This window comes from Mustelus asterias, unplaced genomic scaffold (genome assembly GCF_964213995.1).
Source record: "Mustelus asterias unplaced genomic scaffold, sMusAst1.hap1.1 HAP1_SCAFFOLD_243, whole genome shotgun sequence".
Classification (NCBI taxonomy): Eukaryota; Metazoa; Chordata; class Chondrichthyes; order Carcharhiniformes; family Triakidae; genus Mustelus; species Mustelus asterias.
Window position 1 is genome coordinate 74,871 of NW_027590214.1, and position 144,179 is coordinate 219,049.

General features: G+C 46.2%; 4 protein-coding genes and 2 non-coding genes across 7 annotated transcripts; 3 read left to right on the forward strand and 3 right to left on the reverse strand.

Annotated features, from left to right (window-relative positions):
* Window positions 1-20,722: 20,722 nt before the first annotated feature.
* Window positions 20,723-103,725, reverse strand: LOC144485885 (uncharacterized). Its single transcript, XM_078203963.1, has 7 exons — window positions 102,732-103,725; window positions 80,373-80,627; window positions 79,348-79,356; window positions 74,577-75,198; window positions 69,594-69,741; window positions 69,315-69,472; window positions 20,723-24,145 (listed from the first exon to the last, which is right to left on the reverse strand). The coding sequence occupies exons 1-7, from the start codon at window positions 103,616-103,618 to the stop codon at window positions 22,946-22,948; spliced, it is 3,279 nt and encodes a 1,092-aa protein (XP_078060089.1). The 5' UTR covers window positions 103,619-103,725; the 3' UTR covers window positions 20,723-22,945.
* LOC144485879 (uncharacterized) lies at window positions 56,871-63,450 on the forward strand. Of its 2 annotated transcripts, none has more exons than XM_078203953.1 (2): window positions 56,871-57,058; window positions 61,105-63,450. In XM_078203953.1, the coding sequence occupies exon 2, from the start codon at window positions 61,288-61,290 to the stop codon at window positions 62,575-62,577; it is 1,290 nt and encodes a 429-aa protein (XP_078060079.1). In that variant the 5' UTR covers window positions 56,871-57,058; window positions 61,105-61,287; the 3' UTR covers window positions 62,578-63,450. The 2 variants fall into 2 exon arrangements, with proteins under 2 accessions (XP_078060079.1, XP_078060080.1); XM_078203954.1 differs by lacking the exon at window positions 56,871-57,058 and adding an exon at window positions 58,280-58,463.
* On the forward strand, window positions 84,259-85,614 carry LOC144485884 (uncharacterized). Its single transcript, XM_078203962.1, has one exon. It carries the CDS (start codon window positions 84,436-84,438, stop codon window positions 85,612-85,614), a length of 1,179 nt encoding a protein of 392 aa, XP_078060088.1. The 5' UTR covers window positions 84,259-84,435.
* Window positions 103,726-113,089: 9,364 nt separating the features above from the next.
* On the reverse strand, window positions 113,090-119,627 carry LOC144485883 (ER membrane protein complex subunit 4-like). Its single transcript, XM_078203961.1, has 4 exons — window positions 119,447-119,627; window positions 118,699-118,810; window positions 118,339-118,492; window positions 113,090-113,230 (listed from the first exon to the last, which is right to left on the reverse strand). Exons 1-4 carry the CDS (start codon window positions 119,527-119,529, stop codon window positions 113,223-113,225), a joined length of 357 nt encoding a protein of 118 aa, XP_078060087.1. The 5' UTR covers window positions 119,530-119,627; the 3' UTR covers window positions 113,090-113,222.
* A 1,477-nt stretch (window positions 119,628-121,104) lies between these two features.
* On the reverse strand, window positions 121,105-121,177 carry trnav-cac (transfer RNA valine (anticodon CAC)). Its single transcript has one exon. It is a non-coding gene; the product is annotated as a tRNA-Val (tRNA).
* A 17,095-nt stretch (window positions 121,178-138,272) lies between these two features.
* trnat-ugu (transfer RNA threonine (anticodon UGU)) lies at window positions 138,273-138,346 on the forward strand. Its single transcript has one exon. It is a non-coding gene; the product is annotated as a tRNA-Thr (tRNA).
* The last annotated feature ends 5,833 nt before the right edge of the window (window positions 138,347-144,179 follow it).

Here is a 144,179-nt window from a genome sequence, read left to right on the forward strand (position 1 = left end):
TGGGTATAGAATTTCCCTGTCTCTGTCTCTCCAGTATTCTTACCAATCCCAGCACCCCTCCCCTCTCTCTCTCCCCAGACATTCCTGTCTATATTTCATCTTTCAATAAAATGTTTAAGAAAACACCAATGTGAATTGTTGCCAATTTAATTTGGGAAGAGAGAGAGAGTGGATCCCATTTCCCACACACTCTCCTGCAGTCCTCACCCACAACATTTATTTAATCTGGCCCTCACCAGGTTGTGTGTGTGGGATCTTGCTGTGCACACAGGTGGGTCTGGCTCCCTATTCCTCGCACTGTGACCGTGAGCAGAACTTTAAACAGGAAAGATTGAGGGGAAGGAGAAGGGTTGGGGAGGCGGAGGAGGCAGAGAGAGAGATAGAGAAATGGAGGGAGAGCTAAACAGAGAGAGTGTGGGGGGGGGGTGTGAGAGGGTCTCAGGAGGGGCAGGGGGAAAGAGACACAGAGTCTGGGGGTGTCCTCCTCCATCGGGGGACTGGCAGTGGGATCTTGCTGTGCAGAATTACCTTCATTGTCATTTGAATCATTCATTCATTGACTAAGGGAGGGTGGGTGTGTGATTGTGGGATTATAAATATTGTTACCACGCTGAGGTGATGTTTCCCTCTGCGCTATTTTGTAACCCCCTAAATGGATACACCTCACCTCGTAATCTTAAGTAAGTGTGTGTGAGACAGGAGGAAGCTACTGGTTTTAGACAGATGTGCAGAAGGAGGTCATTCGGCCCATCTAGTCTGTACCGACCACAATCCCAACCAGGCCCTATTCCCATGACCCCACACTTTTAACCTGCTAATCCCCCTGACACTAGGGTCAATTTAACACGGCCAATCCACCCAACCCGCACAGCTTTGTGCTGTGGGAGGAATTGGTAAATTAAAGCAAGATCTGACACTCTCTGTATCAGGAACAACTAACAGGTCTTTAATTTAGACTGGGTGACAACCTTATTAAAACAATGAACAAACTGAATAAACTCCCCAGTAGAATGCTGTTCCAATGACAAGACTCACTCAGGAATAATGAAATAAATCATTACAGAATAGAGTCACTCTCAAATAATATAACACCAGGCGTCTGTTGGAAGTGTGAACTTTCTTCTGCTGCTTGGGTCTGGAATACTTTCTGAGTTGGTTTCTGCTTCTATTTAGATGGTGATGTGATGAAGCTGTATATATTACTGCAGGATTCAGTATCAGACTCTCCCTCCTTCAATCTAAAGAGGCAGCAAGGTCGCTCCCTCCCCGTTATTTCCCCCTGTCCCGGGTTTAAATACCCAGAATTTCCTCACAGTATTCCTGCAATTTGAGTGGCTTGAGGCTGTCACCAACGCTCCAATTTGAGTGCAATTGGTTGTGTGTGTTTGAGAGCTTGTTTTAAAATCATTCACCCAATTCAAAGCCTGTTTTGCTCTGCTGGGACTCTGGCTGCTGCTTTGGACACAACTGTTGTAAAGTTGTCTTCTGCAGTTTAAAATCCCCAGCACAAAGACACAGGCTTTCTAAAGACACAACGCTGGATGGTTCGGTTTGGTTTTCTCAGCATTTCTTTTCAATATTTACATTTGTCAAACACCACATCTTTAACCTTATATATGCAACTTCATAACAATATTGGACAGGGAGAGAGAGATCGGGAGAGACAGAGAGACAGTCACACAAAGAGAGAGGGAGAGAGAGACAGAGAGAGAGAGAAAGTCACATGGAGTAATGAGGATGGGGCCTGGATGTGAATGTGGTCGGTGTAGACCTGATGGGCCGAATGGGCCTCCTTCTGTACTGTAGGGTCCTATTATTCTGTAATGGGGGCTGCGTGCGGTGTGAGGGGAGGGTGGAAGGGGACAGGGGGTGGGGGCAGCACTGGTTCCCTTTTCCCCCCCTCCCTCCTCCCAGGCCCTGTCCGGGAGGTTTCGGGGCTGGAGGGGATTGTTCTGGTGAACTGGCCGGGGCCTGGGGAACCTGTTCTTTGTCCAGGATGTATAATGCAGCCTCTGTGACCAGGCCTCAATCCCAGGCCTAACCTCAGGAAGGCTTTTGCATTTTGCTCCTTTTCCAAACAGTGCCTGTGTTTAAATCGATGGGACTCGACGGTCGAATAAAACCTGCAGCAGACACTTTAATACAAAGAACAGCACAGCACAGGAACAGGTCCTTTGGCCCTCCAAGCCTGCGCCGATCATGTTTCCCTATCGAGACCAATGGCCTGTAACCCTCTATACCCCGTTTGTTCATGTGTCTATCCAGATAAATCTTAAATGTCGCTAATGTATCTGCCTCAACCACCTCACTTGGCAGCGCATTCCAGGCCCCCACCACCCTCTGTGTAAAAACCTTCCCCGCACAGCTCCACTCAACCTTTCCCCCTTATCTTGAACTTGTTCCCCTTGTAATTATCATTTCTGTCCTGGGAAAAAGCTCCCAACTGTTCATCCTCGCCACACCCCTCATAATTTTATAAACTTCCAGCTGGTCGTCCCTCAGCCTCCGTCTTTCCAGGGAGAACAATCCCAGTTTATTCAATCACTCCTCACAGCCAATACCCTCCATACCAGGCAACATCCTGGTCAACACTTTCATTGGATTTGGGATGTGATTGTGGGTTTTCCTGCTATATCTCTTTCTCTTCAATCTTTCTCCCGTGATTGAGAGTTATCAGGGAGGGAGAGAGAGAGAAAGGGATGGTAACAGAGAGAGAGAGAGAGAGAGAAAGGGATGGTAACAGAGAGAGAGAGAGAGAGAGAGCAAAGGCAGAGGGGCAGGGAGAGGAGAGAGATTGGAGGGGAGTGGGTTAGCGGGTGGGGGAGGGGGAGCCTCCGCTGTGCACTCACAGCCCAGCCAGCTCCCCAGTCTCTGGTTAGGTGCATTAATCCACTCTGGCGCATTAACAGGCGCCAGAGTGTGGCGACTAGGAGAATTTCACAGTAACTTCATTGCAGTGTTAATGTAAGCCTTACTTGTGACTAAGAAATAAACTTTACTTTATACTTTACTCTGAGATAAAGACCCTCACTCACAGCCTCCCAGAAGGTGGGATTTATAAACAGCGACTGTGTAACTGAGGCTGAATCTGTGCTGTTGTGTTTGAAAATATATTTTCCTCATATTTGATGTGTTGTAAAGATATTGGAATCTGGCTGCTACCACATTGCAGTGAGAGAGAGATGTAGCTTTGCAGAAGGAGCTTCCCTCCCCATTTCCCCATGGAAATCACTGAGAAATAGCAAACGTGGCCCACAACACGTCATTATTTGAAACGGTCAGACAGAAACTTATCAGAGAGAGCATTTTAATCCCCATTCATCCCCAGATGGAGAAACAGAGCAGAGATCAGGACAGATTATCCAGAGTAGGAGAGACCGGGGCAGAGATGGGGTATTGGATATATATATAGATCTGGGGGGAAAGCAAAAGAGACACAGAGGGGGCTGGACAGGTTCAGAGATAGAGGCAGAGAAACGGGCAGAGAGAAAGAAACAGCGAGAGACAGAGGGAATGGGAGAGAGAGGTGTGACTGTGCTCGGAGTGGAAGGTTCCCTGTTCATATCGAATATACAAACAGCCCCAATCCTGGAGTGACTCATTATTTTTATTTGGGGTGGGGGAGAGATGGAGGGGGGGGGGAGCGAGGGAGAGAGAGGGAGAAGTGTGGTTCCCTCATTGCCCACTCACTTTAGCCCAATCCTCACTTAAAATATCACTTTGTATCTGGCCCTGCTCAGACTGTGTGTGGGATCTTGCTGTGCCCTCCTCCCCACCCCATATTCCCTGCACTGTGACAGCGCCCCACACTTTAAACATGAAAAGATGGAGAGGAAGGAGGGTGGGGTAGAGAGAGAGGAACAGAGAATGGGTGGGGAGTGTCGGGGGCTCAGTGGAGGGGGGTAGGGGGATAGAGACAGAGGCTCTGGGGGTGGGTGGGTGTCCTCCTGCAGTGTGGGACTCCCTGTGGATCCTGATTGCAGCATTCCCAGTCTCTCTCTCTCTCCCTCTCACTGTGAAGCACTCGGGAGGGAGAGGGAGCTGAAATTCAAATTCCTGAGCCTGGGGGAAAGGCTTGTTCTCAATCCCACAGTCCTGCTTGTGTGTTTAGACAGGGCGCTGGGATTTGTGGGTGTGGATGGGGAAGATTGTTCTGTTTAACTGGGGGGTGGGAGAGAGGGGGGTTTGTTCTTTCTACCTGAGGAATAATGCAGCCTCTGTGACTAGACCGCACTTCATGGCCTAAATCTCAGCAGCACTTTTGCATTCGCTTAATTCCCCTTTAAGTGGCTGAATTCAATGGTTCAATAAAATGTGAAGCAGCCGCTTCAGGGTGGGATTGTGGATTTTCCTGCCCCCACCCCCCTCTCATTTCCCTTTTGATTGTGAGTTTTATTTTAAACGGTCAGACAGAAACTTAGAGAGAGCATTTCAATCCAGATTCACCTCGAGGTAGAGAAACAGAGCAGAGATCAGGACAGGTTATCCAGAGACGGGGTATTGGACAGATATAGGTCTGGGGGAAGTGTGTAGGAGACGGAGAGGGAGAAACAGAGGGGGGGGGGAGAGGTGACTGATAGAAGTGGGAACTTCATTGGGGCCATAAACATAAAAAGATGGAGGGGAAGGAGGGTGGGGTAGAGAGAGGAACAGAGAAGGGGTGGGGAGTGTGGGGGGCTCAGTGGAGGGGGGTAGGGGTTAGAGACAGAGGCTCTGGGGGTGGGGGGTGTCCTCCTGCAGTGTGGGACTCCCTGTGGGATCCTGATTGCAGCATTCCCAGTCTCTGAGAGAGAAAGAGAGAGACAGAAAGAGAAAGAGGGGGAAAGACAGAGAGAGAGAGAGAGAGACAGGCAGGGAGAAAGAGAGAGAGAAACAGTGTGAGGGAGAGAGAGAGAAAGACAGAGAAAGATGGAGGGAGTGGGAGGGAGAGAGAGAGAAAGATGGACGGAGAGAGAGACAAAGGCAGACAGGGAGTGAGAAAGATGGAGGGAGTGGGAGAGAGAGAGGGGGAGAGTGAGGGGGAAAACAGGAAAAGAAAGCAAGAGGTGAGGTTTGTGGGGGTGCAGTGAGGGGGTGGGGGAAGAGACACAGGATCACAGTGACCCGAGCCGGGAATTGAACCCGGGTCCCTGGAGCTGTGAGGCAGCAGCGCCAACCACTGTGCCCCGGTGTGGCCCTACACGTTATGATTCAATTCTGAGGGTCCCGGGGCGAGGGGGGGGGGGGGGGTGGATTTCACAGCCTCAGCCCCTCTCTGCCTCACTCTCCCTCTGTATAAACATTTCCCAAATTAAAACACACTCAACTCAGCGAACTGCACCTTCTGGGATCTTCCAGAGCACCACAGAGATTGTGTTTTGAAAAGGGTTTGGCTTCGTTTTAAGAGGGAGTTCAACCCTTTCTGGGAATTTGGGATGAGACACACACAGACAGATACACACACACACACAGACAGATACACACACACACAGGGTAGTGAGTGGGGAAGGGGGCTCACAGCAGGCGAGAGTGTTGGGGGTGTGTTGGGGAGGACTGTGTCCCATCTGATTTAGGTTCACATTGTTGCTGCTGCTGCTGTTGTTGTGGGATCTTGCTGTGCACACACTGGGCCTGTGGCCTTTGCTCGCACTGCAACAGCGACTACACTTTATTAAACAAAATCTCGCTCACGGACCGCAAAGTGGGTTCAAAGGAAAGAAAGTGGAAACGGGGTCACGTAAATTAAAGCACTTCAATCACCGAGGCATCGTAGGCTGTGCAGCAAGTGCTGGGGAATGGGGGGAGTATAGATTGGGATTTGATGGCCAGAATAGACCTGGTGGGCCGAAGGGCCTGTTTCTGTGCTGTGTGACTCCAGATTCTCCTCTCTCTTTTCCCAGGAATTTCTATTTGGATAGGGGGGGGGGGGGGTTCATAATTTCCCCGTCTCTGTCTCTCCAGCGTTCTTACCAATCTCTGCACCCCTCCCCTCGCTCTCTCCCCAGACTTTCCTGTCTATATTTCATCTTTCAATCAAACGTGAAGGAAAACACCAATGTGAATTTTTTGGATTTAATTTCAGGGAGGGAAAGACAGAGAGAGAGAAAGAGAGAGACAGGGAGGGAGGGAAAGACAGACAGAGACAGAGAAAGACAGGGAGGGGGGGGGAAGGAGAGAGAGAGAGAGAGAGAGAAAGGCAGCCAAATAAAACCTGCAGCAGCTGCTTTAATCCATCGGATTGGGGATGTGATTGTGGGTTTTCCTGCTATCTCTCTCTCTCCCATCTTTCTCCTTTGATTGTGAGTTATCAGGGAGGGAGAGAGAAAGGGAGGGTAACAGAGGGAGATCAAAGGCAGAGGGGCAGGGAGAGGAGACACACTGGAGGGGGGTGGGTTAGGGGGGGGTCCTCTGCTCTGCACTCACAGCCCAGCTCCCCAGTCTCTGGGGAAAAGACCCTCAGTCACACCCTCCAGAAGGTGGGATTTGTAACCAGCGGCTGTGTGACTGAGGCTGAATCTGTGCTGTTGTGTTTGAATAGATTTTTTCCCAATATAAAGATATAAACTGAATAAACTCCCCAGTAGAATGCTGTTCCAATGACAAGACTCACTCAGGAATAATGAAATAAATCATTACAGAATAGAGTCACTCTCAAATAATATAATACCAGGCGTCTTAGAATGCTGTCGGGATAGTTTCCTTGAACAGCATGTTACGGAACCGACGAGGGAACGAGCTATTTTGGATCTGGTATTGTGTAACGAGGTAGGTAGAATTAAGGATCTTATTGTGAAGGACCCTCTTGGGTCTAGTGACCACAATATGGTCGAATTTCTGATTCAGATGGAAGAGGAGAAAGTTTGGTCCCAAACCAGTGTCCTCTGTTTGAACAGAGGGAAATATGATAGGATGAGGGATGAATTGGCTAAGGTAGACTGGGAGAGCAGGCTGGCAGGTAGGATAGCTGAGGAACAGTGGAGGATTTTTAAGGAGATCCTTTTCAGTTCTCAGCAAAAATATATTCCAGCAAAAAACAAGGATTGTAAGAAAAGGGAGAACCAGCCGTGGATAACGAAGGAAATAAAGGAGAGTATTAAAATAAAAACAGCTGCGTACAGAGTGGCCAAAAATAGTGGAGAAACAAGTGATTGGGAAAAATTTAAGAAACAACAAAGAGAGACTAAGAAAGCGATAAAGAAAGGAAGGATAGACTATGAAGCTAGGCTAGCAATTAATATAAAAAATGATAGTAAAAGTTTTTATAAATATATAAAAAGGAATAGAGTGGCTAGAGTGAATGTTGGACCCTTGGAGGACGAGAGGGGGGAGTTAATAGTGGGAAATGAGGATATGGCTGAGTCTTTAAATAAGTTTTTTGTGTCGGTCTTCACGGTGGAGGACACAAATAGTTTGCCAAATATTAACGATAGAGGGTTGGCAGCAGGAGAAATACTTAATACAATTAATGTAACCAGAGAGGCAGTGCTGGGTAGACTAATGGGACTGAAGGTGGACAAGTCCCCGGGTCCGGATGGAATGCATCCCAGGGTATTGAAAGAAATGTCAGAGGTAATAGTGGATGCGTTAGTGATTATTTATCAAAACTCGTTGCATTCTGGGGTAGTGCCGGTTGATTGGAAAACGGCTAATGTTACGCCGCTGTTTAAAAAAGGAAGGAGACAAAAGGCGGGTAACTATAGGCCGGTCAGCTTAACGTCTGTAGTAGGGAAAATGCTGGAATCCATTATTAAAGAGGAGATAGCAGGGCATCTGGATAGAAATGGTTCGATCAATCAGACGCAGCATGGATTCATGAGGGGAAAGTCGTGCTTGACGAACATGTTGGATTTTTATGAAGATGTGACTAGGGCGGTTGATGGAGGAGAACCGGTGGATGCGGTGTTTTTGGATTTCCAAAAGGCGTTTGATAAGGTGCCCCATAAAAGGCTACTGAAGAAGATTAGGGCACACGGAGTTGGGGGTAGTGTGTTAAAGTGGATTGGGGACTGGCTATCCGACAGGAAGCAAAGAGTCGGAATAAATGGGTGTTTTTCCGGTTGGAGGAAGGTAACTAGTGGCGTGCCGCAGGGATCGGTACTCGGGCCGCAACTATTTACCATTTATATAGATGATCTGGAGGAGGGGACGGAGTGTAGGGTAACGAAGTTTGCAGACGACACAAAGATAAGTGGAAAAGTGAATCGTGTGGAGGACGGAGAAGATCTGCAGAGAGATTTGGACAGGCTGAGTGAGTGGGCGAGGATATGGCAAATGGAGTATAACGTTGAGAAATGCGAGGTTATACACTTTGGAGGAAATAATAACAAATGGGATTACTATCTCAATGGAAACAAATTAAAACATGCTACCGTGCAAAGGGACCTGGGGGTCCTTGTGCATGAGACGCAAAAGCCCAGTCTGCAGGTACAACAGGTGATCAAGAAGGCAAATGGGATGTTGGCCTATATTGCGAAGGGGATAGAATATAAAAGCAGGGATGTCTTGATGCACCTGTACAGGGCATTGGTGAGGCCGCAGCTGGAATACTGTGTGCAGTATTGGTCCCCTTATATGAGGAAGGATATATTGGCATTGGAGGGAGTGCAGAGAAGGTTCACCAGGTTGATACCAGAGATGAGGGGTTTGGATTATGAGGAGAGGCTGAGGAGATTGGGTTTGTACTCGTTGGAGTTTAGAAGGATGAGGGGGGATCTTATGGAGACTTATAAGATAATGCGGGGGCTGGATAGGGTGGAGGCGGAGAGATTCTTTCCACTTAGTAAGGAAGTTAAAACTAGAGGACACAGCCTCAAAATAAAGGGGGGTCGGTTTAAGACAGAGTTGAGGAGGAACTTCTTCTCCCAGAGGGTGGTGAATCTCTGGAATTCTCTGCCCACTGAGGTGGTGGAGGCTACCTCGCTGAATATGTTTAAAGCGCGGATGGATGGATTCCTGATCGGTAAGGGAATTAAGGGTTATGGGGATCAGGCGGGTAAGTGGTACTGATCCACGTCAGATCAGCCATGATCTTATTGAATGGCGGGGCAGGCTCGAAGGGCTAGATGGCCTACTCCTGCTCCTATTTCTTATGTTCTTATGTTCTTATGTCTGTTGGAAGTGTGAACTTTCTTCTGCTGCTTGGGTCTGGAATACTTTCTGAGTTGGTTTCTGCTTCTATTTAGATGGTGATGTGATGAAGCTGTATATATTACTGCAGGATTCAGTATCAGACTCTCCCTCCTTCAATCTAAAGAGGCAGCAAGGTCGCTCCCTCCCCGTTATTTCCCCCTGTCCCGGGTTTAAATACCCAGAATTTCCTCACAGTATTCCTGCAATTTGAGTGGCTTGAGGCTGTCACCAACGCCCCAATTTGAATGCAATTGGTTGTGTGTGTTTGAGAGCTTGTTTTAAAATCATTGACCCAATTCAAAGCCTGTTTTGCTCTGCTGGGACTCTGGCTGCTGCTTTGGACACAAATGTTGTAAAGTTGTCTTCTGCAGCCTGCTTTCTGCAGTTTAAAATCCCCAGCACAAAGACACAGGCTTTCTAAAGACACAACGCTGGATGGTTCGTTTTGGTTTTCTCAGCATTTCTTTTCAATATTTACATTTGTCAAACACCACATTTTTAACCTTATATATGCAACTTCATAACCATATTGGACAGGGAGAGAGAGAGTGGGAGAGACAGAGAGAAAGTCACACAAAGAGAGAGGGAGAGAGAGACAGAGAGAGAGAGAAAGTCACATGGAGTAATGAGGATGGGGCCTGGATGTGAATGTGGGCGGTGTAGACCTGATGGGCCGAATGGCCTCCTTCTGTACTGTAGGGTCCTATTATTCTGTAATGGGGGCTGCGTGCGGTGTGAGGGGAGGGTGGAAGGGGACAGGGGGTGGGGGCAGCACTGGTTCCCTTTTCCCCCCCTCCCTCCTCCCAGGCCCTGTCCGGGAGGTTTCGGGGCTGGAGGGGATTGTTCTGGTGAACTGGCCGGGGCCTGGGGAACCTGTTCTTTGTCCAGGATGTATAATGCAGCCTCTGTGACCAGGCCTCAATCCCAGGCCTAACCTCAGGAAGGCTTTTGCATTTTGCTCCTTTTCCAAACAGTGCCTGTGTTTAAATCGATGGGACTCGACGGTCGAATAAAACCTGCAGCAGCCACTTTAATACAAAGAACAGCACAGCACAGGAACAGGTCCTTTGGCCCTCCAAGCCTGCGCCGATCATGTTTACCTATCGAGACCAATGGCCTGTAACCCTCTACACCCCGTTTGTTCATGTGTCTATCCAGATAAATCTTAAATGTCACTAATGTATCTGCCTCAACCACCTCACTTGGCAGCGCATTCCAGGCCCCCACCACCCTCTGTGTAAAAACCTTCCCCGCACATCTCCACTCAACCTTTCCCCCTTATCTTGAACTTGTTCCCCTTGTAATTATCATTTCTGTCCTGGGAAAAAGCTCCCAACTGTTCATCCTCGCCACACCCCTCATAATTTTATAAACTTCCAGCTGGTCGTCCCTCAGCCTCCGTCTTTCCAGGGAGAACAATCCCAGTTTATTCAATCACTCCTCACAGCCACTACCCTCCATAGCAGGCAACATCCTGGTCAACCCTTTCATTGGATTTGGGATGTGATTGTGGGTTTTCCTGCTATATCTCTTTCTCTTCAATCTTTCTCCCGTGATTGAGAGTTATCAGGGAGGGAGAGAGAGAGAAAGGGATGGTAACAGAGAGAGAGAGAGAGAAAGGGATGGTAACAGAGAGAGAGAGAGAGAGAGCAAAGGCAGAGGGGCAGGGAGAGGAGAGAGATTGGAGGGGAGTGGGTTAGCGGGTGGGGGAGGGGGAGCCTCCGCTGTGCACTCACAGCCCAGCCAGCTCCCCAGTCTCTGGTTAGGTGCATTAACCCACTCTGGCGCATTAACAGGCGCCAGAGTGTGGCGACTAGGAGAATTTCACAGTAACTTCATTGCAGTGTTAATGTAAGCCTTACTTGTGACTAAGAAATAAACTTTACTTTATACTTTACTCTGAGATAAAGACCCTCACTCACAGCCTCCCAGAAGGTGGGATTTATAAACAGCGACTGTGTAACTGAGGCTGAATCTGTGCTGTTGTGTTTGAAAATATATTTTCCTCATATTTGATGTGTTGTAAAGATATTGGAATGTGGCTGCTACCACATTGCAGTGAGAGAGAGATGTAGCTTTGCAGAAGGAGCTTCCCTCCCCATTTCCCCATGGAAATCACTGAGAAATAGCAGACGTGGCCCACAACACGTCATTATTTGAAACGGTCAGACAGAAACTTATCAGAGAGAGCATTTTAATCCCCATTCATCCCCAGATGGAGAAACAGAGCAGAGATCAGGACAGATTATCCAGAGTAGGAGAGACCGGGGCAGAGATGGGGTATTGGATATATATATAGATCTGGGGGGAAAGAAAAAGAGACACAGAGGGGGCTGGACAGGTTCAGAGATAGAGGCAGAGAAACGGGCAGAGAGAAAGAAACAGCGAGAGACAGAGGGAATGGGAGAGAGAGGTGTGACTGTGCTCGGAGTGGAAGGTTCCCTGTTCATATCGAATGTACAAACAGCCCCAATCCTGGAGTGACTCATTATTTTTATTTGGGGTGGGGGAGAGATGGAGGGGGGGGGGAGCGAGGGAGAGAGAGGAAGAAGTGTGGTTCCCTCATTGCCCACTCACTTTAGCCCAATCCTCACTTAAAATATCACTTTGTATCTGGCCCTGCTCAGACTGTGTGTGGGATCTTGCTGTGCCCTCCTCCCCACCCCATATTCTCTGCACTGTGACAGCGCCCCACACTTTAAACATGAAAAGATGGAGAGGAAGGAGGGTGGGGTAGAGAGAGAGGAACAGAGAATGGGTGGGGAGTGTCGGGGGCTCAGTGGAGGGGGGTAGGGGGATAGAGACAGAGGCTCTGGGGGTGGAGGGGGAGGTGGGTGTCCTCCTGCAGTGTGGGACTCCCTGTGGGATCCTGATTGCAGCATTCCCAGTCTCTCTCTCTCCCTTTCACTGTGAAGCACTCGGGAGGGAGAGGGAGCTGAAATTCAAATTTCTGAGGGAAAGGCTTGTTCTCAATCCCACAGTCCTGCTTGTGTTTTTAGACAGGGCGCTGGGATTTGTGGGTGTGGATGGAGAAGATTGTTCTGTTTAACTGGGGGGTGGGAGAGAGGGGGGTTTGTTCTTTCTACCTGAGGAATAATGCAGCCTCTGTGACTAGACCGCACTTCATGGCCTAAATCTCAGCAGCACTTTTGCATTCGCTTAATTCCCCTTTAAGTGGCTGAATTCAATGGTTCAATAAAATGTGAAGCAGCCGCTTCAGGGTGGGATTGTGGATTTTCCTGCCCGACTTGCCCCCTCTCATTTCCCTTTTGATTGTGAGTTTTATTTTAAACGGTCAGACAGAAACTTAGAGAGAGCATTTCAATCCAGATTCACCTCGAGATAGAGAAACAGAGCAGAGATCAGGACAGGTTATCCAGAGACGGGGTATTGGACAGATATAGATCTGGGGGAAGTGTGTAGGAGACGGAGAGGGAGAAACAGAGGGGGGGGGAGAGGTGACTGATAGAAGTGGGAACTTCATTGGGGCCTCCTGTGTTTATTCACTGGCCTGTCTCTGGAGTAAAGCCCCCAGAATGCTTTGACGTGTTTAATAAATTCAATATCGGGACAGTCAGGAGGCAGTTCATTGCATTTGAAACGCGTTCCCATTTTGTCAGGGTTTAATAATGAGGAGGTGAAAATGAATGTTTCCCCCACCCCCCCCCCAGTGAGATTGTGAATTTCAGCAAGTCCTGGGATCTTGCTGTGCCTTTTATTGTTTTTAATCAGCTTTTGTTTTGTGTTTAATCAAATTTCACTTTATTTTCTCTTTCTCTCTTCCAAGGAGAATTCCTTTGGAAACTTTGGCGATGCAGAGAGCGAATAGTTTTGCCATGAGGAATCCTCGGACAAGAGCTATAACCAGAGAGAAAAATATTAATAAAAGTCCCCGTGTCTTTGTCGTTCATTTTTATACACAGATAGACTGGTGGGGCTTTTACACTGAGGGTTAGTGGTCTGTGTGTCAGGGGGAGGGGGTATTCCCAGTGATCCCTGCTCCAATGTAATCCCACAGATTTCAATCTCTCTCCCTGAAGCTCTGTCTGTGCAACTCCCCCATCCTCAGAACTGTTTCTCCACATCTTTCCAATCCCTGTCTCTCCTCATCCTTTATACCTCAGCCTCACAATGGCAGCATCTTTCCCCTGTCTTTCACTCTCTCTGAAACGTTGTCACTCTGTCTTGCCAAAGCCCCACTTTCTACTTATCTCCACATCTCACTTTGTATCTCAGCCTCTCTGGACATCTCCCTCTCTCTCTTTGTGGATCATTTTATCTCAATCACAGCAGCCTCCTCTCCGTCTCTCTCTCTATCTCTGCTCCCCCCTCTGTCTATCTCTGCTCCCTCTCTGTGACTCATTCTGTCTGAAGTACAGCAGCATTCTCTCTCACTCCCCATCTCTATATCTTTTCACAATAACTTCATTGCAGTGTTAATGTAAGCCTACTTGTGATTAACAAATAAAATTTTAACTTTAACTCTACTTTTGTCTCTTATCTCTCTCTCTATCGCTTCCCTCTCTCTATCTGCTTCCCCCTCTCTCTGATCTCTGCTTCCCCCTCTGTGAATCAGTCTGAATTACAGTCGCATCCTCCCCATCTCCATCTCTCTGATCTCTGCTTCCCCCTCTCTGTGAATCATTCTGTCTGAATTACAGCAGCATTCTCTCTATCTCCATCTCTATATCTCTGCTTCTCTGTCTCTTATATCTCTCTCTCTGCTCTCTCGTGGGGGACGGGCCAGATCACGGGTTTGCTGTTCACAAGCAGCAAAGGCCCAGGAACGCAGAGGGAGGGAATCAGGGGCAATTCAGAGGGATCCAGCACTGCTGAAAGGGGGGGAGTGTGTAATACAGGGGCTTGTTCAGAGCCGGGGCTATTAGACAGAGAGGGAAGGGGCCGGTGGGGGAGGCTGTTGTACAAGAGCGGGAAAAATTATAACACAGGCTGACCAGAGTCAGGGGTTATCAGAGAAAGGGGGCAATGGAGGAGGGGAGGGGGAATCAGACAGGGGGTCTGTTGTACAGGATGGGGGTGGGGGATGTTATAACACAGGCTGCTCAGTGTCAAGGGAATTAGTCATTTGAACGTTAATGTTTAAAATGGGCAGAGTTTCCACATCCAACTCCACCAGGAGCTGTTTACAGGGGGGTGGTGGACGGGGATGGACGCGCGGAGGGGGGGGGGGGTACTAATTAGAAAGGGGGGGATCTGTCAGTCCAGAGGCTGTTCACAGGGAGGGAGTGGGAATTTGCCAGGTTGAGAGGGGCGGGGGGGGGAAAGAGGGGAACTTAGAGGGATACGGGGCTCAGAGGGAAGGATCGGGAGATTTAGAGGGATTGTGAGGAGGGACGACAGATTTGGCTGGAGTGGGGGGGGGATTGAGGAGGATTAAAGGGGGAGAGTGGAGAGGGATGTAGGGGGAGACTCAGGGATTGTGGTCGGGAATTAGAGGGATTCAGGGGGATTTAAGGGTCTCATGGGGACTTTGGGATTTAGCGGGGCTGAGAGGGAGGGAATCGGGGGGAATTCGGGAAGAGGGGGCTCAGAGGGGGATTTCTGGGGTTCTGAGGGATACAGGAGGGATTGGGGGGTTTACGGGGATTAAAAGACATGGTTTGGTGCTCAGACAGATAGAAGGGGTGGGATTGGAGAGGGAGCAGGATTCGGGGGCAGAGGAATGTGGCGAGGGTGGGTGCGATCTCGGGAGACATTCAGGGGGGATTCCAGAGGAATCTCAGGGGCTTAGAATCTGGGGAGGGTCTGGATGGGGTAGGGAGTCAGAGGGAGTTAGCAGGGGGGGCGAGTCGGGGTGGAGGGAAAGGGATTGAGGGCGGGGTGGATTTATAGGGATTTGGGAGGGGGGAAATTCAGAGAGGGATTTAGGGTGGGGCCTTGCATCAGGGTTAGAATTGGGGGGGTGTTGAGCGATTCGGAGTGGGGGGGTGACTCAGAGGGATTCAGGGGTGGGGAGGACTGAGGAAGGATTGGGTGGCTTGATTTTGGCAGGGGGGGGGCAAAGGGAGCCTTTGGGGGGGGGGCTGAGGATTTGGGGCAGGAACTTGGAGGATTCAGGGGGCTGAGAGTCAGATTGGCAGTGGGTGTCAGAGAGATTGAGCGGGGGGAGGGGGTGCTTACAGAGTCGGATTAAAGGAGATCGGGCAGAGGGACAGGGAATCAGGTGGGGGAAAGAGGAGTTTTGGGGGGGAATTAGTGGAGATTGAGGGCAGCGGGTTGAGAAGGATTGGGAGTGGCTCAGAGGGCTTTGGCGGTGAGTTCCTGAGAGAGAGTGAGTGGGGGGGTGATTAGAGTGGGATTGGAGAAGATTGGGCAGAGAGGATCGGGGGGAGGGGCCGAGAGAGATTGGGCAGCAGGGAGGGTTAGAGGCGTTGAAGTGGAGGGATTTAGAGTGGGTTTCTGGAGTGGGGAATTAAGGAGGGGTTTGGGGGGAGGGGAATTTGGGGGTGAGAGACTGAGGGTGGCGGGTTTAAAAGGATTGGGAGTGGGTTCAGGAGAAGGGTTCGGGGGGGATTGAGCTGAGAGAGGAATCTATAGGGCATTGGCAGGAAGGGGAGGGGGGGGGAGATTCAGCAGCGGTTTTTGTGTCTGGTGGGAACAGCTGGAGACGGGAAGCGGGGGGGGGGCGCAAGTCGGGGGGGGCGCAAGTCGGGGGGGCGCCGCAATTCGGGGGGGGGGGCGCAATTCGGGGGGGGGGGGCGCAATTCGGGGGGGGGGGCGCAATTCGGGGGGGGGGCGCAATTCGGGGGGGGGGGGGCGCAATTCGGGGGGGGGGGGCGCAATTCGGGGGGGGGCGCAATTCGGGAGGGGGGCAATTCGGGGGGGGCAATTCGGGGGGGGGCGCAATTCGGGGGGGGGCAATGCCCGGGGGGGGGGGACAAAGCCCAGGGGGGGGGGGGACAAAGCCCAGGGGGGGGGGGGGGGACAAAGCCCAGGGGGGGGGGGGGGGACAAAGCCCAGGGGGGGGGGGGGGGACAAAGCCCAGGGGGGGGGGGGGGGACAAAGCCCAGGGGGGGGAAAGATTGAGACAGAGAGAAAGACAGACACAGAGAGAGAGAAAGAGCGAGAGAGAAAGAGCGAGAGAGAAAGAGCGAGAGAAAGACACACAGGCAGAGAAAGACAGAGAGAGAGAGTGAAGGACAGAGAGAGAGAGAGAGAGACAGAGAGAGAAAGAGAGAGAAAGGGAGAGAAAGGGAGAGAGAGACAGACAGAGAGACAGAAAGAGAGAGACAGAGAGAAAGACAGAGAGAGAGAAAGACAGAGAGAGAGAAAGACAGAGAAAGACAGAGAGAGAAAGACAGAGAGAAAGACAGAGAGAGAAAGACAGAGAGAGAAAGACAGAGAGAGAAAGACAGAGAGAGAAAGACAGAGAGAGAAAGACAGAGAGAAAGACAGAGAGAAAGACAGAGAGAGAAAGACAGAGAGAGAAAGACAGAGAGAGAAAGACAGAGAGAGAGAAAGACAGAGATAGAAAGTAAGATTGAGAGAGAAAGATTGAGAAAGACAGAGCGAAAGATTGAGAGAGAGATTGAGAGAAAGATTGAGAGACAGAAAGATTGAGATAGAAAGACAGAGATTGAGAGAGAGATTGAGAGAGAGATTGAGAGAGAGATTGAGAGAAAGATTGAGAGAAAGATTGAGAGATAGAAAGATTGAGAGAGAGATTGAGAGAGAGAAAGATTGAGAGACAGAAAGATTGAGACATAGAAAGATTGAGACATAGAAAGATTGAGACATAGAAAGATTGAGACATAGAAAGATTGAGAGATAGAAAGATTGAGAGATAGAAAGATTGAGAGATAGAAAGACAGAGATTGAGAGAGAGATTGAGAGAGAGAAAGGTTGAAAGAGAGAAAGATGGAGAGGGAGATTGAGAGGAGGCTGCAAACAGAGAGAAAAGCAGGGCTGAGGCGGGAAAGGTGCGGACAGAAAGTGAAGAGGTTCATACTCACCATCGCACATGTTTTCCCTCGGTGATCTCTCCAACTCCTTCCATCCCCTCTCCCATGGTGGGGAGAGAGATCCTTGGCCAGGGGCTTTGTGCTGGGAAAGGGGGGTTAAAATATCAGAGCTGGAACTCCATGCAAGCACACACTGACTCACTCACAAAGACACAGCTTACCTGATACTTACCAACCCACGTGTAGAGAGAGACTGGACAATGCATCGCCAGCCTTTTTATAACCTCACTGAGTCCCACACCTCCCCAATCAATCCTTATCCAACCACAGCTCCTCCACCTCACCTGAACACACCTCCTCCTACCTGGCCCAGTCCAACACCAACCTGTCTCTGAGTGTGTGGGGGGGGTGTTTGTGTGTGTGGGTTAGTGAGCACCAGGCAAATGGTTTATCCCAAGGCTCTCCCTCCCCCCCACTCCCAGCTTCACATCACCAGCACTGGGAGCTGAGAGAAGATGGATTTAAATGAACCAGCAGCCCTGCACTGCCAGAGAGAGAGAGAGGCCAGGTCTGAATGTGGATTGTACAACTTGTTCATCCAGGACTCCATCGGCTACAGGTTTGCACCCTTTGCTGATTCTTGCAAAATTCACTTTTCCTTAAGTTGCCTGAACTGAAACAATATCTTGCAAAGTTCTTTGTTGCTGCGTTTACAAATCCCAGTTCTGATTTACAATCTGTCTGTTGTCTGTCCGGGTGTGTGAATGTGTGTGTGTGCCCTGTGCTTAGTGGTTAATGATTCACCAGAGATCAGAGCTGCAAAATAAAGCGTTTCAACTTCTTTTAACAGAAGCACTGGCTGGGGGAGGGGAGGGAGAGAATGAGAGTGAAGTTTCTGTCTGATGAATGCTGTAAATGTGTCTTTAACCAGCAGCTCTGCAGAGAGACAGATGCAGGATTTTAAACTCTCTGGGAGCTGCAGGCAGGGACTCACACACACACACACACACAGATAGACATCAGCTCCTGTTTCACACCAACAACCAGGCTGGAGTCTGTGCAGCTAATTTCCATCCGGAAATGTACTTGATCCATGAAGTCAGTGAGGGTTACATTCCCATGACTTCCCATTCAGTCCAATCCAGCTCAGTTTGTTGGAATGCAGTGTGGGAGCCTCTGAGGGAGTTTGGCTCTGTGGGGGGGTTCACTTTTCTCTCATTCAATCTCTCCTGTCTTCCACCCTCTCACAGACCTTCCTTTCGTCCCTGTCCCACCCGCCCCTTTCTCCAAACCTGTTACATTTCTAACTTTCCCCAGTTCACAGGAAAGGTCACAGAGCTGAAATGTTAACTCTGTTTCTCTCTCTCTCTGCACAGATGCTGCCGAACCTGCTGAGTTTAATTCCAGCATTTCCCTGTTTTCTAAGATTTCACAGAATAGTGTTGGTGCAGGAGGAGGCCATTTGGCCCATCGTGTCTGCACCAGCTCTCCAATGTGCTGTTAAATCAGAGATTGGTGTAAAACTGGGATCTGTTCCTGACTGAGAGCAAAACGGCAGCTTTACATTTCCAACCTGAAAATAACTGGCCAATATTTTGTGCAGATTGTTACCAGATCCTTGCTTGTGGTCTATCCCTAACTGCCCTTGAACTGAGCAGCTTGCTTGCTGGGCCATTCCAGAGTCAACCACATCGTGTGGACCTGGATTCACATGAAACACTTACAGGGACTACCAGACCTGCTGAGATTTTCCAGCATCCTCTGGTCTTATTCTGGAGTCGGATAAATTCCTTCTCTGAAGGGCATCGGTGAACCAAATGGGTTTTAACGGCAATGGTTTCATGGCCATCACCAGGCCTTTAATGACAGATTTTTATTGAATTGAGATTTCACTATTTGCTGTGGTGTGATTGGAAGCTGGCTGGCTCTGGGCTCCCAGCCCAGTGACAATACCCCCACACCATCAGACTGAGAGCATTTGTGTGATAGTCCCCAGTCTACCACTTTCAGGCCGGTCTCAATATGTTTAAAATAAACCGTTTTAAAATAAATCAATTCAAGTCTAATTAAATACGAGTTGGAGGAATTCACAGGAGCCTGGGGCAGTTTTCTAACACATTACCATCTTTCTATAGATAAGGAATCAAGTATTGTACACAATACTCCAGATGTGGTCTCTCCAATGCCTTGCACACTGGAAACATACTGGAATTTAGAAGAATGAGAGATCACTGACAAGATGATAAAAGGTACGGATAAAGTAGACGTGGAGCGGATGCTTCCTCTTGTGGGGCATTCTAGGACGAGAGGTCACAGTCTTAGGATAAGGGGCAGCAAATTTAAAACAGAGCTGAGGAGAAACTACTTCTCCCAAAGGGTTGTGAATCTGTGGAATTCGCTACCCCAAAGAGCGGAGGATGCTGGGACAGTGAGTAAATTTAAGGAGGGGTTAGACAGATTTTTAATTGGTGATGAGTTGAAGGGTTATGGGGAGAAGGCAGGAAAATGGGGATGAGGAGCATATCAGCCATGATCGAATGACGGAACGGACTCGATGGGCCGAATGGCCTAATTCTGCTCCAATATCTGAGGAATTTCTGACCCGTCCTATTTAATAATACATTCTCTCGTAATAAATGGTAACATTTTATGACATTTCTAATTAATTGCTGTACCTGTATATTAGCCCCTTTTGATTCATGCCCAAGGACGGCCCAATCCCTCTGTCCCTCAGAATGTTGTGATCTCGCACCATTTAGTTATTAAGTGTATTTTATATTCATCAGGCCAAAATGTACATTTTCACATCCGCCCACATAAACACAATTTGGCGAAGCTTTGCCAATTCACTGAACTATTTATGTCCCTTCATCGTCCCCTTACATCCTCATCACCATTTATTTTCCAATCTATCGTTGTATCGTCAGCAAACTTAACATCCATATCTGCTCTGTAACATATCACTGTGTAATCTAACAATTACTCCAGTTCTCCTGGATTCCTGCTCTGTGACATATCACTGTGTAATCTAACAATTAATCCAGTTCCCCTGGATTCCTGCTCTGTAACATATCACTGTGTAATCCAACAATTACTCCAGTTCCCCTGGATTACTGCTCTGTGACATTTCACTGTGTAATCTAACAATTAATCCAGTTCCCCTGGATTACTGCTCTGTGACATTTCACTGTGTAATCTAACAATTAATCCAGTTCCCCTGGATTACTGCTCTGTGACATTTCACTGTGTAATCTAACAATTAATCCAGTTCCCCTGGATTCCTGCTCTGTAACATATCACTGTGTAATCTAACAATTAATCCAGTTCCCCTGGATTACTGCTCTGTGACATTTCACTGTGTAATCTAACAATTAATCCAGTTCCCCTGGATTACTGCTCTGTGACATTTCACTGTGTAATCTAACAATTAATCCAGTTCCCCTGGATTACTGCTCTGTAACATATCACTGTGTAATCTAACAATTAATCCAGTTCTCCTGGATTACTGCTCTGTGACATATCACTGTGTAATCCAACAATTACTCCAGTTCCCCTGCATTACTGCTCTGTAACATATCACTGTGTAATCTAACAATTAATCCAGTTCCCCTGGATTCCTGCTCTGTAACATATCACTGTGTAATCCAACAATTAATCCAGTTCTCCTGCATGACAAGGTACCGCAAGGTAGGTTGTTGCTTAAGGTTAAATCTAATGAAATCCAGGGTGAGTTAGCCAAATGGATACAAAATTGGCTTGATGACAGAAGACAGAGGGTGGTTGTAGAAGGTTGTTTTTCAAACTGGAGCCTGTGACCAGCGGTGTGCCTCAAGGATCGGTGCTGGGTCCACTGTTATTTGTCATTTATATTAATGATTTGGATGAGAATGTAGGAGGCATGGGTAGTAAGTTTTCAGATGACACCAAAGTTGGTGGCATTGTGGACAGTGGAGAAGGCTATCTAGGATTGTAGCGCGATCTTGATCAATTGGGCCAGTGGGCTGACGAATGGCAGATGGAGTTTAATTTAGATAAATGCAAGGTAATCCATTTTGGGCGATCGAACCAGGACAGGACTTACTCAGTTAATGGTAGGGTGTTGGGGAGAGTTACAGAACAGAAATCTAGGGGTACAGGTACATAGCTCCTTGAAAATGGAGTTGCAGGTGGACAGAGTGGTGAAGAAGGCATTCTGCATGTTGGTCAGAACATTGAATACAGGAGTTGGAATGTCTTGTTGAAGTTTTACAAGACATTGGTAAGGCCACACTTGGAATACTGTGTACAGTTCTGGTCACCCTATGATAGAAAGGATATTATTAAACTAGAAAGACTGCAGAAAAGATTTACTGGGATGCTACCGGGACTTGATGATTTGAGTTATAAAGAGAGGCTGGATAGACTGGGACTTTTTTCCCTGGAATGTAGGAGGCTTAGGGGTGAACTTATAGAGGTCTATAAAATAATGAGGGGCATAGATCAGCTAGATAGTCAATATCTTTTCCCAAAGGTAGGGGAGTCTAAAACTAGAGGGCATAGGTTTAAGGTGAGAGGGGAGAGATACAGAAGGGTCCAGAGGGGCACTTGTTTCACACAGAGGGTGGTGAGTGTCTGGAAAAAGGTGCCAGAGGTAGTAGTAGAGGCAGGTACAATTTTGTCTTTTAAAAAGCGTTTAGACAGTTACATGGGTAAGATGGGTGTCGAGGGATATGGGCCAAACGTGGACAATTGGGATGAGCACAGGGGTTAAAAAAGGGGCGGCATGGACAAGTTGGGCTGAAGGGCCCGTTTCCAAGCTGGAAACCTCTATGACTCCATGACTAAATCAACTGTCTGCTGAAAGGGTTAACTTTTCTACAGAACCGAAAGGGGTGGGGAGTGAGAAGAAACTTGGCACACAGTTACATCACTTTACATAATTTTTAAAAACTTCTCTAACAACAAAACAAAGTTGATTTTAAACTTTATCTATGAATTCTTTTGTTCTCTTCCTCAACCTAATTATTTTAATTTGTTCAGTTTTTGTTAGGGATGGGTAACTTCTGTTCTTTATAAACTGGTTCACTCATTTTGTTAATTCTACATGGGCTCGGAGAATCAGAACCCAGACTTTATCATCCTGATCCTTTTTCTCCTTCTGCCACCACTCCCTCTGTTTTGAAGGAGGGTCATGGGGATTCCAATCAGAACTAATCATTTCATCAGAAGAGTAAAATACTGCAGATACCGGAATCTGAAACAAAAACACAAAATGCTGGAAAATCTCAGTAGGTCTGACAGCACCTGTGAAGAATGGAGCCAAGGTTTCGATAATGGATGACCCTTCATAACAGCTCTCATGAAGTATCATTCAGACTCAAAATGTTGGCTCTGTTCTCTAATCATTTTATCGATACATTTCTTGTTCTTAGTTTGAGGTTTAAAGTGAGAGGGGAGAGATACAAAAGGGTCCAGAGGGGCAGTTTTTCACTCAGGTCGTGGTGAGTGTCTGGAACGAGTTGCCAGAGGCAGTGGTAGAGGTGGGTACAATACTGTCTTTTCAAAAGCATTTAGACAGTTACACGGGTAAGATGGGTACAGAGGGATATGGGCAAAATACGGGCAATTGGGACTAGCTTAGTGGTAAAAACTGAGCGGAATGGACAAGTTGGGCTGAAGGGCCTGTTTCCATGTTGTAAACCTCTATAACTTCCTAACACCCTGTCACTCTGTGATCCGTGTGAAATCTAAAAACCAGGTATTCGCAACAAGACTCAAAGAGCATCAGCCCACTGGAGGCAAAGTCATGAGACCGGCCAGTCCAGCAGAAAGAAACCCTCCGACCCTCCCCATTGACCAACTGTGAGAATGAACAAAATGCAGTCCTGGATGTAATTGAGAGCAGAAACAATAACAGCAGAATCCAACCTCTGGAATCACTCGTGAACTCGCTGGTGTCTCAGCAGGTGGGATGAAACTCTGAATCCCTTCCCACACTGAGAGCAGGTGAATGGCCTCTCCCCAGTGTGAACTCGCTGGTGTGTCTGCAAGTTGGATGACTGAGTGAATCCCTTCCCACACTGAGAACAGTTGAATGGTCTCTCCCCAGTGTGAACTCGCTGGTGTCTCTGCAGGTGGGATGACTGAGTGAATCCCTTCCCACACTGAGAGCAGGTGAACGGCCTCTCCCCTGTGTGAACTCGCTGGTGTGTCCGCAGATCAGATGAGTTAGTGAATCCCTTCCCACACTGAGAGCAGATGAATGGTTTCTCCCCAGTGTGAACTCGCTGGTGTATTCGCAGGCTGGATAACAGAATGAATCCCTTCCCACACTGAGAGCAGGTGAACGGCCTCTCCCTTGTGTGACGTAGCTGGTGTCTCTGCAGGTCGGCTGACTGAGTGAATCTCTTCCCACACTGAGAGCAGGTGAACGGTCTCTCCCCAGTGTGAACTCGTTCGTGTGTCCGCAGGATGGATGAGTTCGTGAATCCCTTCCCACACTGAGAACAGTTGAATGGCCTCTCCCCAGTGTGAACTCGTTGGTGTCTCTGCAGGAGGGATAACAGAATGAATCCCTTCCCACACTGAGAGCAGGTGAACGGCCTCTCTCCTGTGTGAACTTGCTGGTGTTTCTGCAAGCTGGATAACTGAATGAATCCCTTCCCACACTGAGAGCAGGTGAATGGTTTCTCCCCAGTGTGAACTCGCTGGTGTATCCGCAGGCTGGATAACAGAATGAATCCTTTCCCACACTGAGAGCAGGTGAATGGCCTCTCCCCAGTGTGAACTCGTTCATGTGTCCGCAGGGTGGATAATTGAGTGAATCCCTTCCCACACTGAGAGCAGGTGAACGGCCTCTCCCCAGTGTGAACTCGCTGGTGTCTCTGCAGGTCGGATAACTGACTGAATCCCTTCTCACATTGAGAGCAGGAAAATGGCCTCTCTCCAGTGTGAACTCGCTGGTGTCTCTGCAGGAGGGATAATCGAGTGAATCCCTTCCCACATTGAGAGCAGGTGAATGGTCTCTCCCCAGTGTGGCTGCGTCGATGAGCTTCCAGCTTAGATGGGGCTCTGTATCCCTTCCCACAGTCCCCACATTTCCATGGTTTCTCCATGGTGCAGGTGTCCTTACCTCTCTCTTGACTGGACAATTAGTTGAAACTTCGCCCACACTCAGAACAAGATTACAGTCTCTCCCCGCTGTGAATGGTGTGATATTTATTCAGACTGTGTAACTGGTTAAAGCTCTTTAGTCAGTGCATTGGAACACTCTCACTCAAGTGTGGCAGTGTGTTGATGCTTTTTCACTCACACTGACATTTCAAATCTTTTCAAATCGACAGACTGGACAATCATTTCTCCTTCTGGATTCAAAGTCCGATGATATTGAGGTCCCAAGGAATATGACTCTGTCACGTCTAGACATGACGTTTGAGATTTCGGCCTGTGATTCCTCTTTCAATATCCTGTAAAACGAGTTTACAAAAGTCATCAGTGTCAGTACAGCATAGAAATTCAGAACAGACAATTTCTATGGAACATTCTTGCCTCTCTCATTCCCCAAAAGCTGTAAATCTCCATCCCACACACTGTCTCCCCATTCTCAGCAGGTCTGGCAGCATCTGTATGGAGAGAAAAGAACTGATGTTTCAGAGCTTTGACAAAGGGTCATCGAGACAAGAAACATCAGCTCTTGATGTAGGAAGAGAGATTCCTATTCGCTGATTCAGGCAGGCTCCATTGTGACGTCACAATGCGGAAGTTGTCCAATGAGCTTCAGATTGAAACTTCCTCTTCTGGACAACATCTGGGAGGAAATCAATGTTTCCCCCTTTCCATTTCTTTTCTCATTCTGGGGAAATTGGGGACTTGCAGCAACTGAAGGGAGTGAAGTGAATTCGGTCTGTATATTCCACACATTTTTACTCCAGTAATGTAGACATTTATTTGTCTGGCAGCCTGCATGGAAATTTTCAGCTCTCTGCATCCAGGGCAAGAAGCAGTGAGCATGGATCTGTCAATCACACATGAGGACGGCCTCAACCGGGATCTTGGGTTCATGTCACACTATCTGTAACTCACACTGTCTGTAACCCCCACAAATTGCCTGGGCTTGCAAAATCTCACTAACTGTCCTGGCTGGAGACAATACACATCTCTTTAACCTGTGCTTCACCCTCTCTCCACTCACATTGTCTGTACCTTTAAGACTTGATTACCTGTAAAGACTCACATTCCAACCATTATTTTGTAAATTGAGTTTGTGTCTCTGTGCCCTGTTTGTGAATAGAACTCCCACTCACATTCTCCAATTGTCTGCCTGTTTACTCCCATTGTCCAAAGATATGCCGATTAGGTTGTTTGGCGATGATGAATTGTCCCATAGAATCAAGTGAATTAGCAGGGATGGGAATAGGGCCTGGGGAAGAGCGTTGTCGGTGCGGGCCCGACATGCTCCTTCTGCACTGCAGGGATTCTATGGACATGGGTGCCGCTGGCTGATCAGCATTTATTGCCCACCCATTGTCGAGGGCAGTTGAGAGCTAAACACATTGCTGTGGCTCTGCAATCACATGTCGGCTCGATGAGTTAAGGACGGCATATTTCCTGCTCGAAAGGACATTAATGAACCAGATAGATTTTTACACAATCGACAATGATATCATGGTCATAAGTAGATTCTTAATTCCGGACGTTTTTACTGAATTTGAATTCCACCATCTGCCATGGTGCGATTCGAAGCCGGGTCCTGAGAACATTAGTTGAGTTTGTGGATTAATTGTCTAGCGATAATAACGCTCGGCCACTGCTTCCCTACTTCTTATATCCAGTCCCAAATTACAGTGATAGCTATCCACACCTGAAACACAATCATCCCAGCATTAAGTTACATAAATCGATAATAATTCTTCTAATGAATTATATTTCGTTTTAATGTGTCAGAGACACAGAATTATTGTAAATCAGACTGACGTCTTTACCCTGATAATGTAATGTCATCTGTTTATGTCCATTCCCTTGTGAAGGGGTGCAGAAATAAAGGCACTTAATTTAGAATGAAATTGTTTATTTTCTCTAACAGATGCTCAAATGCAATTTCACCTCTTGGACGAGCAGAGACATGACAATGGATTTCACTGTCACTCCCTCGGTGTTAGTCTGTCTCTGGAATGTTCCATTGTCCGCAATCAATTCACCGGGAATAGTCCTTGGTGTTTTTGATATATTTTATTTGATTTCATTTGACTTATTATTATCGCATATATTAGTACACAGTGCAAATTATAGTTTCTTGCTCACTATACAGTCAGAGCATAACGTATATAGGGAAGGAAGGGAGAGAGTGAATAATGTAATTTTGCAGTCATAGCTGTTGTGTAGAGAAAAATGAACTTAATGCGACGGAGGTGCATTCAAACGTCTGATAGCAGCAGGAAATAAATTGTATTTCATTCGGTTTATACGTGTCCTCAGACTTTTGTATCTTGTTCCCGATGTAATAAGGTGAGAGAGTATGTCCGGAGTGCGTGGAGTTTTATTTTCATAGGATTTTAGATATTTTTACAAGTGTCGAATCGGAGGTTATGTTGAGTCAGCGAGAGGCAGAAAGTGGGCGCCCCAGAAACTCTTTGAGACTGACCTGCAAAGCCAACATATTCAATGTTGGCAGTAACTGGATGGTCTGAGTCCGACAGGTCCCTGAACAGTGTTCACAGTGTCTTCTTCATGACGATAGTCGTGGATCAAGCCACAATTCCTCCGCCCCAGGATTCAGAATCAATTGACTCCTACAAAAGACACTACAAACAACGTCAAGAGAAAATGCTGGAAAATCTCATCAAGTCTGGCAGCACGTGTAAGGAGAGAGAAGAGCTGACTTTTCGATTCCAGGTGACCCTTTTGTCAAAGCTTTGTCAAAAGGTCATCTGGATTCGAAATGGCAGCTATTTTCTCTCCTCCCAGATATTGCCAGGCCTGCTGAGATTTTCCAGCAATATCTCTTTTGGTTTCAATTCCAGAATCCGTAGTAATTTGCTTTTATACTTCAAACGACATCGTCTCTTTGGAAATAACTGAAAACCGAAGATTCCTATCTTTACCCTGTCTGTTCTGCATAGACTCCAATTCCACTATGATGAAAATGACTCTTAGCCACTACTGAAATTGCCGAGCAGGCCAGTCAGCTGTATCAAAGCTGCTATGGAAAAACAAATAATAAAATCATCCAGAGGGCAGGTTTCAACAAGGTGGTTCACAACAGCCTTCTCAGGTATCTTTGTACAAGGTATCCTTGTACAAGGACGGCCTCAACCGGGATATTGGGTTCATGTCACAATATTTGTAACTCCCACAGTTGCGTGGACCTGCAGAGTTTCACTGGCTGTCTTGTCTGGAGACAATACACATCTTTTTAGCCTGTCTTGATGCTCTCTCCACTCCCATTGTTTTGTTTCTTAAAGACTGGATTAGTTGTAAGTATTCGCATTCCAACCATTATTCATGTAAATTGAGTCTGTGTCTTTATAAATTCTGTTTGTGAACAGAATTCCCACTCACCTGAAGAAGGGGCTTAGAGCCTCGAAAGCTTGTGTGGCTTTTGCTACCAAATAAACCTGTTGGACTTTAACCTGGTGTTGTTAAACTTCTTACTGAATTACTATCACAGACAGAGATATCTTACCAATCACCAATTGTCCTTTGTGATGGTGATAGTTGGCCGCCTTCTTGAACCTCTGCAGTCCATATAGTAAAGGTGCTCCCACAATGCAAGAGTATTAGAATTTTAACCCAGATTTTAACCCAGGGGCGGCACGGTAGCACAATGGTTAGCACTGCTGCTTCACAGCTCCAGGGACCTGGGTTCAAATCCCAGCTCAGGTCTCACTGTCTGTGTGGAGTTTGCACGTTCTCCCTGTGTCTGCGTGGGTTTCCTCCGGGTGCTCCGGTTTCCTCCCACAGTCCAAAGATGTGCGGGCTACGTTGATTGGCCATTCTAAATTGCCCCTTAGTGTCCCAGGATGCATAGGTTAGAGGGATTAGTGGGTAAATATGTAAGGATATGGGGATAGGGCCTGGGTGGGATTGTGGTTGGTGCAGACTCGATGGGCCGAATGGCCTCTTTCTGCACTGTAGGATTCTATGATTGTAAGAGTCACATTGAAGGGACAGTGATATTTGTCCAAGTCAGGGAGTTGTGTGGTTTTCCCATGTTCCAGCTGCTCTGGTACTTCCAGGTGGGGAAGATTGTGGGTTTAGGAGATTCTGCCAAAATCCTGGTTGAGTTGCTGATGTATAAAGTCTCTCTTCGTCATCCTCCTCCCGACCTCTCCCTCTTCACGCATAAAGGCTGAATTCTTGTTGTAGCTCTGAAGAGGTGGAGGGTTCCTTTCTCTCAGTGCATTGGTGAACAGTTTGAGGCTTTGTCACAATCCAGCAGCTTTCATATCCACTATTTCCTAGTCCCAATTCCACAGTTTACCAGATTAGTTCAGCTGAATTTCGTATTTTGTGTTTTAATGGCTTGTCTCTCATGTTTCCCTCTTTCTGTTTTCACTTCATTTTTCAAGGGATTAGAACGTGAGGAATGACAGACAATTGTAAATCAAGGATCACATCAAGATCTGACAGAGTGTCTCGATTCATCAGGATCTAAACATCATCAGCCTTTCAACATGGAAGAAAGAAGGACCGTTCACAGTGGGGAGAAACCATACACGTGTTCTGTGTGTGGACAAGGCTTCAACCAATCATCTGGCCTGTAGAGTCACAAGCGCAGTCACACCAGGGAGAGACCGTATAAATGTGGAGACTGTGGAAAGGATTCAATTATCCAGTTGACCTGGAAAATCACTAACACATTCACACTGGAGAGAGAACTTTTACCTGCTCTGAATGTGGACAGCTGGCCTGTTGACACACCAGCGCATTCACAGCAGGGAGAGGCAGTTCACCTGCTCTGAATGTGGAAAAGGATTTACTCAGTCATCGGCCCTGCTGATGCATTGGCACATTCACACAGGGGAGAGGCCTTTCACCTGCTCCGTGTATGTGAAGGGATTCACAGATTTCTCTGCCCTGCAGAGACACCAGCGGGTTCACACCGACAAGAGTTTAAATGCCCTGAGTGTGGAAAGAGTTTTAAAACTCCACGCACACTGCGGGAGCACCAGTACATTCACACCGGTTCCACACCGTTCAGCTGCTCCCACTGCCAGAAGGGGTTCAGGACATCATTCCACCTTGTGGCACATGAGCGCATTCACACTGGAGAGAGGCCATTCACCTGCTCTGAATGTGGGAAGGGATTTAACCGATCATTCAACCTGCAGAAACACCAACGAGTTCACAGTGAAGAGAGACCGTTTAAATGTCCAGACTGCGGGAAAGGCTATAAAAGTTCTGAGGAACTGCGTCACCATCAACGTATTCACTCTGACGAGAGACCATTCACATGTTCTCACTGCGGGACTGGCTTCAGGCGATCAGGCGACCTCACTGTACACCAGCGAATTCACACTGGGGAGAGGCCGTTCACCTGCCCTGTGTGTGGGAAGAGATTCACTTGTTTATCCTCTCTCACTTCACACCAACTTGTTCACACAAATGAGAGACCGTTCAAATGTTCTGACTGTGAGAAGAGCTTTAAAAGCAGAAAACTTCTGCTCGCACACCAGCGAAATCACTCTGAGGACAAACCGTTCACCTGCACTGAGTGCGAGAAAAGATTCACCCGGTCATCCATTCTGCTGAGACACCAACAAGTTCACAGTGAGGAGAAGCCGTTCACTTGTTCAATGTGTGGAAAGATTCACCCAGTCATACAACCTGGTGAGACACCAGCGACTTCACCAGTGATCACAGGGGTGTGATTCTGCTGTTATTGCTGCTGCTAATCACATCCCAGACTGAATTGTGTTTATTCTGATAGCTGGAGTATATTTTTGATGTAAATCGGCCCTGTTGAACTTGGGGTGAGCCCCACAGCATCTCACATTCATATGTCAATAAATCTTCACGCCTGCAGACCTTGTTTTAAATTTAAATCACTCAGAAACTGTATTGAACTAAAGATGAATAATAAACAGATCACAGTCCAATCCACCCCTGTGTGAATGTGCCGATGTATCAGCAGGCCGATGACTAAAGTCTGTTTTGTAACTTCAGGATAAGGATGTGAAAGCTCTGAATGTTGGTTCTCTCATATGTCGGCTGGAGCTATTTGATAGGCAGGATGTTAATAGCTGTAACCTTGTCAGATGTTAAGGAATTACTATTGGAGTAAACTCACCCATTTATAACCTCAGACTCTGGTCCCTATTGTAATGAATAAGTAACACAGTGGAATAGCGGGATAAATATGTGGGGCTACGGGGATAGGGCCTGGGTAAGATGCTCTGTTGGAGAGTCGGTGCAGACTCGATGGGCCCTGTACCCTTGTGCATTTACCCTGCTAACCCCCCCAACCTACACATCTTTGGTCGCTAACAGATAATTTAACATGGCCAATCCACCTAACCTGCACATCTTTGGACTGTAGGAGGAAACTGAAGCACCCAGAGGAAACTCAGACACAGGGAGAAGGTGCAAACTCCACACACAAACCCAAGGCTGGATTCAAACCCAGTGCTGTCAGGCAGCAGTGCTAACCACTGTTCCACCGTGCAGCCCTTCATCTGCTGCTGAATCCCACATCCACACATTACTGCCAGACTGGACAATTTCAACACATTCCTGACTGGTCTCCCACATTCTGTAATTTTGAGATAATCCAAAATGTCCCCATGTCTTGCAGACGCTTCCTCCATCTCCACAACCCCCTCTTCTAATTCTGGACCTCTGTGCAGCCCCTTTGCAATTCCTGCAGCATTGCTGGCCGTGCGGACTAATGTATGGTTCAATTCCCATTCCAGCTGAGGTCAGTGTCGGAGCTGTCTCCTCACCCTGCCCAAGAGTGGGTGGTAACGGCAGCCTACTACTGACACAAACTGCCAAGAAAACAGCTCTGGATGACACATCAGCAGACATTTGGGGTTCCAAATGCTTGAAAACTGTTAACCTGTGTGAAATTGAGGTGTATTCCAGACTAATTTAAATATAGGATGAGTGTCATTGCTTATTTAGTCACTGCTATAAACAGCGGAATTTTCACTTTGTAAACCTCAGCTTGAAGGAATAAAGTGAATAAATTGGGATATTAACTTTTACCATTATCCATCTGAAGCCAATGGACTCCTTTTTCCCTGTCCTGATGTGACACTGAATCTTCTTAGGTTTGAAGAAGAAACTTAACCTTAGAGCACTGGGTGGTACAGTGACACAGTGGTTAGCACTGCTGCCTCACAGCACCAGGGATTTGGATTTGATTCCCGGCTTGGGTCACTATGTGGAGTTTGCACATTTTCCCCGTGTCTGTGGATTTCCTCCGGGTGCTCCGGTTTCCTCCCACAGTCCAAAAGATGTGCTGGTTAGGGTGCATTGGCCAAGCTGAATTCTCGCTCAGTGTACCCGAACAGGTGCCGGAGTGTGGCGACTGGGGGATTTTCACAGTAACTTCATTGCAGTGTGAATGTAAACCTTCTTGTGACTCATAAATAAACTTTACTATTGGCCTCAGTACCCGAGACCTGGCAGGGTGGCAATAATGGCCTGGGGCTCCAGTGAGGTGGACTGGAGGGGCTGGAGTGGGCAAGAGGTGACACTGGGAGGAGCAGCAGCTGGGAGGCCTACAGCGACCTCTGGTGGACAGGAGGGGCGACAGCAGCAGCGCAGTCTGCGCAAAAGCTTCCCCAGTTCAGCTGATCAGAGAGACTGGGAACCTCTTCAAATGTAAACTTCAGCTTCTCACATTCACCCCCATTCATCCCTCTCTCCCTCCATCCACCTCACTCTCCCTCCCTTCTCCATCCCTCCCTCTCACCATCCATCCCTGTCTCCCTCCTCCCATCCCTCCCTACAATAAGAACCATTCACTGAGCACAGCAGTTTCAGCCTCATTCCCACAGTCTGTATTCCAGCCTTTATCACATCCACTCTGCTCCCAGATACTTTACACCATTAGATATTACAATTCAAACTTTATAATCTCTACAATTTACTATTTGTTCAAGGAGATGAGGGCGGCATGGTGGCACAGTGGTTAGCACTACTGCCTCACAGCGCCACGGACCTGAGTTCAATTCCTGGCTTGGGTCACTGTCTGTGCGGAGTCTGCACATTCTCGCCGTGTCTGCGTGGGTTTCCTCCGGGTGCTCTGGTTTCCTCCCACAGTCCAAAGATGTGCTGCTTAGGTTGACTGGCCATGCAAAATTGACCCTCGTGTCAGGAGGATTAGCAGGTTAAATATGTGGAGTTACCGGGGTAGGGCCTGGGTGGGATTGTGGTTGGTGCAGACTCAATGGGCTGAATGGCATTCTTCTGCACTGTAGGATTCTACGATTCTATGAGTTCACAAAATTAAAGTTAAAAGTTAAATTTATTTATTAGTTACAAGTAAGGCTAACATTAACACTGCAATGAAGTTACTGGATGGAGCTATTACAAGGGGGCATAACTCTCGGGTTCGTGGTGGGAGATATAGGAAGGATATCAGAGGTAGGTTCTTTACGCAGAGAGTGGTTGGGGTGTGGAATGGACTGCCTGCAGTGATAGTGGAGTCAGACACTTTAGGAACATTTAAGCAGTTATTGGATAGGCACATGGAGCACACCAGGATGATAGGGAGTGGGATAGCTTGATCTTGGTTTCAGATAAAGTTCGGCACAACATCGTGGGCCGAAGGGCCTGTTCTGTGCTGTACTGTTCTATGTTCTACTGTGAAATTCCCCTAGTCGCCACAGTCCGGCACCTGTTTGGGTCAATGCACTTAAATAGCGCGTCTTTCAGACTGTGGGAGGAAACCGGAGCACCTGGAGGGAACCCATGCTGACACGGGGAGAACGTACAGACTCCACACAGACAGTGACCCAAGCCGGGAATTGAACCCGGGTCCCTAGCGCTGTGAGGCAGCAGTGCAGACAGACAGTCAAGAAATCATCAATTCCACTCCCACCCGGAGCTATGGGGATATATTTATAAATTATCTCATTTCACAATAAAATCCACACACTGAGTTTCAGATTTGCTTCTGTTATTATTTTGGTGCCCAGCACGTGGATTAGACTGAGACTGACATCAACCCTTCATGGTCTCAGTCTGTCTCTGTGTTTGTGAGAGTGCCTGAGATTGAGTGTGTGTGTGTGCGTGTGTCCGTGCATGCGTGTGCGTGCGTGTGTGTGTGTGTCCATAGAAGGATAGAAACTAGAAGCAGGTGTAGGCCATTCGACTCTTCGAGCCTGCTCCACCATTCATTTTGATCATGGCTGATCATCGAATTAATTATTCTGATCGCCGCTTCCTCCCATATCCCTTGGTCCCTTTAGCCCCATGAGCGATATCTAATTACTTCTTGAAATCATATATGCGTGTCTGTGAATGTATTTGTGCATCTGTGAGTTTGTCTGTATCTAGAATCATGGACGATTGACTCACCCGATGAAAGCTCGTGATACCAAATAAACCTGTTGGATTTTAACCTGGTGTTGTGAGACTTCTAACTAGAATCATAGAATCCAACAGTGCAGAAGGAGGCCATTCGGCCCATTGAGTTTGCACCGACCACAATCCTATCCAGGCCCTATCCCCTTAACGCCATGCATCTACCCTAGCTAGTTCCCCCTGACACTAAGGGGCAATTTAGCATAGCCAATCCACATAATCCACCCAATCTTTGGACTGTGGGAGGAAACTGGAGCATCCAGAGGGAACCCACGCAGACATGGGGAGAATGTGCAAACTCAACAAATAAACTCAACAGTGACCCAAAACTTGAATCAAACCCGGGTCCCTGGTGCTGTGAGGCAGCGGTGCTAACCACTATGCCACAATGCAGTAATCCAGGGGAATGGGATTAATTGTTGGATTACACAGTGATATGTTACAGAGCAGAAATCCAGGAGAACTGGATTAATTGTTGGATTACACAGTGATATATTACAGAGTCTTAAAATCTGAAATAAAACAGTCAATGCCACAAATAGTCAACAGGCCCAGCAGCTTCTATGAAGGCAGAAACAGAGTGAAACATGCAGCCAAACATCCATATGAATGAGGAGCAGCAGTGGACCATTGGGCCCCTCTGCTGCAGCATTTGACAAGATCCCGACTGATCTGATTGTGGCCAGAACTCCATTTTTCTGTCTCCCCCCTCTCCCCCCCGCCCCCCCCCCCCGAATCCTCCCCCCCCCCCCCCCCCCCAAATCCTGACTCTCTTGTCAATCAACAATCCATTTATTCAGCCTTAAAAATATTCATTGACTCTGCCTCCACTGCTCTCTGGGGAAGAGAATTCCACAGACCAAAGGCCCTCAGAGTGAAAAATCTCGTTCTCTCTGTCCCTAACGTCTCAAGCGCTCTCCAGAGCCACACAGAGAAAATCAGGATAAAAGCAAATTACTGTGAATGATGGAATCTGAAACCAAAAGAGAAAATGCTGGAAAATCCCAGCAGGTCTGGCAGCATCTGTCAGGAGAGAAAAGTGCTGACGTTTCGAGTCCAGATGACCCTTTGTCAAAGACTGACCTCTGAAGAATTGAGAGAGGGAGGTGGAGAAGAACAACATGAAAGATTTGCAAACTGACAAAATGTTTCACGGCCCAAGACCAAAACGAGTGGTAATGGGACAAGTAAAGACACAAAAGATGTTCTGGATGAGGTGTGAATAGCCGGTGAGCGATAGTCTGAATGTAAAGTAAAGAAAACAAGAGGGAAATGAGGTGAAAAAAGCAGCAACGAAACACAGAACACAATGGGGGCAAAGATTGTGGTGTAAAATTGTTGAGCTCAGTTTTGTTCTGAAGGCGGTAAAGTGTCTCTTTCAGTTGCGAGAAATAATATTATATTTCCCAGTTCCGATGACAGGTCACATTCAGTCTGTTTCTCTCTCCACAGAGGCTGCCTGACTTGTTGAGTATTTCCAGCCTAAAGAGAAAACGCTGGAAAATCTCAGCAGGTCTGGCAGCATCTGTAAGGAGACAAAAAGAGCTGAGGTTTCGAGTCCAGGTGACCCTTTGACAAAAGCAGCAATTTGCTTTCATTCATGAATAATTCCAGCGTTTTCCGTTTGATGTCAACCAGAGAATGTGTAAGAATTGTCACACCTGGAACAGATGTCTCTTACTCAGGACACTCCAGCTCGGGTCTGGGTGGCCGGGTGGGGGAGGGGGAGGGGGAGGGGGAGGGGGGGGGGTAACGGTCACAATTTTGTGTTTATGTCTGGTGTGAATAATCCCTTAGATTAAACGGAGAAGTTTTTTTAAACTGAGGAGAGTAACTGCATTTGGGCGCTGACTTTAAACAACATTAACAAGCCAGGGCTGCTGGAGAAACATTTGGGGATTTGTGAGCAGTCAGTTCCGGCTGGTTTGAAGTGAAATCCTGTCGGTGCTGCGGCAAATCTGAACTCAAACCAGACAAACTGGAACCGCTGGGTTGGAGATTCCGGGTGTTGGGATGTGGAGGCTGGGGGAGGGGGAGATGGCGGGAAAACTCTGAGCCTGACTTCAGACAGGGTGAGCGGGGTAAAGGGGAGGAATGACAGAGTTAATGTGGGAGTCAGGGACAATAGCAGAAGGTGGGAAGCTCTGGAAAGGAGCACGGAGGGTAAAGGCCGTCAAAGAATGCGTGTTTAAATGAAGATAAAAGCAAAATACTGCGGGTGCTGGAATCTGAAACAGAAACAGAAAATGCTGGAAATCTCAGCGTCTGTGGAGAGAATAGAGTTAATGCTTCTAGTCTGGATGATCACAGATGCTGTCAGGCCTGCTGAGGTTTTCCAGCACTTTCTGTTTTTGATTAACTGAAGGTTCAGCAGGGAAAGAAGCAGGGAACTGAACACACTGAACCCAGGGGGAGGGGGTGACCCAGGATAAGGTACAGGCACAGTTCAGTGAGGCTCTGCAATGTCCATCAACACATCCACATTCAGACCTTAGAGCGCCAAGGGGGAGGGGAAGGAGAAACTATTTGGGGCACAGCAGGAGGTCACCCCTCCCCCCACTCTGGGGTTCCACATCCCTCCCACACCTGGATAGGGTTGGCTCAAGGTGCAGGAAGCTGCAAGCTGAGAGGCTGAGCTGTGAACTGGGCCGGGTTGGGGGTTTGAGTGACAGTCCTGGGGCTATATCAGGACAGGAACTGCCACAGATTCCCCCTTTTTCCTGGGACGTTTCAGTGGAGCTGTGTTGGTGAGTGTTTGTAATCTCTGTCTCACTGTCTCTGTAATGGGGGTGGGTTGTAGATTGCTGTGAGTGTTAGACTAAATAACCTCTCCTCATGCTGCCAGTTCCAGTCTGCAGACTCCATTTCTCAGTCCAGTCTGCTGCTCTGTCTCTCTCTCTCTGTACTTTGCTGCAGTGCTCCACATTCTGAGCAACATCCAGCCCATTGTTATCACCCGAAATTTGCGGCAAACGACCTTCACTGTGGCACAGCGGTCAGCACTGCTGCCTCACTGAGTCTGGGTTCGATTCCAGCGGTGGGTGACTGTCTCTGTGGAGTTTGCACAGTAAGAAGCCTCAGAACACCAGGTTAAAGTCCAATAAGTTTATTTGGAATCAAAGCAAATTACTGCGGATGCTGGAATTTGAGACCAAAAGAGAAATTGCTGGAAAATCTCAGCAGATATGGCAGGATCTGTCAGGAGAGAAAAGAGCTGATGCTTCGAATCCACATGACCCTTTGTCAAAGCTTTGACAAAGAGTCATCTGGTCTCGAAATGTCAGCTCTTTTCTGTCCTTACAGATGTTGCCAAACATGCTGAGATTTTCCAGCATTTTCTCTTTTGGTTATTTGGAATCACGAGCTTTCAGAGCACTGCTCCTTCATCAGCGCTCTGAAAGCTTGTGGTTCCAAATAAACCTGTTAGTCTTTAACCTTGTGTTGTGAGGCTTCTTATTGTGCTTACCCCAGTTCAGCGTTGGCATCTCCACCTCATGTGTGGAGTTTGCACAATCTTCCTCTGTCTGTGTGCATTTCCTCTGGGTGCTCCGTTTTTTCTCTCATAGCCCAAAGATGTGCAGGTTAGGTAAATTTGTCCCTTGGTGTCCAAGATATGTAGTGTCTAATTTGATTTATTATTGTCGCATGTTCTGGGATACAGTGAAAAGTATTATTTCCTGCGTGCTATACAGAAAAAAAGTAAATTGATAGAGTACATAGGGGGAAAGGAAAAGAGTAGGGTGCAGAATATATTGTTGCCGTTCCAGTACAGACTCGATGGATCGAATGGCCTCTTTCTGCACTGTAAGGATTCTATGATTAGTGAATTCCGGCGAACAACTTTTGAATGGAGGGGTTTCTGAGGCGCTGGGCATTGTGGGAATTGTGACCGCCATTAGTCAGTGACTAACTCTAAATGTTTAATTGCAGACTGAGGGCAGGTCAGCAACCTGAACCCTCAATTCTGTTTGTGACTCTCACAGGCTGTCTGGCCTGATGACTATCTCCAGTATTTGTTTTCTTTGTCCCAGAAACAATCTCTACAGAGTTTTGTTTCTGTGTTACTGTTTTATAGGTTCGAGTTTAGAAACACAGTTAGGAGCTGGCATAAATCAGGCTGTCTGTTGGATGCAGAACTCAGTTCATGGTCCTCCGTGTGGGTTTTTTTATTGTTGTTTCAGTCTGAACTCTATTCATAACTTGCCTCTGTGGGTTCTCTCTCAATCCTGCTGCGTTTTTCCTGCACCTTCTCTTTTAATTTTAAGTGGAACATTAATATCTGCTTAGTACACAGGCCAATTAATCACAAATTCAGAGGAATGTATTAAAAAAATCAATTCATCTCAATTGCACCAGATAGTTTTCTATTATGTCTTTGACAATGGCGCCGTTAATTCCCAAGCACGCCTGCGGGTGGGAAAGTGTCCTCTTCATTCCACAGGAGCCTATTGCGCAGGCGCAGTGCTGAATCTGGAGTGTGCGCAGTGCCACTTTGCTCTCAGCCCTGCGAGTGCGGGGGACGCTTTTTCCAGCGGGTGAGAGTCAGTGTGGCGGAGGGAGGAATGGAGTCGGGGTGGGGAGGGAGCGGAGGCTTCACAAATGCCCGCTCCAGATTGCAAGGCCCAAATAAGACCATGCCGGTTCCGGGTTTGTAACTCCCGGGGTTTTTTCCCGGGAACAGGCCCCGGTTTTCGGTCGCCATCTTGTTTCAGCGGGGAAGGAGAGCGCATGCGCTGCTGTCGGTGGCAGGTCACAATGGGCGTGGTTTCAGGGGCTGGTTCAGAACCACGATCTTCAGAGAGACAATAGGTAGCAGGGCGCATGCGCAGCTATCCAAGAACATCGGAATAAGAACATAAGAATTCGGAACAGGAGCCCGTCATTCGGCCCATCGAGCTTGCTGCATCACTCAATAAGATCATGTCTACTTTGGAGGGGCTGGATAGACTGGGACTTTTTTCTCTGGAGCATAGGAGGCTGAGGGGTGATCTTATAGAGGTCTATAAAATACTGAGGGGCACAGATCAGCTAGATGGTCAATATCTTTTCCCAAAGGTAGGGCAGTCTAAAACTAGAGGGCAAGGGTTTAAGGTGAGAGGGGAGCGATACGAAAGTGCCCAGAGGAGCAATTTGTTCACACAGAGAGTCATAGAGTCAGAGAAGTCTACAGCATGGAAACAGGCCCTTCGGCCCTCCTTGTCCATGCTGTCTTTATATTAAAATCCCAATTGCCCGCATTTGTCCCATATCCCTCTATACCCATCGTACCCAAGTAACTGTCTAAATGCTTTTTAAAAGACAAAATTGTACACACCTCTACTACTACCTCTGGCAGCTTGTTCCAGACACTCATCACCCTCTGTGTGAAAAAATTGTCCCTCTGGACACTTGTATCTCTCCCCTCTCAACTTAAACCTATGCCCTCTAGTTTTAGACTCCCCTACTTTTGGGAAAAGATATTGACCAGCTGATCTATGTCCCTCATTATTTTATAGACCTCTAAAAGATCACCCCTCAGCTTCCTATGCTCCAGAGAAAAGTCCCAGTCTATCCAGCCTCTTCTTATAATTCAATCCATCAAGTCCCGGTAGCATCCTCGTAAATCTTTTCTGCACTCTTTCTAGTTTGATAATATCCTTTCTATAATAGGGTGACCAGAATTGCACACAGTATTCTAAGTGTGGCCTTACCAATGTCTTGTACAACTTCAACAAGACGTCCCAACACCTGTATTCAATGTTCTGACCGATGAAACCAAGCATGCTGAATGCCGCCTTCACCAGTCTGTCCACCTGTGACTCCACTTTCAGGGAGCTATGAACATGTACCCCTAGATCTCTTTGTTCTGTAACTCTACCCAACTCCCTATCATTAACTGAGTAAGTCCTGCCCTGGTTCAATCCACCAAAACGCATCACCTCGCATTTGTCTAAATTAAACTCCATTTGCCATTCGTCAGCCCACTGGTCCAATTGATCAAGATCCCATTGTAATTCGATAGCGTGGTGAGTGTCTGGAACAAGCTGCCAGAGGTAGTAGTAGAAGCAGGTACAATTTTGTCTTTTAAAAAGCATTTAGATAGTTACATGCGTATGATGGGTAGAGAGGGATATGGGCCAAATGCGGGCAATTGGGACCAGTTTAGGGGTTTTAAAAAAAGGTGGCATGGACAAGTTGGGCCAAAGGGCCGTTTTCCATGCTGTAAATCTCTATGACTTTGCTACCCCCACCCCATCCATACCCATGAGTTTCTTGTGGTTCAGAACCTCAGCTTTGAATATATTCAATGACCTGCCTCCAATCCTCACTGGTGAAGACAGAGTTCCAAAGATCAATAGGCCACTGAGAAAAAAGATCTCTCCATCTTAACCTTAAATCCTTTATTTTTCCTTGATTCCCGCACCAAAGGAAGCATCCTCTCAGCATCTACGTTGTCAAGCACCTTATATCATATGAATCATAGAATTCCTACAGTGCAGAAGGAGGCCATTCAGCCCATCAAGTCTGTATCCACCACAATCCCACCCAGGCCCCATCCCCACAACCCCCTGCTTTTACACTGCTAATCCCCCTGACACGAGGGTCAATTTAGCATGGCCAGTCCACCTAACCCGTACATCTTTGGACTGTGGGAGGAAACCGGAGCACCCGGAGGAAACTCACACAGACATGGGGAAAATGTGCAAACTCCACAAAGACAGTGACCCAAGGCCGGAATTGAACCTGGGACCCTGGTGCTGTGAGGCAGCAGTGCTAACCACGATGCCACCCTTAAATTCCCAGATGTTTCAATAAGATTATTTCTCAGTCTTCTAAACTCCAAAGAGTACAGGCCCAAACTGCTCAACCTGAAAGGAATCAACCAACTGGATCTTCTCTGAACTGCCTCCACTGCAATTTTGTCCCACTAAAGTAATTCTGTGCAAGCAATAGGAGAGAATGTTTTGAATTTCTGTTCTGGACAAATGCTGATGGATTTTGGAAACTCCTTTTACAGGGGGTTAGAAGGGGAGGATTTACTCACAGCAAACTCAGACCAAAAGAAATGTTTGTCTGTCCTGAATTACAAACCTTGAATTACACCTATAACTTTCCTCATTTACACGGCGAAGATTTGAAGATTGCAACATTTTTCCCGGACACCAAACTCTCTGAGATCTTTGCAGATGTAGACTCCAGCAGATTTAAAATGTTGAAAACAGTGAAATTGTTTTGGGGTGAGTGTTGGTGAGCATTAATTTAAATTTAGAGCATGCTCTGATTCCATGGATCTCGGGCTATTGTGGCTCCTTTGCCAATGGTGCAGTGTTGGTGTCATTGGACTAGTAATACAGGGATCCAGGGCAATACACTGTGAACCCTGGGTTCGAATCCCACAATGGCCAGATGTTGAAATTTGAATTCAGTACAAATCTAGAATTAGAAGTCCATTGATGACAATTGTTGTAAAAATTCATCCAATTTAATAATGTCCTTTAAAGAAGGAAATTACTACATCCCCCAGCAATGCAAGCCACTCAGTTCAAGGGCAATAGATGCTGACGCAGCCAGCACATAGAGTCATAGAGCAATACAGCACAGAAACAGACCCTTCGGCCCAACTGATCCATGCCAACCATGGTGCCCTCCCAGCTAGTCCCAATTGCCCATGTTTGGCTCATATCCCTCTAATCCTTTCCAATTCATGTACTTATCCAAATGCTTTTTAAATGTTTAAACCTGCTGTTTGAACCTGCCTCAACCACTTTCTCTGGCAGCTCATTCCATGTACACACCACCCTCTGCATGAAGACGTTGCCCCTCAGGTCCCTTTTAATCTTTCCCCTCTCACCTTAAACCTATGCCCTCTAGTTTTCAATTCTCCTACCCTGGCAAAAAGACAATGTGGGTTCATCCAATCTATGCCCCTCATTATTTAATACACCTCATTATAGTCACCCCACATTCTCCTACGTTCGAAGGAATAAACCCGAGCCTGTCCAACCTCACGCAATCACTCAGGCCCATTAGTCCCGGCAACATCCTCATAAATCTTCTTTGCACTCTTTCTAGTTTATCAATGTCTTTCCTATAACAGGGTTACAAAAACTCTACACAATACTCCAAGTGCAGCCTCACCAACGACTTATACAACGATAACATAATGTCCCAACTCCTATACTCAGTGCCCTGACTGATGAAGGCCAGTGTGCTAAATGCCTTCTTCACCACTCTGTCTACCTGTGACGCCACTTTCAACAAACTATATACTTGTACTCCTGGGTTCCTCTGTTCCTCAACACTCCCCAGGGCCTTACCATTCACTTTATAAGTTCTACCCTGATTTGACTTTCCAAAATGCAACACTCACACTTAAGACCATAAGACATAGGAGCAGAATTAGGCCACTCTGCCCATCGAGTCTGCTCCGCCAATCAATCACGGCTGCTATTTTTCTCATCCCCATTCTCCTGCTTTTTTCCCATAACCCCAGATCTCCTTATTAATCAAGAACCTACATATCTCTTTCTTAAAGACAGTCAATGACCTGGTCTCCACAGCCTTCTGCGGCAAAGAGTTCCACAAATTCACCACTCTCTGGCTGAAGAAATTCCTCCTTATCTCTGTTTTAAAGGATTGTCCCTTTAGCCTGAGGTTGTGCCTCTGTACTCTATTATTTGTACTAAAATCCATTTGCCAATCATCGACCCACTTCCCTAACCGATCAACTGATCAAGATCCCCCTGTAATTTTTGATAACCTTCTTCACTATCAGCGATACCTCCTAATTTAGTATCGTCTGCAAACTTACTAACCATGCTTTTTATGAATTTTTAAACGGCCATCCATTTCTCTGTTTCACCTCTGCCCTCCCTGATCAGCTCTCTGCCATTGTCTACCTTCCTCTGCCTCTAATAATGGGTGTATTTTAACTATTATTTCCGCAAGCTATGTCTTGATGAGGTCTTTACCACTTCACAACTCTATTCACTGCTGATTTACCAGCTTAGTCTTACAATGTTCAGGAATTGTTTCTCTTCCACTGGAGATCATTTCCCTTCCACTTCTAACAACAAAGAACAATACAGCACAGGATCAGGCCCTTCGGCCCTCCAAGCCCATGCCGCTCCCTGGCTCAACTAGACCATTCTTTGTATCCCTCCATTCCCACTCCGTTCATATGGCTATCTAGATAAGTCTTAAACGTTCCCAGTGTGTCCGCCTCCACCACCTTGCCCGGCAGCGCATTCCAGGCCCCCACCACCCTCTGTGTAAAATATGTCCTTCTGATATCTGTGTTAAACCTCCCCCCCTTCACCTTGAACCTCTGATCCCTCGTGAACGTCACCACCGACCTGGGGAAAAGCTTCCCACCGTTCACCCTATCTATGCCTTTCATAATTTTATATACCTATTAAGTCTCCCCTCATCCTCCGTCTTACCAGGGAAAACAACCCCAGTTTACCCAATCTCTCCTCATAACTAAGCCCCTCCATATCAGGCAACATCCTGGTAAACCTCCTATGTACTCTCTCCAAAGCTCCCACGTCCTTCTGGTAGTGTGGCGACCAGAACTGGACGCAGTATTCCAAATGCGGCTGAACCAACGTTCTATACATCTGCAACATCAGACCCCAACTTTTATACTCTATGCCCCGTCCTATAAAGGCAAGCATGCCATATGCCTTCTTCACCACCTTCTCCACCTGTGATGTCACCTTCAAGGATCTGTGGACTTGCACACCCAGGTCCCTCTGCGTATCTACACCCTTTATGGTTCTGCCATTTATCGTATAGCTCCTCACTACATTATTTCTACCAAAATGCATCACTTCGCATTGATCAGGATTGAACTCCATCTGCCATTTCTTTGCCCAAATTTCCAGCCTATCTATATCCTTCTGTAGCTTCTGACAATGCTCCTCACTATCTGCAAGTCCTGCCAATTTTGTGTCGTCCGCAAACTTACTGATCACCCCAGTTACACCTTCTTCCAGATCGTTTATATAAATCACAAACAGCAGAGGTCCCAATACAGAGCCCTGCGGAACACCACTAGTCACAGGCATCCAGCCGGAAAAAGACCCTTCCACTACCACCCTCTGTCTTCTGTGACCAAGGCAGTTCTCCACCCATCTAGCCACCTCCCCCATTCTGAGCTTATATTGACCAACAAAATCTGATACATTTTTATTCCCTGTAATTCATTCTGCCCACCCTGAAACGTTAATCTTCTTTCTGTCTAAAAGGATGGTCTCTTTCCTCATGTACACAATTAAAGGGCAGGAGATGGCTGACATTTAAGGGGACAGTAAATTAATATAGAACAGAGATATGTCTCGTGTTATTATATGGTACCCAGATTAGATATATAATTTATGTTTCTGTAATAAAATACATTTATTATTATTTCTTGCATTGTAATATAATACTGTAGCAATGTTATACATTTCCAATCATAAAGTCATTACAGCACAGAAGGAATCAATTTGGTAACTCGAGTCCAGGCTGACTCTCTGTATAACATTCCAGTCCCATTCCCACTCTACATCCCCATTCTCCTGAAAGTTTATTTCCTTCAAGTGCCCATCCACTTTCATTTTTAAATAGAATCCTATTCTGAATTTCTATCCTGTTCTGACACTGATGATATGTGTAAACTCATTTCACAGGATATTGAAAGAGGAATCACAGCCCGAAATCTCAAACATCACGTCTAGATCTGACAGAGTCATATTCCTTGGGAGCTGAATATCATCGGACTTTGAATCGAGAAGGAGAAATGATTGTCCGGTCTGTTGATTTGAAAAGATTTCAAACATCAGTGTGACTGGAAAAGCACCAACACTCTGCCACACTGGAGTGAGAGTGTTCCAGTGCACTGACTAAAGAGCTTTAACCAGTTAAACAGCCTGAATAACTATCACACCATTCTCAGCGGGTAGAGACTGTATCCGTGTTCTGTGTGTGGATGAGGCTTCAATTGATTGTCCACCCAAGACAGAGGCAAGGACACCTGCACCATGGAGAAACCATGGAAATGTGCGGACTGTGGGAAGGGATACAGATACCCAAATGAGCTGGAAGCTCATCGGCGCAACCACACTGGGGAGAGACCATTCACCTGCTCTCAGTGTGGGAAGGGATTCACTCAGTCATCCAGCCTGCAGACACACCAGCGAGTTCACACTGGGAAGAGACCGTTCACGTGCTCTCAGTGTGGGAAGGGATTCACTCAGTCATCCAACCTGCAGACACACCAGCGAGTTCACACTGGGGAGAGGCCATTCACCTGCTCTCAGTGTGGGAAGGGATTCACTCGGTCATCCAATCTGCGGGCACATGAGCGCATTCATACTGGGGAGAGGCCATTCACCTGCCCTCAGTGTGGGAAGGGATTCACTCAGTCAACCCACCTGCGGATACACCAGCGAATTCACACTGGAGAGAGACCGTTCACCTGCTCTCAGTGTGGGAAGGGATTCTGTGATTCATCCAGCCTGCTGTCACACCAGCGAGTTCACACTGGGGAGAGGCCATTCACCTGCTCTCAATGTGGGAAGGGATTCACTCGGTCATCCTGCCTGCGGACACACCAACGAGTTCACACTGGAGAGAGGCCCTTCACCTGCCCTGTGTGTGAGAAGAGATTCAGTCGGTCATCCCACCTGCTGAGACACCAGCGAGTTCACGAGTGATGACAGGGGTTGGATTCTGCTGTTATTGTTTCTGCTCTCAATTACATCCAGGACTGCGTTTTGTTCATTCTCACAGTTGGTCAATGGGGATGGTCGGGGGGTTTCTTTCTGCTGGACTGGCCGGTCTCATGACTTTGCCTCCAGTGGACTGATGCTCTTTGAGTCTTGTTGCGAATACCTGGTTTCAAATTTCAGACGGATCACAGAGTAACAGGGTGTTAGGAAGTTAAGAAATATTTAGTCACTATTTCTGTTTGAAACTCCCCCAGATGTCCATCCAATTTCCTTTGTAATTGTTTATTGTCTCCACTTCCTCCACCCTCGTAGGCAGCGAGTTCCAGGTCATTATCATTCGCTGCATCAAAATATTCTTCCTCATATACCCCCCCCCCCCCCCCCCCCCCCGCCCCCCCCCCCCGCATCTCTGACCCAAAACCTTAACTCTATGCCCCCTTATTCTTGTGCCATCAGCTAATGGGAACAGCTTTTCTTTGTCCACCTCATCTAAACCTGTCAGAGTCTTGTCCACCTCTATCAAATCTCCCCTCAACCTCCTTTCCTCCAAGAGGAACAACCCCAGCCTGACATTGACAATAAAGAACAAACTAACAGAATATGTTAATACCTGAAATCAAATGGGAATGTTTAATTTCTGTTTTAAAGATATTGTGAATATATTGTCCTGGACAATAAAGGAATTGGAATAACTCACCTTGGGTGTGGTTGAATGGAATATATCAATCTGGTATCCATCTACAGTCTAGTGAAAGTTTTGGAATGTGTAGCTGGAAATCCCTCCCTAACAGCACTGTGGGTGTACCTACACCTCAGGCATTGCAGCAGTTCAGGAAGGCAGTGTTGGGGTTGACCATGGCCGAGGCAGCTACATACAGCCACATATTCTGTTATAATTGAAGGACTGCAGATTGAATGTGAGGCATTGTGGGACTGGACTATCATGACCACATTCCTGTGACTGCTCAGTTTCTGCAATCACGGACCATTAAACTGCTAAGCAGGGCCCCAACAGAGGACTTGGTGAGAATATTTACTCAGAATGAGTTAGAATTAAACTGGGGTGGCACGGTGGCACAGTGGTTAGCACTGCTGCCTCACAGCGCCAGGAACCCGGGAACTAAGAACAAGAAACTTATCGATTAAAATGATCAGAGAATAGAGCCAACCTTTCGAGTCTGGATGACACTTCGTAAGAGCTCTTATAAAGGGTCATCCAGACTCGAAATATTGGCTCTATTCTCGCTCCACAGATGCTGTCAGACCTGCTGAGATCTTGCAGCATTTTCTGTTTTTGTTTCAGACTCCAGCATCCGCAGTATTTTATTTTTATGATAAAATGATTCGGTCTGATTGGAATTCCCACGACCCTCCCGCAAAACAGAGGGAGTGGTGGCAAAGGGAGAAAAAGGATAAGGATGATAAAGTCTGGGTTCTGATTCTCTGAGCCCATGTAGGATTAACAAAATGAGTGAATCAGTTTATAAAGAACAGAAGTTACCCATCCCTAACAAAAACTGATCAAATTAAGTAGGTTGAGGAATAAAACAAAAAAATTAATAGATGATGTTTAAAATCATTTGTTTTGTTTTAAACTTGTGTAAAGTGACGTAATTGTGGGCCAAGTTTTTGCTGCTCACTCCCCACCCCTTTAGGTTCTGTCGAAACGTTAACCCTTTCAGCAGACAGTTCATTTGTTTTTAAATCGCCTGAAGACTCATCTGTCTATTTTAGTTCAGAATTGAAGATTTATGGGAATTGGCTAAGATGGTCTTTTGACATTTTTAAAGTATAAAAACGTGGTCTTGAGAAGGCAATTTGGGAGAGAGGTGGAGAGAGATATGTTTACAGAGAGGTGTGGAGAGCTGTTGGTTTTACAAGTTATCCATGTTTTTGGAGCGGTCACTTCATGTCCTGGTCTGAGAGGGATGGAGAGAAGTCTGTTCAATTGTTAATGTTAAACTTTCTCTATTAATTGTTAATTGACATTCTGTTTTTTATCTTTCTGACTTGTTACATTTTTAATGATTAATAAACTTTCTGAATTCATGATTTAAAGTATTCTTTCTTGCCATATGGTTAAGTCACTGGAACCTGGTGTGATTTACGATTGGGGAGGTTATTGTAAACAAGAGAACCCCCATAAATCTTAGTTCAAATAAATCAAAGTTCTGACAAATGGAATGTTATCCTTTATTATTCCGGACAAATGTGAGGTATTGCATTTTGGAAGGTCTAATACAGATAGGAGATATACAGTAAATGGCAGAACCCTTAAGAGTATTGATAGGCAAAGGGATCTGGGTGTACAGGTACACAGGTCACTGAAAGTGGCAATGCAGGTGGAGAAGGTAGTCAAGAAGGCATACGGCATGCGTGCCTTCATCGGCCGGGGTATTGAGTTTAAAATTTGGCAAGTTATGTTGCAGCTTTATAGAACCTTAGTTAGGCCGCACTTGGAATCTAGTGTTCAATTCTGGTCGCCACACTACCAGAAGGATGTGGAGGCTTTGGAGAGGGTACAGAAAAGATTTACCAGGATGTTGCCTGGTATGGAGGGCATTAGCTCTGAGGAGAGGTTGGAGAAACTTGGTTTGTTCTCACTGGAGCGACGGAGGTTGAGGGGAGACCTGATAGAAGTCTACAAGATTATGAGAGGCATGGACAGAGTGGATAGTCAGAAGCTTTTTCCCAGGGTGGAAGAGTCAATTACTAGGGAGCACAGGTTTAAGGTGCGAAGGGCAAGGTTTAAAGGAGATGTACGAGGCAGATTTTTTACACAGAGAGTGGTGGGTGCCTGGAACTCGTTGGCGAGGGAGGGAGTGGAAGCGGATACGGTAGTGACTTTTAAGGGGCGTCTTGACAAGAACATGAATAGGATGGGAATAGAGGGATATGGTCCCCAGAAGGGGTTTTTAGTTAAGTCGGGCAGCATGGTCAGTGCAGGCTTGGAGGGCCGAAGGGCCTGTTCCTGTGCTGTAATTTTCTTTGTTCTTTGTTCTATTACGAGAGAAATTGAACACAGGAGTAAAGATGTTGTAGTTCAGTTATACAGGGCGTTGCTGAGACTGCATCTTGAACACTGGCTGCAGCTTTGTCTCCTATTTAAGAAATGATACAAATGCATTGAAAGTGGTTCAGAGGAGGTTTAATAATTGCTTCCCAATTCTTGACCCTCACAGGATAAATTTTGTCAGAACTTCCTTGTCTTCAGCTCTGACAAAGAGTAATCCTGACTCAAAATGTTGCCTCCATTCTCTCTTTACAGATGCTGTCAGACTTGCTGAGATTGTCCAGCATTTTCTGTTTTTGTTTCAGATTCCAGCAACAGCAGAATTTTGCCTTAATACCAGTTCTTGTTGGATCAGGGCATCAAAAGTATCGGGTATAGCACGAGAACGCAACACAAACAGATCAGCCATGATCTAAATAAACGGTGGAGCCGACTCAAAGGGCCAAATGGCCGACTTCTGCTCCGATGTCGAATGTTGGTCACAAATTCCTGAGAATTGTGAAACAAGGCTGGAAGATTCGCCTTGCTTGTGTTAGTGGGAAAATGTCCAGGAGAACCATCACTGTGAAGGACAGTTCTGGGATTAAAGGTTGCCAGACTGGAAAAGGAAAACAATGGAAATAAACGCTTGGGGAGTAAAGAATCACTTTGGGCTGGTTTTTGGAGAAAGAGTGTCAACATTCTAAGGCAAAGTAAAATATATTCATTGAGTGGATATTTAATGGTGTTAAGAGTAAAAGGGCAAAGTTTAATTGTACAGTTTAAGGGCTATGTTCCCTATAAAAAAGTGTTTAATCATTGTTGCTTCCAGTTTGTTGGAATAAACATAAGAAAACTTGAAGTTTTGTCGTGTGATTCTTTAATTTGTTTACTGGGTTCAGAATTCATTTTTTAAAATTGTTGATCGTCAGAGATCCTAACAGTTCATTTAAAGCCACATGTTTTGACTTCCCATTTGAGCCTGTGGCACCTTTCTGTCTCTCTATTGCTCGTGTCAATGACAGCCAGGCGACGGAGCTGAGGGCTGAATTTAGCTGAGAATAATGGGGCCAGCGGATTCACACTGAGGATAACCCGTTCACCTGCTCCAAATGTGGGAAGGAATTCGCTAACTCTTCTAACCTGATCTGCCATCAACGAATTCACACTGACGAGAGACCTTTTAAATGCCCAGACTGTGGAAAGTGCTTTAAAAGTTTTGGGAACTTGATGACCCATCAACGGGTTCACACTCGAGTCCGTTCAGATGCTTTCACTGTGGGACTGAGTTCAGACAATCATCTCCTCTCACTGTAAACCAGCGAGTTCACACTGGGGAGAAACCATTCATCTGCTTCAAGTGTGGGAAAGGATTCAATCAGTCATCCAACGTGCTGACACACCAGCCAGATTGGAGTTTGCTGTTAATCACATCCAGAACTGAACTATATTTATTGGGGTCTGATGTTAACAATATCCAGTGCAGATTTAGATATTAGTATTCTGGGTTAAAAATAAAATAAAAAATCAACTTTGTTTTAATTTTTGAATGACTGCATCTTCATTTGGGAGGCTGGGATTATCCCCGTTTCGAGGGAACTAAGGAATAGACCATAAGCCGTAGGAGCAGCATTCGGCCATTCAGCCTTCATTATAACAATGATCTCATTGTGATTCCTGCTGGTTGGGAAATGTGCGATATTGATGCCAGTCTGTCTTTCTTTAATTATCTTCAATCCCAGTCCTCTGGTTACTGACCCGCATCAGTGGAACAGTTTCTCCCGATCTGCTCTATCAAACCACCCGTCCCCACCCCGATAATCTTGAACAGATCCATGAAATCTCCATTTCAGCTTCTTTGTTCTAAAGGGAACAAATTTGGGGGAGGCGATGCCTAATGGTATTATCGATAGACTATTAATCCAGAAACCCAGCTAATGTTCTGGGGACCCGGATTCGAATCCACATTTTGAAAAAGATGAACAGTGTCTGTGGTACCTGCTGGATGTGGTGCAGCACATTTCCCAGGACATTGGAGCAGTAATGAATGAGGCCAGGATGACAGAGTCAAAACAACATTATATTCTTTATGCTTGAAACCTGTCTTAGAATTCTCTTCATTAACTGGACCATCAATGTGAGGGGAATTAGCATCTTCTGTAATTCCAGAGCCCAGAGACACTGATTACCCAGGGATGTTGTTCTGTAATTTACACTATCCCCCAGCAGGGCTCTTCACCCAGGCTGACAAGAGGCAGCTCAGTGTTAGTGATTTGTCACTGCTGCTGTTCCAGATGTTGTTCAATATAGATTCAAGTTTAGAGAAAGGAGTGGAAATGGGTCATCAGAACTGCTCACTGTCCCTGGAGGGTAATGGTTACTTGAATTTCTCAAACATCGTGGTTTGTAAAGACACTGTTATTTCATCTCCAGTGTTAGTCAGAATGGGCTGTATTCTCCACATGATCCGGCTGGAATTATCTGTGTGGGTGTGTCTATGAATGAAGATGTCTGTCTGGGTGTGGGTGTGTGTCTATGAATGAAGATGTCTGTCTGGGTGTGGGTGTGTGTCTATGAATGAAGGTGTCTGTCTGGGTGTGGGTGTGTCTCTATGAATGAAGATGTCTGTCTGGGTGTGGGTGTGTCTCTATGAATGAAGATGTCTGTCTGGGTGTGGGTGTGTGTCTATGAATGAAGATGTCTGTCTGGGTGTGGGTGTGTCTATGAATGAAGATGTCTGTCTGGGTGTGGGTGTGTCTCTATGAATGAAGATGTCTGTCTGGGTGTGGGTGTGTGTCTATGAATGAAGATGTCTGTCTGGGTGTGGGTGTGTGTCTATGAATGAAGATGTCTGTCTGGGTGTGGGTGTGTGTCTATGAATGAAGGTGTCTGTCTGGGTGTGGGTGTGTCTCTATGAATGAAGATGTCTGTCTGGGTGTGGGTGTGTCTCTATGAATGAAGATGTCTGTCTGGGTGTGGGTGTGTGTCTATGAATGAAGATGTCTGTCTGGGTGTGGGTGTGTCTATGAATGAAGATGTCTGTCTGGGTGTGGGTGTGTCTCTATGAATGAAGATGTCTGTCTGGGTGTGGGTGTGTGTCTATGAATGAAGATGTCTGTCTGGGTGTGGGTGTGTCTCTATGAATGAAGATGTCTGTCTGGGTGTGGGTGTGTCTCTATGAATGAAGATGTCTGTCTGGGTGTGGGTGTGTGTCTATGAATGAAGATGTCTGTCTGGGTGTGGGTGTGTCTCTATGAATGAAGATGTCTGTCTGGGTGTGGGTGTGTGTCTATGAATGAAGATGTCTGTCTGGGTGTGGGTGTGTCTCTATGAATGAAGATGTCTGTCTGGGTGTGGGTGTGTCTCTATGAATGAAGATGTCTGTCTGGGTGTGGGTGTGTGTCTATGAATGAAGATGTCTGTCTGGGTGTGGGTGTGTCTCTATGAATGAAGATGTCTGTCTGGGTGTGGGTGTGTCTCTATGTTTGCCCATGTCTGTGTAAGAGACAGGGAGAGACAGTGTGTTTGGATCTCTGTGTTTGGATATCTTTATGTGCTGCTCCTTCTTAGATGGTTTGTCTCAAAGGTTCCTCTCCGGGTGATTTGAATAGAATCATTCAGAGATTCTTCATCCTGGGTGAATCCACAGGCTAACCATCTGCTGTGTAAAACCTGACATCCACACCACCAGACCCCACTTTTCCTGGAACAACATCAAGTGTTTGCTGCTTTCCTGATCCTTCCTTTTCCCTCCCTTCTCAATTATATCACTTCTCATGATTCTGAATTTCAGAGAGGACAGACTCATCCCACTGAATGCCCTCCAAGGACAACCGCCTCATCTCAGGAATCAATCCAGTGAAATTTATTTGCACAAAGACAGTGAGCAGATAGAACAAAGACCAAAAGAGGGAAATAGATAGAGACAAAGACTGTTCGAGTGAAAGAGACTGAGTGAGATTTACAGTCATAGTCATACAGTGCAGAAAACACCCTCCGACCCATCGAGTCTGCACCAACAATAGCTACCACTAAACCCCATGCTAATCCCATTTTCCAGCACCTGTCCCATATCCTTATATGAATGCTAGAATATTTCAAGTGCTCATCCAAATACCTTTTAAAGGATGTTAAGTTTCCAGCCTCCACTACCTTCCCAGGCAGTTTATTACAGATTCCCACCACCCTCTGATTTTTTTTTCTCAACTCTCCTCTGAATCTCTTGCCAGGCATCCTAAAACTATGTCCCCTCATGATTGACCCCTCAACCAAGGGCTCTACTCACCCGGTCCATATCCTTCATGATCTTATTCACCACAGTCATGTCCCCCTCAGCCTTCTCTGCTCTAAACACTCTAAACCTATCCAGTCTCCTTATAGCTCAAATGTTCCATCCCAGGCAGCATCCTGGTGAATCTCCTGTGTACCCCCTCCAGTGCAATCACATCCTTCCTATAGTGAGGTGACAAGAACTGCACACAGTACTCCAGCTGTGGCCTAACCAACATTCTGTACAGCTCCAACATTATCTCCTTGTTCTTATACTGTATGCCACGACTGATAAAAGCAAGTGTCTCATATGCCTTCTTATCTATTCTATTCAGCAGCTCTGTTACCTTAAGTGAATAAGTACCCCAAGATCCCCATCTGCTCCTCTGATTTTACCTCGTGTCCTTCCATTCATTAATTATTTCTTTGTCTTGTTGCTTCTTCTAAAGTGCATCACTTCGCACTTATCAAGGTTAAATACCATATTTTAAAAATTCATTTGTGGGACATGGGCGTCGCTAGCTGGCCATCCCTAGTTGCCCTTGAGAAGGTGGTGGTGAGCTAGTGGTGAGCTACCTTCTTGAATCGCTGCAGTATATGTGCTGTGGGTTTACCTACAATGCGGTTAGGGAGGGAATTCCAGGATTTTTACCCAGTGACTGTGAGGGAATGGTGATATATTTTGAAATCTACCAGTGTTCTGCCCATGTGACCAACCCAACTATATCTTGCTGCAACCTACGGCAGAGTGGGGTAGACTCTAAAAGGACCCTGGGTCTCTGGAATACTCGTCCAGTAACAATCCCACCATGCACATTGGTAGATGTATCAATTGGTTTAATAATTTTATACATTAACCCTATAGTTCTGACCGTAATTGGATGACAAAGCACAATTTTGTGTTGAACATTATCTCCTTCCTATGGCGGTCCTCTTACCCAGCATTCGCAGCGAGAGAGAATGTGCCGCATTGTCACAAGAGCAGCCGCTTGCGCAGGCGCAGTACCTGATTCTGAGTGGAGCATGCGCTGTGCGGATTCGGACTGGTCCATGCGCAGTGTGGGTGCTGGAGCTGCAGGGAGGCGGGGAAGTGAGTGCAGAGGCTTCAGAAACAGCCAGTGGAGGAGGCCTCAAACCCCAAATAAAAAACCCCCGGGCCCGAGTTTGCACCGACCCGGGGGGTAATTGCAGCACCTCTACAATCGGGGAGGTGGTGGTGACATCAGTGACACAGCCTCATGTTCTGGGGATGGGTTCAAGTCCCATCATGGAGCTGGGGGGGATTTAAATAGAATTCACAAAACGCTGGAAAATCTGGAATATAATTTCATTTGAGTAACCATTACAGCTGTGAACAATTTAAAAAACCCATCCTGTTTATTCATGGGAATCTGCTGTCTTTCCATAGACTTGCCAACATGCGATTCAGTCTCTAACTGCCCTCCTCAGGGGCAGGAAATAAATGCTGGTCTTGGCAATAAAACACACATCACATGAAATAGTGAAGGAGAAACACTGATAGACTTGGGTTAATGGCTGTCATCTTTCTCGGGGGCAAGACACAGGCACGGTTATCACTGTCCCTGTGAGAAAATATGAATTTCTATCCTGGACTGACATTGATAGATTTTGGAGTCTCCTTTTCCAGAGGGTGAGAAGGGGAGGAATTACACACAATAAACTCAAACCAAGAGAAATATTTGCTTCAATTTTTAACTTTGGACTTTTTTTTTACAGGATATTAGAAGTGCAGGAGTGGAAGGGAGAAAACTCAAACCAAACATCGCATCAGGATCTGACGCTGTCGCCTAAATTAGTGTAATCTGAATATCATTGGGTTTTGAACATGGAAGGGGAAAGCACGGTTAACAGTGGAGAGAATCCGTACACGTGTTCTATGTGTGGACGAACATTCAGCCGATCATCTGGCCTGTTGAAACATAAATGCAGTCACAACAAGGAGAAACAATGGAAATGTGGAGACTGTGGGAAGAGATTCAGATTCCCATCTGAACTGAAAACTCATCGACACAATCACACTGGAGAGAGACCATTCACCTGCTCTGAGTGTGGGAAGGGATTCACTACCTCATCCATCTTGCTGACACACCGGCGAGTTCACACTGGGGAGAGACCGTTCACCTGCTCCAAGTGTGGGATGGGATTCATTTGTTCATCCCTTCTGCTGAAACACCGGTGGGTTCACACTGGGGAGAGGCCATTCAACTGTCATGAGTGTGGGAAGGGATTCGCTACCTCATCAATCCTGCTGACACACCAGAGAGTTCACACTAGAGAGAGACCATTCAGATGCTCTGATTGTGGGAAGGGATTCCCTACCTCTTCTATCCTGCTGAAACACCAGCGAGTTCACATTGGAGAGAGGACGTTCACCTGCTCTGATTGTGGGAAGGGATTCACTGATTCATCCGACCTGCTGAAACACCAGAGAATTCATAATGGGGAGAGGCCATTTATCTGCTCCGAGTGTGGGAAGAGATTCACTCAATCATTCAACCTCCTAAAACACCAGCGAGGTCACACCGGAGAGAGGCCGTTCACCTGCTCTGAGTGTGGGAAGGGCTTCAGTCAGTCATTCATCTTGTTGAAACACCAGCGAGTTCACACTGGGGAGAGGCCATTCACTTGCTCCAGTTGTGGGAAGGGATTTATTGATTCATCCACCCTGCAGAGACACCAGCGAGTTCACACGGGGAGAGACCATTCACCTGCTCTGATTGTGGTAAGAGATTCAGTCAATCATCCAACCTGGTAAAGCACCAGCGAATTCACACTGGGGACAGGCCATTCACCTGCTCCGTGTGTGGGAAGGGATTCACTCAGTCACCTCACCTGCTGAAACACCAGCGTGTTCACGAATGACTGCAAGGACTGGAGTTTGCTCTTAATCACATCAAGGTCCTGACTATTTTCATTGGTGTCTGTTTCTGCTGATAAATCCTAGCCCAGTTGGAAGGTTTATATTTTGGGTGGAACTCAAATACACAAGCTTTATGTTCAACACAGTGTGATGAATGCTTTTAATACCTCAAACATGTTAGTTCCATTTGAAGGGCTTCCCCCTCTCCCGTCTCCTCCATCCTCACCTCCAACAAGTGTGAGGAGCTCATGGAGCTTCTTTGTCACCAAGATTGAGACAATCTGATCAGCTGCCTCTGCTCCTTCCCTCTCTTCCATTCGCCCACCGGGCCAAACTGTCTTTAAATTTCCTTCTGGTCTGACTCCTGAACTCATAAATACAAACAGGAAGTGCTGTAAAAACACAGCGCGTCTGACAGCACCTCTGGCGAGAGAAACAGATTTAATGTTTTGGGAGGCACGGTAGCACAGTGGTTAGCACTGCTGCTTCACAGCGCCAGGGACCCAGATTTGATTCCCGGCTTGGGTCACTGTCTGTGTGGAGTTTGCACATTCTCCCCGTGTCTGCGTGGGTTTCCTCCAGGTGCTCCGGTTTCCTCCCACATTCTGAAAGACGTGCTGGTTAGGCGCATTGACCCGAACAGCTTGTCTGGACTTGCAGAATCTCACTGGCTGTCCTGTCTGGAGACAATACACATCTCTTTAACGTGTGCTTAATGCTCCCTCCATTCACATTGTTTGTACCTTTAAGACTTGATTATCTGTAAAGACTGCATTCCAATCATTATTCTGTAAATTGAGTTTGTGTCTCTGTATGCCCTGTTTGTGAGCATTTCTCCACTCCACCTGACGAAGGGGCAGCGCTCCAAAAGCTAGTGGCATTTGCGACCAAATAAACCTGTTGGACTTTAACCTGGTGTTGTTAAACTTCTTACTGTCTTTACCCCAGTCAACGCCGGCATCTCCACATCATGGATTCAGTTCTCCAGCTCCTGTCTGCAGACTGACAAAACCAATGGCTCTTATTGGGGGTGTTGGGGCCTCCAGCGAGTGTTTGTGAATCCTCCCCGCCCACCTCCCAGGGTTTCCTTCCTTCCCAGAGATCAGAGTCCTCATTGATTTGAGGCCAAAGTGTAACCTCTTATTTATTGTCCCCCTCCCCCATCCTCTGATGTGAACCATCCTCCAGTGGCTGAGCCAGGATGGGGCCGTTAACCTGGGCCTGTTCCCGGGAGGGAGGGAGGGAGAAGCCCCGCAGCTGCAAACCAGGGAGCTGACAATGATTCTGAAGGGTTTGCGGATCCACAAAGTGTTTCCAAATCCTCCCAGCCACCGCCTAACGCTGACTCCGCTTCTCCGGGACAAACAAGCGCCAAGGACAGCAATGACACTGCGCATGCTCCACATCACAATGCCCGGGGATTGATTGACGGCAGCTCCGGACCAATAGGAAGAGGGGGCGGGGCTGGTCCCCCAACCAATCGTAGTGAATGAGGGGCGGGACTGGAGGACCGAGCGGGAGCGGCTGGTCCTCCAACCAATCGCACTGAATGAGGGCCCGGACCAATAGGAAGAGTTCCCTATTCTTTGCATGGGAGAGATGCACATGCGCAGTAAGCAACGGCGTTCGCAGTGTGGGTGAAAGCAACTGGAGAGAAGTTCCTCTGTCTCATCAGCAGCCGGTAAGGATGCAGAAATATAGAGGGAGCAATGGAAGCGGCGGATGGACGTAGAAGGTTTCTAAATATCTGGTGAAGGCCTCAAACCTCGAATATGAGCCCGTAGGTCCCGTGTTTGCAGCTTCAGGTCTTTGTCCCGAGACGAAGCTCAGGTTAACGGCCGCCATCTTGATTCAGCGGGGAGCAGAGCGCACGCGTTGGTGTCTTGGTGACGCAACCGTGAGTGGGCGGGTCTTTGTGTTTCTGCTCCCACCGGGTCCTAATGCACCCATCGGGTCCTAATGCATACCAACAATGAACAATAGATTTTCAAACAGCTTCACCCACTCCCAGGCTGCACCTCACGTTTGCAGCCGAGAGAAGTTTATGGGTCATGTACATATTCAGTGTGAGAGGTTGCATCCCAGAGTACTGACATGAAGCGGTTACAAGGCTTTTGTACTCGTTGGAGTTTAGAAGGTTGAGGAGGAATTTATTGAAACTTACAGGATACGGCGAGGCCTGGACAGAGTGGATGTGGCGAGGATGCTTCCACGAGTAGGAAAACCTGGAACCAGAGGCACAACCTCAGACTAAAGGGACGATCCTTTAAAACAGAGATGAGGAGGAATTTCTTCAGCCAGAGAGTGGTGAATCTGTGGAACTCTTTGCCGCAGAAGGCTGTGGAGGCCAGGTCATTGAGTGTCTTTAAGATAGAGATAGATAGGTTGTTGATTAATAAGCAGATCAGGGGTTATGGGGAAAAGGTAGGAGAATGGGGATCAGAAAAATATCAGCCATGATTGAATGGTGGAGCAGATTCAATGGGCCGAGTGGCCCAATTCTGCTCCTATGTCTTATCGCCTTTTCGTTACAGTTCAGCCCCAGGCTCCTCATGTTTACATAGAAGCGGAAGTAGACCATTCAGCTCTTTGAGCATTCCCTGCCATTCATTATAGTCATGGCTGATCCTCAAATTCAATACCCTAATCCCACCCCCCACCCCATAATATCCCTTTAGCCCCAAGAGATATATCTAATTGAAATCAGGCTCTACTTCCACTTTTGAGGAACGGAGATCCAAAGATTCATGACCCACTGAGAGAAAAACATCTCATCTCTGTCTCTATGGGCAGCACTGTTTTTTAAATAGTGACCGCAAGATTCTCCCATAAGAGTAAACAACAGTTCTAACAAGTTTTTAGAAGGTATTTTGAGAGACAGGATCTACAGGCATTTAGAGACACAAGGACTGATTAGAGATAGTCATGTGAGTGACATTTAGAGACAGTATGGCTTTGGAGTGGAAAATCATATCTCTCAAATTTGATTGAGTTTTTTGAAGGAGTAACCAAGAAGGTAGATGAGGGCAGTGCAGTTGATGTTCTCTACATGACCTTTAGCAAGGCCTTTGACAAGATACCACATGGTAAGTTGTTGCATAAGGTTAAATCTCTCGGGATCCAGGGTGAGGTAGCCAAATAGGTACAAAATTGGCTTGATGACAGAACAAGTCTCACAACACCAGGTTAAAGTCCAACAGGTTTATTTGGTAGCACAAGCCACAAGCTTTCAGAACACTGCCCCTTCATGACAGAAGACAGAGGATGGTTGTAGAGGATTGTTTTTCAAACTGGAGGCCTGTGACCAGCGGTGTGCCTCAGGGATTGGTGCTGCGTCCACTGTTATTTATCATTTATATTAATGATGTGGATGAGAATTTAGGAGGCATGGTTAGTAAGTTTGCAGACACCAGGATTGTGGTATAGTGGACAGTGAAGAAGATTATCTCTGATTGCAACGGAATCTTGATCAATTGGGCCAGTGGGCTGACGAATGCCAGATGGAGTTTAATTTAGATAAATGCGAAGTGATGCATTTTGGTAGATCAAACCAGGGCAGGACTTACTCAGTTAATAGTAGGGCATTGGGGGGAGTTATAGAACAAAGAGATCTAGGGTAACAGATTCATAGCTCCTTGAAAGTGGAGTCACAGGTGGACAGAGTGGTGAAGAAGGCATTCGGCATGCTTGGTTTCATTGGTCAGAACATTGAATCCAGGAGTTGGGACGTCTTGTTGAAGTTGTACAAGACATTGGTAAGGCCATACTTGGAATACTGTGTGCAGTTCTGGTCACCCTATTATAGAAAGGATGTTATTAAATGAGAAAGAGTGCAGAAAAGATTTACTAGGATGCGAACAGGACTTGATGGTTATAAGGCGAGACTGGATAGACTGGGACTTTTTTTTCTGGAGCGCAGGAGGCTGAGGGGTGAACTTATAGCGGTCTATAAAATAATGAGGGACATAGATCAGCTAGATAGTCAATATCTTTTACCAGAGGTAGGGGAGTCTAAAACTAGAGGTCATAGGTTTAAGGGGAGAGATAAAAAGAGTCGAGAGGGGCAATATTTTCATACAGAGGGTGGTGAGTGTCTTGAACAAACTGCCAGAGGTAGTAGGAGAGGCAGGTACAATTTTGTCTTTTGAAAAGCGTTTAGACAGTTACATGGGTATGATGGGTATAGAGGGATATGGGCCAAATGCGGGCAATTGGGACTAGCTTCGGGGTTAAAAAAAGAGGCGGCATGGACAAGTTGGGCTGAAGGGCCTGTTTCCATGCTATAAACCTCTATAACTCCTCTCCACATCCAAGACTTTTCAGGATGTGAAAGGTTTAAGTTAAGTTGCCTCTTACTCTTTTAAACTCGAGCAGAAGCTAAACTCGAGCAGAGACTGTCTCACTGCTCCTCATCAGACAATCCACCTATTCCAGGTGTTAGTCGACTAAACCTTCTATGAACTTCTTCTAATGCACTTATATTTTTCCTTAAATAAGGAAATCGATAATGTAGACATTGCTCCAGATACAGACTCACCGTGTGCAACTGAAACATAACTTCCCAGCTTTTACTCCATTCCCCTCATAACAAATGATAGCTTTCTGAATTACTTGTACCTGTATTTTCTATCGTGATGGATTTTGAACACTTTTTTGTGACAGGGGGTTAGAAAGGGAGGATTTACACACAACAAGCTCAAACCAAGAGAAAATGTTGTCTCTTCTGATATGGGCTTTCTGAATGGGATAAGTAGGTAGATGTGAATGGAATGTTTCCACTTGTTGGTTCTTCCATTACTGGGAACCATGAACAGACAACAAATAAATCAAACAGGAAAATAGGAGATGTTTCTTTCTTCAGACAGTTGTTAGAATTTGGAACTCACTGCGACTGGAAGTGGTTGACTCAAATACTTTAGATGCTTTCAAAAGGAAAATATATGAGCCTATGAGAGAAAAGGGATTGGAAAAATCAAGTGAAAAGCTGAGATGTGGTGATCAGAATGAGAGGAGACTCATGTGGAGGATAAACTCCAGTACAGACTCGATAAACCGAATGGCCTGTTTGTGTATTGTCACAGACAGAACAAACAATTCTCCTTCCCTGTTCAAAGACAATAACAATCAGCTCCGAATGATCCGAGTGACTGTCAGATCTCAACGTAATGTTTGGTTTGTGTTTTCTTGCTGTAAATCCTCCTTTCCAATATCCTGCAAAGGGAATTTACAAAAGTCATCACTGTCAGTTCAGGATAGATATATTCATAGAATTCCACAGCTCGGAAGGAGGCTATTTGGCCCATCAAGTCAACTCTCTGACAGAGCATCCCACCAAGGCCCCAACAACATAACCCAACTTATTTACCCCACTAATCTCCCTAACCTACACACCCTGGGGGGAAAATGGATAATTTAGCATGGCCAGTCCACCTAACCTGAATATCTTTGGACTGTGGGAGAAAACCGGAGCACCCGGAGGAAACCCACGCAAACAAGTGGAGAATATGCAAACTCCACACAGCAGCGCTCCGAAAGCAAGTGGCGTTTGCTACCAAATAAACCTGTTGGACTTTAACCTGGTGTTGTTAGACTCCTTACTGTGTAAACTCTACACAGACAGGTAACCACGGCCGGAATTGAACCCAGGTCCCTGGCGCTGTGAGGCAGGAGGACTAACCACTGTGCCACCGTGCCAGCGACGTAATTCTTTGTAAACTTGTTTTGCAGGAAATAGAAGAGGAGGATTTGCAGTCTGGACAAACAAATCTCACGTCAGACAGAGTCAATCAATTCATTGGGATTTGAAGATTTGTGCATCTGAAGGGATTTAATTGACCATCTCAGTTGGAAACTGGTGAGAATCTGTTTCCTTGCTCCTCCTGTGGGGAGGGATTGATACAGCTGGAAAACATGCTGACACGACAGCGATCTCGCAATAGTGAGAGTTCATTCACCTGCTCCGTGTGTGGGAAGAAATTCATGTGTTCGTCCAACCTGCTGGCTCACCAACTCGATCACATTATTCAGAAGCCTCTTCAAAGCTCTGACTCTGGGCAAAGCATTGAAACCTCTGAGGAACAGGCCCAACACCAGCTCCTTCACACTGACGAGAGACCGTTCAGCTGCTCCCACTGCGGGAAGAGGTTCAGCCAGTCCTCCCGCCTTGCAGAGCACCAGCTCCTTCACACACACGAGAGACCGTTCAGCTGCTCTCACTGTGGAGAGTCATTCAGCGACTCAGTGCATCTCACTGAGCACCAACAAGTTCACACCAAGGACAGGCCATTCAGCTGCTCCCAGTGTGGGAAGAGATTCACTCAGTCCTCCCACTGCACCGTTCACCAACAGATTCATTTTCAGAAGAGACATTTTAAATGCTTTAAATGTGAGAAGACCTTCAAAAGAAGGATTAGTCTGCTGAGACACCAGGGCAGTCACACTGGGGAGAGGCCATACGTTTGCCCTGTTTGTGGGAAAGCATTTACTTGTTTGCAGCATCTGCTAAGTCACCGGCCTATTCACACCGGGGAGAAGGCATTCAGCTGCTCCGTGTGTGGGAAGGCTTTCACGGAGTCATCCAGCCTCCGGAGACACCGCCGCATTCACACAGGGGAGAAGCCGTTCTCCTGCTCCATTTGCGGCAAAATATTTGCTCAGTTTTCCTCCTGCAATCAACACCAACACATTCACTCTGATCAGAGACCTTTTCAATGCTCAGAATGCAATAAGACCTTTAAAAGAAGTGATGATCTGCTGAAACACAAACGCATTCACACCGGGGAGAGGCCGTTCCTGTGCTCTGTATGTGGAAAGGGATTCGCTCAGTCATCTGGCCTGCTGAGACACCAACGCATTCACACTGGGGAGAAGCCGTTCACCTGCTCTGTGTGTGGGAAGGGATTCACTGATTCATCCTATATGCTGAAACACCAGCGAGTTCACACTGCGACAGAACCGTTCACCTGCTCCCTGTGTGGGAAGGGATTCACTGATCCATCCCGCCTGCAGAGACACCAGCGAGTTCACACTGCGACAGAACCGTTCACCTGCTCCCTGTGTGGGAAGGGATTCACTGATCCATCCCGTCTGCAGAGACACCAGCGAGTTCACACTGGGGCAAAACCTTTCAACTGCTCCATGTGTGGGAAGGGATTTAATCAGTATTACAGCCTGCTGAAACATAGACGACTTCATGTGTGACCGGCAACGTTGGATTCTGTTGTTTCTGCGCCCTGAGATAAACAATAACAATTGGATGAATAGGGGAGGCAGTGGCACAGTGGAATTATCACTGGACTCAGGGTAAGGCTCTGGGGACCCAGGTTCGAATCCCACCACAGGCAATGGTGAAATTTGTATTCAATTAAAATCTTCAATTAAAAGTCTAATGACAAACCTCAACCTTTAATCAATTGTCGTAAAAACCCATTTGGTTCAGTAACGTCCTTTGGAAAAGGAAACCTGCCGTCCTTACTTGGTCAGGCCTACATGTGACTCCAGACCAGCAATGTGGTTGACTCTCAAATGCCCTCTGAAATGGAGGCAGTTAGAGATGGGCAAGAAATGCTGGCCCAGCAAGTGACGCCTACATTCCGTAAAAATGAACTTTAAAAAGTTCCTCAGTATCTCAGTAACCTCCTCCAGTCCCACAACACTCTGTGTAAATACAAGTTGTTGATGATTATACCCTGAGATCGATAACGTGAACCCGATTCCCCTCGTCCGCCAACTCGGCAACTTCTTCACAAAAAGTAAAGCACATGGGATTGGGGCTGTTGTACTGAGATGGGTAGAAAACTGATTGGCAGACAAGAAACAAAGAGTAGGATTAAACGGGTCTTTTTCCAACTGGCAGGCAGTGACTATTTGGGTAACGCAGGATCAGTGCTGGGGCCTCGGTTACTCACCTGCCATGGGTCTTGTTTTTTTTCCCTTGTTTATTATACATCATTTTTAAATTGTTGCTTCCTAAGAATCTAATTTAAAACCATGGATAAACTCAAACCACTTTTGGAAAATCTGTGACTCTCTGATCAAGAATCTTACTGACCACTGCACACCATTCTAGTCACCGTATTATTAAAAAAAATATCCAGGCACTGGAGAGGGCGCAGAGAAGATTTTAATGATGAGATTTTAATGTAGAAGGCAGCTCACCACCACCTTCTCAAGGGCAATCAGGGATTAGCCATAAATGCTGGCCAAGCCAGCAATGCCCACATCCCATAAATGAATTTCAAAATGTGTGTTTTTTTATCAGGAAAGAATTGACAGGCTAGTTCTTCTTTCTTGAGAAATGAAGGCTGAGGGGTAACCTGAGCAGAGGTCCTCAAATTTATAAAATGCTTCGATACAGAAATAGTGTTTCCTCTTGTGGGGAAGAGCAAAAAGTAAAGTTTATTTATTAATCACAAGTAGGCTTAGATTAACACTGCAATGAAGTTACTGGGAAACTGGAGACAATCAATATAAAACAGTCACTGAGAAATCCAATCGGAAATCCAGGATAAATTTCTCTACACAAAGAGTGGCGAGAATATGGAAATCACAACTACAGGGAGTGAAATGAACAGTATAGATGTCTTTCAGGGGAATCTCAACAAGTACTGATGAATGATTTTATAGTTCATTCAGGATTTATTTCAAAACGACTAAAAGTGACAGGAGATAATTTGCAGGGTGTGAGACTCTGTGTGTGAGGGTGTCTGTGAGTGTGTGTGTTGCTTTTCATTGGTGTCATAGAAACCTTCCTCTTTCTGAGCAGACAATCTGGCTCCTGAATGAGGTGAATTGTACAACTCAGAGATTCTCCATTCAGAATGACCATGTGCTGTGTAAAACAGGCATTCGGCCTCTGATCTTCGGGTAAGCATTCTCCAAGGCGGCCTTCACGACACAACAACGCAGAGTCGCTGAGCAGAGACTGATAGCCAAGTTCCGCACACATGAGGACGGCCTCAACTGGGATCTTGGGTTCATGTCACACTATCTGTAACCCCCACAACTTGCCTGGACTTGCAAAATCTCCCTTACTGTCCTGGCTGGAGACAATACACATCTCTTTAACCTGTGCTTAATGCTCCCTCCACTTACATTGTCTGTACCATTAAGACTTGATTACCTGTAAAGACTTGCATTCCAACCATTATTCTGTAAATTGAGTTTGTGTCTTTATATGCCCTGTTTGTGAACAGAACTCCCACTCATCTGACGAAGGGGCAGCGCTCCGAAAGCTTGTGTGGCTTGTGCTACCAAATAAACCTGTTGGACTTTAACCTGGTGTTGTGAGACCTCTTACTGGGCTTAGCCCAGTCGAACACCGGCATCTCCACATCATGGAATCTCTCTCCACAGTTGCTGTCAGACTTGCTGAGGTTTTGCAGCATTTTCTGTTTTGAAGTCAGTGCTTTGCTGTGTTGTCTCTGTGCTCCATCTCCACTCTGATTGTATTGGAGCCTGTGTGTGTCATTGTTACACTCAGAGTAAGTCAGTGCTTTGCTGTGTTGTCTCTGTGCTCCATCTCCACTCTGATTGTATTGGAGCCTGTGTGGGTCATTGTTACACTCAGAGTAAGTCAGTGCTTTGCTGTGTTGTCTCTGTGCTCCATCCCCACTCTGATTGTATTGGAGCCTGTGTGGGTCATTGTTACACTCAGAGTAAGTCAGTGCTTTGCTGTGTTGTCTCTGTGCTCCATCCCCACTCTGATTGTATTGGAGCCTGTGTGGGTCATTGTTACACTCAGAGTAAGTCAGTGCTTTGCTGTGTTGTCTCTGTGCTCCATCCCCACTCTGATTGTATTGGAGCCTATGTGTGTCATTGTTACACTCAGAGTAAGTCAGTGCTTTGCTGTGTTGTCTCTGTGCTCCATCCCCACTCTGATTGTATTGGAGCCTGTGTGGGTCATTGTTACACTGAGACTCTGTCACTGTTATTATTGGACAAACAGCAAGCCACCGTCACAATGCCCGGCTGATTGACGGTAGCGCGGACCAATGGGAAGAGAAGGGGCTGGAGGACCAGCCTTTCCCGCTCGGACCTCCAACCAATCACAGTGAATGAGGGGCGGAGCCCGCTCTGACTGGAGCATGCGCATTGTGGGTAATGGCGACGGAGACGGGCTGTTTTTTCGGCTCGGAGATAGATTAGCGGTGATTGACGGTACGGAGGGGGCGAGGGATCTCGCGGGTGGACGGAAACGCTGCGTAAGCAGGTTGTGTCAGCCACGAACCTCGGTAAAGAGCTTCACGGACCCAGTTTGTACCGAGCGATACCGCAGCTCCTCATGTTCGGGCCGTGTTCATGGCCGCCATCTTTATTGGGGGCAATATGCAACAAGGCGCATGCGCAGGCCGGCATTGTTTTAGGGGGTAATGTTGTCAATGAGTGGGAGGAGCTTGTTCCCCATTGTTCAAAATGGAGACAACTTGTCCATCAAACTGCATCAACCCTCTGAGTCCCAATGTCTTATTGACGAGGCAGAGCGGTGGCAGAGAAGGAAAGAAAGGGAAATAGCTTTGACAAAGGGTCATCTGGCCTCAACGTCAGCTCTTTTCTCTCCTCACAGATGCTGCCAGACCTGCTGAGATTTTCCAGCATTTTCTCTTTTGGAAAGGGAAATAAATTCTGCTTTCCAGATCCCACTATATCATGAGATGTATTTCCCATTCATCTTCTGTTCCACCATCCTTATGGGCAGCGAGTTCCAGATCATGTGCTCTCCCTACCCAAGTATAAATCTTCCTCAAATACCTGCTCTATCACAATTCAAATAATGTCCTGTATATTACACTTTTATCCAGTATTATAGACATCTGTCTGGCAGCCTGCATGGAGATTTTCAGCTCCCTGTGTCCAGGACAGGAAGCAGTGAGCATGGATCTGTCAATCAGCCTCAATCAGCACCTTCAGGAGAATTGGGAGGGTGAATATTAGATACAGCAGAGTGAGAATGGAGGGAGAGTGTGTGGGATGGAGATTTGCAGCTTTTGGGGAATGAGAGAGGAAAGAATGTTCCATAGAAACTAGAACTGTCTGTTCTGAATTTCTATCCTGTACTGACTGTGATGACTTTTGTAAATTCCTTTTACAGGATATCAGAAGGTGAGGATTTACAGACAGAAATCTCAAACCAAATGTCACATCAACATCTGACAGAGGCCTCAATTCGTCGGGACCTGAATATTATCGACCTTTGAATCCAGAATGGAAATGTTTCTCTGTTCTGTCTGCTTCAGGAGATTTTAAATTTCAGTGTGACTGGAAAAGCACCGAGACACACACCCGAGTGAGAGTGCTCCAGTGCACTGAGTGTGGAAAGAGCTTTAACCAGTTACACAGCCTGAAAATACATCGCAGCATTCACAGCGGGAGAGACTGTACCCGTGTTCTGTTTGAGATTTAACTAATTGTTTAACCTGGAGAGTCACAAGGACACCCGCACCACGGAGAAACCGTGGAAATGTGGGGACTGTGGGAAAGGATTCAGTTTTCCATCTCAGCTGGAAATTCATCGACGCGGTCACACTGGGGAGAGGCCGTTCACCTGCTCTGTGTGTGGGAAGGGATACACTCAGATAATTGATTTACAGAGACACCAGCGAGTTCACACTGGGGAGAGGCCATTTACTTGCTCTGAGTGTGGGAAAGGATTCACTTGGTTATCCAGTCTGCAGAGACACCATCGATTTCACACTGGGGAGAGACCTTTCATCTGCTCTGTGTGTGGGAAGGGATTCACTCAGTTAATTGATTTGCAGAGCCATCAGCGAGTTCACACTGGGGAGAGGCCGTTCACTTGCTCTGTGTGTGGGAAAGGATTCAGTGTGGCATCAGGCCTGCGGAGACACCAGTTAGTTCACACTGGGGAGAGGCCGTTCACATGCTCTGTGTGTGGGAAAGGATTCAGTCAGTTGCCCTACTTGTTGAGGCACAATGTCACTCACACCCAAGAGAGACCCTTTAAATGCTCTGACTGTGGGAGGGATTTCAAAAGCTCTCAGCTAATGATGTCCCACCCGCGCATTCACACTGAGGAGAGACCTTTCAGCTGCTCTCACTGCACAAAGAGGTTTAGATCATCATCTGCCCTGCGGACACACCAGCGAGTTCACACTGGGGAGAGGCCATTCACCTGCACCGTGTGTGGGAAGGGATTCACTCAGTCATCCCGACTGCAGAAACACCAGCGAGTTCACAAGTCATAGAGTCATACAGTACAGAAGAGGCCTTTCAGCCCATCGAGTCTGCACTGACAAAACTACACTAAATTTACACTCATCCATTTTCCAGCACTTGGCTGATGGTGTTTGAACTGTCAAAACATTCAAGTGCCCATCCATGTGCTTTTTAACGGTTGTGAGGTTTCCCGCCTCCACTCCCCTCCCAGACAGTGAATTCCAGACTCCCACCACCCTCTGGGTGAAAACATTTTTCCTCAAATCCCCAAAACCTCCTGCCCCTCACCTTAAAATGATGCCCCCTCGTTATTGACCCTTCAACTAAGGGGAACAGCTGCTTCCTATCCACTCTGTCCATACCCCTCACAATCTTATACACCTCAATCATGTCCCCCCTCAGCCTTCTCTGCTCTCAAGAAAACAATCCAAGCCTATCGAGTCTCTCCTTATAGCTCAGCTGCTCCATCCAAGGCAACATCCTGGTGAACCTCCTCTGCACCCCCTCCAGTGCAATCACATCCTTCCTATGGTGAGGCGATCGGTACGAGTACAAACTGGGGTCAAGCAGGGCTGCGTCATCGCACCAACGTTCATCCCCACCTTCCCCGCAGCAACACTCCACCCAGCACCATGAAGCTTCCCACTGCAGTCGAGCTAACTGACTGGACCAGTGGGAAACTAACAATATCCGACCCCTCCAGGCCAGAACCAAGACCAGCCAAGCCTCAGTCATCGGGCTGCAGTACGCAGACTCTAAGGGGGGTGGGGGGGAGGTGATGGCCCAGTGGGTATTATTGCTAGACTATTAATCCAGAAATTCAGCGAATGTTCTGGGGGTCCGGGTTCGAATCCCGCCATGGCAAATGGTGGAATTTGAATTCAATTAAATAAAATTAAGAACCTACTGATTATCATGAAACCATTGTCGATTGTCGGAAAAACCCATCTGGTTCACCAGTGCCCTTTAGGGAAGGAAATCTGCTGCCCTTACCTGGCCTGGCCTACATGTGACTCCAGAGCCACAGCAATGTGGTTGTCTCTCGAATGCCCTACAAGGGCAACTCGGATGGCAATAAATGTCCCATAAATGAATGAAGAAAATGCCTATTTGATTTGATTTATTATTGACACGTATTAGTACACAGTGAAGAGGATTATTTCTTGCACGCGATACAGAAAAACCATAAAGTACATAAGGAAGGAAATGAGAGAGTGCAGAATGTTACAGTCATAGCTGGGGTGCAGAGAAACATCAACTTAATGCGAGGTAGGTCCATTCAAAAGTTTGATGGCAGCAGGGAAGAAGCTGTTCTTGACTCGGTTGGTTCGTGTCCTCAGACTTTTGTTTCTTTTTCCCTGATGGAAGAAGGTGGAAGAGAGAATGTCTGGGTGCGTGGGGTCCTTAATTATGCTGGCTGCTTTTCCAAGGCAGTGGGAAGTGTCGACAGTGTCAATGGATGGGAGGCTGGTTTGAACGATGGACTGATCTTCGTTCACGACCTGAGTGAGTCTGTGCGCACACTCAGAGGTTGATTAAGGGCATTTTTACAGTAACTTCATTGCAGTGTTAATGTAAGCCCACTTGTGACACTAATCAAAAAGCTTAAACTCGTCAACATATTCACTGAGACATATGAGAGAATGGGCCTCAGACTAAACATCTGGGAAACTAAGGTTCTCTACCAGCCCACTCCTGCTCCCCCTCCCCGACCCATCAAGATCCACAGTGAGCCCCTGGGTAACGTGGATCATTCCCCACACCTCAGGAGCCTCCTGTCGGCACGGGCAGACATCGACGATGAAATCCAACATCGACTCCAATGCACCAGTGCAGGCTTCGGACGCCTGAGGAACAGAGTTCAAAGCCCGAGACCTCAAATCCAGCACCAAGCTCATGGTCTGCAGAGCAGCCGTGGTCCCTGCCCTCCAGTATCCATCAGAAACATGGACAATGTACAGCAGACACCTCAAATCCCTGGAGAGATGTCACCAACGTTGCCTCCACAAAATCCTGCAAATCCACTGGCAGGATAGGCTTACCACCGTGAGTGTCCTCTCCCAGGCCAATATCCCCAGTATCGAGGCACTGGTCACACTCGACCAGCTGTGATGGGCGGGCCACATTGTCCGCAAGCCCCAGACAAGACTCCTGAAACAAGTGCTGTACTCCGAGCTCCGCAATGGCAAGCTGTTGGAGAAAATTCCTAATAGTTTGGAGAAATGTTAAACCATGAGGCATCTCAGACACGAACAGAACTACCAGCATTGAGTTAAATGACTAAATCAGACTGAGAAGCTAACAAGGGAACAGTCTACACACATGTGAACACAGTAAGAGATTTAAACAAGTAATTCTGATTTAAACATGAATTTTCTGAATTTAAAATGTATGTGAGCTGTATTTTTAAAAGCAATTGTAAACTTTAGCCAAAGGCAGGCTGCTGCAAGGCATGATGGTACAGAACACTGACAGACAGGCTACATTCTTCGGAACAATGCAGTCACAGAATGTGACAACCTTTATTCAGGAAGTTTCCAACAAAGTTTCTAAAGGCAGCTTCATGAATATGATTGATTCACACTGGCCAGACAAGACAGTGTCTTCTCAGACGTGAAAACGTGCATTTGTCTGGTTTGGCCAGTGACGGAATAAGAGCCGATTGGAACATTAACTTTGACCTTTGTAGCTAAGCTTCTGGGGTTGCTCAGCAACAAGGGGAAGCAGAGTCAGCAATAGGGGGAGGAAGTGTCCGGATTCTACGGACCAATGAAATCCCATTATGTCAGAGGGTAAAATGCAATTGGTTAAAGTATATGACGTGTAATTAATGATTGATTTGTATTGAAAATGATTGGTTTACACCTGATGAAAGGCAGGAGAATTGATATGAAGAATGTATTATTGATCTATCCTAATGATTGTCTGTCAGAGTTATTAGATCAGGATGCTTCTCTTCCAGAGCAGGATTAACACTGTCCAATAATTTCTCCCTTCAATCGTTGGTCAAGTAAAAGATAAGTCTTTAAACTGGGATACTGGCTTTCATGAGTCTTTGTATTGTCTGAAGGTTTTGGCAATACCTGGTCTCCAACGGTAATGTACCCAGTGTGTTTTGGGAATGAACTCAGAAGAATCATTCAACACTCAAGCCTGATTCAATTGACAAACAGTTTATTGAGTTATGCCAGTGGGGAGAAGTTTGCCTGTCTGGAGACAATACACATCTCTTTAACCTGTGCTTCATGCTCCGTCCACTCACATTGTCTGTATCTTTAAGATCTGGTTGGCTGTAGAGATTCACATTCTAATCAGTATTCTGTAACTTGATTTTGTGTCTATGTGCCCTGTTTGAGAGCAGATTTCCACTCCATCTGACGAAGGAGCAGCGCTCTGAAAGCTAATGGCATTGGCGACCAAATAAACCTGTTGGACTTTAACCTGGTGTTGTTAAAACTCTTACAGTGGGGAGAAGCCACAGGGGCTGACCATGTACAACTCCACCCCACAAGGAAAATCATCAATTCTTATACAGTTACTCAGCCCATCCCAGCTGGACACAATCCAATCAGAATGGTTATAGATTACATACATTATATATAGGTCCAATTAAATTAGTATCTGGGCATCATGGGGCTTTGCGATGATCTCATGAACAGATCGGTGCCCCCATCATGATGTTTTCCAGACCCCCTTATCTACCATCCCTGGGCTTTCTTTGTACATCGACTCTCTTAGTTTGAAAAGCGTGGATTAAAAGTTCTCAAATGGATATCAGTGCCCTTCCTTTGTTTTAATCGAACAACCACACGGTCTGGGAATCATTTCTATTTATAATCTCTCCTTTTAAACTCTTTCCTTCAGTATCCAATTTCCTTTTCATTGTGTTAATTGCATCAGGAATAAATCTTTGGACCTGACAGGAGGTTTAACCCAAGATCAATCCAACACAGGATTGGTCAGAATCATTTCACATGTCCCAAATTTTAAATAACTATTACAAATTAAAACTCTCATTCTCACAGGTGTGAATTTATCCGGATTAACATTCCCACATGTTCAGTAAAATGTCCTGGAAACATATCCCTGGCCAGTAAATATGGGTCCAGGTTCATAACTTTTGAAAAAAAAGTTTTATTAATCACACTTCCATTTTAAAGTCCATTTGATTTAAATCACAGACACAAAACCTCAAAGCTTGAAGCGTTCAACACACAAATATCATACATACACAAGCAGAGAATCTTAGCATGTGCTTTACAACAACAATAACCAAAATTAATTCCTTAAGCGTTCTTGTGGTTCTGTTTTTAAACTTTCAGGAATGCCTTTAATTAAATACTCAAGGTAAGGTTAATTCCCCAGAAAGATAAACCTTAGCAAATGTAGCCCAAAACAATGATAAAACACATTTACAAACATCCACATAAAACAAGAGATGGGTGAGATCCTAAATGAATATTTCTCATCAGTGTTTACTGTTGAGAAAAGCATGGATGTTTCGGGAACTCGGGGAAATAAATAGTGATGTCCTGAGGAGTGTACATATCACAGAGAAGGAGGTGCTGGAAATTTTAAAGTGCATCAAGGTAGATAAATCCCTGGGATCTGATGAAGTGTATCCCAGGACACTTTGGGAGACGAGGGAGAAAATTGTGGGTCCCCGAGCAGAGATATTTCAATCATCGATAATCACAGGTGAGGTGCCTGGAGGTTGGAGGGTGGAAAATGTTGTGCCTTTGTTTAAAAAGGGCTGCAGAGAAAAGCCTGGGAACTACAGGCCAGTGAGCCTCACATCTGTAGTGGGTAAGTTGTTGGAAGGTATTTTGAGAGGATCTAATCAAGTCTTAAAGATACAGACACTGTGAGTGGAGAGAGGGCTAAGCACAGGTTAAAGAGATGTGTATTGTCTCCAGACAGGACAGTTAGTGAGATTTTGCAAGCCCAGGCAAGTCGTAGGGGTTACAGATAGTGTGACATGAACCCAAGATCCCAGTTGAGGCCGTCCTCATGTGTGCGGAACTTGGCGATCAGTCTCAGGGGAGGTCCCAGAGGATTGGAGAGTAGCCAATTTTGTTCCTTTGTTTAAGAAGGGTGGCAAGAATAATCCAGGTAATTACAGGCCGGTGAGCCTTACATCAGTGGTCGGGAAATTACTGGAGAGGATTCTTCAAGACAGCATTTATTCCCACTTAGAAATAAGTGGACGTATTAGTGAGAGTCAACATGGTTTTGTGAAGGGGAGGTCGTGTCTCACTAACTTGATCGAGTTTTTCGAGGAAGTGACGAAGATGATTGATGAGGATAGGGCAGTGGATGTTGTCTGCATGGACTTCAGTAAAGCCTTTGACAAGGTCCCTCATGGCAGACTGGTGCAGAAGGTAAAGTTGCATGGGATCAGAGGTGAGCTGGCTACGTGGATACAAAACTGCTCGGTCAAAGACAGAGGGTAGCAGTGGAAGGGTGCATTTCTGAATGGAGGACTGTGACAAGTGGCGTCCCTCAGGGATCAGTGCTGGGACCTTTGCTGTTTGTTATATATATATATATAAATGATTTGGAGGAAAATGTAACTGGATTGATTAGTAAGTTTGCAGATGACACAAAGGTTAGTGGATTTCCAGATAGCGATGAGGACCATCAGAGGATACAGCAGGATATAGATCAGTTGGAGACTTGGGCGGAGAGGTGGCAGATGGAGTTTAATCCGGACAAATGTGAGATAATGCATTTTGGAAGGTCTAATCCAAAAAGGAAATATACAGTAAATGGCAGAACCCTTAAAATAGGTCAAGGGACCTGGGTGTACAGGTACACAGGTCACTGAAAGTGGCAATGCAGGTGGAGAAGGTAGTCAAGAAGGCATACGGCATGCTTGCCTTCATCGGCCGGGGCATTGAGTTTAAAAATTGGCAAGTCATGTTGCAGCTTTATAGAAGCTTAGTTAGGCTGCACTTGGAATATAGTGTTCAATTCTGGTCACCACACTACCAGAAGGATATGGAGGCTTTGGAGAGGGTACAGAAAAGATTTACCAGGATGTTGCCTGGTATGGAGGGCATTAGCTATGAGGAGAGGTTGGAGAAACGTGGGTTGTTCTCACTGGAACAGCGGAGTTGAGGGGTGACCTGATAGAAGTTTACAAGATTATGAGAGGCATGGACAGAGTTCATGCTGCACTATATAATTATGCCGCACTATATTCCAAGTGTGGCCTAATTAAGGTTTTATAAAGCTGCAACATGATTTGCCAATTTTTACATTCAATGCCCCAGCCGATGAAGGCAAGCATGCCATATGCCTTCTTCACTACCTTCTCCAACTGTGTTGCCACTTTCAGTAACCTGTGTACCTGTACACCCAGTTCCCTCTGCCTATCAATACCCTGCAGGGTTCTGCCATTTACTGTATATTTCCTATCTGTATTAGACCTTCCAACATGCATTACCTCACATTTATCCGGATTAAACTCCATCTGCCATCTCTCCGCCCAACTGATGTATATCCTGCTGTATCCTCTGATGGTCCTCATCGCTATCCGCAAATCCAACAACCTTTGTGTCGTCCACATTTTCCTCCAAATCATTTATATATATTACAAACAGCAAAGGTCCCAGCACTGATCCCTGCGGGATGCCACTAGTCACAGCCCTCCATTCAGAAACGCATTGTTTCACTGCTACCCTCTGTCTTCTGCTGACTAAATATTTCTGAACTTCTTAACACCCTGTCACCCTGTCACCCTGTCACTCTGTCACTCTGAGATCCTTGTGACATTTGACTCAAAGAGCATCAGCCCACTGGAGGCAAAGTCATGTGACCAGCCAGTCCAGCAGAAAGAAACCCTCTGACCCAATCCATGGATCAACTGTGAGAATGAACAAAATGCAATCCTGGATGCAACTGAGAGCAGAAACAATAACAGCAGAATCCAAACCCTGGAATCACTCGTGAACTTGCTGGTGTCTCAGCAGCCGGGATGAAACTGTGAATCCCTTCCCACACTGAGAGCAGGTGAATGGTTTCTCCCCAGTGTGAACTCGCTGGTGTGTCCGCAGGTCGGCTGACTGAGTGAATCCGTTTCCACACTGAGAGCAGGTGAACGGCCTCTCTCCAGTGTGAACTCGCTGGTGTCTCTGCAGGTCGGCTGACTGAGTGAATCCCTTCCCACACTGAGAGCAGGTGAACGGCCTCTCCCCAGTGTGAACTCGCTGGTGTCTCTGCAGGTCGGCTGACCGAGTGAATTCCTGCCCACACTGGGAGCAGGTGAATGGTCTCTCCCCAGTGTGAACTCGCTGGTGTGTCCGCAGATGCGACGACTGAGTGAATCCCTCCCCACACTGAGAGCAGGTGAATGGCCTCTCTCCAGTGTGAACTCGCTGGTGTGACTGCAGGTTGGATGACTGAGTGAATTCCTGCCCACACTGGGAGCAGGTGAATGGCCTCTCCCCAGTGTGAACTCGCTGGTGTGTCTGCAGGTGGGATGACTGAGTAAATCCCTCCCCACACTGAGAGCAGGTGAATGGTTTCTCCCCACTGTGAACTCGCTGGTGTGTCCGCAGGTTGGATAACTGAGTGAATCCCTTCCCACACTGAGAGCAGGTGAATGGCCTCTCCCCAGTGTGAACTCGCTGGTGCATCTGTAGGCTGGATAAATGATTAAATCCCTTCTTACACTGAGAGCAGATGAATGGCTTCTCCCCAGTATGGCTGCGCCGATGAATTTCCAGCTTAGATGGTGCTCCATATCCCTTCCCACAGTCCACACATTTCCATGGTTTCTCCATGGTGCAGGTGTCCTTGCCTCAGTTGCAGCCTTGTCCACACACAGAACACAAGTACAGTCTCTCCCAGCTGCGAATGGTGTGATATTTATTCAGGCTGTGTAACTGGTTAAAGCTCTTTAGTCAGTGCACTGGAACACTGTTGGTGTGTTGGTGCTTTTCCAGTCACAGTGATGTTTGAAATCTTTTCAAATCGACAGACTGTACAATCATTTCTCCTTCTAGATTCAAAGGCCAATGATATTTAGCTCCCAAGGAATATGACTGTCATGTCTCGATGTGACTTTTGAGATTTCTGCCCGTGATTCCTCTTTCAATATCCTGTAAAAGAAGTTTTAAAGAGTAATCAGTGTCAGAACAGAATAGAAATTCAGAACAGAAAATTCTAGTTTCTATGGAACATTCTTTCCTCTCTCATTCCCCATACCTGCTGGGGGGTCGGTACAGGGGAAATGTTAGGGGGAAGTTTTTCACACAGAGGGTGGTGGGCGAGTGGAATCGGCTGCTGTCAGTGGTGGTGGAGGCAAAATCAATAGGGATTTTTAAGAGACTCCTGGATGAGTACATGGGACTTAATAGGATGGAGGGTTACAGGTAGGCCTAAAAGGTAGGGATATGTTCGGCACAACTTGTGGGGCCGAAGGGCCTATTTTGTGCTGTAGTTTTTCCATGTTTCTATGTTCTAAAAGCTGTGAATCTCCATCCCACACACTCTCCCTCCATTCTCACTCTGCTGTATCTAATATTCACCCCTTCCAATTCTCCTCAAGGTGCTGATTGAAGCTGATTGACAGATCCATGCTCACTGCTTCCACTCCAGCACATAGAAATCATAAGAAATAGAAGCAACAGTTGGCCATTCAGCCCATCAAATTGCCTCAACCATTCATTGGGAATTGGCTGATCTACCTCAGCGCCATTTCCCACATTATCTCCCAGATCACCCAATGTCCTCAATATCTCAAAATTTATCAATCTCCAGCTTGAAAATTCTTGATGACTGAGGCTCCACAGTCCTCTGGGGTGCAGAATTCCAAAACGTCACCACATCCTTGAGTGAGGAAATCCCTCCACATCTTATCTTTCTCTCCATTTTCCACCTGTTCCCCAAAGCGCTTGACTCTATCAATCAAAAATCAGTCTAACTCACCCTGGAATATATTCAATGACACTCAGCCTCCACTGATCGCTGTGGAGAAGAAATCCAAAGACTCGAATAGGCAAGAGATGAATGACTGGAAATATATAATGTAGCTCCAGTACAATATTGGTCTGTTTTAAGCTCAATCTTCATCCAGAGCGAGAGGAGCAACAATGGAGGAAGCTCCATGCGGCCATGCACACAAGTCCCGGACTCTGATTGGCTGGAGGACCAGCGTCCATCCGGTCCTCCACACGTTCCCATTGGTCAATCTGCCGCATGTAGACAATAAGGGGGCGGAACCCGGGCCCACGTGGGGGTGGGCGGGGCTTTGACCGCCTGCTGCGCTGAGCTGGTGTCCAATCCGCTTCTGTAACCAGTGATATTGCTGCCAATGGGACACTGTGTGCTGGGATCGCCCCTCTGAGTCATTGTGACGGCACAATGGAGCCCTGCCTGAATCAGCCAATAGCAATCACTCTGCTCCGCGGTGACGTCTCCGGGTTCAGGCGTGCGGACCCGGGAGCCCCGCCGCCCCCCCCCCCCCCCAGTCTGTACATTCCACACATTGTTAGTCCAGTCAGATAGACATATATCTGTCTGGCCGCCTGCATGGGGATTTCCAGCTCTCTGTGTCCAGGACAGGATAAACACAGTAAGAAGTTTAACAACACCAGGTTAAAGTCCAACAAGTTTATTTGGTAGCAAATGCCACTAGCTTTCGGAGTGCTGCCACTTCGTCAGGTGGAGTGGAGAAATGCTCACAAACAGGGCACAGAGACACAAACTCAATTTACAGAATAATGATTGGAATGCAGTCTTTACAGATAATCAAGTCTTAAAAGTACAATGTGAATGGAGGGAGCATTAAGCACAGGTTAAAGACAGGACAGCCAGTGAGATTCTGCAAGTCCAGACAAGCTGTGGGGGTTACAGATAGTGTGACATGAACCCAAGATCCCGGTTGAGGCCGTCCTCATGTGTGCGGAACTTGGCTATCAGTTTCTGCTCATCCAGGACAGGAAGCATGAGCATGGATATGTCTATAGAACAGGGTAAAGGTTTGCTCTGCAGAGAGCCAGCATTGAATCAGTGGCCCGAATGGCCCCATTCCAAGCCCTGATGTCTGACTGATCTAAAGAGAGAAATTTCAGCAGCTCCAGTCTCTCCAACCAACTGAACTGCCTCATCATAGAATCGTACAATGCAGAAAAGGCCCTTCAGCCCATCGAGACTGCACCGACACGCAAGAAACGCCTGACTTCCCGCCTAATCCCATTTACCCGCACCTGGCCCATAGTCTTAACTGTTCTGACTTGCCCAGTGCTGATCCAGGTACTTTTTAAGGATGCGAGGTGCCATTCTCGCAAATCTCCTCTGCATCCTCTCTAAGAACTTCACATCTTCCCGAAAGTTTGAGGCCCACATATAGAGTTCCATTCTCAAGGGATAGAATCGAACAGCAGGGAGGTTATGTTCGACTTGATTAGAAGCGCGATTATACTACACTGGGAATACTGTCAACAGTTGTGATCTCCATTTAGAATCATAGAATCCCTCCAGTGCGGAAGGAGGCATTCAGCCCAATTGAGTCTGTACTGACTCTCCAAAAGTTCATCCCAGCCAGGTCTATTCCACCCGAGCCTCGAACCCCGCATATTTGCCATAGCTAATCTACCTAACCTGCACATCGTTGGACTGTGGGTGGAAACCGGAGCACCTGCAGGGAAAATGTGCAAACTTCACACAAACAGTCACCCAAGGCCAGAATCAAACACGTCTCCCTGGATTTGTGAGGCAGCAGTGCTAACCACTGTAGAAATAAAGGCACTGGAGAAGGGGCAAAAAAAGTCACAAGAATAATCCCAGAACTGAGAGCATTTAACCCTCAGGAGAGGCTGGGGCTGCTGATTGTTACAAAGACATTATCAGTTTAAAAAAGGTTTATTTTTGATCTGTTACATTGTTCCAATTTGGCTGTACGCTGCCCAATTATAGAACCCAAATTGTCCTTTTAAAGGGTTTGAATTTGGCAGAGATATAACCATCAAGCAAAGACTCAGACACCAAATCAGTCAATTGTGTCAAAGTTTATTGATTATAAGCAACTTTTAGAAACTGATCGGGTCAAGTTTACTCATCAATGAAACTCTCCCAACTCCACACTTTCAAGTCAGTGATCGATCCAAGAGAAGTGGACGACAATGTGAAATCCTGGGGCTGACAGAGAAACAGTCACTGCCTCTGAGAAGCACGGACGGCACCTTCCTGGGGTTTCGAATAGCAGGGAACCCTTCGCTGAACCATTCCCAGGACTAACTACTCATCTTTTTTTAATTCATTTGTGAGACATGGGCATTGCTGGTGAGGCCAGCATTTATTGCCCATCCCTAGTTGCCCTTGAGAAGGTGGTGGTGAGCTGCCTCTTGAATCACTGCAGTCCATGTGCTGTGGGTTGACCCACAATGCCGTTAGGGAGGGAATACCAGGGTTTGACCCAGCGACAGCGAAGGAACAGCGATGATCACTTCACTGATGATCAAGAGTAGGCTGATTGGGCGGTATTTGGCCGGGTTGGGTTTGTCCTGCTTTTTGTGTTCAGGACAATTTTCCACATTGCCGGGTAGATGCCAGTGTTGCAATTGTACTGGAAGAGCTTGGCTATGGAACCGGCAAGTTCTGGAGCACAAGTCTGGAATGTTATCAGGGCCCATTGCCTTAGCAGTATCCAGTGCCTCCAACTGTTTCTTGATATTATGTGGAGTGAATCGACTTGGCTGGAGACTGGGATCTGAGATGTTGGGGACCACTGGGACCCGCTCTTTGCTCCAATGCACCATGAATTTAGGCTTGCTATTTTTCACATGTAACTATTCATATCTGCACACTCACACCCGTATCCCAAAATCATGTCACACATTCTTGACTCTCAGATGTGCTGATGAAAAGATCAAAGTGAGTGTCTGTCTTTCTTATCTCCTGCTGTTCTGGTGCTGATATTTCATGTAGTGGCCGGACTTTCAAATGTGGATTTCTTTAAAACAAAGTTCATGGACAAGGATGTAAGTATTTCCAAGAGAAAGTGATCAACTTATTCATCCCATCTACACATTCCAGACTTTCTCAAGAATGCAGGTGGATACCAGATTGATATATTCCATTCAACCGCACCCAAGGTGAGTTATTCCAATTCCTTTATTGTCCAGGACAATATATTCACAATATCTTTAAAACAGAAATTAAACATTCCCATTTGATTTCAGGTATTAACATATTCTGTTTGTTCTTTATTGTCAATGTCAGGTTGGGGTTGTTCCCATTGGAGCAAAGGAGGTTGAGGGAAGATTTGATAGAGGTGGACAAGATTCTGACAGGTTAAATAAGGTGGACAAAGAAAAGCTGTTCCCATTAGCTGATGGGACAAGGACGAGGGGGACACAGATTTAAAGTTTTGGATCAGAGATGCAGTGAGGGGATATGAGGAAGAATATTTTGATGCAGTGAATGGTAATGACCTGGAACTCGCTGCCTATGAGGGTGGAGGAAGTGGAGACAATAAACAATTTCAAGGGAAATTGGATGGGCATTGGGGGAGGTTTCAAACAGAAATGCTGACTAAATATCTCTGAACTTCCTCACACCCTGTCACTCTGTGATCCGTGTGAAATCTGAAACCAGGTATTCGCAACAAGACTCAAAGAGCATCAGCCCACTGGAGGCAAAGTCATGAGACCGGCCAGTTCAGCAGAAAGAAACCCTCCGACCCTCCCCATTGACCAACTGTGAGAATGAACAAAATGCAGTCCTGGATGTAATTGAGAGCAGAAACAACAACAGCAGAATCCAACCCGTGTGATCACTTGTGAACTCGCTGGTGTGTCTCCAGGTTAGATAACTGAGTGAATCCCTTCCCACACTGAGAGCAGGTGAAAGGCCTCTCCCCAGTGTGAACTCGCTGGTGTGACTGCAGTGTGGATAACTGAGTGAATCCCTTCCCACACTGAGAACAGGTGAATGGCCTCTCCCCAGTGTGAACTCGCTGGTGTGTCTGCAGGTTGGATAAATCACTGAATCCCTTCCCACAGTGAGAGCAGGTGAATGGTCTCTCCCCAGTGTGACCTCGCTGGTGTGTTTGCAGGCTGGATGAATGACTGAATCCCTTCCCGCACTCAGAGCAGATGAAGGGTCTCTCCCCAGAGTGAACTCGCTGGTGTGTCAGCAAGGTGGATAACTGAGTAAATCCCTTCCCACACTGAGAGCAGGTGAATGGCTTCACCCCGGTGTGAATTAGCTGGTGTTTTTGTAGGCTGGATAACTGAGTAAATCCCTTCCCACACTGAGAGCAGGTGAATGGCCTCTCCCCAGTGTGAACTCGCTGGTGTGACTGGAGGGTGGATAAGCGAGTGAATCCTTTCCCACACCAAGAGCAGGTGAATGGCCTATCTCCTGTATGAATGCGTTGATGAGCTTGCAGCTCTGATGGGGCTCTGTATCCCTTCCCGCAGTCCACACATATCCACGGTTTTTCCATGTTTTGGGTCTCCTTGTATCCCTGCAGTTCAGACAACCCTTTGAAGCCGTGGAAACACACACAGAACACGTGTGCGGTTTCTCCCCACTATGAATGGATGTTTTTTTTACAGGCTGTGTAACTGCTGAAAGCTCTTTCCGCAGTCAGTGCACTGGAACACTCTCACTCAGGCGTATGTGTGTCTTGGTACTTTTCCATCCACACTAATGTTTAAAATCTTTTGAAGTTGACAGACCGGTCAAACATTTCTCTGATATTCACGTCCCAAGGGATCGAGTGATTTTGTCCAAAATGCACATCACGTCTGAGATTTCTGTCAGTGATTTCTCCTCTTCCAATATCCTGTAAAAACAATTTAGAAAATATCTCACTGTCAGTACAGGATAGAAATTCAAAACAGACAATTCAAGTTTCTATGGAATGTGCTTTCCTCTCTCATTCCCCAAGAGCTGTAAATTCAGGCTGATTGACAGACCCATGCTCACTGCTTCCTGCCCTGGACACAGATCTGAAGAAATAGTTGCTGCTGTTGACTATTCGGCCCATCGAGCCTGCTGAACCATTCAATGAGCTCACTGACCGATTTACCTCTGCCAGATTATCCCCCATATCTCTTGATATCTTCAATGTCTAGAAATATATCAATCACCTGCTTGAGCATACTTTATGACGAAGGTTCTGGTGTAGAGAATGCCAAAACTTCACCACATCCTTAAGTGAAAAAATCCCTCATCTTAAATTTCTCTCTGTTTTCCCCATAACTCTTGACTCCCTTGTCCCCTCAATGATATATTCAATGATCTTCAGCCTTCACTGGTCTTTAAGGAAGAGAAACCCAGATAGTACAACACTCTGAGGGAAGAGATGACTGGAAATATATAAGCTAGCTAAGATTACACAGCAAGAAAAGATATTAAATATATTTTATTACAAGACAATAGATAATGTATCTGATATGGACCATATAAAAACACTAGACATATCTCTTTCTGATTTTAATTTACTGTCCCCTGAAATGTCAGCCATCTCCTGGGGAAACCAGCCATTTAATTGTGAACATTGGGAAAGAGATAATCTTTTTAGCCAGACAAATAAATGTGTCAAGCTGAGGGAGCAAAGGATGTCAATGTCTTTAAGAGAGAGCGAGGGAGACCTGGGCCAACCTTTCCAGAGTCTGCAGCCTCCCTGGATTCACTTCCTTTCCCTTCACTTGCTGCAAGTCCCCAATTTCCCCCAGAATGAGAAAAGAAATAGAAAGGGGGAGAAAATAAAGTGTTTTACTCACAGATGTTGGCCTCAAGAGGAAGTTTGAGTCTGTCTGAAGCTCAATCTTCATTCAGAGAGAGAGGATCTTTATTTAGGCAGCGAGTGGTGACCTGGAAGTTAAAAATTCAACTCCAGAATGAGAAAAGAAATAGAAAGGGGGAGAAAATAAAGTGTTTTGCTCACAGATGTTGGCCTCAAGAGGAAGTTTGAGTCTGTCTGAAGCTCAATCTTCATTCAGAGAGAGAGAAGCAGCAGCAGCTTTGCTGGGCAGGAATGGGCAGCTGAACAAGCTCATTGTCCACTTCCGCATTCAGACAATGAGGAGCTGTGATTGGCTGGAGGAGCAGAGTACGTCCGGTCCCCCAGAGTTCCCATTGGTCAATGCCCCGCAGACAGACAATGAGGGGCGGAGCCCCACGTGGGGGTGGGCGGGACTTTGCCCTCCAGCCGCGCTGAGCTGTTGTCCAATGGGACAGGCTGGAAGACCCGGACAGACAATGGTCAGTGCGCCGGCTCTGTCCCGGGCCCCGCCCCGCACATTCCACATAACGCGCATCCTCCGAAATCCACACATGCGCATTCCCCAAATTCCGCCAATGTGCACTTCCGACTCACTGCCTCTCACCGTAGCTGGCCAATGGGGAGTGTTGGAACACCGGACGGACTCTTGGTCCTTGTGTGAATGAAGATTGAGCTTCAGACCGACTTAAACTTCCTCCTTAAAAGAGGCCAACATCTGTGAGTAAAACACTTTCTTTTCTCCCCCTTTCCAGTTCTTTTCTCATTCTGGGGGAAATTGGGGACTTGCAGCAAGTGAAGGGAAAGGAAGTGAATCCAGGGAGGCTGCAGACTCTGGAAAGGTTGGCCCAGGTCTCCCTCTCTCTTAAAGACATTGACATCCTTTGCTCCCTCAGCTTGACACATTTATTTGTCTGGCTAAAAGGATGGTCACTTTCCTAATGTTCACAATTAAAGGGTTGGTTTCCCCAGGAGATGACTGACATTTAAGGGGACAGTAAATTAATATAGGACAGAGACATGTCTAGCGTTGTTATATGATACAGATTAGATATATTATTTATGACTCTGTAATAAAATACATTTATTATTATTTATAGTCTTGTAATATAGAAATGTAGCTACATTATGTATTTTCAGTCATCACTTTCCTCAGGCAATTGTTATTCTTGAATTTCCTTTCCACAGGGATCATTGCAGGTTGAGAATCATTTAAATATATTCCAGGATGAGTTAGACTGATTCTTGACTGAGAAGACTGTCAAGGCTTATGGGGAACATATGGGGAAATGGAGAGAAAGCTAAGATGACGAGGGATTTCCTGATTCAAGGATGTGGTGAAGCGTTGGAATTCTCTACCTTGGAGGCCTGTGGAGCCTCAGTCATCAAGAATTTTCAGGAGAGAGAGATTGGTTTCTAGATATTGAAGAAATCAAGGGAGATGGATTTAGTGTGGGGAGAATGATGCTGAGGTAGATGAGCCAATGATCTCCCGGAATGGTTTAAAAGGCATGATAGGCCAAGTGGCCAACCGCCATTCCTATTTGTTATCATTTCTGTGCTGGACAGGAAGCAGTGAGCGTGGATCTGTCAATCAGATTCAATCAGCACCTTCAGGGGAGGGTGAATATTAGATACAGCAGAGTGAAAATGGAGGGAGAGTGTGTGGGATGGAGATTTACAGATTTTGGGGAATGAGAGAGGAAAGAATGTTCCATAGAAACTAGAATTGTCTGTTCTGAATTTCTATCCTGTACTGACACTGATGACATTTGCAAACCTGTTTTACAGGATAATGAAAGAGGAATCACAGTCCGAAATCTCAAACGTCACGTCTAGATCTGACAGGGTCATATTCCTTGGGACCTGAATATCATCAGCCATTGAATCCAGAAGGAGAAATGATTGTCCAGTCTGTTGATTTGAAAGGATTTCAAATGTCAGTGTGACTGGAAAAGGACCAACACACTGCCACACTCGGGTGAGAGTGTTCCAGTGCATGGACTAAAGAGCTTTAACCAGTTACACAGCCTGAATAAAGATCACACCATTAACAGCGGGGAGAGACTGCACTCGTGTTGTGTGTGTGTTAACGAGGCTTCAACTGATTGTCCACCAAAGAGAGAGGCAAGGACACCTGCACCATGGAGAAACCATGGAAATGTGGGAACTGTGGGAAGAGATACAGATCCCCATCAGAACTGGAAGTTCATCGGCGCAGTCACACTGGAGAGAGGCCATTCACCTGTTCTCAGTGTGGGAAGGGATTCAGTGAAATATCCCACCTGCGGACACACCAGCGAGTTCACACTGGGGAGAGGCCGTTCACCTGCTCTCAGTGTGCGGAGGGATTCACACAATCATCCCATCTACAGTCACACCAGTGGGTTCACACTGGGGAGTGGCCATTCACCTGCTCTCAATGTGCGAAGGGATTCAGTCAGTTATCCAGCCTGCAGACACACCAGCGAGTTCACACTGGGGAGAGACCGTTCACCTGCTCTCAGTGTGGGAAGGGATTCAGTCAATTATCCAACTTGCAGACACACCAGCGAGTTCACACTGGGGAGAGGCCATTCACCTGCTCTCAGTGTGGGAAGGGATTCAGTCAATTATCCAACTTGCAGACACACCAGCGAGTTCACACTGGGGAGAGACCGTTCACCTGCTCTCAGTGTGAGAAGGAATTCACTCATTTATCCAGCCTGCAGACACACCAGCGAGTTCATACTGGGGAGAGGCCATTCAGCTGCTCTCAGTGTGGGAAGGGATTCACTCATTCAACCAGCCTGCAGACACACCAGCGAGTTCACACTGGGGAGAGGCCGTTCACCTGCCCTCAGTGTGAGGAAGGATTCACTCAATCATCCAACCTGCGGAAGCACCAGCGAGTTCATACTGGGGAGAAACCATTCACCTGCTCTCAGTGTGGGAAAGGAGTCACTCAGTTATCGAGTCTGCGGACACACCTGCGAGTTCACACTGGGGAGAGGCCATTCACCTGCTCTCAGTGTGGGAAGGGATTCAGTGATTCATCCAGCCTGCGAAGACACCAGCGAGTTCACACTGGGGAGAGGCCGTTCACCTGCTCTCAGTGTGGGAAGGGATTCACTCAGTTATCCAGTCTGCGGACACACGAGCGGATTCACACTGGGGAGAAACCGTTCGTCTGCCCTCAGTGTGGGAAGGGATTCACTGACCTATCCAACCTGTGCACACACCAGCGAGTTCACACTGGGGAGAGGCCATTCACCTGCTCTCAGTGTGGGAAGGGATTCAGAGTTTCATCCCAGCTGTTGAGACACCAACGAGTTCACGAGTGATTCCAGGGGTTGGATTCTGCTGTTATTGTTTCTGCTCTCAATTACATCCAGGACTGCATTCTGTTCATTCTCACAGTTGGTCAATGGGGAGGGTCGGAGGGTTTCTTTCTGCTGGACTGGCCGGTCTCATGACTTTGCCTCCAGTGGGCTGATGCTCTTTGAGTCTTGTTGCGAATACCTGGTTTCAAATTTCACACGGATCACAGAGTGACAGGGTGTGAGGAAGTTCAGAGATATTTAGTCAGCATTTCTGTTTGAAACCCCCCAAATGCCCATCCAATTTCCTTTGTAATTGTTTATTGTCTCCACTTCCTCCACCCTCGTAGGCAGCGAGTTCCAGGTCATTACCATTCGCTGCATCAGAATATTCTGACTCACGTTCCCCCCTGCATCTCTGACTCAAAACTTTAAATCTGTGTCCCCCTCGTCCTTGTCCCATCAGCGAATGGGAACAGCTTTTCTTTGTCCACCTTATCTAAACCTATCAGAATCTTGTCAGGAATGTGTAGCTGGAAATCCCTCCCTAACAGCACTGTGGGTGTACTTACACCTCAGGCATTGTAACAGTTCAGGAAGGCTGGGTTGGGGTTGACCACGGCCGAGGCAGCTACATACAGCCACATATTCTGTTATAATTGAAGGACCGCTGATGAATGTGAGGCATTATGGGACTGGACTATCTTGACCACATTCCTGTGACTGCTCAGTTTCTGCAATCACGGACCATTAAAGCTGCTTAGCAGGGCCCCAACAGAGGACCTTGTGAGAATATTTACACAGAATGAGTTAGAATTAAACTTATTCCATAAGTTTGGGTGCCATGATGGCACAGTGGTTAGCACTGCTGCCTCACAGCGCCAGGGATCCGGGTTCGATTCCTGGCTTGAGTTACTGTCTGTGTGGAGTCTGCACATTCTCCCCGTGTCCCTGTTTCCTCCGGGTGCCCCGATTTCCTCCCAAAGTCCAAAGATGTGCGGGTTAGGTGGATTGGCCATGCGAAATTGCTCCTTAGTGTCAGGGGGACTTGCTAGGGTAAATGCATGGGGGATAGGGCCTGGGTGTGACTGTGGTCAGTGCAGACTCGATGGGCCAAATGGCCTCCTTCTGCACTGTAGGAGTCTATGAATCTATGAATAACCAGCTGATATTCAGCGGCTGAGATATCCAAATCTGTAAAAAGGGGGTCTGATCAATCAACAAACGGTGGTAGGTAGTCGATTAAGAAGCATTCTCAGGCATTGCTGAAATTATTTTATCCTAGATTTGTGATAAGTACTGTGAGGGACTTGTGACCGGTAGTCGGTGAAGTGACGGTACACTCCAAGTAGCACTGGACTGAAAAGTGGACCTCTAAGAGTGGATTCTAATGGTTATAATCCAACCCAAGCATGGCCAGTGAAAAATTCAGAGCTCGAGTAGGGACTGGACAGATTTCTTACCTGTCTTTTGGAAACTAAGAGCAAGAAACTTAGCGATAAAATGATTTGAGAACAGAGCCAACATTTTGAGTCTGGATGACACTTCATAGGAGCTCTCATGAAGGGTCATCCAGACTTGAAACGTTGGCTCTATTCTCTCCCTACAGATGCTGTCCGATCTGCTGGGATTTTCCAGCATTTTCTGTTTTTGTTTTACTTTTACAATAAATGATTCGGTCTGATTGGAATCCCCACGATCCTCCTGCAAGACAGAGAGAAAGTGGTGACAAAAGGAGAATAAGGATATGGATGATAGAGTCTAGGTTCTGATTCTCCGAGCCCATGTAGAATTAACAAAATGAGTGAACCAGTTTATAAAGAACAGAAATTACCCATCCCTAACAAAAAACTGATCAAATTAAAATAGGTTGAGGAATATAACAAAAAAATTAATAGATGAAGTTTAAAATCAAGTTTCTTTTGTTGTTAGAGAGGGGATTTTTCACAGTAACTTCATTGCAGTGTTAATGTAAGCTTACTTGAGACTAATTATAAACTTTAAGTTTTTTAAAGTTATTTTGTCAGAGGGGTTCAGAATACCTTGAGATTAAAAAGTAATAAAGGTTATTGAAACAGGGTGGACTGACTTAGACTAACATAGAATAAGGACCACAACGTGCCTTATTTATATTATACAAAGGTACTGTCTGCATAGAGACACATATAACCACTGGTATCGAATTTAAACATGTATTTCAGATTTAAATATGTACTTTTTGTACTGAAATGTACACCTTGGCCAAACTGCAGACTGCCCTAAAGCATAATGGGATAAAAGCTGAGTGAGACGGGCCACATTCTTTCAGAATAGTGAAGCCACAGAGCACAGTTTTTATCAGTATGAGTTATAAGGGATGGCTCAGCAGACAGTGGAAAGGAACTTTTGAACCCTATAACCTATGTAATAGAAGTTGCTGACAGTCAGTTAGAAAGCAACCTTTGAACCCTATGGACCTACGTAAGTGAAAGTTGCAAAGTAACAGTGGGCAGGAACTTTCAGATTCTACAGACCAATGAATTCCCATTCTTCCAGAAGATCGGATGTTATTGGCCAAGGTAAATATTGTGCACGAACATGATTGGAGCATCCAGTTAGGATGACAGAGTGGGCGGGTGAAATGAACTTTCAAAATAGTATAACTACGCGGCCAATGTATTGTAACTTTAGAAAGGAGTTGGACTCCCAGCTGCCTTTCTCCCAGCGCGTGTTGGTCAATAAAGAATGTCTTTAACCAGTATACTGTCTTTTGCAAATCTTTGTATTAACTGGGTTCAGCTCAATACTTAGCCTCTGAGAAAAACCCCCACCATATGTAAAGTGAAGTAATTGTGGGCCAAGTTTTTTCTGCTCACTCCCGACCCCTTTAGGTTCTGTAGAAAAGTTAATCCTTTCAGCAGACAGTTCATTTCTTTGTAAATCACCTGGAAACTCATGTGTCTATTTTAGTTTTTGATTGAGGATTTATGGGAACCAGTTAAATGTGTAAATTTTAAGCGGAGCCTGGAGGAATTTGGAAGAACTGTGAGGATTTTATCGTGTTGTCACCTCAACCCCAGACAAAGAACAAAGATTTTGCAGCTGGCAACATGTTTGGGATTTTAAATCAACAAAGACTTGATGTTTCCGATAAAATCAGGCTTTGGAAGTTGGCTAAAAAAAGTTTAAGTTATAATGAAGGGGAATGAAGGCTCTTGTATCTTATTTTAATCAAGGAGTTGTGAACTTAGACCATAAGACATAGGAGCAAAATTAGGCCACTCGGCCCATCGAATCTTCTCCGCTATTCAATCATGGCTGATATTTTTCTCATCCCCATTCTCCTGCCTTTTCCCCATAACCCCTGATCCCCTTATTAATCAAGAACCTATCTATCTCTGTCTTACAGACACTCAATGAACTGACCTTCACAGCCTTCTGCGGCAAAGAGTTCCACAGATTCACCATTCTCTGGCTGAAGAAATTCCTCCTCATCTCCGTTTTAAAGGATCATCCCTTTAGCCTGAGGTTGTGCCCTCTAGTTCTAGTTTTTTCCTACTAAGTTTCAATAAGATCCCTCCTCATCCTTCTAAACTCCAATGAGTACAGACCCAGAGTCCTCAACCATTCTTCATACGACAAGCTCTTCATTCCAGAGATCATTCTTGTGAAGCTCCTCCAGACCCTTTCCAAGACCAGCACATCCTTCCTTAGATGTGGGGCTCAAAACTGCTCACAATACTCCAAACGGGGTCTGACCAGAGCCTTATACAGTCTCAGGAGTACATCGCTGCTCTTTATTCTAGCCCTCTTGACATGAATGCTAACATTGCATCTGCCTCCCGAACTGCCAACTAAACCTGCACGTTAACCTTAAGAGAATCTTGAACAATGACTCCCAAGTCTCTTTGTGCTTCTGATTTCCGAAGCATTTCCCCATTTAGGGGATCCTCAAAAAAGCAAATACAACAATGGCTTTGGCATCTGCTACAATGTGACTGACAGTTTGACAACGGAGTCAAGGGCATCAGGAGTAAAAGATACCCTGGGAGGTGGAGAAGAATGTGACGGAGCTTACGAGCGGGTCCTTGATAGGTTTTCTAAAGAGATTCAGAAAGGAAACAGCGAGTTGGAAAAAGTCCAGAATAAATTAATTTCCAGTTACATTGGAAACCTGTTGCCTCACAGCTGAGTACAAAATATAAAGAGTTGAGGGAACTGGTGGATAAGCTGCAGAATGGAGCTGATTGCTGGCAGGAGAGCACGTCTGACCTGGACAATCAGTTACATTGGGAACAGGGCGCAGATGATAGGGTGAGTGGAGCTCAGAAAAATCTACTGCTGTTCGGCCAAACTCTGGAACAAGATATCAATTTACAGTCAGAAAATATCAAATCACGTGAAGGGTTAGAAAATGCCATGGGGACTTTGAGGAAGTTAATTCAGCCACAAAGTGACACCTCCCCTGAAGCAGACCACTCCCTGTGTTTAGCTAACATCAAACAACCTGAGACAGAAATCAGTCACCAGTGAGCAGATGTTGTTGTTTTCTCCAAAAAAAAGAATCACTGAAAGCACTCCTCCCTCTCCTCTGCCTCTCCTGTGTGATAAGGGAATGCAGGTGTATGAGGTTAGCCATGACTTCTGCACCGTCATGATCCACAACCCTTACTCCAAGTTGGTTTGCCCCGTTGAAGGAATACCGTACATTTGAGTCATAATTGTTGAAGCAGGGCGTTGTTTGAAAGCATCATAGATTCGAAGAATTAGTTTGGAAAGGGAATAAAAATTAATTTAATTTGAACTGCCGTGTGTTTCTGTTTGAAATAAATTCAGACTGTACTAAAATGTGAAAGGAATGTATTTGGGTTTGAAATTAAGTTGTTCAAGGTTAGAATTGTGAAGGCCAATTTGCTCCCAAAACACAAAGATAAGGCTGCAGTTTGGCAGCAAACCAGTTCCAACTTTCCAAAACATCTGAGTTAAAATTGTTGAGATTCGGTTAACAACACATTTCACAAAGTATTTCTTTCAACTTTGATTAAGTAGCAAATATTGAAAATTGAAATTGGTGTTCAAAAAAGGAGAGATAAAAGAGATGAAATTTGAACAAAATTGAAGAAAATAACATGAGAGAAGTTTTTTAAATTATATAAATTGACACAATTGCCAAGTTTCCTCTGCCCACTCCCCGCCTCTCTTGGTTCCACAGAGAAGTTAACCCTTTCAGCAGACAGTTGATTTTTATAAATCTCCACACAGCCTTTGTTTTTTAATGTAACCTATACTTGGACATATTAACTCACTGGGATCTTGGCAAGAGCCAGATGGATTGTTTGTGTTTTTTAAACAGGTGATGATGTTTTCCAGCTCTGAGTGAAGTCAACAGTTTTGAGAATTAAAGCAGAGAATAAAAGACTTTACTTTTCAGAAAACCACCAAGCCTGCCTAGGATATTGGAATTGATAAACATCTGACGTGAGTTGCGATTTCAAGCATTGAAAATGGAAATCACCTGTTGTTTAAGGGAAAGAACAAAGTTGAAAATGCCTGGAATCAAACACAAATTTGGGGTGGCACGGTGGCACAATGGTTCGCACTGTTGCCTCACAGTGCCAGGGACCCGGTTCAATTCCTGACTTGGGTCACTGTCTGGGCGGAGTCTGCACGTTCTCCCTGTGTCTGCGTGGATTTCCTCCGGGTGCTCCAGTTTCCTCCCACAGTCGAAAAGACGTGCTGGTTAGGTGCATTGGCTATGCTAAATTCTCCCGCAGTGTGCCAGAGCAGGCGCTGGAGTGTGGCGACTAAGGGATTTTCACAGTAACTTCATTGCAGTGTGAATGTAAGCCGACTTGTGACGAATGAATAAACTTTGACTTCAAATATTCTTAAAGTTTTTAAAGTTAGTGTCACTACGAGACTTACATTAACACTGCAATGAAGTTACTGTGAAATGTTTGGTTTCTTTTTAAAGATATTATGAATATATTTCATGTTTTAAAAGATTCTCCAGAACTCCGGAAAGTGCAGTTTAAAGGAATGCATACATTCGGGTATGGAACATTCTGGTAAAGGGGAAGTATAGACGAGGTAAATGAGGTGACAGTTTTCTCTTGGAGATATTTAAAGTTTATTTATTAGTGTCACAAGTAAGACTTACTGCAATGACGTTACTGTGAAATTCCCCCAGTCACCACATTCCGGCACCTGTTTGGGACAATGCTCCTAACCAGCACGTCTTTCAGTCTGTGGGAGGAAACCGGAGTACCCGGAGGAAACCCACGCAGACACGGGGAGAATGTGCAAACTCCACACAGACAGGGACCCAAGCCGGGAATCAAACCCAGATCCCTGGTGCTGTGAGGCAGCAGTGCGAGCCACCGTGCCACCCCTTGTTTGTTTCTTTGTCCATGAACTATTTGAGAGAACTGAATTTTATAATCTGGCCACCATCTGAGACATTGGGATTGTACAGGGGGAAATCAGCAAATACGTCGAGATGGAAAACCCCTTTGACCCTGACTTTTGACTTTCTTTTGAAGTTTCCAGCAGAATTATTGGATGGTGCATCCTTTGAAAGAGAGTGGAATTCAGGATGATGATTGGTAAAATACCCAGCACCATCGCTATAGACCTGATAAACCTTTCACAAATACACAACAAGGATTTGTGGGAGAGGACAGAGAGATAACAACAAGCAAGACAAAGTACATGTCTGGTTCATAACAACAACATGAGAGACAACATTTAACATGTAGGGAAATGTGTGAAGATGGCTTCTGAGTGTGAGACTCCAACAGAGAATTAAAGAAGGAATTGGAACACTGATGTGAGATTGCAGAATTGGTTTGTAAGTTGTGAATGAACTAACATCCGAGAGTGCACAGTGCAGCTGTACTGAAGAGTGAAGTGTGGCACGGTGGCACAATGGTTAGCAGTGCTTCGTCACAGCGCCAAGGACCCGGGTTCAATTCTGGCCTCGGGTGACTGTCTGTGTGAAGTTTGCACAATCTCTCCGTATCTGTATGGGTTTCCTCCAGGTGCTCCAGTTTCCTCCCACACTCCAAAGATATGCAGGTTAGGTTGATTGGCCATAGTAAATTGCTTCATAGCGTCAGGTGGACTAGCAGGGTAAATAAATGGGGTTTTGGGGATAGGGCCTGGATGGGATTGTGGTCAGTGCAGACACGATGGGCCAAATGGCCTCCTTCTGCACTGTAATGATTCTATGATTCAAATGGGACTTTCTCAGCTGCTTGACTAACAGCGTGACATGAAATGGTTAATATGGCCTGAAGAGTAAGAAATCATTTTGAAATGATCAAGGCACGGACACAGACTCCAGAGAAACTGACTGGAAGAACAAATTAAAGTCAATGGAATATTGGATTGGGACAAATAAAGGCGGGGGAGAAATAATACTGAATAAGAATTATTACAAGATGAAGCAGGTTAACATAAGAACAGAAGAACATAAGAAATAGGAGCAGGAGTAGGCCATCTAGCCCCTCGAGCCTGCCCCGCCATTCAATAAGATCATGGCTGATCTGAAGTGGATCAGTTCCACTTACCCGCCTGATCCCTATAACCCCTAATTCCCTTACCGATCAGGAATCCATCTCTCCGTGATTTAAACATATTCAACGAGGTAGCCTCCACCACTTCAGTGGGCAGAGAATTCCAGAGATTCACCACCCTCTGAGAGAAGAAGTTCCTCCTCAACTCTGTCCTAAACTGACCCCCCTTTATTTTGAGGCTGTGCCCTCTAGTTCTAGTTTCCTTTCTAAGTGGAAAGAATCTCTCCATCTCTACCCTATCCAGCCCCTTCATTATCTTATAGGTCTCTATAAGATCCCCCCTCAGCCTTCTAAATTCCAACAAGTACAAACCCAATCTGCTCTGTCTCTCCTCATAATCAACACCCCTCATCTCTGGTATCAACCTGGTGAACCTTCTCTGCACTCCCTCCAAGGCCAATATATCCTTCCGCAAATAAGGGGACCAATACTGAACACAGTATTCCAGCTGCAGCCTCACCAATGCCCTGTACAGATGCAGCAAGACATCTCTGCTTTTATATTCTATCCCCCTTGCGATATAGGCCAACATCCCATTTGCCTTCTTGATCACCTGTTGCACCTGCAGACTGGGTTTTTGCTTCTCATGCACAAGGACCCCCAGGTCCCTTTGCACAGTAGCATGTTGTAATTTTTTTCCATTTAGATAATAATCCAATTTGCTCTTATTTCCTCCAAAGTGAATAACCTCGCATTTGTTAACGTTATACTCCATCTGCCAGATCCTCGCCCACTCACTCAGCCTGTCCAAATCACTCTGCAGACCTTCTACGCCCTCCACACGATTCACTTTTCCACTTATCTTTGTGTCGTCTGCAAACTTTGTTCCCCTACACTCAGTCCCCTCCTCCAGATCGTCTATATAAATGGTAAATAGTTGAGGCCCCAGTACCGATCCCTGCGGCACGCCACAAGTTACCATCCGCCAACCAGAAAAGCACCCATTTATTCCGACTCTCTGCTTCCTGTCAGATAGCCAATCCCCAATCCACGCTAACACCCTACCCCCAACTCGTGTGACCCAATCTTCTTCAGCAACCTTTTGTGAGGCACCTTATCAAACACCTTTTGGAAATCCAAAAACACCGCCTCCACTGGTTCCCCTCCGTCAACCGCACTAGTCACATCTTCATAAAAATCCAACAAGTTTGTCAAGCACGACTTTCCCCTCATGAATCCATGCTGCGTCTGCTTAATTGAACCATTCTTATCCAGATGGCCTGCTATTTCTTCTTTAATGATGGATTCCAGCATTTTCCCAACTACAGACGTTAAGCTAACCGGCCTGTAGTTACCCGCCTTTTGTCTATTTCCTTTTTTAAACAGCGGCATAACATTAGCCGTTTTCCAATCCGCCGGCACTACCCCAGAATCTAACGCATTTTGATAAATAATCACTAACGCATCCGCTATTACCTCTGACATTTCTTTCAGTACCCTGGGATGCATTCCATCCGGGCCCGGGGACTTGTCCACCTTCAGTCCCGTTAGTCTACCAAGCACTGCCTCCCTGGTAACATTAATTGTATTGAGTACCTCTCCTCCTACCAACCCTCTATCGTTAATATTCGGTAAACTATTTGTGTCTTCCACCGTGAAGACCGACACAAAAAACTTATTTAAAGTTTCAGCCATTTCCTCATTTCCCACTATTAAATCCCCCCCTCTCGTCCTCCAAGGCTCCAACATTCACTCTTGCCACTCTATTCCTTTTTCTATATTTGTAAAAGCTTTTACTATCATTTTTTATATTTAGGGCTAGCCTAACTTCATAACCTATCTTTCCTTTCTTTATCGCTTTCTTAGTCGTTCTTTGTTGTTTCTTAAAGTTTTCCCAATCTTCCGATTCTCCACTATTTTTGGCCACTCTGTACGCATCGGTCTTTAATTTAATACTCTCCTTAATTTCCTTCGTTATCCATGGCTGGTTATCCCTTTTCTTACAGTCCTTCTTTATCACCGGAATATATTGTTGCTGAGAACTGAAAAGGATCTCCTTAAAAATGCTCCACTGTTCCTCAGCTGTCCTACCTACCAGTCTGCTCTCCCAGTCCACCTTAGCCAATTCAGCCCTCATCCTATTGTACTTCTCTCTGTTCAAACAGAGGACAGTGTTATGGGACCCTACTTTCTCCTCTTCCATTTGTATCAGAAATTCAACCACATTGTGATCACTTGACCCAAGAGAGTCCTTCACAAGAACATCCTTAATTCTACCTACCTCGTTACACATTACCAGATCTAAGATAACTCGTTCCCTCATCGGTTCTGTAACATACTGTTCAAGGTAACTATCCCGACAGCATTCTAAGAACTCTTCCTCCATCCCACCCCTTCCAACTTGAGTCTGCCAATCAATATGCAGTTTGAAGTCCCCCATCATTATTGCCGTTCCGTTTTTGCACGCATCCATTATTTGCTTGTTTATAGCCCGCCCCACCTCAACATTATTTGGAGGCCTATAGACCACGCCTACTAGTGTCTTTCTCCCCCTACTATTCCTTATCTCTACCCATAATGATTCCACATTTTGTTCCTCAGAGCCTATGTCATCCCTCACTACTACCCTGATATTAAGCCACCCCACCACCTTTTCTTTCCTGTCTATTCTTCCTAAATGCCTGATACCCCTGGATATCCATCTCCCAGTCCTGGTCTCCCTGCAGCCACGTTTCTGTAATGGCCACTAGATCATACCCATTTGTGCTGATTTGCACCATCAACTCATTAACTTTGTTCCGACTGTTTCGTGCATTCAGGCAAACTGTCTTTATTCCAGCTTTTATCTGGACCCGATTTGATGAAACACTATCAACCTCTCCCTCTACTCCTTTAACTACTTGAATGCCCTCATTCACTTGCACTCGCTCCCTCTCCTCTACCATTGATTTCGTAATTCCTCTTACCTCTGCACCCTCCCCCCCCCATAAATTAGTTTAAAGCCCGATCTACAGCCCTAGTGATATGATTCTCCATGACTCTGGTCCCAGCAAGGTTCAAACGGAGACCATCCCATCTATACAGGTGCCATCTGCCCAAATACGGGTGCCAATGCCCCATGAATTCGAACCCATTCCTCCCTCACCCATCCTTGAGCCACGCATTCGTCTCCTTAATCCTATTAACCCTGTGCCAATTCGCACGTGGCTCAGGTAGTAATCCAGAGATTACCACCTTGTTGGTTCTGCTTTTTAATTTGTCCCCGAGCTCTTCGTACTCCCTCTGTAGATCCTTAGTTCCTGTTTTGTCTATGTCATTGGCACCTACATGGATCACGACAACTGGATTTTCACTCTCCCACTCCAAATTCCTCTGCAGCCCAGATGAAACATCCTGGACCCGAGCACCAGGCAGGCAACACAACCTATGGTATTCCTTATCCTGGTCACAGAGAACAGTGTCTATGCCCTTAACTACACTATCCCCAATTACTACTACATTTCTCTTTGATTTCTCCATTAAGGGACAGCTTGAGAATTTTTTGAATCTATGCAATTTATACAGCAATTATATGTTATCACTGCTTTTATATCCAATTATACTGCTTCAATTATATCTAAAAACTAGTTGTGAGAAGGGGATTGTAAAGGGGATGGAAGTTAACTACCTTGTGCTAAGCCAATGAGGAAAAGGGGGAAAATGCCAGAGTGAATGAATAGATTGAGTAAAAGGGGTGATAGATGTAACACCCCTGCGTTAGAGTAAAATCACATGTTAATCAAATGCTCCACATCAAGGTTCTAATATCAGCAAGGTTGTTTACTTGTTTGAGGAACAAACAGTTTCTGGATTACAGACAAGTCTTTGGGTGAAGTTTTAATAATAAACCTACATAGGCAAGATAGGAATTTTTGAACAATGTTCTGTGTTCTGACTAACAGTATAACATTTATACCTGTATTGTAGCTGAGAGCTGTGTTAAAATGCTCAGTGGGATTTGAGTGATCTTGGGCTTTGCAGGTTGGATTCTAGTTGTGGAGGTACTGAGTGCCCCTGGGGCAGGATTTTGGGAAATCCCCTTTGGTTCAGGACCCCGAGGAAGATTCACATTTCTACTTGGGGTGGTCACCCAATGGAGTTAGTGAAAGTCATCAGTGTTATTCATAATTTTACCTTTCTAAAAATAAACTTTCAAATGGGAATGGGAAAACGAGCTGTCGTCCAGAAGCCAGTGTTGAGTGTTGTGAGGTACTGAGGAGGGTATCAAGGTCGCAGGAGTGTACGGGCAGACAGGAAGGTGGGTTGAAGTGTGTCTACTTCAATGCAAGGAGCATCCGGAATAAGGCAAATGAACTTGGAGCGTGGATTGGTACTTGGGACTACGATGTTGTGGCCATTACGGAGACATGGTTAGAACAGGGACAGGAATGGTTGTTGGAAGTTCTGGGGTATAGATGCTTCAGTAAGAGTAGGGAAGGTGGTAAAAGAGGTGGAGGAGTAGCATTGTTAATCAAGGATACTTTAACGGCTGCAGAAAAGTAGTTCGAGGGGGATCTGCCCACTGAGGTAATATGGGCTGAAGTTAGAAATAGGAAAGGAATGGTCACGTTGTGAGGAGTTTTCTATAGGCCCCCAAATAGTAATAGAGATGTGGAGGAAGAAATTGCAAAGTAGATTATGGATAGGTGTGGAGGTCACAAGGTAGTTGTCATGGGTGACTTTAACTTTCCAAATATTGATTGGAACCTTTATAGGTCAAATTGTTCAGATGGGGCAGTTTTTGTGCAGTGTGTACAGGAGGGTTTCCTGACACAATATGTGGATAGGCCGACAAGAGGTGGGGCCACATTGGACTTGGCCCATTTCATTACCCAGTACCAAGTGTTCGGTTTGTTTGTGGGAGAGCACTTTGGAGATAGTGACCACAATTCGGTGTCTTTCGTTATTGCAATGGAGAGGGATAGGGCCGTACGGCAGGGCAAGGTTTATAATTGGGGGAGGTGTAATTATGATGCGATTATTTTGATGCAGCGAATGGTAATGACCTGGAACTCGCTGCCTACGAGGGTGGAGGAAGTGGAGACAATAAACAATTACAAAGGAAATTGGATGGGCGTTTGGGGCATTTCAAACAGAAATGCTGACTAAATATCTCTGAACTTCCTCACACCCGGTCACTCTGTCATTCTTGTGAAATTTGAAACCAGGTATTTGCAACAAGACTCAAAGAGCATCAGCCCACTGGAGGCAAAGTTGTGAGACCGGCCAGTCCAGCAGAAAGAAACCCCCCGAACCTCCCCATTGACCAACTGTGAGACTGAACAAAATGCAGTCCCGGATGTAATTGAGAGCAGAAACAATAACAGCAGACTCTCATCCCCATATTCACTTGTGAACTCGCTGGTGTCTCAGCAGGGTGGATGAATGACAAAGTCCCTTCCCACACTGAGAACAGATGAATGGCCTCTCCCCAGTGTGAACTCGCTGGTGTCTCTGCAGGTGGGATGACCGAGTGAATCTCTTCCCACACTGAAAGCAGCTGTATGGTCTCTCCCCAGTGTGATCTCGCTGGTGTGTCTGCAGGCTTCATATCCGAGTAAATCCCTTCCCACACTGACAGCAGGTGAATGCACTCTCACCAGTGTGAACTTGCTGGTGTCTCTGCAGAGTGGATGAATCAGTGAATCCCTTTCCACACACCCAGCAGGTGAACGGCCTCTCCCCAGTGTGGCTGCGCCGATGAGCTTCCAGTGGAGAGGGCACTTTGTATCTCTTCCCAGTGTGTTGTGCCTGATTCAATCGACAGACAGTTTATTGAGTTACGCCAGCGGGGAGAAGCCACAGGGGCTGACCATGTGTAACTCCACCCAACAAAGAATATCATCAATTCTTATCCAGTTACTCAGTCCATCCCAGCTGGACACAATCCAATCAGAATGGTGATAGATTACATACATTATAGGCTCAATAAAATTAGTATCTGGGCATTATGGAGCTTTGTGATCATCTCATGGACAGGTTCCCCCATCATGATGCTTTCCAGACCCCCCTTGGGGGGGGTCTTTCTTGGGCTTTCTTTGTACATAGACTCCCTTAGTTAGAAATGGGGTGGATTAAAAGTTCTCAAATGGACGTCAGCACTCTTCCCTTGTTTTAATCTAATGACCACATGGTCTGGGAACATTTCTATTTAATACTCTCTCTTTTTAAACTCTTTTCTTCAGTATCCAATTCCAGAATTTACTTTTCTTTATGTTACTTGCGTCAGGAATAAATCTTTGGACCTGACAGGAAGTTTAACCCAAGATCAATCCAACACAGGATTGGTCAGAATCATTTCACATGTGTCAAATTTTAAATAACCATTACAAATTAAAACTCTCATTCTCACATGTGTGAATTGTATCCGGATTAAAATTCCCACATGTTTAGTAAAATATCCTGGAATCCTGTCTCTGGCCAGTAAATATGGCTCCAGGTTCATAACTTCTGAACAAAAAAAGTTTTATTAATCACACTTCCTTTTTTAGAAATCTGTTTGATTTAAATCACAGACAGAAAACCTCAAAGCTTGAAGCGTTCAACCCACAAATATCATCCATACACAAACAGAGAAACTTAGCATGTGCTTTACAACAACAATAACCAAAATTAATTACTTAAGCGTTCTTGTGATCCTGTTTTTAAACTTCCAAAAATGCCTTTAATTAAAGATTCAAGATAAGGTTAATCGCCAGAAAGATAAACCTTAACAAATGTAGCCCAAAACAATGATAAAACATATCAACAAACATCCACATAAAACAAACAAAACACACAGATTCTCACAGCTCGTCAATTTCAAACAATGAATCCTCAGCATTCTCTCTTGCAGCGATAGCTTCTTAAAGCGACAGAGCGCTACAAACTCACAACTCCTTGATTAAAATAAGATCCAAGATCCTTCATTATAACAACCTTTTTTAAGCCAACTTACAAGGACTGATTTTAGAGGCAACATCTTTGTTGATTTAAAATCCCAAACACATTACACCCAAACTCCAGCAAAATCTTTGTTCTTTATCTGGGGATAAAATTCTCAGTTATTCCAAATCCCTCCAGGCGATGCTTAATATTTCCGCATTTAACTTATTCCCAGAAAACCTCAATTATAAACTAAAATAGACATGAGTTTCCGGGCAGTCACAGGAATATGGTCAAGATAGTCCAGTCCCACAATGCCTCACATTCAATCTGCAGTCATAGAAACCCTACAGTACAGAAAGAGGCCATTCGGCCCATCGAGTCTGCACTGACCACAATCTCACCCAGGCCCTACCCCCATATCCCTACATATTTTACCTGCGAATCCCTCTAATCTATGCATCCCAGGACACTAAGGGGCAATTTTAGCATAGCCAATCAGCCTAACCCACACATTTTTGGACTGTGGGAGGAAACCGGAGCAGCCAGACACGAGGAAAATGTGCAAACTCCACACAGACAGTGACCCAAGCCGGGAATTGAACCCAGGTCCCTGGAGCTGTGAAGCAGCAGTGCTAACCACTGAGCTACCATGCCACCCCACCACTGTGCTACCGTGCCGCCCCTTCAATTATAACAGAATATGTGGCTGTATGTAGCTGCCTTGGCCATGGTCAACCCCAACCCCTTCTTGAACTGCTGCAATGCCTGAGGTATATGTCCACCCACAGTGCTGTTAGGAAGGGACTTCCAGCTGCATATTCCAGACTTTCACGAGACTGTACGTGGATATCAGATTGATATATTCCATTCAACCACTCCCAAGGTGAGTTATTCCAATTCCTTTATTGTCCAGGACAATATCTTCACAATATCTTTAAAACAGAAATTAAACAATCCCATTTGATTTCAGACAGTAACATATTCTGTTAGTTTGTTCTTTATTGTCGATGTCAGGCTGGGGTTGTTCCCCTTGGAGCAAAGGAGGTTGAGGGGAGATTTGATAGAGGTGGACAAGATTCTGACAGGTTTAGATAAGGTGGACAAAGAAAAGCTGTTCCCATTAGCTGAAGGGACAAGGACGAGGGGAGACACAGATTTCTTATTTTGGGTCAGAGGTGCAAGGGGGGCAGTGGGGGGTTGAGATGTTAGGAAGAATATTCTGATGCAGCGAATGGTAATGACCTGGAACTCGCTGCCTACGAGGGAGGAGGAAGTGGAGACAATAAACAATTAAAAAGGAAATTGGATGGGCATTTGGGATGTTCCAAACAGAACGAAGAACAAAGAAAATTACAGCACAGAAACAAGCCCTTTGGCCCTCCAAGCCTGCAGCAACCATGCTGCCCGTCTGAACTAAAACCCCCTACCCTTCCGGGGACCATATCCCTCTATTCCTATGCTATTCATATATTTGTCAAGACACATCTCAAAAGTCACTATCTTATCTGCTTCCACTACCTTCCCCAGCAACGGGTTCCTGGCACCCACCACCCTCTGTGTAAAAAACCTGCCTTGTACATCTCCTTTAAACCTTGCCCCTCGCACCTTAAACCTATGCCCCCAGTAATTGACTCTTCCACCCTGGGAAAAAGCTTCAGATTATCCACTCTGTCCATGCCCCTCATAATCTTGTAGACTTCTATCAGGTCGCTCCCCTCAACCTCCGTCGTTCCAGTGAGAACAAACCAAGTTTCTCCAACCTCTCCTCATAGCTAATGCCCTCCACACCAGACAACATCCTGATAAATATTTTCCGTACCCTCTCCAAAGCCTCCACATTCTTCTGGTAGTGTGGTGACCAGAATTGATTCCAAGTGCGGTCCAACAAAGGTTCAATAAAGCTGCAACATGACTTGCCAATTTTTAAACTCAATGCCCCGGCCGATGAAGGCAAGCATGCCATATGCCTTCTTGATTATCTTCTCCACCTGCATTGCCACTTTCAATGACCTGTGTACCTGTACACCTCGATCCCTCTGCCTATGAATACTCTTAAGGGTTCTGCCATTTACTGTATATTTCCCATCTGTATTAGACCTTCCAAAATGCATTACCTCACATTTGTCCGGATTAAACTTCATCTGCCATCTCTCCGCCCAAGTCTCCAACTGATCTATATCCTGCTGTATCCTCTGCCGGTCCCCATCGCTATCCGCAATTCCACCAACCTTTGTGTCGTCCACAAACTTACCAATCAAACCAGTTACATTTTCCTCCAAATCATTTATATCCATTACAAACAGCAAAAGTCCCAGCACTGATCCCTGAGGAACGTCATTTGTCACAGCCCTCCATTCAGAAATGTACCTTTGCACTGCCAACCTCTGTTTTCTTCTGACTAAATATCTCGAAACTTCCTAACACCCTGTCACTCTGTGATCCTTGTGACATTTGAAACCAGGTATTCACAAAAAGCCACTGGAGGCTGAGACCAGCCAGTCCAGCACAAAGAAACCCCCTGACCCTTCCCATTGACCAACTGTGAGAATGAACAAAATGCAATCCTGGATGCAACTGAGAGCAGAAACAATAACAGCAGAATCCAACCACTGTCATCACTCGTGAACTTGCTGGTGTATCCGCAGGTGGGTTAACCGAGTGAATCCCTTCCCACACTGAGAGCAGGTGAACGGCCTCTCCCCAGTGTGAACTCTCTGGTGTGTCCGCAGGTTGGATAACTGAGTGAATCCTTTTCCACACTGAGAGCAGGTGAATGGTTTCTCCCCAGTGTGAACTTGCTGGTGTCTCAGCAGCTGGGATGAAACGCTGAAACCCTTCCCACACTGAGAGCAGGTGAAGGGCCTCTCCCCAGTGTGAACTCGCTGGTGTGTCCGCAGGTGGGTTGACCGACTGAATCCCTTCCCACACTGAGAGCAGGTGAATGGTTTCTCCCCAGTGTGAACTCGCTGGTGTGTCTGCAGGTTGGATAACTGAGTGAATCCCTTCCCACACTGAGAGCAAATGAACGGCTTCTCCCCTGTGTGAACTCGTTGGTGTCTCTGCAGGTCGGATGACACAGTGAATCCCTTCCCACACTGAGAGCACGTGAATGGTTTCTCCCCAGTGTGAACTCGCTGGTGTGTCCGCAGTTCGGATAATCGAGCGAATCCCTTCCTACACTGAGAACAGGTGAACGGCCTCTCTCCAGTGTGAACTCGCTGGTGTCTCTGCAAGTCTGATAACTGAATGAATCCCTTCCCACATTGAGAGCAGGTGAATGGTTTCTCCCCAGTGTGAACTCGCTGGTGTATCTGCAGGTCGGATAATCGAGTGAATCCCTTCCCACATTGAGAGCAAGTGAACGGCCTCTCCCCTGTGTGAACCCGTTCGTGTGTCCGCAGGTTGGATGACTGAGTGAATCCTTTCCCACACTGAGAGCAGGTGAATGGTCTCTCCCCAGTGTGAACTCGTTGGTGTGCCCGTAAGCTGGATAACTGATTAAACCCCTTCTCACACTGAGAGCAGATGAACGGCCTCTCCCCAGTGTGACTGCGCCGATGAGCTTCCAGCTCTGATGGGGTTCTGTATCCCTTCCCACAGTCCACACATTTCCATGGTTTCTCCATGGTGCAGGTGTCCTTACCTCTGTCTTGGGTGGACAATTAGTTGAATTTCGTCCACACACAGAACAAGATTACAGTCTCGACCCGCTGTGAATGGTGTGATATTTACTCAGACTGTGTAACTGGTTAAAGCTCTTTAGTCAGTTCATTGGAACGCTCTCACTCGAGTGTGGCAGTGTGTTGATGCTTTTTCACTCACACTGACATTTCAAATCTCTTCAAATCGACAGACTGGACAATCATTTCTCCTTCCGGATTCAAAGTCCGATGATATTGAGGTCCCAAGGAACACGATTCTGTCACGTCAGGATGTGACGTTTGAGATTTCGGCCTGTGATTCCTCTTTCAGTATCCTGTAAAATGAGTTTCCAAAAGTCATCAGTGTCAGTACAGGATAGAAATTCAGAACAGACAATTTCTACGGAACATTCTTTCCTCTCTCATTCCCCAAAAGCTGTAAATCTCCATCCCACACACTCTCTCCCCATTCTCAGCAGGTCTGGCAGCATCTGTATGGAGAGAAAAGAACTGATGTTTCAGAGCTTTGACAAAGGGTCATCTAGACAAGAAACATCAGCTCTTTTCTCTCCTTACAGATGCTGCCAGACCTGCTGAGATTTTCCAGCATTTTCTCTCTTGGTTTCAGATTCCAGCATCCGCAGTAATTTGCTTTTATAAGGCTGCAGATACCTCCTCCCAAGTAACATGCGTGTGCCCAAGACATCACCACTTGTTTCCCTTATTTCTTTAGCACCCATGGTGCTCTCCGCAGTAAACACAGAGGAGAAGTATTCATTAAAAATCTCACCCATCTCCTGTGGCTCCACACACAGATGGCCATACTGATTTTTAAGGGGATCTATTCCCTCTCGAGCCACCCTTTTACTCTTAATATAGCTATAGAACCTCTTGGAATTTTCTTTAATCTTTAAACCCAATGTATGCTTCCTTCTTTTACCCGACCAGAGCCTCAATGTCCCTTGTCTGCCAGAGATCCCTAAATTTACCATTCTTTCCCTTCATCTTAACAGGAATATACTGCCCCTGGACTCTTGATATCACACTTTTAAAACCTCCCAATTGCCAGTCATTCCTTTCCCTTCAAACAAACTCACCTAATCGACATCTGCTCGATCCTGCCTAATGCCCACAAAAGTGGCCCTGCTCCAGTTTAGGGCCTTGACCTGTGGACCTGTCCCATCTTTTTCCAGAACTATTTTGAAACTATTGGTGCTCCCAATAGTGCTCCCTGACTGACACTTCAGTCACTTGCTCCACCTCATTTCTTAACTGTCGAATAGAAAGTGAGTCCAGGAATTGATGATGAAAAATAAGGAGCTGGGAGATGAATTGAACAAGTATTTTGCCTCGGTGTTCACAATAGAGGATACAGTTAAAACTCAGAAACAGCTGGAAATCAGAAAACAGAAGTGTGGGATGAACTCTGAAAAAGCACAATTCCCAGGGAAGTGGTCCTCAGCAAACTGTTGGAGCTGTGGGCTGATGAGTCCTCGGGTCCTGCTGGGCTTCATTCTCGGGTCTTAACAGAGTGAGATAGTTGATGTGTTGTTCAATTTTCTAAAATTCCCCATCGGGAATTGGATAAAGGGAAACTGGTGCATGCGCTGTACTCAGATTTCCAGAAGACATTTGATGAGGTGCCACATCAAAGGTTATTGCAGCAAATAAAAATTCATGCTGCAGGGATAACATATTGGCGTGGATAGAAGATTGGCTAACAGCAAACAGTGGGCAGAAATGGATCATTTTCTGGTTTAAGAGAGAGAGAAACCTGGACCAACCTTTCCAGAGTCTGCACCCTCCCTGGATTCACTTCCTTTCCCTCCAGTTGCTGCAAGTCCCCAATTTCCCCCAGAATGAGAAAAGAAATGGAAAAGGGGTTGAAAAGAAAGTGTTTTACTCAAAGATGCTGGACCCCTTTTTAGGTCAAACCAATTAAACAAACTCAAATTAAGTCAGGACAAAGTAAAAGGGGCAGCTCCCCAAAAGGAGGGGGAACAGCCCGAACAGAAATCAAAGTACAAAGGAAACTTAAAACATCAAATTAAAATGTGATTATCAGGGTCAATAACACACCCCAACCCCTGCAATGCCCAGGGGTTGGGGTGCGTTATATCCGCACCGGGTGTCTGTAGATCAGGAGCGTGGGACTGAAGTGCAAACAAAACATCATTAAAAGGTTCTTTAGGGAAACAAAAAGGGAGTGCAGCCTAAGACACACAAGATAGACATGGTCCACGGACTCTGCAAGGCCACAGAAAGGGCAGTCTTCGGAGCCCGTGAACCAGTGAATCCTACGGTTGTGCGGAACTGCTGCATGCATCACCCTCCACCCCAGGTCCCCGACGTAATTGGGGGAGATCCCTCCATAGAGGGACCTCCAGCAGGGACCTCCGCCGCCCGGTGGCAACAAGGCCCGCCAAGGTGTATCCGGGCGACAGGCGAGGAGGCGGTAGTGGAGGGTGTGCAGCAGCAGCCCGCACAGGAAACGCATCCGCGCGGGAGAAAAAGGCACGGAGGGCATTTCCGCGAGGCGGCTCAGGCTGTGGGGCACCTCACCCAGGGAGGGGGGTTGAGGATTTGGGCCAATGTGGAATTCCGCCCGAACAGGGGAACGCTCGGGCGGGATCCCACCGCACGCCTGCGCCGCCTCGAGTTTATATTTTCGGGGCCGAGCACGACCGTCCTAAGGTCTAGGATGGCTTTGGCCGCGCGCCGGACGGTCGTCCCCACGCACTCAGCCAGCACGCGGGGACTCATCCAGCCCGCCCCTCCGCCATCGAGCACGTCCCCGATTAGGTCCCGGACCAGTTGGAGGTTATCGTGTATACAACGGCCCGGGACCGTGTAGGACTGGTCAGGGTGGATCATGTGGTCCAGCACGGATCCAAGGCATGAAGCAATAGCCTTGGCAAAGATTGTATAATCCGTGCTGAGGAAGGAGGCCGAGCGCCAGTTTTTTAGGAGGCATAGATCCCACTTGTTGGGCAGCAGGGCAATGATGGCCCTGCGCCACAAAAGGGGCATCTCCCCGGTAGCGACGCTCTCCCCCAGGACCCCCGCGTAGTCGCTCCCCAGGAGAACTCTACTGTCAGCCCGTCCAGCCCCGGGGCCTTGCCCCGACTGAGGCCATTGAGGGCGCCGGTCAGCTCGGCCATGGTGGTGGGGGCTTCAAGCCTGCCGACGCCCTCCGGGCTGACCTGCGGCAGGTCCTCCCACAGAGGTCTGCGGGAATCCTCGCTGGACGGATCCGGAGAGAAGAGGGAGGTGTAATCATCCCGGGCAATGGCCCGGATGCCCTCGGGATCCGAGACGGGGGAACCGTCGTCGGCCAGCAGCGTAAGGAGCTGCTGACGGTTAGCCCGCCCTCTTTCCAGCGAGTAGAAGAAGGGGGAGCCGCGGTCCAGGTCCACCTGGAACTGGAGCCGCGACCTCACCACCTTCTTTTCCCTGTACTCCGAACACAGGGCCGGGTCCGCGTCGGGCTGACTGAGACGTGCCTCCTTCTCCAACTCCTCGAGCCTGGATTTCCGTCCCTTTGTCGACCCCCTTGCGTACTCCTGACAGAAGGTACGGACGTGAGTCTTGCCCACATCCCACCAGAGCCTCAAGGAGAGGAAGCCTCCCCGCTTCCTTCTCCAGCCGGCCCAGAATCGACGGAACAAGTCCAGGAAGCGCTCGTCCTCCAGCAGCTTGTTGTTAAAGTGCCAGTACGCGGACCCCCGCCGGACGCGAGACGGCACAAAGTCCGCCCACATCAGGCTGTGGTCCGTGCACGACACCAGCCGCATGGAGCCGAAGACACGCCGGACACGTTCGCCCTCGAAATGTAAAGGCGGTCGAGCCTGGACGCTCCGACTCCAGGCCTCACGTAACTGAAAGCTCTGGAGCCAGGATGGAGATGTCTCCAAATGTCCACCAAGTCGTGGGACCCGAGCAGGTCCCGCAACTTCACCATCACCGGGGTGCGCAGCGAGGGGCCGGTGCGGTCCCGTGCCTCGAGGGTACAGTTGAAATCTCCCCCGAGGATAATGCATTCACCCCCCGCAATGGTGTCGAGATGAGCGGACACTTTCTCATAGAAAGTCATTTGCTGCGGTCCGGCGGTTGGGGTGTAGACGTTCAGCAAGTGAATGACCACGCCCCCCTCACGGACCGTCAAGTGCAAATATTCTAACTCCCTGCAAAAGGAGATTACAAGAGTCATGTGTCAATTGTGGCTTGAAATTAAGAAATACACATTTTTTGGGGTTTGAGATTGCTGTAAAAATCCTCTTCTTCTAACCATCTGTAAAAGGAGATTCCAAAATCACAGAATCTCTGCAGTGCAGAAGGAGGCCTTTTAGCCCATCGAGTCTGCACCAGGTTTCTAACAGAGCACCTTTACTCAGGCCCTATCCCTGTAACCTGATGTACGTACATCACTAATCCTTTCCTTCCCCCTCATCTTGAGACACAAAGGGACAATTTAGCATGGTCGATCAACCCACTCTTTGGAGTGTGGGAGGAAACCAGAGCATGCAGAGGAAACCCACACAGACAGAGGGAGAATGTGCAAACTCCATACAATCACCCGAGGCTGGAATTGAACCGGGTCTCTGGCGCTTTGAGACAGAAGTGCTAACCACTGTGTCACCCCCAACAGTCATTTGTCAGTCCTGAATATAAATCCATAACATTCTCTCCTCCTGTTTTCTAGCATAAGATTACTTAAGATGGAATATACTTACAGTGGAAGCAATTCAGACAAGGTTCACGAGCTGATTTCGGACATGAAGGGGTCTGTTTTATGAGGAAAGGTTAGGCAGGGTGCATCTATGCTCATTGGATTTTAGCTAAATGAGAAGTGATTGTTGGAATGAAATTAAGACTGTGACCTTTGAAAGTTAATGCGTACGTGACTACAGGACCGGCTGCGCCCAGCACGTATCCTGTGGTTAACAAAGATCATTCTGTTGCTAACTAAATAACGAACTAACCTTTGAGCTACATCCTGTTATTGAATAAAAAATACAGAACAGACAAAAAAAACCAGACCGATAGGTCCAGATGGTCCGTTTAGCTTCAGATAAAGCGGAACTGAAACTTGTGGGTTTTTGTTAATGGTTGTTTTTGAAGGAATGTGATTGGAGGTCAATTGTTGCTCGGGGAGCCCAATTGGCTAAATACATGTAATCACCCAAAGCTAACGACGAAGTAACCGCTAATGTCTGTATGATTAAAGTGTATAAAAGACGGCGAGCCGCCGCTGCAAATTGAGAAGGTGAAAGGCAGCATCCATGAACCCGGCCTGTCAGTCAATGACTCAAACATTGTCTCTCCTGGTCACCCAAATCCTGAAGCTCCGCCCAGTGGCCGCGCATGCGCTCTGCTCCCCGCTAAACAAAGATGGCGGCCGCGGCACTGGGCCTGATCCCGGATAAAATCCCCGCAGCTGCAAACCCGGGACCGGAAGGCTCTTATTCAGGCCTTGCGGCCAACAGCAGATGTTTATGAAGCCTCTGCTCCCTCCCCACCCCAACTCCCGGCTCCATTCCTCCCTCCGCCCCACCGACTCTCACCCCTTGAAATAAGCATCTCCACACTCGCAGGGCTCCGAGCAAAGTGACACTGCGCATGCCCCAGATACAACGCTGCGTCTGCATACTGGGCTCCTGTGGAGTGAATAGGGCACTTTCACACCCGCAGCGAATGCTGGGTAATAACCGCCATTGAAACTTCATATAGTTAGTTCAAAATAACATTGTCAGCATGAGGTAAGTTAATGAAATATTGAGAATTGGTGATCTGCTGTGCTCCATTTCTCAAAGTTCTGCTGCAAGACCATGCAATAGTTTCAAAGCTTTTATACCGTGCCCCTCTCACTCCTCCCTTTATGGTGCTGATCCTGGCTGGGTTCAATCGCACAGTCACTGGTTCTTCTCTCTGTCCCTGATACTGAATATTCACTCTTTTAGAGAATGATACAGCATAAATAGAAACCATTTGGCCCATTATGACTCTGCTGGCTCTCTGGAAGATCCATCCAATTAATTCCACAGCCCAGCTGGTCGAGTCAGAACAATGCATATCTGTTGTAGTAATCTGAGACCTTAATGGAAAAGGGTTTCCACAGTTAAGCATATCAGGTGCCTGGTAGAATTTAGTTGAATGTTTCTGCAGATCTCATATACTATAGAATCATAGAAACCCTACAGTGCAGAAGGAGGCCATTCGGCCCATCGAGTCTGCACCGACCACAATCCCACCCAGGCCCTACCCCCACATTTTTACCCACTAATCCCTCAAACCTACGCATCTCAGGACTCTAAGGGGCAATTTTTAACCTGGCCAATCAGCCTAACGCGCACATCTTTGGATTGTGGGAGGAAACCGGAGCACCCGGAGGAAACGTACGCAGACACGAGGAGAATGTGCAAACTCCACACAGACAGTGACCCGAGCCGGGAATCGAACCCGGGACCCTGGAGCTGTGAAGCAGCAGTGCTAACCACTGTGCCACCGTACCGCCCTATGTCATACTGCAGTGACATTATCCTAAAGGGCCAAAGGGAGTATTCCAGTGTGTTAACCAGAATACTCCAGGGCACAACCTCAGGCTAAAGAGGGCACAACCTCAGGCTAAAGGGATGATCCTTTCAAACAGAGATTAGGAGGAATTTCTTCAGCCAGAGATTGGTGAATCTGTGGAACTCTTTGCCACAGAAGGCTGTTGAGGCCAGGTCATTGAGTGTCTTTAAGACAGAGATAGATAGGTTCTTGATTAATAAGGGGATCAGGGGTTATGTGGAAAAGGCAGGAGAATGGGGATGAGAAAAATATCAGCCATGATTAAATGGCGGAGCAGACTCGATGGGCCGAGTGGCCTAATTCTGCTCCTATGTCTCATGGTCTTATGGTTAAGAGTAGATGAATGTTGGAATTACAAAGAAAAGGCATTCATATCCTGAATTTTCATAATTATCACTTGTCTGGGATGTTTCAGTCTGAAAGAATCCCATGTACTTGTCAGGTGAGAGGTCGTGTCCAATAGACCTGTGAAAGACAAATCACTGTCAGATTGCACTGGGGTTTATGCGATCAGGTCTTGGTTTTATGTACAAGGTCTGTATCAGACTGGAGCTGTGTCTTTGATTCTCCACAACAGTTGTAGTATCCTTACTAAATATCCACCACAACCACAACAGTCCGGAAGACAGGTTATTGTGATCACAGCCCTTCAAAGTGGATGCACAAATTCTTTCCCACACGGAGCAGGTGAATGGCCTTTTCACTATGTGTGTACATTGAAGAGGCAGTGGCATAGTGATATTGTCACTGGAGCAGTAACCCAGAGACCCAGGGCAATGCTCTGACTATGAAACCATTGCTGATTGCTCACTAACATCCTCTGGGTAAGGAAATCTGCTGTCCCTCTCCCCACCCTATACCCGTAATCCCATACATTTTACCATGGCCATTCCAGCTAGCCTGCACATCTTTGGAGTGTGGAAGAAACCGGAGCACACGGAGGAAATCCACACAGACACAGAAAGAATGTGCTTGCTCCACACAGGTTGAAATTGTACTCAGGTGTCTGGATCTGTGAGGCAGCAGTGCGATCCACCATGCCACCTTGCTGCCCAAATAGGAGACCAAAAGTATATATCCTTGGGAGACACCAAGTTCAAAGACTTTGGAGAGGAAAGGGAGGCTGGAGATGGGGCCATAATTTGCAAGCAAAGTGGGATCAAAGGGTTTTTTTTTCAGAAAGTGTGATGTTTGTGTATTTAAAAATGAGAGGAACAAAACCAGAAGAGAGGGAGAGAATCATTAACAATATCAGCCAATATGGGGAAGTTGGATGGTCGGCAATTTAGTGGAAATAGAGTCAGGGCAAAACAGGAAAGAAACTGTTGAAAGATGTGGGTTCGGGGCTCAGACAGGGAAAGGCTTTAGATACATTAGTTTGGCTCAGTGGGAGGGTGGAAGAGAGGGAAGCAGCAGGGGCAGCTGATTGGGTTGGCTCAATCCGAGTGACAAAGAAGCTCCATGAGTTCATCACACTTTTTATTGGGGGTCACAATGGAGGAGACAGGGGAGAGGGAGAGCCATTTGAAAGGAACAAACTTGAGTCAGAGATAATAAAAAGTTTCAACAAATTGTTTGTTTAACATAAAAGCAGATTTATTTGACTTTCATCCAGGACATTAGTATTTATTTGTGGGCTCAAATTTATTTACATCAGAGGCGAATGACCACAATCAACATGTTTGTGATTTGTGATAAACAGCAGAATCAAACTCCAGCAGTCACTTGTCAACTCGCTGATGGCTCAACAGGTTGCATTTCTGAGTGAATCCCTTTCCACATTTGGAGCAGGTGAACGGCCTCTCCCCAGTGTGAATTCGCTGGTGGACAGTGAGTTGGGATGGTCGCCTGAACCCAGTCCCGCAGTGAGTGCACTTGAACGGTCTCTCATCAGTGTGACCACGTTGATGAGACATCAGATCGCTGCAGCTTTTATAGCATTTCCCGCAGTCTGGACATTTAAAAGGTCTCTCCTCACTGTGAACACGTTGATGGGACACTAGATTGCTGGAACTTTTACAGCACTTCCCACAATCTGGACATTTGAACGGTCTCTCATCGGTGTGAACTTGCTGATGTGCCGTGAGGTGTGATGTCCGAGTGAATCCCTTCCCACAGTCGGTGCAGGTGAACGGCCTCTCCCCAGTGTGAATTCGCTGGTGTTCAGTGAGTTGAGATGACCACCTGAACCCAGTCCCACAGTGAGAGCACCTGAACGGTCTCTCATCAGTGTGAACACGTTGATGGAACATTAGTTCCCTGGAACCTCTATAGCACTTCTCGCAGTCTGGGCATTTAAATGTCTCTCCTCAGTGTGAACACGTTGATGGAACATCACTTCCTTTAAACTTTTATAGCACTTGCCACATTCTGGACATTTAAATGGTCTTTCCTGTGTGTGAACTCGCTGATGTGTCTGCAGTGTAGATGACTGAGTGAATCCCTTCCCACACTCGGAGCAGGTGAATGGCCTCTCTCCCTTGTGAACCCGCTGGTGTCTCAGCAGGTTGAATGACTGAGTGAATCGCATCCCACATTCAGAGCAGGTGAATGGCTTCTTCCCAGTGTGAGTGCGCTGGTGTGTCAGCAGGTTAGATGATTGAGGGAATCCCTTTCCACACTCGGAGCAGATAAATGGCCTCTCTCCAGTGTGAACTCGCTGGTGTGTCAGCAGGGTGGATGACTGAGTGAATCCTCTCCCACACTCAGAGCAGGTGAACAGCCTCTCCCCAGTGTTACTGTATTGGTGAATTTCCAGCTCAGACAGGTCTCTGAATCCTTCCCCACATTTCCACGGTTTCTCCTCTGTGACTGCACTTGTGTCTTGACAGGCCAGATGATTGTCTGAATCCTTGTCCACACACAGAACACATGTACAGTTTTGCCCCATTGTGAATGGTGGTTTTTCCTTCCATGCTCAAGGTTCAGTTATATTCGGGTTACCATAAATTGGGCGACTCAGTCAGATCTGGATTAGATGTTTGGTTTGAGTTTCCTGACTGCAAATCATCCCCTTCTAAAACCCTGTGAAATTGATTTAAAACAGTGAAAAGGGAGTGAGAGAGATCCCACAAAAACACAAAGGCAGGTTGTGAAATTGAGCTGGATGAATCTGGTCATTTGTGGGGTCGGCACCAGGAAAAAGTTACCATGGAAACTGCTGGATTGTCATAAAACCTCAACTGATTCACTAATGCTTTTCAGGGAAGGGAATCTGCCATCCAGTCTGGGACTACACAAGGCTCTGGCCTCTATGGATGGAGAGAGAGGTGGGGGCAAAGGAGGGACTTTATGTATCTACAACTCAACCAGTGGTTTGAACCTTAAAACCGTTAACCTGCCCACCGAGAAGGATCAGGGTAAGAGGTGTATGTGAACACCATCATCTCCAAATTCCCTCCAATTTTACACACCATCCTCCCTTGTCTGACATCCAGGACTGGATGAGCAGTAATTGCCTTTGTTAAATATTGGAAGATGAAGGCTATCATCTTCAGCCCTGCAACAAATTCCACTTCCTAACCACTGACTCCATCTGTTCCCATTGCGACTGTCTGAGGCTGAACCGGAGTATTCACAACCTCAGTAACATGTTTCACTTCAAACTGAGCTTCCAAACATATCCTCATAGAATCTACAGCACGGAGACAGGCCCTTCGGCCCAAACTGGTCCATGCCCACCAAAAATGCCCATGTGAGCTAACTCCATTTGGCCCATAACCCTCTAAACCTTTCCTATCCATGGATCTGTCCAAATGCCTTGTAAATGTTGACAATGTCCCTGCGTCAACCACTTCCTCCGGCAGCTCATTCCACATACGTACCACCCTCTGTGTAAAAAAGCTGCTCCTCAGGTTCCCATTCATTCTTTCTCCTCTTAACTTAAACTTGTGCCCTCTAATTCTTAATTCCCCAACCCTGGGAAAAAGACTGAGTGCATTCAACCTATCCATGCCTCTCATGATCTTACACACCTCTATAAGATCACCCCTCAGTCTCCTACGCTCCAAAGAAAAACGTCCTAACTCATCCAATCTCTCCCTCTAACTTGAGTCCTGGCAACATCCTTGTAAATCTCTTCTGCACTCTCTCCAGTTTAGTAACATCTTTCCAAATCAAGGTGACCAAAACTGAGCACAATATCCCAGGTGCAGCCTCACCAAAGTCCTGTACAACTGCAACATAACTTCCCAACTTCTATACTCAATGCCCTGACTGATAAAGGCCAGCATGTCAAAAGCCTTCTTCACTGCCCTATCTACACGTGACGCCATCTTAAGAGAACCGTGCACCTGAACTCCAAGGTCCCTCTGTTCCACGATACTCTCCGAGGTCCTCCCATTCACCGTGAAAGTTCTACCTTGGTTTGACATTCCATGATGCAACACCTCACACTGATCTGTATTTAACTCCATTTGCCACATCACCACCTACACTACCTATTTCCATCTCAGTGACATCGCCCCACTTTGTCCTTGGCCTCAGCTCACCTGCTGCTGAAACCAGGTGGAGGAAGAAATTGCTAAGCAGATTATGGATAGGTGTGGGGGTCACAGGGTAGTTGTCATGGGGGACTTTAACTTTCCAAATATTGATTGGAACCTTTGTAGGTCAAATAGTTCGGATGGGGCAATTTTTGTGCAGAGTGTGCAGGAGGGTTTCCTGACACAATATGTGGATAGGCCGACAAGAGGTGGGGCCACATTGGATTTGGTACTGGGAAATGAACCGGGCCAAGTGTTAGATTTGGTTGTGGGAGAGCACTTTGGAGATAGTGACCACAATTCGGTGTCTTTTGTTATTGCAATGGAGAGGGATAGGGCCGTACGGCAGGGCAAGGTTTATAATTGAGGGAGAGGTAATTATGATGCAATTAGGCAAGAATTAGGGGGCATAAGATGGGAACAGAAACTGTCAGGGAAAGGAACTAATGAAAAGTGGAACTTTTTCAAGGAACAAATACTGTGTGTCCGTGATAGGTATGTCCCTGTCAGGCAGGGAGGAAATGGCCGAGTGAGGGAACCATGGTTCACAAAAGAGGTGGAATGTCTTGCAAAAAGGAAGATGGAAGCTTATGAGAAAACAAGGTTCAGATGGTTCGATTGAGGGTTACAAGTTAGCAAGGAATGAGCTGAAAAAGGGGCTTAGGAGAGCTAGGAGGGGGCATGAGAAGTCCTTGGCGGGTCGGATCAAGGAAAATCCCAAGGCTTTTTACTCTTATGTGAGGAATAAAAGAATGACCAGGGTGAGGTTAGGGACGGTTAAGGACAGTAGTGGGAACTTGTGTATGGAGTCAGTAGAGATAGGAGAGGTGATGAATGAATACTTTTCTTCAGTGTTCACCAAGGAGAGGGGTCATGTTTTTGAGGAAGAGAAGGTGTTACAGGCTAATCGGCTGGAGGAAGTAGATGTTCGGCAGGAGGGTGTACTCGCAGTTTTGAATAAACTGAAGGTCGATAAGTCCCCTGGGCCTGATGAAATATATCCTAGGATTCTTTGGGAGGCAAGGGATGAGATTGCAGAGCCTATGGCTTTGATCTTTGGGTCCTCACTGTCCACGGGGATGGTGCCAGAGGACTGGAGAGTGGCGAATGTTGTTCCTCTCTTTAAGAAAGGGAATAGAAATGACCCTGGTAATTATAGACCGGTTAGTCTTACTTCGGTGGTTGGTAAGTTGATGGAAAAGGTCCTTAGGGATGGGATTTACGACCATTTAGAAAGATGCAGATTAATCCGGGATAGTCAGCACGGATTCGTGAAGGGCAAGTCGTGCCTCACAAATTTGATAGAATTTTTTGAGGAGGTAACTAAGTGTGTTGTCGAAGGTAGGGCAGTTGATGTCAGAAACATGGATTTTAGTAAGGCGTTTGATAAGGTCCCCCATGGTCAGCTTATGATGAAAGTAAGGAGGTTGGGATAGAGGGAAAGTTGGCTGATTGGATAGGTAACTGGCTGTCTGATCGAAGATGGTGGTGAATGGAAAATTTTCGGACTGGAGGCAGGTTGCTAGCGGAGTGCCACAGGGATTAGTGCTTGGTCCTCTGCTATTTGTGATTATTATTAATGACCGAGAGGAGGGGGCTGAAGGGTGGATCAGTAAATTTGCTGATGACACCAAGATTGGTGGAGTAGTGGATGAGGTGGAGGGCTGTTATAGACTGTAAAGAGACATAGATAGGATGCAAAGCTGGGCTGAAAAATGGCAGATGGAGTTTAACCCTGATAAATGTGAGGTTTTTCATTTTGGTAGGACAAATTTAAGTGTGGATTACAGGGTCAAAGGTAGGGTTCTGAAGACTGTGGAGGAACAGAGAGATCTTGGGGTCCATATCCACAGATCTCTGAAGGTTGCCACTCAAATGGATAGAGCTGTGAAGAAGGCCTATAGTGTGTTAGCTTTTATTAACAGGGGGTTGGAGTTTAAGAGCCGTGGGGTTATGCTGCAACTGTACAGGACCTTGGTGAGACCACATTTGGAATATTGTGTGCAGTTCTGGTCACCTCACTATAAGAAGGATGTGGAAGCGCTGGAAAGAGTGCAAAGGAGATTTACCAGGATGCTGCCTGGTTTGGAGGGTAAGTCTTATGAGGAAAGGTTGAGGGAGCTAGGGCTGTTCTCTCTGGAGCGGAGGAGGCTGAGGGGAGACTTAATAGAGGTTTATAAAATGATGAAGGGGATAGATAGAGTGACCGTTCAAAGACTATTTCCTCGGGTGGATGTAGGTATGACAAGGGGGCACAACTATAGGGGTTATGGTGGGAGATATAGGAAGGATGTCCGAGGTAGGTTCTTTACGCAGAGAGTGGTTGGTGTGTGGAATGTACTGCCTGTAGTGATAGTGGAGTCAGACACTTTAGGAACATATAAGCGGTTATTGGATAGGCACATGGAGCACACCAGGATGATAGGGAGTGGGATAGCTTGATCTTGGTTTCAGATAAAGCTCAGCACAGCATCGTGGGCCGAAGGGCCTGTTCTATGTTCGATATATGACTTACTCAGTTAATGGTATGTGTTGGGGAGTGTTACAGAACAGAGAGATCTAAGGGTACATGTTCATAGCTCCTTGAAAGTGGAGTCACAGGTGGACAGAGTGGTGAAGAAGGCATTCGGCATCCTTGGTTTCATTGGTCAGAACATTGAATACAGGAGTTGGGACATCTTGTTGAAGTTGTACAAGACATTGGTAAGGCCACACTTGGAATACTATGTACAGTTCTGGTCACCCTATTATAGAAAGGATATTATTAAACTAGAAAGAGTGCAGAAGAGATTTATTAGAATGCTACCAGACTTGATGGTTTGAGTTAGAAGGAGAGGCTGGATAGACTGGGACTTTTTTCTCTTGGGATGAGGAGGCTGAGGGTGATGTTATAGAGGCCTATAAAATAATGAGGGGCATAGATCAGCTAGATAGTCAATATCTTTTCCCAAAGGTAGGGGAGTCTAAAACTAGGGGGCATAGGTTTAAGGTGAGAGGGGAAGATAGAAAAATGTCGAAAGGGGCAATTGTTTCACACAGAGGGTGGTGAGTGTCTGGAACAAGCTGCCAGAGGTAGTAGTAGAGGGGGTACAGTTTTGTATTTTAAAAAGCATTGAGACAGTTACATGGGTAAAATGGGTATAGAGGGATATGGGCGAAATGCGGACAATTGGGACTAGCTCAGGGGTTTTAAAAATAGGATGGCATGGACAAGTTGGGCCGAAGGGTCTGTTTCCATGCTGTAAACCTCTATGCCTGTTTGCCCTGGATCAAACTGACACCCAGGAACTCCCAAATGCTGCAGCTTGAATGTGTACTAATAAACTATTTCTTTTATCCAATGGTAATTTATTTTTGTTTTTAAGTATTTTATTAACCTTACCACCTGTTGCTATACTATTTTGATCCTTAGGAACAGAATAAATCTTAGTCACTTAGCAGATACTCATCAAAAATCTGGCTTCTTCTCCTGTAGAAGAGTAAGATCACTTCCTAAAGGCTGAGAAAGTTAGAAAGCACAACAGCACCTCTTTTCCTTCCTTCCCTAACTCCCTTAATTACCCAAGTCCCAGAACTCTATTCTCAGCTGCACTCAAGTGATGCTGGTTCAGAGCTGTTTCTGAGCTGTCGATTCAATACAATACTCACTTGCAGACATGGACATCAGTGCCTCTATGGGTCTCCAGGCCATCATGCACACCATCATGATAGGGAGGATGGAGATGGTGTTGCCAGCCATGTACATGATGAACAGATTCATGGGCAGCTGTTTCAATGGGCGCAAGGCGATGTCCCAGCAGCACTGAAAACAGAAAGTGAGCAGTGTATCAGTGAAGGGGGCCGGTTAGGGGAGGCCATATGCTGATCTTATACCCAGGCCTGGAAGTTAGGATGATTATTAACCCTTTATCACATAGGGTGCTGTGGTTCACCAAGGTACTTCACCACCGTGGACAAACCAGGGGCGTTGTCAGCCACACACTAAAGACACATTCAAATCCAACTTACTTTCTCGACCAGGATACGGTCTGTTTCTTGGACGCAGATGTCCGGTAGCTGTTTGTCCGAATATGCGACTGGGCACATGGAGTCTCTGTGGCCACACTGTTGATCACGGCTCCTATGAGAAACAGAAAACACAAATTGGTCACCCTTTCAAGGCCTTCTTTAAAGAGGGAGTCTCTCTGTTGAGGACCCCAACGTGGTGGCAATAGTGCCAGCATGAACTAAAGCTTGGGCAAACCTCAGACACACACTGCCATTGTGTCCACTGAACTGCCACGGGAATGGAGAGATGCAGAAGTGGATTTAGTGTGAATTGATAATCAGGGTGCCAATCCGCTTGCCCTCCATTTAGGGACAAAGCGACAAATCACCAGATGTACCAAATTGTATCTTGAAAACAAACTGTGGGATATTGAGAGAGATCCAGTGCAGCACCCGGCCCTGGAAACGAGCAATCGTTCCCCCAACCACCACCGCAGTTGGCACGTGACCAGGTGGAGGGGCTGAAACCAAGATGGCATCTCAGGGTCATGACCTGGGGAAAAGATGCCAAGTGGGGTCTGAGTGATTTCTGGGGGATTTGAAGGGCTGCTTTGTGCTGAGCAGCTCGGTGAGGGGTAAAAGAGACGTGAAAAACCCGGGGTTGGGAAGTTTTGAGTTGGTGTCACATCCCCAGGTCGCCTTCGCGGGAGGCGGGCTGACCCGGCTTGCCTCCTACTCGAGCCCCCGGCTCCCCGCGCGGCCTCCGCACCTGCTGCTGCTGTCGCTCAGGTTGCGCTCGAGGGTCCACTTGTGCCAGCGCGCGCTGTTGGCGAGCCCCGCCCCTGCCGCCATGGCAACGCCTGCCACCGTTAACCGTCCCCCCCTTTCAAATCTGATTCCGATCCGGAGAAGAACCCGCGCGCTTCCGTCAACAAACCACACCCGCTGCAATGCGCATGTGCGATCCCAACCTCCTCAGCGTTCTGCGTACACCGCCCATTGCCCCGCCCCCCCACATCGCCGCCATCTTTGTTAAGGGCACATTGGTTCTTCATCTTCCGTCCAAACGGTGGACGTCTGCCCCACACAAAGATGGACATCACTTAATATCAGAGATATTTAAAATATTGCTTTTATCGCTTCAACCGTAACGCCGCATAAAGCGTCAATAAAACCGAAAGGACCTTGTCTCCTCATTCAGCAACCAAAATCATAAGAATCCATTGTTAATAGGTTTCTCCACAGATGCCGCCAGGTCTGCTGAGTTTATCCAGTATTTTCAGTTTAAGTTTCCCAATTCCAACATCCGCAGTATTTTACTTTTATTTCCTTCCAATTCTACCTCCAGTGCAACTGGATATCATGAGTAAAGCTACCACCAGGCTGATCCTTCCGGGTGGAACAGTGGTTAGCCCCCGCCACCCCACCCCCCCCCCCCCCCACTCCTCTTTCAGGGCAACTGCCTTAACCACTTTTACCTCTGCTCTGCTATTCTGATCGCTTAATGGACATTTTTAGCATCTCTCTCAGCCATCTTTATCCTCATTTGCATTCCCTTTGTCCAATTACAGCACCCCCCTTCCACCCTTCCACCCATAATTTAAATCTTTTCTGCTTTTCTTTGCTCTTAGCTCTGATGAAGGGTCATCCAGACTTGAATCGTTGGCTGGTTACTCAATATTTGTTTCGTTATTCGATATTAAATATTAATACATGTATGTAATACATACGTCTTCATTCTGAATTGAATATCTCGGGAATATGCAACATTGAATTGCAAACATGACTGACCAATAAAAGAAATCGACTCACTGGGTAATACACACCCCATGATACTTATTTGAGACAGTCAGCATCTAAACAAAATCAGATATCTTTAAAGGGAAGAGATTTAAGAATGATCTGTTAGTTATACTTGATCCCTCTTTATTTTGCGTGTGAAATATTCTGGTGCTTAAACCCCGTTCATCTATAGGAAAGTCCAGCAGATCTACACTGAGTCTCGATTTCTTCATCTGCCTGAGTGCTTTTTCCTATTTCTTTATTATGAAGAACAATTTTAAAAAGAGGCTTCTGGGCAATGTCTGCCATTTCCTCTAGTTCATTTACAGTTTCACTTGTGTCTGTCTTTATGAGCACACAATACTATTTGACATGTTTCAGATGGTGATTAACTATGTTAGTCTGCATTTATAAAACCATTAAGTTCTGTTGTGGTTTGAACAAGTTGCTGATCTGCGCACGGTGTCCAAATACACACATTTATTTCCTCATTGCGTCTCAAACTACAGCATTTCTGATTTTGCTGAGAGCATTTGTGGCCGAGTTTAGAGCAAAGATAATATGGCTGCAACATCGAGATTCGGAATATGTGCAGCAAAAACTGAAACCATGCAAAACTACTCTCATAATGAATGAGTAAATTAATGTTTCTGCCTGGTTTTGAACCGGGGACCTTGCGCGTGTGAGGCGAACGTGATAACCACTACACTACAGAAACAACTGACAGTGTAGCGCCACCAATTGGCCTGACCACAATGTTCACCTCCACTGTGTTGCTGCAGGTTCTCATGGTTACACTGAGAGCCCATGTCAATAAATACAAGACAAAAAACATTTCTTTCAACTTGATTTCTCAACTTATCTTCAACTTCAACATTTATAAGCGGTCGTCCAGCAAATATCTAAGGAGCAATGATTTCTGCTCAATCATTAATGCATCATTCTCATCTTCCTCCGAATAATTTTAATCAGCTCCACCCAGTGCTTGTTTGCTTTTCAATGTTTAATATTAATATATTTTTATTAATTACATATCACCTCATTCTGAACTGAATATTTCTGAAATATACAACATTGAATTGCAAGCATGACTGACCAACAAAAGAATCGAGTCACTGGGTAATACACATCCCATGGCGCTTATTTGAGACAGTCAGCTTTTAAACAAAATCAGATATCTTTAAAGGGAAGAGATTTAAGAATGATCTGTTAGTTATACTTGACCCCTCTTTACTCTGCGAGTGAAACATTCTGGCGCCTAAATCTCGTTCATCTGCAGGAAGCCCAGCAGATCCGCACTGATTCTCGATTTCCTCATCTGTCTGAGAGGCTTTTCCTAATTCTTTACTCTGAACAACGATGTTAAAAAGATGGTTCTGTGCAATGTGCGCTATTTCCTCTAGTTCAGTTACAGTTTCACGTATGCCTGTCTTTATACTGTTAGGAGTCTAACAACACCAGGTTAAAGCCCAACAGGTTTATTTGGTAGCAAACGCCACTAGCTACCAAATAAACCTGTTGGACTTTAACCTGGTGTTGTTAAATTCCTTACTGTGTTTACCCCAGCCCAACGTCGGCATCTCCACATCATTTATACTTTTAGATATGTTTCAGATGGTGATTAACTTTGTTCGTCTGCATCAATAAAGCCATTAAATTCTGTTGTGGACTGAACGAGTTGCTGATATGAACACGGTGTCAAAAAGGGACCTCTATTTCCTTTCATTGCGTCATAAAAGTACAAGATTTCAGATTTTGCTGAAAGATTTTGAGGCCGAGGTCTTAGCAAAGATAATATGGCTTTAATATCGAGTTTCGGATAATGCTCAGCAACAAATTTAAATCATGTAAACTTCCCTCATCCTTAAAGAACAAATACTAATAACATTCCGGCATGGCTTTGAACTGGGGAGCTTTCGTGTGTGAGGTGAATGCAATCACCACTTGCAAGCACCCAATGGGACTCTCTTGAAATGTTGCAACACTCATTGTGAATGCTGTAGACATATTGATCCAAGAATGATTGAAAATGGTTGACAATGGCAGGCAACAATAAGAGGCCCTTTGACCCACAATGCCTATGCCAATTATTTGATTACGAGCTACCCAACTGATGTATCGGTGTGGGCTTGGTGGGCCGAAGGGCCTGTTCCAGTGCTGCACTGTTCTTTGTTCTCATTTCAATTTCCTCCTCTGATTCCATGAAGCTGATTTTTCTCCCTTTCAAGTCATTGTCCAATCCCCATTTGAAGAAGGAGTTTCTGTGGAATCCGTGTACATACAGTGTGCTTTAAGTAACAACGTTTCCTTGACCCAATGGGACGAAGGATTGGATATAGCTTCCCGATATAGCTTTCAATGTAGACATATATTTATTTATGCAATTGATTTCATATCGAATTTACAAAACGAGTTTAATCGGATGAAGCATCTCCTCATTATTTCTGAATTATATCTAATATAACTAATTAACTCCACAACTTTCCACAGAATGTGGAATAGAACAGAGGAGAATGAATCACCTGCACCCAAAGCAGTCTCCTTGTGTTGTCTCCTGTGTCCCGAACATTTGATCCGATAACATTGAGAATGGGTGGGAAATCTACCTTGCATATACTGATCTCACACGGGGTGGCATGGTGGCACGTAGCTGCCTCACCACGCCAGGGACCCGGGTTCGATTCCTGGCTTGGGTCTGTGTGCAGTTTGCATGTTCTTCCTGTGTCTGCGTGTGTTTCTTCTGTGTGCTCTGGTTTTCTCCCACAGTCCAAAAGACGCACTGGTTTGGTGCATTACCATGTTAAAGTTCTCCCTGAGTGTATCCGGAGTGTGGCGACCAGGGGATTTTTACAGTAACTTAATTGCAGTATGAATGTAATCCCACTTGTGACACTAATAAACAAACTTTAAACATGACACGGACACATCCACAATATGACTGTAAAAAAATAAAAATAAATAAGCATTGTTGCTTATTCTCCAATAGTCGTCAATTGCTTGTAGTCATCAATTAATGATCACCATTGATAAGAAATAGATTTCTGGCTGTTCCTGTTGTTAAAATGGACAGTTTCATCGCAATGATTATCTAACGGGATATTGCCGCACTGACACGACCCCAGGGAATTCCAGTTCAGGGAGTTTACTCTGGAACTAGTACGTTAAAACATGCTACCGTGCAAAGGGACCTGGGGGTCCTTGTGCATGAGACGCAAAAGCCCAGTCTGCAGGTACAACAGGTGATCAAGAAGGCAAATGGGATGTTGGCCTATATTGCGAGGGGGATAGAATATAAAAGCAGGGATGTCTTGATGCACCTGTACAGGGCATTGGTGAGCCCGCAGCTGGAATACTGTGTGCAGTATTGGTCCCCTTATATGAGGAAGGATATATTGGCATTGGAGGGAGTGCAGAGAAGGTTCACCAGGTTGATACCGGAGATGAGGGGTTTGGATTATGAGGAGAGGCTGAGGAGATTGGGTTTGTACTCGTTGGAGTTTAGAAGGATGAGGGGGGATCTTATGGAGACTTATAAGATAATGCGGGGGCTGGATAGGGTGGAGGCGGAGAGATTCTTTCCACTTAGTAAGGAAGTTAAAACTAGAGGACACAGCCTCAAAATAAAGGGGGGTCGGTTTAAGACAGAGTTGAGGAGGAACTTCTTCTCCCAGAGGGTGGTGAATCGCTGGAATTCTCTGCCCACTGAGGTGGTGGAGGCTACCTCGCTGAATATGTTTAAAGCGCGGATGGATGGATTCCTGATCGGTAAGGGAATTAAGGGTTATGGGGATCAGGCGGGTAAGTGGTACTGATCCACGTCAGATCAGCCATGATCTTATTGAATGGCGGGGCAGGCTCGAGGGGCTAGATGGCCTACTCCTGCTCCTATTTCTTATGTTCTTATGTTTTTGGCATTGTCAATGGGCGCACTTCTCTTCAGTGTGTCTATGGCTGTGTTAATCTGATTGTTTATCTTCCCCAGTGATTGTCTGTGTGCCTATGTTTGAGTCGATCGGTTTGAGAATCGACCACTGTGTTTACTTGTCCCTGTGTCTATGCTTTTGTTGATTCTGTGCGGTATACGACGCTTCAAGTGAACACGGAGGCGGCGTTATTCATGTATTATCATGGTTAACAGCTGAGACTAATATATATTACAAATCTACAGAATAAATCTGTATTTATAACGAGGGACGTTGATGTCAGTGCCTGGGCATATATCTATATGGTTATATATCCTTACATGTGTTAGCCTTTGCACGTGGCCGTGTGTGTATTTGCACTCCCGGTGTCTGCTGGGTTTCCTCAGACGCTCCGGTTTCCTCCCACAATCCAAAGATGTGCAGGCTAGGTTGATTAGCCATGCTAAATTGACCCTAGTGTCAGGGGGATCAGCGGGGTAAAAATATGAGGTTACGGGAATAGGGCCTGGGTGGCCTTGTGGCCGGTACATACCCGCTGGGCCGAATGGCATTCTTCTGTACTGTACGGATTCTATGATTCTAATATCTCGATATGTGTCAGTCTTTACAGCTGGCCGTGTGTGCACCTGTTTCCAATATGCGGCAGTGCTGTCCACGGGAGGGCGCTCTCTGATCACTTATGCAAGGTCACCCATTCCCTTCGAGAGGAAGCGCCTGTTTGAAGATGTAAAAATGGGCGGAGACAGGGAGTCACGTTCGACCTCATACCATTCCACTGACTGTTTCAACTTCTTCAATTGCAGTTCTGGTCCAGTCAGTGATCACTGCCTCTGTTTCTGAAGCTCTAACTGGAACCATGGGGGTGAAATTCTGTCCGACTCTGGTTATTGTCCTGATCACAGCTCGGTCATTTTGAACCTTTGGGTGAAATCCATCAATCACCATATTAATTCCCCATTTCCATCTCGAGGCAATTATTCAGTTGTTGTTCCTCCTAATCCGCTTTGTGTCCGCTGTTTATTTTCAGAGATAGAGTCATAGAGTCACAGTCACAGAGGTTTACAGCATGGAAACAGGCCCTTCGGCCTAACTTCTCCATGACGCCCTTTTTGTTTAAATCCCTAAGCTAATCCCAATTGCCCGCATTTGGCCCATATCCCTCTATACCCATCTTACCCATATAACTGTCAAAATGCTTTTTAAAAGACAAGATTGTACCCACCACTGCTGCTGCCTCTGGCAGCTTGTTCCAGATACTCACCACCTGCTGTGCGAAAAAAATGCCCCTCTGGAACTTTTGTATCTCTCCCCTCTCATTGAACTTATGCCCTCTGGTTTTAGACTTCCCTATCTTTGGGAAAATATATTGACTATCCAGCTGATCTGTGCCCCTCATTATTTTATAGACCTCTATAAGATCGCCCCTCAGCCTCCTACGCTCCAGAGAAAAAGGTCCCAGTCTATCCAGCCTCTCCTTATAACTCAGTCCATCAAGTCCCGGTAGCATCCTAGTAAATCTTTTCTGCACTCTTTCCAGTTTAATAATATCCTTTCTACAATAGGGTGACCAGAACTGTACACAGTATTTCAAGTGTGGCCTCACCAATGTCTTGTCCAACTTCAACAAGACATCCCAACTCCTGTATTCAATGTTCTGACCAATGAAACCAAGCATGCCGATGCCTTTTTCACCACTCTGTCCACCTGTGACTCCACTTTCAAGGAGCTCTGAACATGTACCCTTAGACCTCTTTGTTCTGTAACTCTCCCCAACGTCCTCCCATCAACTGTGTAAGTCATGCCCTGGTTCAATCTACCAAAATGCATCACCTCGCATTTGTCTAACTTAAACTCCATCTGCCATTCGTCAGCTCACTGGCCCAATTGATCAAGATCCCGTTGCAATCGGAGATAACTTTCTTCACTGTGCACTATGCCACCAATCTTGGTGTAATCTGCAAACCATGCTACCTATATTATCATCCAAATCATTAATATACATGACAAATAACAGTGGACCCAGCACTGATCCCTGAGGCATACCGCTGGTCACAGGCCTCCAGTTTTAAAGAGAACCCTCTACAACCACACTCTGGCTTCTGTCCAGAAGCCACTTTTGTATCAATTTAGATATCTCACCCTGGATCCCGTGAGATTTAACCCTATGCAACAACCAACCATGCGGTAACTTGTCAAAGGCCTTGCTAAAGTCCATGTAGACAACATCAACTGCACTGCCCTCATCCACCATCTTGGTTACCCCTTCAAAAAACTCAATCAAATTTGTGAGACATGATTTTCCACTCACAAAGCCATGCTGACTGTCCCTAATCAGTCCTTGCATCTCTTAATGCCTGTAGGTCCTGTCTCTCAAAATACTTTCCAACAACTTACCCACCACAGATGTGAGGCTCACCAGGCTTTTCCCTGAAGCCCTTTTTAAACAAAGGCACAACATTTGCCACTCTCCAATCTTCAGGCACCTCACCCGTGACTATCGATGATTCAAATATCTCGGCTAGGGGACCCGCAATTTCCTCCCTAGCCTCCCACAATGTCCTGGGATACACTTCATCAAGTCCCGGGGATTTATCTATCTTGATGCCCTTTAAGACTTCCGGCAGCTCTTTCTCTGTAATATGTACACTCCTCAAGACATCACTATTTATTTCCCCAAGTTCACTAACATCCATGCTTTTCTCAACACTAAATACTGATGAGAAATACTCATTGAGGATCTCACCCATCCCTGTGGATCGGCACATAGATGACCTTGCTGATCATTAAGAAGCCCTACTCTCTCCATTGCCCGTTGCCCTTTATGTATTTGTAGAAGCTCTTTGGATTCTCCTTTGCCTTATCTACCAAAACAATCTCGTGTCCCCTTTTTGCCCTACTGATTTCTCTCTTAACTCTACTCCTACACCCCCTATACTCTTCAAGGGATTCACTTGATCCCAGTGCCTATGCATGTCATGTGCCCCTTTCTTCTTCTTGACCAGGGCCTCAATATCCCGAGTCATCCAGGGTTCCCTCCGTCTACCAGCCTTGCTCTTCACTCTAAGAGGACTGTGCTTACCCTGAACCCTGATTAACGCACTTTTGAAAGCTTGCCACTTACCAGACGTCCCTTTTCCTTCCCACAGACTCCTCCAATTAACTTTTGAAAGTTCCTGCCTGATACCATCAAAATTCGCCTTGCCCCAATTTAGAATTTTAACTTTTGGGCCATGAGATGAGTAACGGTGACTCAGTGTCCCAGTCAGAACCAGTTGTTGAAGCAGCAGAGGGTGAAGATTCAGCAATACCCTGCAGTTACTCTGCATCGAGTTCAGCTACACAACATTACCTGTTCTGGTATCGCCAGTATCCACACCGAGCTCCTCAGTATCTGCTCAGAGCCGCTAGTTATGGGTTTACCGATACGGCTCCCGGCTTTGAACACTTCAGTGAGAATCTCAACCTGAAACAAAGCACTTTTCGCTTGTCCATGAAAGATTTGAAGATGACAGACAGCGCCGTGTATTACTGTGCACCGAGACCCACAGTGAATGAGGCTCCCGCGGGCAAAAACTGGCACAGGTCGATAATCAATTGTTCATTGTCAGGACAACACATGGGGTTAAACATCAGAGAAATTTTACCCATAGTGAACGTGACAATATAGCCCCATCTGAGTGTTTTCCCTCATTGAGGTCAATAATTGTCACTGTTGGTAAATTTGAGATATTTTTACTCATATTACTATGAGATCAAGTCCAATCATTCCCCGATCCCATTCACACAAACCCGCAGATCTCTCAGGAGAACAAGGTCATCAATCTGTATTTTAAATGCTCCAGATCAGTTAACTGTGTGACAGACCACACCTTTCAAAAGTGATCAAATATCAAAGGCAGACTCAGAGTTGTCACATGTTGAAGTTGCTGGGTGAATAATATTGACTGACTGAAATGTTTTCCCAGTCGAACCGCATCTCAATTCTGAGTTGGGTGATTACTTTTTCCCGGTGTACTTAAAACGGTATCTATTAATTATCCTCTTGCACTGGGCACTCAGTACTTGTGCATTAGACAGACGTCAAACTATCGGCATCATTTTTCAGCTTAATTCGGGGAAAGATCGACCTAAAGAAATATACTGACATTGAGTTTGAAGGAAAGAGAGTTGAACCGAGACCTCTTTTTAGGTCAAACCAAGTAAACAAACTCAGATTAAATCAGGACAAAGTAAAAGGGGCAGCTCCCCAAAAAGGAGGGGGAACAGCCCGAACAGAAATCAAAGCACAAAGGAAACTTAAAAAACATCAAATTAAAATGTGATTATTAGGGTCAATAATGCACCCCAACCCCTGCGGTGCCCAGCGGGCGCGGAAAGCGTCAACCCCCCCCTGGACACCGCATGCTCCCTCTCCAGGGACACCTGGCCGCGAACGTAGCCGCGGTAGAGGGGTAGAAGGGACATGTTCCAAAGGCAAAGTGGCCACTGCTGGTCTTTCATCTGCCCAGCTCACTGACGTCACAAACTGCGTGTTGATTGGATGAAATATGGGACAAAGGAGCAGTGAACCGATTGGTTGTCACCTGTCGCTCTGTCAGGAATAGACCAATCGGGTTGCCGGACCGGATGTCACTGCACATCTTCTGAACTCTTACCTAAAACTATTGAGCTCAAACTCACTGAGTTCAGATCCAGCATCAGCTCTGTGAACATGTTGGGACCTTTTACTCATTCTTCACAGCTACTGGTCTCCTAACTGGTAGCTCCCAAGTTAAACAATTATCTGTTGTTAATGTTACTCACAGAGTATTTTTACTTTTAACCGTGTGCTTCCTGCATCTACAATATGTTCTGTTAATTTGATAATCTTGGTTGTAATAAAATGATATCAAAATGTTCTCTATTTCTGAAATAGGACAGATATTCCTGCTGCAGACTCGGTCGCACAGGGGCCGGTTACAGCGACACAGTTCGAAGGCGACTCTGTGATCATCAATTTCAGCTATTCCACCACTGCTACTTTCTACTCATTGCAGCTATACCGTGAGAATCGGGACAAAGCTCCCTCGTTCTTAAGCTACATTCCACTTGTTGGGGAAGCTTTCAGAGCAGAGGGTATAGGAATTCGATTTTCTTCATCTTTAGACACTTGAAAAAATGAGGGGAATTTGACTATCCGTGAGCTGCGGCTGATTGACAGCGCGATGTATTTCTGCGGACTGAGATGTACAGTGACAGGAAGCTGAGGGACCCTCGTACAAAAACACTTCCGCAATGTGACAGGGTGTGTGGGATAGGGGCAGGGTGGGGAGAAACCTTGTCTTTCTAACCTATCAGCAGAATGTGCTGGTTTCAAATAAACGTCAATAAATTCCAAGCCGAGAGTAACAGATTTGGGGAAGGTTTCCGCTATTTCATTTACATCAAACACATTTCGGACATAATCCAAACTGTCTGAGAGAATTTACACAATTTTGTAAAATTTGCAATATAGACATGGGCATGGCCTGAGACCAGTAACAACCAGCAGCGTCTCTAATAGTTTACAAGGCAAGTAAAGTTGAAGGAAGGAGACAACCCGAGTGTAATATAAACAGGCACCGGATCCAGTGACATTAGGACAGACATATGGGCTCAGTGTAGTAATAGCTGAGACACTAGTTTGTGCCCTGTGAGAAGAGGCATGGTCTGGACAGTTGTTAGCCAAGGCATGGCCTTGTGTAATCGAAAAAAGGAGATTATCTAATAAAATAATACATGAAACATAGTTTAATGTTACAATAGCAAAAAAAGAGCATAAAGTATTATAAATAGAGATAAAGTTCAGTACAGCACTTATACCGAACAACGCAATTATTTAATGATAAGACAGCTTTGGTGTAATCTTTTGAATTTCTTGCAAAAGTAATTCCTGAACAATAATGTTCTGAACTGAACTGAACATCACGGGGATGTTCTGAACTCTCCCACAAGGTGGCAGCAAACGCTCAGAATCTGCTGACATCGCAGCGCAATGTTTGGTTAATATTTTCATGTTATTTCACACTGAAGGACAATTAACACGTTTCATTTAATTATCAACATTTTCACCTGATGTAACCCGTCTCCATTGCGGATGATATTTTAAACCGAGTGTTACTTTCCTTTTAACACATTTCACTGCATCGACAGAGCGGCAGGAGTTTGTGTTGTTAATGGTGGGCAGCAAATGTTGCAACCACGCAGTAAATGTAATAACCATGTAAAATCCCACCGTTTCTGGTGGGATTTCTGCTGATTGATCTTGGGATGTGTGCGCAGGAAACTATTGATGTGCCAGTGTGTGTGACCGGCTGTTATAAACAGCCCTCAGCAAAAACGGGCTGTGACCCAGAAACCTGTGGCTGTTTTTGTACGAGGACTAAACGCGTTCCCATCTCCGCGAGACTCTGTGCACGGTAATAGACCGCGGTGTCAGACAGCCGCAGATCCACGATTGTCAATCGGTACAACTTGTCTGACTGTTGGACTCTATCAGAAAACCGGTTCTGAGCGAAATCTGCTTTGAATTCAGAACTGCCGCCAGTGTCCCTGCGGACTGCAAACTCGGTCTGCCTGCCTGGGTACTGACGGTACCAGAATCAATAATCGGTATTGTCGGTAAAGGTGCAGCTTAAAGTGACATATCTTTCCTCTGGCGGTGTGAGTGAGGAATCCCGCTGAGTAACAGAATCTCCATCGCTCTGATCTGGAACACATGGTTAAAAAAACGGAAATAATCAACTGAACTGAACTGAAAGTGACAATTAGTGGTCAGTATTACATTGAAAAAAATGGAGTTCAGACCTTTGAAAAAAAACTTGCCACAAAATTGATCTGTGTCGGTATTACATCCGAAAGAGCGTAATTCGCCTGACTTCATCTCACTCAGAGTTTTCATCCATTTCTTTCTCCATCATCTCTATATTTGGCTTCCCTTGTGGTAATGATGTACAGATTATAAACACACGCTGTGTAGGGAGACATGTCCACAATGCCCTTTTGCATCCATTTGGACCATTACATTTATCATATTCAATGATCCAGAAGTGAAAACAACTCTGCAGCACTAACCTATTAACCACCTTTCAATCACATTTGAAGACCTCTGTCAGGCTGTCCCTCCAGCGTCGCTTTGCGAGATCAAATAACCTCAGCCAGCACAACTATTTCTGATAGCTATTTCATGTCACTTGCGGTATCACCTTCGAAAAGATTTTTTCTCATTTACTCCTGTGCCTTTACATCTTTTCCTAACAATCCTCATGTGGTCGGAACACGTTTCAATACAAATGTTAAATAGACTATTCACTTTTCAAATCCAATTCTCTGAAATTAATCTTAGAAGTTTTAAATTTCTCACCGACGCTGAAAGCTGCCCAGAGCACAGCGAGAACGGGGATCCACATCGCTGCTGCTGTGTCAGAACGGTGCAGAATAGAGATTTGCAAAAGAGCAAATGTCACCTGCTGCACGACAACACAGACTCAGACCACATTTCTGATGTCACTTCCTGCAGGGTGTCACACGGATGGAGCTATCGGAGTTGCCTCTCACCAATTTGATGTTTCTTAACCAGGGGTACGTGTTTATATAGGGGAACGCAAACATAACGCCATGTCCCACTGATCATAGGTAAAGGTTTCTGAGTGCAGACAGCTGGATATCCAAGATATATAAGCGGGAAAATCACAAATATGCGCTCCCACACTAACACAACAAAAGCGATAATTCAACGACCACCTAAAGATACAATGACCAGCAAAGGTCTATGAAGTGACGTATAAAAGCTAGTAAAAGGGATTATGAAAGGAGACTTGCAAAGCGGATCGAGATCAATAAGATAAATATTGGTTACATAAAGGAAAAGAGGGGATCAGGAGCAATTTCAGTCCATTGGAGACTGAAAGTGGTGATATTGTTATTGACTGTGGGAAAAGGGGATCCGTAGTTGCCCTTTAGAATATGGCGCTGAGCTGCTGACTTGCACCGCTGCTGTCCGAATTACACAAATAGAAATCGTAAGTAATCTCACAGCACCAGGTTAAAGTCCAACAGGTTTATTTGGTAGCACGAGCTTTCGGAGCGTTGCCCCTTCATCAGGTGAGTGAAGAGTTCCGTTCACAAACAGGGCATGCATAGACACAAACTCAATTACAAGATCGTGATTGGAATGGGAATCTTAACAGGTTATCAAGTCTTCACCGGTGCGGACAATGTGAGTGGAGGGAGGGTTAAGCACAGGTTAAAGAGATGTGTATTGGCTCCAGACAGGACAGTTAGTGAGATTTTGCAAGCCCAGGCAAGTCGTGGGGGTTACAGATAGTGTGACATGAACCCAAGATCCCGGTTGAGGCCGTCCTCATGTGTGCGGAACTTGGCTATCAGTTTCTGCTCAGCGATTCTGCGTTGTCGTGTGTCATGAAGGCCGCCTTGGAGAACGCTTACCCGAAGATCAGAGGCTGAATGCCCTTGACTGCTGAAGTGTTCCCCGACAGGTAGGGAACTCTTCTGCTTGGTGATTGTGGAGCGGTGTCGATTCATCCGTTGTTGTAGCGTCTGCATGGTCTCCCCAATGTATCATGCCTCGGGGCATCCTTTCCTGCAGCGTATCAGGTCGACAACGTTGGCCGAGTCGCAAGAGTAGGTACCGTGTACCTGGTGGATGGTGTTCTCACGTGAGATGATGGCATCCGTGTCGATGATCCGGCACTTCTTGCAGCGGTTGCTGTGGCAGGGTTGTGTGGTGTCTTGGTCACTGTTCTCCTGAAGGCTGGGTAGTTTGCTGCGGACAATGGTCTGTTTGAGGTTGGGCGGTTGTTTGAAGGCAAATAGTGGAGGTGTGGGGATGGTCTTGGCGAGATGTTCGTCTTCATCGATGGCATGTTGAAGGCTCCGGAGAAGATGTCGTAGCTTCTCTGCTCCGGGGAAGTACTGGACGACGAAGGGTACTCTGTCTGTCATGTCCGGTATTTCTCTTCTGAGGAGGTCTGTGTGGTTCTTCACTGTGGCGTGTCGGAACTGTCGATCGATGAGTTGAGCACCATATCCTCTTCTTACGAGGGCGTCTTTCAGCGTCTGTAGGCGTCTGTTGCGATCCACCTCATCTGAGTAGCAAACTATCCAGCCTTCAGGAGAACAGTGACCACGACACCACACAACCCTACCATAGCAACCTCTGTAAGACGTGCCGGATCATCGACACGGATGCCATCAGCTCACGTGAGAACTCCATCCACCAGGAGCATGGTGCATACTCTTGTGACTAGGCCAACGTAGTCTACCTGATAGGCAGCAGGAAAGGATGGCCCGAGGCATGGTAGATTGGCGAGACCGTGGTTCGAATTGGAACTTTCCACTGCGGGCAAACGGGGCCAGTTGGTTATTGAAAACACGGAGAGCGCGGACGCTCTGTATTACTGTGCGATACAGCCCACACTGAGGAAAGACGCTAGTCACTGTACAAAAACCTCACGCCTGTTTTCAGTTGCTGCCGCAATCCCACAGATAGTACAGCAGGCAATAGCTGCCAGAACCAGAGCAGGAAATGGAGCATATGAGCGGGGTTGCCCGGGGCTTTGCAATTCCCGACAGCGACTTTACTTTTCTCACACATATTGACAGTCATGATGTAACTCATCCGATTGAAGAAACAGTCGCTCAGTGAGTGTGGGCTTTATGGTGAGGAAATCATCCGCATTCTTTAACTTAAGCATGATACTCCACTGTCTCGAATCAGACATTTGGTCTATGGCCAAATACAGAAAGACCTGGACAATATTCAGGTTTGGACTGATAAGTGGAAGCAACGTTCAGGTCACACAAGTTCCAGGCAATGACCATCTCCAAAAAGAGAGGACCTGATGAACTTTCCTTGATATTCAAAGGCATTACCATCGCTGAATCCTCCCCCTGCTCTCCCCTTCCTCTCCCCCACCCCCAACAACATCCTGGGAGTTGACCGAAAACTGAACTGGACCGAGGAATATGAATATCGTGGCTACCGGAGCCGATCAAAGGTTAGGAATCCTGTGGTGAGTAAATCGCCTCGTGACTCCCGAAAGCCTGTCCGCCACCTACAAGGTGCAAGTCAGGGGTGTAAATGGAATGCTCCATACTTGCTGGATCAGTGCAGCTCCAACAACACTCATTATGCTCGACCAGATACAGGACAGGGCAGTCCGCGTGATTGCTAACCATTCCATAAACATCTCTTCCAGTCACCACCGACGAACAGTGGCAGCTGTGTGCAATATCTACGGATATACTGCAGCAACTCAACAAGGATTTTTAGGCAGCACAATCCGAACACATGAACACTGCCATGTAGGAGGACAAGGGCAGCTTTCACATGGGAACACCTCAATCTAGCGGTTCCCTTCCAATTATTCCACATCCTTACTTTGAAATATATCGCTGTTCCTTCACGGTCAATGAGTCAACACCCTGGACTCCCTCACTAACAGCACAGTCGGTGTACCTGCACCTCGGGACCGCAACGCTTCAAGAAGGCAGCTCACTACCACACAATACACCACGGATTGTCCCGGATTTACAATAACAGTCGTGTTGCTGGGTAAGTCTCTGTGGCAGTTATTCTACATCTCATTTGTTAAATACGGCAACAGATTTTGATCCGTTTTGCATTTCGTTTCAGGAACGAGTGCCGAGGAGTCGGTGTCCGTGGGCTCATTTGAGTTAACGATGCTGAAAGAACAGCCTGTAATTTTCTGCCATACTTACTCCACTTCTGAGTCCATCCTCAGCTCATGTTTTTTTGTTTACTACATAAATTGCGGCATGGGAAAATCAGCAATATTCCAGCCCCCACTGTCCAAACCCCCTGCCAGCAGAAAGCACTGGATATTTTGCTCTGTGTGTTTTCTTAGAAATGGTGAAGAGTAAATATTCAATATTTTGATTGATACCCAGTTCCGTTCACATTCAACAATAACTTGATTTCGGAAACATCGGAGCAGTGAGTTTTGATAATGTTTCTGCCCCGTGACAGTGACAGTGATTTTTCCAATCAGCTGACCATCGTCATTTTAGCCATTGTCTTCCTACAGGTCCGTCACCCGAAAGACATGTTCCTCATTAAAAAAATCTCCGTTTAATTCCAGATTTGTCACATGCCAGCGAGCCCATTGTCGTGAAAACAATGTCTCTGAACCATTGGACCACCCGGGCTCCGCCATCACCAGCTCAGTGTTGCCTTTTCCATCATTCCTTGCGTCAGATAATCCATCCTCCCTTGTAGTCTGTGACGAACCATATCTTCTGCCATTTTTAAGAAGTGACCCCGATTTACAATCTGAAAATGCAGAGAAAACTCAGCAGACTAGTTGAGATTTAACAAATATATGAATAATATAACTCTTCCCTTAGTCGGCAATGAAAAGGATTTGGAAATATTTCTGCCCAGTTTCCAGCCATGGGAGGCGGACGTGATAACTGCAGTGGAATGTTTGCTGTCATTGGTTGAACACATCACTGGTGTTAGATCCAGAAGGGGCCATTTTGCAGGATAAGTTTGTGGTGAAAGCGGTCTGGTGTGAAAATTAAAATAACAAAAAGGTCATGAAAAAAGCAATTGTAAAACACGCTGTAATCTGCTGCTCTGGCGGTTAGAGTTTGACACTTTCGCTGCTGTGTTGATTGCAGGGCAGGAAATGAAGATTTATTGCTCTCCTCCAACCACGAAAACAGTTATTTCCCGGGAGAACACAGAAATCCCAGTCTCGCCTTGTATCCTATTATTTCTGAAGTGAATACCCTGAACAAATTCAACAGCAAGTCATGGTGTCCTTTCTGGGAACCAGACAAAGTTAAGGACAATTTAAATGGTGCCAGCGCTTCACTGCAGTTCATTGCGTTTCTAACTGGAGATGATCGTTGTTTGTTACAGAGTTCAGGATCATCTGATTCGGTGAAGATTTCCTGCTGGCCCATCTCCACGGATTCTGGAATATTTCAGTATCAATACAAGAAAAGGACATGATTGCTACGTCTGCCTCGTGGTAGTGTGGCCGAGCGGTCTAAGGCGCTGCATTTGGGTTCTAATCTCTTCGGGGCCGTGGCGTCGAATCCCACTACTACCAGAATTGATTTCAATTTTTGTCCTTACAGTTGAAGTCCAACAGCTCACATTGAATGCAGGAGTGTGTGCAGTGTGTTTTTGACAGACGCCTTCGTAAGAACAGGATGTGGCTCTCGACTCATCGATCGACAGTTCCGACGCGCCACAGCGAAAAACCACACCTATCTCCTCAGAAGACAAACACGGGACACGGCCGACAGAGTGCCCTTCGTCGTCCTGTACTTCCGTGGAGTGGAGGAGCTACAACATCTTCTTCGGAGCCTTTAACATGTCATTGATGAATACGAACATCTCGCCAAGGCCATCCCCACATCCCCAAAACCAGACAGCAATATTTCCAAATGCCATTCAATACAGAGTGAGGGAAAAGTTTCATAATTTATGTTTTTGCTAAATGTTAACTGATATGCTGAGTATTTCCAGCATTTTCTGATTGCGAAGTCAGGAGTCACTCGGTAAAAACAACAAAAGTGAAGGTCTGTAGCAGAGAGCAAGGTAGGATGGATCAACGGACAAAGGAATGCTGGACAAAGCAATATTGAGCAGGTGATGCTGGAGGCCGGGTGGTCTAGTTTTTCAGAGTGAAGGCTTTCACCGCCAGGGCCCAGGCTTAATGACTGGGGACAAATTGTGAAAATAGAATTTGTGATGAAAATATTGTCTCTTTCTCATTCCTGATCAACTAATCACAATTGCTGTTTAAAAGCAGCATGCCAGGACGAGTAACCTCTTCCTGTGCTGTAATGTTCTATAATTGTTTCATTTTCATCCACACTGCTGCTGCATTTAAAGTTTAGTAGTTTATTTTTTTATTGCCACAAGTAGACTTACATTAACAGTGCATGAAGATACTGTCAAAATCCCCTAGTCGCCTCACTCCGGCGCCTGTTCGTGGACACTGAGGGAGAATTTAGCATGGCCAATGCACCTTTCCAGCAAGTCTTCGGGCTGTGTGGAAGGAGTGGAGCAAGTTAGTGTGGATGCTGGAATTGGAAACAAAAAGGGAAAATGCTGGAAAATCTCAGCATGTCTGGCTACATCTGTAAGAAGAGAAGAGAGCTAACGTTCCGAGTCCAGATCACCCTTTGTCAAAACTGGGCGGAGTGGAGTTGCTCCGATAGAGAATACAAACGGGAACACAGGCTGAATGGTTGTCTGCTGATATAAACAACAGATCGCAAACATTGAGTCTGCAGTCCCGGCCCAGGGGATAGATTGGGACTTTCTAACTGAGGCTCAAATCTTGTCATGTCCGCTTCCCGTCATTCCTCATTGTGACTTATTTTTATTGAAAGTTATTCAAAATAAAGCAATGAATACAGAGATGATCAACTCATTGCAAATCTCTCACATCAGCGTCACTGAGGGTCCAGTGATCAGGATCAGCGCCGTGACGCGGTTTAGATTCCCAGTCACGGAGTGAATAACTTTTTGTTCAATTCTTCATTTAATGAAAACACGCCTCAGAGCGTCTGTGAAGGGAGCAACATCTAAATCTTTCAGCCGGATGAACTTGCATCTCAGTTGGAAAAGTCAGAGATGTAACACTAACGATAAACTCTGAAGAAGATTCACATGACACGCACAACATACATGTCAGATACACACACAGCACACATGTCAAATCATGTCACTTTCAAGTTCCGTCTTTTAACCTCCTGCTCTCCACCTCAGACATTTCCACATTCATCAAAAATCTCCAACCTCAAACCCCACCCTGTGCCTTAATCCATTGATAATGCTACCCGTACCGCAAGTACTTTGCAGCATTTGGCTCCATAGCTCAGTGGTTAGAGCACTGGTCTTGTAAAACCAGGGGTCGCGAGTTCAATTCTCACTGGAGCCTGCCGACAAAACTTTGCTAATATGAGCTGTAGGGAAAAGGCAGATCGAGTGGGAGGCCTTATGGGTCGAGGGGCAGATTGGGTGCAACTTTAGAAAACAAAAACATATTCTCATTCGTGCAAAAATAGAAAGAGCAGAACATACTTGACGAGCTAAAAAATGTAAATATTGATATTAAGAATAGAATAGATGCGTTTGTACTCGAATGCATGAAGGTGAAGCAGATAGTTGGAAGGGAAATTACATTTTGGTCTTTCTTGCCGGCAGACTGGAGTTCAAGAATAACAAGGTGTTTCTGCTGTTGCATTGGGTTTTGTTGAGACCAGGTTGAATATTCTGTGCAGATGTGATAGTCACATTTAAAAAGGGATATGCTTGCATTGGAAACGGTAAAGAGAAGGTTCACCAGATTGCTCCCTGGGGTGAGGGAGTTGTCCTGTGATGAAATTCTCTGGAGTTTAGAAGAATAAGAGGCGATCTCTTTCAACCTTCACAGTTCTGATTAGGTTTGACAGGATGGAGACTGAGAGATTTTTTTTCTGCTGGTCGGGAATCTAACCCACTGCGGCACAGATAAGGGGCTGCTCATTTCGTGCGAAGATAAGGAGCAATTACTTCACTCAAAGGGCGAGAATCTTTGGCATTCTCTGTACCTGACAGTTATGTATGCCCCCCTCATCGAGCACATTTAACGCTGGGATAAACAGGGTTCTGATCTCTTGAAGAATTTAGCGATATGGGGAGCTGGTGGAAAAACAAAGTTGCAGCCCAACATCAGCCATGATGGTATTGAATGGTGGAAATCTCGATGGACCGAGTGGTCTGCTCCTCCTCCTATGATTCATGTTAGAATAAAAACAGAAAGGACTGGAAGTTCTCAGGAGGGCTTGCAACAAATGTGGAGCAAAACAGAGAGTTAAGTTTCCGAGTTCAATATGACTCTTTTCAAACCAGTAGCCACGTGTGAATTATATGATTCCAAAATCACGAGGGGTGATCACGAGGGGTCACGGGCTCAAGCTGAGAGGGGCGAAGTATAACTCAGATATCAGAGGGACGTTTTTTACACAGAGGGTGGTGGGGGCCTGGAATGCGCTGCCAAGTAGGGTGGTGGAGGCAGGCACGCTGACATCGTTTAAGACTTACCTGGATAGTCACATGAGCAGCCTGGGAATGGAGGGATACAAACGATTGGTCTAGTTGGACCAAGGAGCGGCACAGGCTTGGAGGGCCGAAGGGCCTGTTTCCTGTGCTGTACTGTTCTTTGTTCTTTGTTCTTATAACAACTAGCACAACATCCAGACTGCGAATTGAATTGGATCCAGGCAGTGAAAGCCTTGAATTTAAACTGCTGCAGGATTTATGTTGGAAAATTGTTCAGGAAAGTGAGCTGCCAACTGAAAGTTTGGAGGTTTGAGAGCACCCCGAGCCGAATAGACTCCCTCTATTTCTGTTTCTACTTATATTCCAACAAAGATATTCTTTGTATCCTTCTGCAATAGGGAAATATTGTCCAAACTTTGCCAGTCTTGCTAATATTCACTAAATTGTCATACAAATCGATCGATGAATATTCATTTCAAATAAAACGAGATACCATTAGGTCATGCTGTTGTATCTTTCCAACCTATTAGAAATATGGGATTCACAGTAACTGAGAGAAATTGATGCTGTAGTTGCAGATATAGAACTGGAACGCACCATCACACCGAGTGAATCCACTGTCTGTTTAAATGTTGATCAGTGAAAATTTCAATCATCCTCTGCTGTGTAACACACGGCCACGGAGTCAATGAGCAATAGCCAGTCAAAAGAATCCTGTATCAGTCAATCTTTCTCGCAACTTTCAAACATGTTGTTATTCTCTGTACCATTTGCCATTGAGGTACATGAATAAGTGAACGCAGTTTGTGATGGTAAAAGATGTGTTCACCCCTTCTGGGAACTGAATCACATTGATGCACAGAGGAACACACACAGACACCGAGAGTCACAGAGGGCTGACGAGACACAAACACATGTCACTAACTGGGTTCAGTTTTGTTCCATTTCTGGCTGGGGTTTTGGTGAATTCTAGCTGATGAACAGAAATGAAGGAACGTAGAAGTGAAACAGGAAAAACAGATGGGAATACTTGAAAGATTTTGATTTCATTGAACGAATAATTAATTCTGCAGTCACCTAAAGGAATGAATGCTGAGCAGCGCATTGGGTGAGGTTCAAATCTTCGTGAGAAAACAGCAATTTCAAATCCACCGCCTGAGCCGCTTGGCCACCACTGCAACCGATGTCAATGTGTTAGTGTCACTCAGATCAAACCATTAAATAGTTACAGCAACAAAAGGGAACATTCGGTCCCAGGAGATCACGGTGCACCTTTCATCCCTCTTTTTTCTTCCTTACAAAATGCCACACGCCGAACAGACAAACAAGCTGCACATTTTGGCAGTGGTGGCATTTAAACCCACAACTTTTGAGATATTGAAGCTTTGATTTAGCAACTAAAACCATTCGGCCCCACTGCTAGTCGAAGCCACGTGCTAACCGTTGCGCAGAGTGATATCTGCAACGGATGAGAATATAATTGGGATTTTGGATGGAATATTTCGCCCCTCAAGCCCCTCACAATATTTTGGAATCATAGCCAAGCACTTGTTTTCCATCTGTTTCATTTCTGACTTTTCCAGCTCTGATGAAAGATCCAGATGCAAGATTAGCTTTGTTTCTCACTCCACAGACGCTGCCAGATCTGGTTTCATTCAATGAGGGTTTCCTTTGCATGGTGTCAGTTCACACAGCAATACAAACGAATTACTCTCTGGCTGGGGATTGAATCCAGTCCATAGTGATGAAAGTGCCAAATCCAAACCACTGGTCCAGCAGGGAAGCTGACAGTGACTTTCCCAATCAGCGGATCATCGTCATTTTAGCCATTCTCTTCCTTCCCTTCCGTCACACAATAGACAGGTTCCTCATTTTTGAAAAACAATACTCTGCTTCTTACCACATTTGCCACCTGCCATCGAGCCCATGGTCGTGAAAACGATGACGTTGCACCATTGGAATACCCGAGTTCCACCATCACCAGCTCAATGTTGCCTTGTCTATCATTCCTTGTGTCAAATAATACATCCTCCTTTGTTTTCTGTGCCGAACCTCACCTTCTGTCCTTTTTATTGAGTGACCCCTGACTTCACAATTAGAAAATGCAGGAAAAACCCATCAGACTAATTAAAATTTGCAGATATATGAATAAAATAACTTTTCCCTCAGTCTGCAATGAAAATGATTTGGAAAAAACAAATCTGCCAAGTTTCATACCATGGCAGGCGGACGCGGTAACTGTCATAGAATCATTCCTGTAATTGGCTGAACACTTCTCTGGTGTTGAAACAGAAGTTGCCATTTTGCAGGAGAGGTTTGTGGTGAAAGTGGTCTGGCGTGGAAATTAAAATAACAAAAGGATCGTGGCCTGGTCTGGTGGTTAGAATTTGACACTTCCGCTGCTGTTTTGATTGCAAGTCAGGAAATGAAGATTTATTGCTCTCCTCCAATCCGTGAGAACAAATATCAGTTATTTCCCGGCAGAACGCACAAATCTCAGTCTCGCCTTGTGTCCTGTCCTTTCTCAAGTGAAGACCCTGAGCAAATTCAACAGGAAGCCATATTGTCCTTTCTGGGAGACAGACGAGCTTAAGGACAGTTTAAATGGAGCCGGCCCTTCACTGCAGCTCATTGTGTTTCTGACTGGAGATGATTTTTGTTTGCTACACATTTCAGGATCATCTGATTCGGTTACGATTTCGTCATGGCCCATCCCAACTCCACGAGTTTTGATATATTTCAGTATTAATGCAATGGAACGACATGATTAGGGTACTTTCTTGTGTGGTAGCGTGGCCGAGCGGTCGAAGGCGCTGGATTTTAGGCTCCAGTCTCTCTCGAGGCGTGGGTTCGAATCCCACCGCTGCCAGAGTTGGTGCAAGTTTTTGTCCTTGGAGCTGAAGTCCAACAGCTCGGGTTGAACGGAGGAATCTGAGCGGTGTCGTTTTTGACAGATGCCCTTGCGAGAAAAGGATATTGCGCTTGACTAATCGATCGACAGTTCCGACAAAAAAAAATTGCCCCTTAGAGTCCTGGGATGTGTAGTTTAGAGGGATTAGCGGGTAAATATGTGGGGGTAGGGCCTTGGTGGGATTGTGGTCGGTGCAGACTGGATGGGCCGAATGGCCTCCTTCTGCACTGTAGGGTTTCTATGATTTCTATGACACGCCACAGCAAAAACACGCACCGACCTCCTCAGAAGACAAGTACGGGACACAGCCCTCAGAGTGCCCTTCCTCCTCCAGTACGTCCCCAGAGTGCAGAAGCCAAGACATCTTAGGAGTGGAGAAGCTATGACATCTTCTTCGGAGCCTTCAGCGTACAATCGATGAAGACGAATATCACGCGAAGGCCATCTCCACGCCCCCACTACTTGCCTTCAAAAAACAGAGCAACCTTAAACAGACCATTGTTCGCAGAAAACTACCCAGCCTTCAAGAGAACAGCGACCACGACACCACACAACCCTGCCACGGCAACCTCTCCAAGATGTGTTGGATCATCGACCCGGATGCCACCATCACACGTGAGATCAGAATCCACCAGCTGGACGATACATACACATGCAACTCGGCCAACGTTGTCTACCTCATACGCTGCAGGAAAGGATATCCCGAAGCATGGTACATCGCCGAGACCATGCAGACGCTACGACAACAGATGAATGGACACCGCTCGACAATCACCCGGCAAGAGTATTCCCTTCCTGTCGGGGAACACTTAAGCAGTCAAGGGCATTCAACCACCGATCTTCGGGTAAGCGGTCTCCAAGGCGGCCTTCAAGACGCACGACAACGCAGAATCGCTGAGCAGAAACTGACAGCCAAATTCCATACATGAGAACGGCCTCAACCGGGACCTTGCGTTCATGTCACACGACTTGTAACCCCCACCATTTGACCTGGTCTTGCAATACCCTACCAACTGGCCTGGCGTGAGCCAATTCACACCGCTTTAACCTTTCATTGTCCCCCTCTCCACTCGCATTGTCTGTACCTGTAAAGACTTGATTCGCTGTTAAGACACGCATTCCAACCATTATCTTGCAATTGAGTCTGTGTCTTTCTATGCCCTGTTTCTAAACCCAACTCTCCACTCACCTGATGAAGGAGCAGTACTCCGAAAGCTCGTGCGACCACGTAAACTGATTGGACTTTAACCTAGTGTTGCGAGACTTCTTTCTGTGAGGGAGATCAACAATGATTTTACTGAATCACGGAACAGGCCCTAATGAAGGAGCAAATGGTTCATTGCAGCTCCTCTTCCCTATTCTCTGATGTTCTTCTGTACAGCTCATTGTTCTGAGAATAGATTCAAATTGTTCCTGCTCCTCTCTCTGACGTCATGAATTGAAGAATGAAGACACTCGGCGCTGGTTGGGTGAAATGTAGGATAAAGGAGCTGTGAGCTGATTGGGTGTCTCCTGCTGGATAGGAATGAACCTATCACCATTGGGGCCGGATATTACTCAACATTTTCTGAACTTTGAGCTAAAACAATTGAGCTTTAACTCATTGAGTTCCCTTGGGCATTTACTGGAGGAACGCTTTTTAATTTGGAATTACAAGATGAGTTGATACATCAGGTTGAAAGTAACGAGTGTTTTCTTGTATTAAGTGGCATGGGGGGTTCTGAATCTAACCATGCGAACCAGCACGAACACAGTGCAGTTGAGCATTGTAGTCAGGCCGATTGGGGGCGATGTGCTGTCATTTGTTTCTGTAGTGCAG

Coding starts and splice junctions, on each gene's coding strand:
- LOC144485879 (XM_078203953.1), top strand. CDS start 61,288: ATGCTGACACGACAGCGATCTCGCAATAGTGAGAGTTCATTCACCTGC.
- LOC144485884 (XM_078203962.1), top strand. CDS start 84,436: ATGGAGAAACCATGGAAATGTGGGAACTGTGGGAAGAGATACAGATCC.
- LOC144485885 (XM_078203963.1), bottom strand. CDS start 103,618: ATGGAGAAACCATGGAAATGTGTGGACTGTGGGAAGGGATACAGAACC. Junction 80,628..102,731: donor TGTGGAAAAGGATTCACTCA/GTTATCCAACCT, acceptor GAAGGGATTCAG/TCATTCATCCAGCCTGCAAA. Junction 24,146..69,314: donor GCCGACAGGAGGCTCCTGAG/GTGTGGGGAATG, acceptor TCCAGTCAAGAG/AGAGGTAAGGACACCTGCAC.
- LOC144485883 (XM_078203961.1), bottom strand. CDS start 119,529: ATGGCGGCAGGGGCGGGGCTCGCCAACAGCGCGCGCTGGCACAAGTGG. Junction 118,811..119,446: donor CTGAGCGACAGCAGCAGCAG/GTGCGGAGGCCG, acceptor TGTTTCTCATAG/GAGCCGTGATCAACAGTGTG. Junction 118,493..118,698: donor ACCGTATCCTGGTCGAGAAA/GTAAGTTGGATT, acceptor TTCTGTTTTCAG/TGCTGCTGGGACATCGCCTT.